The 144,179-nt window shown below is 33.9% G+C and overlaps 6 protein-coding genes across 12 annotated transcripts in view; 3 read left to right on the forward strand and 3 right to left on the reverse strand.

Annotated features, from left to right (window-relative positions):
* Positions 1–2,886: 2,886 nt before the first annotated feature.
* On the reverse strand, positions 2,887–93,581 carry LOC6643784. Of its 3 annotated transcripts, none has more exons than XM_002066833.4 (5): positions 93,440–93,581; positions 43,143–43,177; positions 11,534–12,550; positions 9,679–10,034; positions 2,887–3,087 (listed from the first exon to the last, which is right to left on the reverse strand). In XM_002066833.4, the coding sequence occupies exons 3-5, from the start codon at positions 12,514–12,516 to the stop codon at positions 3,059–3,061; spliced, it is 1,368 nt and encodes a 455-aa protein (XP_002066869.2). In that variant the 5' UTR covers positions 12,517–12,550; positions 43,143–43,177; positions 93,440–93,581; the 3' UTR covers positions 2,887–3,058. The 3 variants fall into 3 exon arrangements, with proteins under 3 accessions (XP_002066869.2, XP_046866727.1, XP_023032561.1); XM_047010771.1 differs by having other exon boundaries at positions 93,444–93,457; XM_023176793.2 differs by lacking the exon at positions 93,440–93,581 and adding an exon at positions 44,931–45,054.
* Positions 90,294–91,789, forward strand: LOC6643786 (chitinase-like protein Idgf1). The gene is made up of 2 exons (XM_002066834.4): positions 90,294–90,968; positions 91,035–91,789. Exons 1-2 carry the CDS (start codon positions 90,311–90,313, stop codon positions 91,691–91,693), a joined length of 1,317 nt encoding a protein of 438 aa, XP_002066870.1. The 5' UTR covers positions 90,294–90,310; the 3' UTR covers positions 91,694–91,789.
* On the forward strand, positions 91,968–95,479 carry LOC6643787 (chitinase-like protein Idgf2). Its single transcript, XM_002066835.3, has 3 exons — positions 91,968–92,110; positions 94,157–94,714; positions 94,777–95,479. The coding sequence occupies exons 1-3, from the start codon at positions 92,002–92,004 to the stop codon at positions 95,427–95,429; spliced, it is 1,320 nt and encodes a 439-aa protein (XP_002066871.1). The 5' UTR covers positions 91,968–92,001; the 3' UTR covers positions 95,430–95,479.
* A 1,015-nt stretch (positions 95,480–96,494) lies between these two features.
* LOC6643788 (chitinase-like protein Idgf3) lies at positions 96,495–98,161 on the forward strand. Its single transcript, XM_002066836.4, has 3 exons — positions 96,495–96,713; positions 96,778–97,329; positions 97,394–98,161. Exons 1-3 carry the CDS (start codon positions 96,596–96,598, stop codon positions 98,032–98,034), a joined length of 1,311 nt encoding a protein of 436 aa, XP_002066872.1. The 5' UTR covers positions 96,495–96,595; the 3' UTR covers positions 98,035–98,161.
* An 8,231-nt stretch (positions 98,162–106,392) lies between these two features.
* On the reverse strand, positions 106,393–107,295 carry LOC26529269 (phospholipase A2 inhibitor beta). The gene has a single exon (XM_015178081.1). The coding sequence runs from the start codon at positions 107,293–107,295 to the stop codon at positions 106,393–106,395; it is 903 nt and encodes a 300-aa protein (XP_015033567.1).
* A 24,443-nt stretch (positions 107,296–131,738) lies between these two features.
* The window catches only part of LOC6643789 (histone-lysine N-methyltransferase Suv4-20), a 25,069-nt gene continuing 12,628 nt past the window's right edge, over positions 131,739–144,179 (reverse strand). For 2 of the 5 annotated variants that reach the window (XM_047010760.1, XM_047010759.1), the window contains 8 exons: positions 141,111–141,241; positions 138,650–139,093; positions 138,213–138,506; positions 137,554–138,084; positions 137,365–137,448; positions 134,148–134,447; positions 133,488–133,943; positions 131,739–132,017 (listed from right to left, as the gene is read on the reverse strand). In XM_047010760.1, the coding sequence (XP_046866716.1) occupies positions 131,884–132,017; positions 133,488–133,943; positions 134,148–134,447; positions 137,365–137,448; positions 137,554–138,084; positions 138,213–138,506; positions 138,650–139,093; positions 141,111–141,241 (2,374 nt within the window). In that variant the 3' untranslated portion in view covers positions 131,739–131,883. Of the gene's footprint in view, positions 132,018–133,487; positions 133,976–134,147; positions 134,448–137,364; positions 137,449–137,553; positions 138,085–138,212; positions 138,507–138,649; positions 139,094–141,110; positions 141,269–144,179 lie in introns of those variants that run through there. The other 3 variants (XM_047010758.1, XM_047010757.1, XM_023176601.2) reach the window with 3 other exon arrangements.

Consider the following 144,179-nt stretch of genomic DNA (forward strand, 5'->3'; position numbering starts at 1 on the left):
TTTTTTTTTTGTGGCTCTTACACAGTGAACCTCGAGGGGGCTAAGAAAAATAACAGAGTTGTAGGCGTGTCCGTGGCCCAGGCGGTGGCTGAAGTAAGAAATTTGCAACTGCAGAAGCCAAGTGCAGTGGCTGCCACTGGGATCTGGTCTGCTCCACCCACTTTTGCGCTAGCAGGGCGAACCGTTTTTGTGTAGTTTTTTTTCTCCTTTTTTGGGGTATCTAGCAGGGGATCTGAGTGGGCAGGCAGGCAGGCAGGCAGCTGTGTTAGCCTGGTTTAGCTGTGTTAGCCGGGTTAGCTGGGCTTAGCTGGGTTTGCATGCCAAAATAAACAAGTTGGTTCACTTGATTTACAACAGTCGCCACTTGGTTTGAACTGTTTTTTGTTTTAGGTATTTGGTATTCGGCAGTGTTCACTGCTAAAGTTTATGGGTTTCGTGTGTGGGCGTCAATTACCAGCTCATAAATTGCCCAAATGATTTGGTTACAAATTTTCACAGTTTCGTTTTTTTTTCTTCTGGTATTCTGTCTAATTGTTTATTAATCAACTCATTAATTAGTTGTGGAGTGTTTGTTGTTCTATTGATTTGCTGATTTGATGGCATTCCGCTTCGATAAATTTAATTAATTTCTCTTAAAAACCTTTCTATTTTTCTATTGCATTTTTGATTAGTTTCATTCGAATTTGAAACCAACTTGGACGTTATGAGTTTATGCTGGCAAAACCAATTCATGAATATAATTAAATGCATTCAAGCATTTTTAATTGTTTTTTGGCGCTAATTTAACATTGCTTACGCCCACCTACATCCATATCAAATAATATTAGAATTGCAAGGGGCGTGGCAATGGTAAAACATTATTTATGTATGTCGTTATGTGCACAATGTTTTTGTTGATTCGGTTTTGCTAGAAATCCCCTTGGGGCTATGGATTGAAATCACCAAATTCCTAATGAAAATACATGGTATGTACAAATGATTTCCGGAAACTAGAAAAGGAAAACTAAAATGAAAATTTACAAAAAGTGATTTATGAAATTAAGGATAAAGTGTGACACTGTAGGAGCATAGATACAGTGGTTCACAGCTTATTTGACCCATCTCACATTTCAAACTTTACAGCAAAATAACTTTTTTTCAAATGGTGATATTAACAAAAATTAAATGCAGTTAAGTTTGTTAATGTTTGAACTTAAGAACACAATCTTCATTTATTATATTTAATTTAAATTTTAAGATATGATCAACAAAAACTAAAAAAAAAGGAACAATTCTATGTCACAGCTTATTCGACCCAACCAATCTAAAAGGTCACTATTCTAGATTTAAGTGTTATTTTGAATATTTCAATATTTGATGTGGTTCCCCTTTTGTTCCAAAACTGCTTTTAGCCGGTTTGGGACTGATGCTACCAGTTTTTTAGTGGTTTCCGAACTAAATTTTCGATCACGTAGAGGTCTGGTGACTGCGTCGATGGTTTGATGAAGTGAACGCAATTCCAAATTAGCCAGGCTTGCATATTCATCTGGATAATTGCTGTAGGTAATGCTAGTAGAAATCATTGCCAAATTATATTTTATATCTTTTGGCTTGTGGCTTAAGCCTCTTAAGTAGTGATGGCAAATCAGAATCATTTATCGTTCTCATTGATGCAATTAGTCGCAGAATAGAAGAAAAATTAAAATAATTGATGATATTTTAATTCAGTCTAATTTTAAATATTTTTAATTTTTTGAAAGCCACAGCAATTAAAAAAGACATTAGAGAAAGAAAGAAATTTTGGTGCTTAATGTCTTTTCTTTTCTTTCTACTTCTGGTTAATTGGCTTCCTTTTTCAGTTGATTTGAAGACACTCTGTTTCTACGAATGTTTCTATTTAAAGAGTTAACCTTTAATTTGAGAAATATTATTAAACCTTTGTAGCAAGAGCTTAAGCCCATAAATCAAATTAAACTTCGCCAATTGTTGAAGCGTGTCTTTGGGGTTCATTTGCATTCTTATTAGTATTTCGTTATTTTTGTGTCCTTTATAACTGAAACTCAGAAAATATGATCTTGAAGCAAAGGTTCAAATATGTTGCATACCCTGAGGACATTATTTCAGCCATTAATCGATTAACGATTCAATTAATCGAAAGTTATTTTTCGGTAAAATTCAATCGTAAGCTTGACCAAAATATATCGATTACTGCGTATCACACGGTTTATTACTAGTTACATCTGCCTAGTAAGGTTTAAGGCCTAAAGGGAACATACAACTCAAAAATCGGAATAATAATAAACAAAATTTTAACAAAATGTAAAATAATTTTTCCTTTCTAAAAGTGAAACCAGAAAAAAAGAAATTTATTAAAGAAATTAAAACTTCCAGAATTTAAAATTTATAATTTCAAAACTTCATTGCATAAGTACGATTTTAAAAATTTGCCAAATATTTATATTACCAGTTGTTTGGTTTTTTTCAGAATATCAAAGATTCTTCTAGTAGATATGTCGATATACATGACCTCACTACTTAAGAGACTAAAATTATTCCCCAATTATTTGTTTCACATGCCAAAGGCAAAAGTTTAAATTTAATTTGTTTTTAAATTTTTTAGGTTTTTCGAATAATTTATTGGTACATGAGGTACATCTTATGGTACTTTTCTTTTGGAAAACACATTTGACATTTAATATTTGAAAGTTGCTTATCTTACGCAAAACAAGATTTTATAAGAGGGAAATGTAATGTGTTTCCTTCAAAATTATCTAATTTAATATTTGGTTTCTATGGGCGCAATAAATATAAATAGTTGTTCGATCTAAATACAACTTTTTGAAAATGATCCATTAACACGTCACGTTTGTCTTATAACAACTATACGAAATAAGTTTACCCTTCAAGTCTAATGTATTTAAATAGATTGATTTATTTTGATTTAAAAATGTTGTTGACATAAAATATAAAATATTTAGAACGAGAAATTATAATTCGATACATTTTAATGCGTATTTGAGTTTAAAATTGTTATTAAATGTCACTAAATGCAGTTCTCTGGAATCCTTTAGTAAAACATTTACTTGTCATCTTTATTTAGTTGGGGATCTGAAATAAATTAAAACATGAAAATATTTCAATTAACATAATTTGGTTATTTGTATAGAGAGATTGCTAACTTGCTTAGGTCGGCAATTAACTCATTTTTATTATTTTTTTTAAACAAGTTATACACAGCCACACACACGCAATAATTACTAGACATTTATATTAACTTTAATTGCAGAGGGGCAACAACAACAACAACAACAACAACAACAACAACAACATATGTATGTACGAAATCGAAATTGGTAGCAAACTATGTTTCGTATGGTAAAATGTGAAGCACTTCATGATTTATATGTGTAGCAGAGGCAGAGGCAGAGGCAGAGCCTCCTGGACAGCCATCACCAACAACAAGAAAAATCAACAAATCATTTTTCTGGCCAACGCTGACAGCTGCAATTTTTCACTGCCTACTACTACCACGAGGCCAGATGTAAGGAGGGGGCACTTGGGAGCAGAGAAGTCATGCAACATTTAACAGTAAAGTCCATGGAACTTTAAAGCATAAATATGCAATGCAAAAGCAACCCCTTCAAAATGCACATACACATACATGTTTAGGTGGGGGGAAGGGGAACACCCTGCTAAAACCAGCCTTAACTCACACTCTTGCACTCAAACTCAAATCCAAATCAATTAAATTCAATTAAAATCGAAAAACCACAAAACCAAATGCAGTCTCTTCTCAATAGGAGCATGGTAAGCTTAAGGTTACCTTATCGGCCAGATGCAAGACCATAACCCCCAAAGAGCTTAGCTGTCAATCTTACAGACGCAGGCACACTCACCCACACGCACACACACACACACACACACCATTTGGAACAAAACACGTCAAGGAAATTGACTTCTATACTCTAAACAATAGAAATATGCAAGGATATTTGCTGCTCCTAAGCCCCCTGAGAAGGAGTCAATGTCCTTCTGCTGAAACTCCTGCAAAATCAACAAGTCAACTGCCTGTCATTCAAATGTGATGGGTCAGGCCATTTAAGTTATGTTTCTCACTGTCCAATTGATAGCCCCCACTTGACCTTCTCAGCTCGAAGAACATTTAATGCAGATGCTGTGAATGCAATTGAAGTTCCTTTCCTTTCCCTTTTGGCTAGCCACAATTCAATTCAATTCTAATGCAGTAAACTGTAAATCCAAGGTTTATTTGCTTCCTATTACCGAAAGACGTCTTAATTAACTGGGGATTGAATAGAAATGCATATGCTTTTTGCTAAATCCTCTTCAATAAGCCTATTAATTGTGCAATTCTTGGAGTTTTGCAATTAAAACTATTTATTTGAAAACACAGAAGTATTTATACAATCGCACCATATTACTATGCACGCATAGGCTGAAATGGTATATTAAAGTCCCCAAAATGTATGTAACAGGCGGAAGAAACCTTTTTGGACCCCATAAAGTGCATATATTGCTTATCAGCAATCGAGTCGATCTAGCCATGTCCGTCTGTCCACCAGGTGAAACACCTAGCTCTCGGAGACTGTAAAAGCTAGAGCCACCAAATTTGGTCTATGTACGAACTCGTGTAGTATGTAAAGTGATCAAGTTTATTAAAAATTTATGCCACGCCCTCTCAGCCCCCGCAAGTTAAACCAAATTGTTTTTTTTTCAAAGAGAATTCTAGCTAGAAACATCAAATTTGGTATGTACGTATACTCACTTAGTCAACGGTTCGTATGTGTTAAAATTTTGATTGTAATTTGCATTTGAACAGAAATTTTTATAAACACATAAATGCACTTGTTATTTTAAATTAATATTTTTGTTTTACTGGTGCATGGTATTTCTAAGTCGGCGAGACGACTTACTTACTTTTTTTAATTTAATTTTTTAAATAACCCAAGCAAAAAGGAGAAAATTTTAAATTTCGAATTCGTTGTGTTTGCATTGAGAGTTTAGAAAATTTTAATCTGGACGACAAAGGGACAGACAGATGGTCATGTCTTAATCGACTGGGTTTTTAATATTGGTTATGTTTTATGATCTTGAATTTATCGTAATTTTGGTCAATAGAAGAAAACCTATAAATAAATATATCTAGTCCAACTTTTCGTCTATCTTTATAAATCAGGAAAATTTTTACCTCAAGCATTAAAACTGATTTGCTGGTTATAAGTACACTTATCTGTGAGTAACTGAGAAGGTCTATCCACCGTCCCGAATAATTCTCCAATATTCTGAGAGAGCTTTTCGGTCTCAGTACCAAGTCTTTCAATATGCACTACATTTGGTTCAAGTCACCAAGCAAAACTTTTTCTTCTTAAGTATGATTTTATTCAAGAACATAGTTATAATTAATTGTGGATTTATAAGTAAGGGGTTTCCACATTACAAAGGCTTCCTTCTAACATTAGCACACATACTTTTAGTTCTAACCATTTTTAGAACTTATATTATCGATAACTATACAACTGAATTTTAGTTCATTTAGGTTACTCACAAATATTTAGCTTATGCTTAAAATCAGATTCTACATATCTTAGAATACTTTACAATATTCGATGAAAAAGTACAAGACTTGTAACTTTTTTAAAATGAAAATTAATTCATGACCATATTAATCTGTCATAAAAACATTTGATACACTGTCATGTGCGGTTCTATGCCATTTATTGAATAATATTTGAAAAAGTTCCTTTTATTTTGACACCTTCCGCCAAGATCAAATTATCTGGATACTCCGCTTTTGACTTTTTGACTTCTTTTATTTCTTTGACTAAATATTGTTCGCAGAAGAAGAATCTGACTTTTTTTTTTTGATCAAACAACGCCCTAAAATAATTCCCTATCACAAAAGCAGTTTTTAAGATACAAATGCATTGTTAGTGTCTTTTTATAGTAAATATAGGAAATAAAAATTTAACAATAAGTAGCTGATTAGAAAGAGACAGTATTTTAGTTAATTACTTGCCAGTTACGAATTCGATTATAAATTAGATTTCATTACCGTTAAGGTAGAAGACCAATTCTTAGGAATGGCCATATAAATTATACAATCCTAAATATGTATTATAAGATTTCAATTGATACTATTTACACTCTCGTGTGATACGCGTTCCGTTTCTGTGTGTTTCTGTGTTTTCTCACTACTTTTGAGGGTATTTTGTAGTCGGCCACTCGAATTGGTTGTTTTTGTAGTTGGTGGCCTTAAATACTTGACATTCTTCTGTGCGAGTAAAATATTTTGCACACACTCAAATTTTGTGCATAAAATTTTACCTACGCCTCGAGCATCTCGCCTGACTTTTTTTCTCATTTCTCTCCTGCTTAATTAATTAAAAAACTTTTTTGCACCTTTTATTATGAATATTTTGTTCACTTTTTTTGGGTTGTAAAGAGTAAAAAAGAAATGTCTACAATTTTTATTTCGCACACACACAATTTTGGCTGTTTTTGAGAGTTTTTTCGTTCAGCTGGCAAATTAGCGTTCGGGTTAGAGAATGTTCGACATGCCTTGTTAAAATATTTGCAAATATTTAAATTGACATTTTTTTGTTATCAACTCCAGCGCTTTCAACGATGAATAGGTGTATTTATTTTATGTGCATATACATATATAGAATATGTGCCCGGGAGGTGTCTTTAAAATTTGTAGATGACTTTAAACTGCATTTCAGCCAGGCAAACTAATCAAAACAAATTCAATTAAACGACACGACATACGGGGAGATGGTCCAGTGGTCCGGTGCAGTCCACTTCAGTTCACTTTTACCCTGGTCTCCTCTCTCTCTCTCTTGTTTTCTTGACTCTGGTCAAGTAGTGTTGGGTAGAGGCGACTCCTTTTGGCTCTCGCTCTCTTATCTGGCAGCACAATCCATTAAAATTGCACATCGTTTACACCAAAAATCAATTCGCCAAAGCATTTAGGCATTACAAATGCCAAGGCAGCCACTGCCAGCCACAGCTCGATGCTCGACTTCAAGTCCGAGTACGAGTTCTCTCCTATGGGTCTCTTTGGGGGCTTCAAATTCAACGTTGATGCCCATAAATTTCAATGTTGCCTCTTGTTGTTGCTGTTGTTGTTGTTGTTGTTCTTGTTGTTGCTGGTGGCTACCAAGCGATAAACGTAGCCCCAGTTGGCATTGCTTTGAAATGTATCCGCCAGATATGGAGACTCGTACAAAAGCTGCATTTGTGGAGAGCCAGAAGGTTCGCATTGGTCGTCCCTCATCGTCATCGTCGTCTCTGTGTCGTGTGTCGTCTAGAGCGGAGCCTTAAGATATTCTGACCACAACTTCTATTGCCAATGAATAGAAGTTTACCAAATTGATGTGCCTGTGTTAATCTATCTGAATCTAAAATATTTCTGTAATGCATCAGAAAAAAATTATCTAGCACTCCTGCACTAACGAATCGGCTTAAAAGTTTGAGTAGAATTGTATGTGAACATGTTTTTATATCCCAATTCTTGATAGTTAAATTTGTGCTTTAGCTTAAATCTAAGGTAAGGCTGTATTTTGGTGTACTAGGAATCTTCAGTAAACCAATTAGACAGAATTCATTTTGAGAAAGTAAAAAGAATTTTGGTAAATCTGCAAATAATTGTACTATAAACTAAATAGAGTTGATATAGCACAAAGTTATTCAAATATCCAAAATATATTAATCTGCGGACTTAAATCATTTGAAATTGTCAAATTTAGATGCAAATTTATAGATATTTAGGCAATCACAAAATGCAAGTCTTTCATAATCAGATGGTTTCAAAAAAGTGTGGCTGCAAGTTCCACGTTTCGAAATACTCAAAATTGTCTAATTATTCAGGTAACCAAATTCGAAAAATCTGGACAACCGATAGAATTAAACCGAACTTAGATATTAAACAACGTAACTTAAATTAGATTATTGTTGATTTCTGAACCAAGCCTAATATTTCTCTCAAACCTTGCTAGAAAAAAGTGTGACTGTATATCGCAACGAATAAAATGCCCTAAAAAATCCAAATTTAAATAAAAACCTTTTACAGTCCGTCAAATTTATCCCATCACTAATGATAAAAAGGCTTTCCCCTACCACCTTCGCCTCGTGCACCATTCTATTGACAGGGTGTCAGTGTCACCCAAGTTGTTGGGCATCGTACGACAAATTATGTCTATCGGAAACAGAGAAAAAGGCAACCAGGCCGAATATCAACGAGAAATGTATTTGAGGATCGCTTTGGTCAGTGGCTGGTGGTGGCGTCTTTAGAGTTTGCCTCGTCTTATGGGTGTCAGTTTGTTAAGCGTTTTATTAGCGGCCACCGGGTGGAGAGCAAATACAATTTCGAGATTAAAACTTGAGTGAGGACCATGAATTATGGTGTGCATTAATGGGTACAAAAAAGTATGTAACATAGGACATGTCATTGGGACTTTCAATACTTTCAGTTAACTTGAATACAAATTATTTAAATTCAATTTAACAGAAATTAAACATTTTATTTATCATTTAGGCACATTACCTTTGCACTCATCACATACTTCACTTTTATTCACTTTCATCTCAAGCATGAGTATGTGAATATTTTTGACATTTATGAGTTGCCACCCCTCTCAACGAAATGTTTAGCAACAACAATAACAAATGTCAAATATGATTTACATAACAGGCAAATGCGTTAGATACCCATAAACGATAGCAATCTGAGGCATAAAAAAACGACCAGAAAAGGCTGAAAGCATCGACTTGAGATTACCCTGCTCAAGTAGACAAAAGTTATCCCCTTATTAAGCTCTGATGGAGGTATTTTATTGAGTGTTAGGTTCATTTCTACATTTCTACCTAAGTTTTCTGAAGGACTGTCTATCTTCTTACAATTATTAAAATTCTAATAATAAACTGTTTAGGATGAGCCACATTTAGTAGTTGTTCAATCAAAGAACATTTACTTGGTTATATAGATTTATAGAAGAGATATTGATTAAGATCAAAAACTAATCTAAGAGCGAAAACTAAATATTTCTCCTGTCTAATGCATAGATCCAGATCTGGAAGCAAACCCCTTTAAGCTCTTTGTAGATCTACAGGGTATGAAAATCACTCTTAACCCGCATAATTCACTTGATTTTCACTTACAATTCAGTGATTGTTGATTTTGGGGGGTGGTAGGGAAGGGAAAAGAAAGCATAACATTAGGTCTTATTACATTTGACATGTTGCGCCATATAGAAGGGCAAAAAAAAAAAATGAGGAAAACGGAAAAGCAGATGAACAAAAAGTTTTTCTTTTACTTCGTGTGTTGCTTTCGTGCCACTTTTATTTCATCCCTTACTACAAATCAAAAGATAAATTGTTTTTGTTCATGATTTATATATAAAAATATTTCTGCCGCCTCCCCCGTTTATCTTTGAGTTTCTTATCGCTGTCGCTGTGAACAGAAAACGCAACAAATATTAATATTGTTTGTATTTCATGTTCTCGTTTCGTTTTTTTTTTTCATTTCGTTTTCAATTTGGCAATGTCAGTCCAGAGGGAGCTCAAAGGAGGCGCAAGATGTCAAAAGTATGTAATATAAATTATTTGATTTCTCATTCTATCTCTCTCTCTCCATCTCTCTTTAAGAAACATAAAAATCAAATAAAAGTTTTCTTTACTTACATTTCGCTGGCTTCTTCCAAGAGTGTGTGGGGCCTGCGGCCATACGATTATCGTATTTCTTTTGAATGATAACATCCTTCGATTTAATGGTCGGCTTATTGCAGATCTCCTTGTCCGAGAAGTGATCTAGATATTCATCACGTCGACAGTAGATGCAAACACCATAGATATATTCCTCCTCGCAGATGGTGGCATTTGTGTTTCGTGCCCAATCCGCATTCCCGGCTACTCTATACAACTGCCCCAAATAGATGTGAGCCTTGGGTATGGCTGTGAAGGCAGTCGGTGATATAGTAGTTATAGGATTTTGTTCGAGATTCAATATCTGAAGATTCTTTAACTTATCGAAAAGTCCGCTGAAAGTAAAAAAGCAAATTTAATTACTCAAAAATAAGTGTTTCTTAAAGTCATTTTTTCCAAATATGTACTTGATTGACCCTATAACAGTCCTAGAAATTCTACGATTCTAATGTTAAGATTTGTAAGTATATGACTATAATCGAATTAACAAGCTTTTACTGATTTTATAAGTATACGGACAAATTCTACAGTTTTTATCATGCTCAAGACTTTTATTCAATCATGAATTTATAATATATGATTCGTTCAAAAGCTTTCAAGTTCAGTAAAATGTTAAAAAATTTCAAAATGATTTTTTCGTTTCTAGTAGACAATTATTTGAAAACGTCGAAAAACTACACTGGCGGTCATTAAAACCGCACCACTTGAAAATTTGATGTTTTTTGGAATCGTTCAAATAAAAATAAGAGAATAAGGTTCCTTTATTAATAATCAGACAATTTACTAGGAAAAAACCTTATTATATACTTCAACAAGGGAAACTTCCTTTATTTAATTGGAAACCCATCATGAGATTCCCATAAATTTCAAATTATTTGGCAGTGGTTGCCAGTGGTGCGTTTTTCATGACCGCCAGTGTATAGTTTCAAAACATTTATAGTTTAGTTTTTATCGAAATCAGCGGCCCTAAACTATCCAGAAAACAATATGAACACCTTGCAAGACAAGAAGTAATTAAAGACATATATAATATATGTAACTTGGATATTATGAGCTCTCCCCAGAAATTTAGAATAAATTTCTTAGACAATATTCTATATGTATAACATTTTCTTTAAGATGTGGTATCAAGCACTCTCTATTCTCTAAATAAGACTTCCTTACAGGATTATTTTGTAAAATTGAAAAATTTAAATATAATCGAGGAAGTAAACATTCATAGTTATACTAATTTTGGAAATGTCGATTACAAAACTAGGCTTTGAAACTAAGGTAAAAAATCTACTGAATCTTACTTTTTGCGAAATCTTAAAAATAACTGTTTGGCAAGAAAAACAAAACAAATTTTTAATGTGTCTTATCAATATGATAAGCATCTACAAAAATCTGCATATCTCCAAAAGTGAACAAAATGCAATACTAAATTTGGAATTTTAATTGACTCTCAATCGAATGTTGAACCTAAGCCAAAAACTTGTGGTTTATATTAGTTTTGATAGATCTACTTTTCTTTAAAGAGTTTATACATCTTTATGTAATATTGAAGAGTCTAGCGAAAAAGTCTCAAATATTTGCCTAGTCGAAAATTTTTTTTTGTTTAAATGCATCATTAGAAAAAAACGGCAAAACTAAGTTGACCAAATTTACATCATTCGAATACATACCGGAAATTAACAAGGTCATAAATTCGTGACCACCACTGTACAATTAACATAGTCACAAATCAATTTTTAGTAGATTTATAACTTTTAAAAGTTAATTTAACAATTTCAAAGAAATTTCAGACCAAACATGAGTTTCTAAGACGCAATTAATTTGAATACGTTCCACTTACCTCTGAATGCGATCCAAATTGTTGTAGGCCAAGTGTATTTCCAAGAGCATGGGACTATGATGGAACAATTGATCCGGCAGACGGGCTATATTATTGCGTTCCAATTTCAGGGTCAAGAGCTTCTGCTGGGCCTTAAGGAACTCGCGACCCAAATAACTGATATTACTACGAATGCTTAGGTAGGCCAATTCATGGGATTTCCAAAACATTTCAGCTGGTATGTTATCGCCGCACTGAAAGAGTTCAAAGGACTGCAGCTCTGGCATGTGCCACAGTTCTTGAGAGGCAAAGGTGGACATTTCCACACTGCTGTTCTTCACATCACAATGGATGGTTAGATGTCTCAATTTCGTTTGCTTCGAGAATATTTCACTGGCCACTTTGTGCATATTTCGCACCACAATATTTAATTTGGTTAACTTGGTCAGGGGATAGAGTATAGTGCCCGGAAGATCGCCGCTACCCTGCATACTCAGATCCTTTAATTCCGAGAGATTTTCAAAGTAATTCGCTGGCAGGGCAGACTTGAACCCCAAAATGGTTAATTTCTTCAAACCTGGCTGATTGGTATAACGCTGTTGCAAGACATCGCCCTTGTCGCTCTTCTTAAAGTCGAAGAAGTTGTTAATCTCCAGTTCTGTGTAGTTGGTGATGCCCAGAGTAGTGATCAGTTCTTTGACACTCCGGGCATTGGGCAGGGCGCAATTGTTGATGGACAACTTGCTGATTTTGCCCACTTGAAGTGGTGGTATATAGCCAAAGCCGCGTACATCAAAGACATTGCAATTAATGCTGTACAACTCTTTGGCATCACTATTCAATTGGATTTTCTCGCACTTGATTTCACCATCTTGACACTCGCACAGATTCCGATCCTTGATCAGAGCCTCGCATCCCGCTTTGGTCACATACGTCGAAGTGTGATTCTGTTGCCGTGTCGACAGAGGACAAAGCGCGAACAGGAATAGCCAGAGAAACAGCATCCTGATCCTGAGATTCCCGAATACCAACTGAATGCTGCAGGCAGAGAAGAAAAAATGAGAAATTATTTGACAGTTTCACTTATCCTTTTTGCACTAGTTTCAGGTAGCCACCACCCATTCACACCCAGAAGGCGGCCATTTTCTTTGCTCACAGGTAAAACTCTTTTGGCCAAGTCGCTTGGCTTCACTTTTAATGGCCCGTAATTTACAGCGCAACTCTGCTCGATTTCTGCATAATATTAAACCATTTTGGAATTTTGTTGTAAAAAAAAGAAAAAAGCAAAAGCAAAAACATCTACAAAATGACTTAAATTGCCATTTGCCATGGCGTAGAGGGAACCAGAGGATTCTCGGGGATCCTCATGATGTGAGATGATCTGCGCCAGCAGCCAAAAGCCGCCTCGCCTGATAACAGTTGAAAATGCGCAACTTTACATACGAAATCATTGCTCAAAGCGGAGAGAAACATGAAGAAGTGCACTGAGACAACCTTCAGGCACACACACACTCACACATACACACGCATCCAGTCAGCCAGTTGCCATGATGCAGGCCACTAGCACAGTGGGATGGAATTAGTAAAAAAAAAGTGTTCAAAATCTTTTCAATAATGGCATGTCATGTAAATTTCACATAAATTGATTGTGGATCTTAATTTTGAAGAGAAAATTTGACAATTATGGAGGAAATTACTTTCGAATATCGAATTGCACTACCTATCGTAATATTTTTAGTTGAGTAATTTTGTTTTGTCATAAGTTATGAGTTGTGATATCAGAACATGTTAAATAGGAGTTCATTTTTTACCTATATTTATCGTTAATATGAAATCATTATTGAATAATTCGAAACCGTTCTGAAGCTGCGTGAGTTTTTAATTGGTTTTCATATCAGTTAACAAACATAGTTTTTTGTTTGAAAATTTATTTAATTATTTTCCAAATGAGTTTAAGAATGCTCAGAGTTAATGATTTTTATAAAATATTGATGTGCTTCTTGAGGTACTCTTAAGTCTTAGAGTGTTAAAGATTTTAATTAGTATCGGAAAACTTTTAAAATTTTATAAATGCGAAGAAAAGTTCAATATCTCTTTAAAATTATTTTTGGAAAATATCAGATTTAAATAATTCGAAACCGTTCTTAAGCTTCATGAGTTTTTAATTGATTTTCATACAATTTAACAAACATATTTTAATATTTTGAAAATTTTAAAAATTATTTTCCGAATGAGTTTAAAAAATTTTCAGTGTTAATGATTTTTATAAAATATCGATGAGTTTCTTGAGGATTGACTAGAAGACTTTAGAGTATGAAGTTTAAAAGATTTTAATCAGTATTGGAAAACATTTAAAATTTCATAAATATTGAACTTTATCTCCTTAAAATTATTTTTGCAAAATATTGCTTGATAAATTATAATTTGGTAATAATTATTACTCATTTCATATTAAAAGTTTTGTTTTTATATATTTTTAAATAACTTAAAATCTGTTATTTTCGCTTTAAATTATTAGGTAGTAAAATTTACATATTTAAATTTTTTTATTTTTAGTTTTAGAGTCTACAAATCTTAAAGAATATGCGCCATATTTGATATAAACCCATCTATGGATATTAAACTTTATCAATTCGAAAATGTTTCTGTAAGACAAATTAGATCTAAAAAATCTTTAATTTTTTATTATATCAATTTTTCTGTTATAGATTTTTATAAGTTAACTAGTATTAACTTACTAACTTCTGCTCTATAACTTAACTAGTATTCCTAACTAACTACTACTATACTAAGATGCTAAGTAATGGTTTAACCCACAGTGCATTGTCCTGTTCCTAGCTGGAGTTCAATGCTATCATCGGGTTTGAACAACCTCCACAATCAAAAGTCCGCATGGTGGCGGGAACTCAGACTGAGACTTATTCGCTGAATCTGAAGAGCTTGAATCTGGGCAATGGCTGATGCAGATGATGCTTGCATTTCATACAAATTACATTTCATTCTGGTTTTCAGTTTCATTACAAATGCAAAAATGCAAAATGGCAAGACCGGCCATTAACTCAACCCAACTGAAATCGACTTAAAGTCTCTACACAGAGTCAGACTTGGAAGTTGGAGTCGCGAGTTGGGAGTCTGTCTGTTGATCGATGATCATCTTGCTGGTGCTGGCTGTGGCGATGATCAAGTTTTTTTTTGTTTTGTGTATCGTTTGGGGCGAACATGCGTAAGTGGTTATTCCTCAATCACCTGCCCCGCTTTGCTCTGCTCCCCCTCCCGCTCTTCAGCATAAGACATACGCAGTAGTTGCACATTCACAGATTGGGGCCAATGCACATTTGAATTTGTCGGCCGCCAGCCAAACGATCGACAACCAATCAGCCAGTCCCAGAGTCCCAGTCCCAGTCTCAGTCCCAGTCAGATCCAAAACCATGGCTGCTGCTGTTGCTGCTGCGGCTGCTGGCGGTGGCAAACATTTCATTTTTCACGATTCGCCGTCTCGTATTCCCAAGAGCTAAATCAATAAATTACGTGACAGGCATGCAGAAAACCTGATGCCTTCCAACTTGGACTCGGACTGCGACTCTGACTGAGACTGGGACTGGGAGTGGGACTGATCGCCGTTTGCATTTTGCTTCGTTTTGATTGAATCAATCAAAAAATTGTTGCTAAAATAAAACATGCCTCGATCATATGTATGTATGCCCACTATATTATGTTCATATATATCGTTTGCAGATCTTCTGGCGCAGCCATAACATATAAATTATGATTATGGCTTCAAGATCATTTCATTCCATAACATCTTCTCTCCCCATTTGCCATTTCCATCTCCATCTTAATCTATCTATCTCTGTCTGCCTCTATCTCTCTACCTCTTTCTTGGTCTTTTGCTTGGCATTAAATTTGATTGGTTTTCATTTGTTTTGAGCAGGAAATGCTCAATAAAGTAGTTCTTGACTCTATTTAATTAACTTTGACAAATTGAAAACTCTTCTACAGGATGAATTTCTGATGTATTTTAAAATATAATCAAATTATAAACTAAATAGAAAAAGAGCAAACAAGTAGCTATAGCCACTCTTTCAATTAATAATAAATAATTTGCTTGGCGCACAAACTTTTTGCGACAAGGCTAATCCAAAAGGCAAAGAAAATCCCAGGATGAAGAAGCCCCTTTTGGAGATGAAGCCAGCCAACCAAGACGAGTGGAGCCACAGCAGGAAAACTTCACATTGATTTTTGATTTGCTTGCCAGTGGCAAAAATAAATCGCCTTAGGCTAAAAACTTTTCCTTGCTTTTTCCCGAACACAACAAAAGAAAAAGCATTTACCATTAAATACAAAAGGAGTTTCTTGAACTTGGCAAATAAATGGTCATAATCCTGCTGCAATATACTCACATCATGGCCTATGCACAGGGGCGGATCAAGATGTTTAAGTCAGGATTTACAATTATTGCCAATATAGTTGAAGCTCAAATTCAAAAACAAAGATATTTTAACTAATCAAAAGCATTTAATAATGATTCTATACCATTCCTAAGAAGTAACAAAGTTAAAAAGAAGTTTTTGTTTTACACTTTTTAGTTTTTGGGCGTCTACCGCAGTTGCCCCGGCCCTGTGGCTTCTATGTAGACTTAGAATAAGGTAGTTCAGGATATGTCTGGACATTCTGTCTGGAGTGGTTTTTGGGGGCGTGTTTTATGCATTTCCAGCATTTGATTTATATGGTCATATGCAAATTTTTGACGCTGTTATGGAATAATAAAAATTAAGTTGTACGAAGTTGTTTCTTGCCAGAACTCTTCCTGCCTCATTTCTTTCTTGCCGAACCCCCATAATAATTCGCTTAAAATTCATTTACTCACGTTTTTCTCTCCCCTTCAGCTACCCTCGCCTTCCCAACTCCTTGCTTTGGGCCAGAGAAATAAAAACATAGTCTAGCTTAAGGCGTCCACGCCCCGTCATCTTTATACTTCCATCCCCAACTCTCTTTCTCTTTTCGACAACTCTTTGGGCCGCAGGGCATAACCCGCTCCCCTTTTCCATTTTTTGCTCTGCTCGTCAAATAGATGCATGAAATTTAATACATTTCCGGACAAATGATGAATGGAATCGTCATCATCATCAACATTGGCCTTCTTTTTGGCATTGTTGTTAGTTCTCTGTTTGCGCCTATTTATTTATTTTAATTAAAAGAGACACGTGTTGCTGTTTTCTTGTTTTCTTTTTGCCACGGCAACGCAATTCTCAATCATAAGAAAATTATTTTAGAAATGTCTGGGTGCGGTTGCCTTCCCTTTTAATGTTGGAGGGGGTGGGAACGGGTTGTGGCAAGTGTAATTCTTTGGTAAAGTGAAAAACTGTATCGATGGCAACATTGAATGAATCTAATATGACATACTTTTGTGTGTGCATTAGACATACATATATTCTTATGTTTTCATGAACTTTTATAATGTTGTCAAAAAGAATATTCCTATAATAAGATCGAGAAGTATCATACATCAATGTCAAAGAAATTACCAAATCAAAAGCTGGTAAACTTCATATTCTATTTTGATACCTTCTTTGAAAGAACTACAAGTTGATCTACATGTTGTAGTTCTATGCAAGATTTCAATAAATAAAAAATATCAAAAAAGATAACTTCGGCTGTGCCGAAGTTTATATACCCTTGCAGTCCTTGGACAGACGAACATGGATATATCGACCCAGCTTCTCATGCTGATCAAGAATATATACTTTATGGGGTCGGAAACGTCTCCTTCTGTGCGTTACAAACATCTGACCAATTTTACCTTACCTACCTTCTGCAAGGGTATAAAAAGTTATTTTAAATGCAGTTTGGTCTAAAAGAAAGAGTATACAGAATAGATTTTTAAAATAAATCGTAATTTTAACAGCCAATGTGACGATGGCCAAACTTCAACAGATATATAAGGTACTTAAATTACAATTGATAAGCCGCAAGTACTGTTTTTATACTAACGAAATGATTTGTCATAGATGGCCATTCTTAGTATTAACTTAATGTCTAATCCGGACCAAAGATGGATGCATATGAACCTCTCAATTGCTGTAGTAGCTAAATTAGTAGTACTTTTATAGCTATTAAAGCTTATAAAGAGCAACTACCGATGTGTGGATACTGATACCATTATAATCAGGGTTCGTTCCTTAGAACAAAAATTAGGTCTTAAATCTCATGGTGAATAGGTTTCCTTTACGTTTTTTTAAGGGTTCTTTGAAGCTTGTCTTATGATTTCCATTAGGTTTCCCCAAAGTTTTTTCTAAGTTTCCTTAGGGGTTCCGGAACTATACTTTGTGGTTTCCTCAAGGATATTTAAGACTCTTACGTCGCTTAAACATTGTTTAAGGATTAAGAATTCTTCATATGTATTTGAGATTAGTAGGTATACGTTATGGGACAACATAACTTAATTAATCATTCGATTAACTTATGAGCTCAATCTATGACAATGAAAGGCTAAAATGCAAAGATTTATGCGGTTAGCTTTCCAATTAATTAACGAGTTGAGGAACATGGACAGATTGGTGATCGATGGTGATCAAAAATATACTTACATTTATACTCTCTGGTTCCAAAAATGAAATGGCTTATATAACATCAATTGTTTTGTTTTGCTTTAATGCGGAAGTAAACATAAAAACTAACTACTTCTATAATTGCTTTTGTGTGAAAATAGAAACTGATTCAAGATTTTTTAAAGACTTGAAAGACTTAAGGCATATTTGAAAGTGACCCAAAGAAGGCCAAATTTGAATTTCTATGGTTGTTAGAGTTTTGAATGTCTACAAAATTATGCATGGCCTCTTTGGTGGAAGAATTTTCTTAGCCCACATAATCGTATTGTTGGATTCCCTTAGCCTTATGAATTTTCTCATCGGTTTTGTCCTTCTGTTCTGCTTTTGATGCTTCCCCACTTCTTCTACACTTTCTGCAATTGGCAAGCCACACAAAATGGGGCGTGACTGGATCATGTACATAGCTTTAACCTGCAAATTTTGCATGGCCAAAGTGAGTCAGTTGGAAGAGTCAGATGGAGCACGAGCAGAACCAAAATACAGAGAGCACACAGTATGATGCCCTTGGGTGATCTATGCAAAAGAAAAGAGCCAGCAAGCATCTTCTCTGCAGTTTCAGTTAACCAAAGATCGTGGCCCAAAGGTGACTATGCAAAATGGGAAAAGGTGGAGAAAAACAAAATATGAAAGGTAGCCAGCCAGTAGCCGGTAGCCGACTAGTCATCAAAACTAGGAAATTAGCATAGACAGGCTAAGTTGCTGCCGTTTCGCCATTCGCCATTCGCCATTTCTGAGCCAATGGCCCAAAGTGCGTAGAAAATCATGAAAATGGCTACTGAAGTAAAGCCGGCCAAAAGAATGAGTGACGAAGAGGCAACCGAGGGGAAGGTGTATGATGGAGTGCTTCAGTTTTCAGCCAACGGCATTAATTTCATACAATTAATGAAAATTACATGAAATTATGAGTGGAACATTGAAATTCCTTGTGAACATCACCCAGGACAACAATCATACTGTCCCTCATTCTCATATCCCTCACTCTCCTCTGGTCTGGCATCTCAACTATAGCTCTCTATGAGGATGGTTCAGCTTGGGTGGCTTTTTTGCGTTTTGTCTAAATGAAAGAAAATTAAATTTTTCACTCTCTAGCTTAATTGAAACATTAGCCAAAGCAACACAAAACAACAGCAACAACAAAAAAAAAACACAAACATTTTCATTTTCATGTTCATTTACATTCAAATTAACTCGTAATGAAAACGAGTCGAGAAACTTTGACTTTGACTCTGACTGCGTCTATGACTGGGATGCTGACTCTATGCGGGGGGTTGTGGCATTTAATTAGTTATTCTGATTGTTGTTGTTGTTGGTGTTGCTAGTCATTTCCTTCTGGCATAGCCATTTGAACTTTTGGTTTATGATTCTGTTTGTTTTGACACTCATTTAATGCCCATTTATACGGTTTGTTAGCAGTTGAAACTAACGTGAATGCTTAATGAGACAATCACAGTCACCCTCAGTCCACCCACCACCCACCACCCATCACCCATTGGGCCAACTTATATAAAAGTCTATTAAATTAAAGGCGAAACTGTTTAAGTGCTAAGAGTTTCAATTAACTTTTATTGACTTGTATCCATTGGATACTTGGATCTATTATATCAGTAGAATGTAGAGTGACGCAGGCATTCGCAAAGGTTTGAATACTTTGGACAGTGCCGCATTAGTCAGGATTGGAATATGATAAGATCCCCGCTCCTTGAGGATCCCCTGCTATCATAGAGCTGTTAAAAGATATTTGTTCACTGAATATTTTATTTGAATTATCTTTATATAGTTAAACTCAATTCTAAGCAAATTAGGTAAATTGACAAAAATGTAATTTAAGGAATTTGGAAAATTTTTTAAAACTGTTTCGTTTGTAAGATTATCATGTTTTAACCGCTTTTCAGTAATATCACATTTTAATGCATTTAAAAACTATTTTAAACTTAAATTTTCAATTTAAATTCAAATCACACTTATTAACAAGTTATCTCTTTTACCTCATTAAATCCAAAAAAAATTTTTTTGTACTTTCTGATAGATACATGTTTTAAGAACGTACCTGCTAATTTTTATGTCAAAATATTAAAAATGTTCAATTTCATGGGCTGTTCAATGGAGCGATGTCAAATGCGCTGTGCTGCAGCGGAAAAACTTTGATGGAATATTTCTGAAAACAAAGTTTTTCGAACTGACGAAAGTTCTGGTAAGCGTACATTGAGCAATCACCTTGAAATTTTTTTTTCACATATTCTCAGAAGGTGTCCTCTAAAAGTAGACTAGAATCATTGAAAATTGTTCGTTGAAAAATAATATGTAGAAAAAAAAACCTAAACGATTATTTTCACAATGTCATAACTTTTTTATTTTTCAACTTGTCTTTTTGATTCTAGTCTACTTTATGCACTATAGTGTCTAGACTAAGAAAATATTTTCATTTTTTCATTTCACCATCCGAAACCCCGCTTAATTATCCTCAATTTCATGAAGCAATAATTATTTCAATCTTCATTTAAATATCCAGAACTAAATTTTTTAAATTAAAAGTTCTAAATTAGGATCAAAACTAATTTTTTTAAATTTCCAGAGTCTCAAGTCTGATTGCTATTAAACTGAGAAAGAACTTTTTGAAATCGGTAAAATGTACATATGTCTAAAAACACTAAGAAAAGTTATCATCCTTGCAAATTCTTTTTTGACCAATTTTGATTCATGTTCTAACTTTCACATTGTAAAGTAAGCTTCGAAATTACATTATGACTCCGAAAACTTGTAATTATGTTTTTACTAGGCTTCAAGATGACTTAATCCGGCACTCACTTTAGATAGTATGCAATTTTAGAGGATCAAATTTGCAACTAAACTAGTCAAACCTTTGCAGAGTATACACATTTGGCATATTTCATTATTTTTGATTTGATAATTGAACATACATACATATGTATATATGTACAATTTAAGCGATTACTTTAAAGTAAACAAATATAAAATATATTATAAATGTTTATATATGTAAGTTGATTTGTTAACATTAAATTTAAAGTGAATAATTACCAAAACATTGTCAAATATGTATATACCTACACTTACCAATGTATTCTTACTGAAATTATTATTTTGTAGTACATATTTCTATATATGTACATAAAACATATATTATACAATTTAGTGCTGAGCCACAATCTCCTATAAACTCAATTTTGATAAGAACAATTGCTTAATCTAGGCTTTATAATTCTTTAACATTTTAGTTGAAATTCGACTTTCTGTCTGAGGAAATGTGAAGATGTTGAAAAAATGTATAAAATTATTTTGCCTGTTTTTGTTAACCGGACTATGTGAATCGTATTCTGTATATCTTGATAGAATCAGGAACGATTATTGTCTCGATTATTGTGTCAATGAGTGTAAAGAGGCCGACACCATTGAGAATGCTAAAACATGCACCAAGAATGGAAACACCTTAATCACCGACAAATACAACATTGAAGTAAAAGATAGAGATTTCACAATAACTTGGAAGATAAACCCAGTGAACCTAACAGAACTAAAAAAACTAAATTCATCGGACTACAAATTCATAGTTTATGAACTACAAATAAAATATTTAGATGATGATTGCTTTGAACACTTTAGTGAAAATGCAATTGTTCGAGCCGTTGATTATATGAAAGCTCTTAATTTATATACTTTGGAGAAGTTTAGTGATGGAACCTCAACGAGTTATATATCTGAGCAAAGCGTTAATGTAAATGATGGAGCACATATTATACATTTCAATCACTTGAGTGATCCATTAAACCTGTCAGACTTTTATAGTAAATACTTTGCTGGGCGGAGAGATCGATTAATTCATATTACTTTTAATGCTACCGAAGTATTTGATCTTAACGACAAAATCATACATAATAACATCAAGAGACTTGGTATTTCGCTTTATAATTTAAATTTAGAAAATCTAAGTAGAAATTTCTTTGAAAATTGTTTAAATATTACGAATTTGTATATTTCGAATTGTACTTCGAAAAACTTTGAATTTTTCAGGTTGGTATTATAATGATAAACCGTCTTGCTCTTAAGTATAATATTTCATTCCTTGCAGATCGATTAAACTTCAAAACAATTTGGAATTCCTGCATTTGCTCTCAAGGGAGAATGTTGACTTTAGTGTTTTCGAATATTACAAAAAGCTTAAGAAAATTTATGTAACCAAAGAAGATCTGTCGTATTATTCGCAAATCGCTTCCAGCACCAATTTAACTGCCTTTATCTGTGATTATCCATCGGATCAGGGATGCGTTCTTAACGTTGGCATAAACGGAAAACGATGTCCTTCGGGTTGCCAATGTTCAAGGAAAAATATTTGGGATCCATTAGTAATAGACTGCAATCGTTGCGGTTTGTCAAATATTCCTGAGTTACCTGTACCAATTGAAGGTCACACAATTTTAAAGTTTGAAAATAATGGTTTAACACATTTACCCAACCTAACGAACGAGGGATATAATAATCTTAAGGAACTCCATTTGGCCAACAATAATCTAACTAATCTAACTATGAACCAGCTACCCCGAAGCCTTTCCGTATTGGATATTCGAGACAATAAGTTGACGGCCCTCGACGATGATGTAGCAAAGTTTGTACGAGAAATGTTTTCAAGAGTTCAACTATCTGGCAACCCCTGGCAATGCAGTTGTAGGTATACAAAGTTTCTGGACTTTCTTCGAGTGCAACATCTTTCCGTATATAAAGCAGCTATAAAGAATTGCAGTGCACGAGCAAATTGTCCTTTCCGTTGCTCATGTTGCATCGACGAGAATCAGAAGTTTACTAAGACCTGCAAGAGGGGTTTTCCTTTAATATTTGTTATTGAATGAATTACATCTTTGGTAAAATTTGGAAAAATATCATCAAGTAACATAAAATATTCATTAAATCGAGTTTTTATTATATGTTTTCAAACTTCATTTTATCATCGAGTTTCTCTTAAAAAGTTTTGCAGTTTAGACAAAGATTGGATTGGAGAACTATTGTATACTTTTGGGATGAATGTTGCTCATTTCAAATTGAGCTATGAAGATAAAATCCACTAGAAATTATATTAGATGCTCATGTCGTAGCTATATCTAAAGGGTGTCTGAATATAATTTAACTGGGAACCATTCGAATCTTTTTCAATATCAATTGGAAAACTTGTTTTATTCAACAAAAGAATTAGAGGTGATTGCACAAAACAATATAGTTGATAGGTATATAGGGATATAGGTATATAGGTATATAGGTATATAGGTATATAGGTATATAGGTATATAGGTATATAGGGATATAGGTATATAGGTATATAGGTATATAGGTATATAGGTATATAGGTAAAGGTATTTGGAATACCAAATATTGAGCAGCAGCCGAATCGGGGCCTAATACAATGTCGTTCATTAAGTACTTTCGTGTTATGACATCAGCTGATCTTATTGAATTCGCGCTTAACCGCTTTACCGTTATAAATTTCAACAGCTGATATAGTAAAGCTTATTTTTAAAAAATGTTGTTCGATTTTCTGAAATTATTTTTCATTTGGTGCCCACCTGAACCAGTTTTTTGCGAGCCAGGATTAAAAATTTTATGAGCATGGAATCAATCTTTTGCCCATAAGATGGCAAAAGGTATGAGAGCAAAATGGAGAATACATAATCATATAAAATGTTTTATAAAATAAAAAAAACTGGGTTTGAATTGCTCTAAAAAAACGACATTACTTAGTGAACAACCCAATATTTTTTTTTAGTTTATTTTTTGCTTGCCAAATTGATGAATGTCAAAAGTCTGCCAAAAGTACTAAAAATCTTACCACCTTTCCGTAAATTTAATTTAAAGTATTTAAGTTCTACAAATTTATTTATTTTTATCAATTCTTTTTGTCTATTTCTTCGAAAGCATCAAGTGCAAGACACGGGACTGAGTTTTTTCCTATTTTTGAGTTTAAAAAATATTCTCTTTGATATTCATTTTAGATTCTTGCACACATTCTTCTAAGAAAAGTCGACAACATTTCATTTGGCAGATGGTTGTGCCTGCTTGCCACCCTGCTTGGAAGAGTTGCCCATTTCCCAGGCTTGAATCAGGACACACAGAAACCAGGAATTGCAAAACTCTGAAACTTTCTGCACACACAGCACAAATTGCAATCAAAGCTTGCATATAGCTACAGCTCTTCTCCTGCTCCTTTGACCGCATCTAGTTGGGCTCTGACTTTTTTTTAGCACTTCAAATTGGTAAACAAACAAACTCACGTTCAAATGAAATGTGAGCATAAACAGAAATTTTTCACACAAACGTTTTACCCTCGTCTCTCTCTCGCTAACTCTGGGCAAACAAACTTGAAGCGGAAACATTGCGCATACGTCGCGTTGCACGTGAATAAAGAACAAGAAGAAGAAGCAGCAGCAGCAGAAGAAATCACTTGACACGCAAATATGCATAAACATGGCATGAATATTCATGCTCAAACCCAAACCAAAAACCAGACATAGACTCCTTCGTGTTGTCTCTCTTGAAAAGCAGGACTCACATCTCATGACATCACATCACATCACTTCCACTTGTAGGTCCTCGTATCTTGGTTTAGAGATGAAATGCAATGCGCATTCACAATGTGGCCAAGCTGAGATGAATGAATGAATGAATGTTTGCTCAACTCGAGAGGTGAGTGAACTGCCTATTTGATGGCAGGGTGAATATAATATGCAATTTTCACAGCATACAAATGAATGAAATGTAATGAATGGCAAGAAATGTGCAAACAGGTCGATGTGTTGAGGGGTTGCTTGAGGGTCTTGAACGAAAGAGCGAGAGAGAGAGAGAGAGAGAGGGAGTATTAAAATTTCTTATTTTTGAAACAATCATAAATCCTTGTCAATCACACGCGGCTGTCATCATCATCATTTCGTGTATATATGTATGTACACCCGTCTCCAAAAAAGGCCTAAATATGGCTAGTTCTAAGTTTCGTCTCTTGACTTTTACTTTGTGCCAAGGCGGAACTGATTACAGAGACGCGTCATCGTCAAAGTCTCGTTTCTGCGTGACAAAAATTTCTTCATAACATTTTCTTCTCTTTTTTTTTGCATTTTGTTTTTGACTTTCTTTTATTTTTTGTGTGTGTCATTTATTTGATGCCTTGTCGTCGCCTTTCTGACAGCTGCGCGATAGGCATAAGAGAGAGGGGTATCATAACACTTGGCGGGGGTGCTTGCTGGGTTCAATGGTTTTGCAACACTTGAAGAGCTAATTTCTTGGCATTCTATTTGACAATAATCAATCATTTTGCCATCTATTTTTTTCATCGTTTGCATGCTATTTATTGATTGTCTGTGGTGGGCCAGACAATTGTTCATATTTTGATTAAGGCGGGGTTGAAAAAACCGAAAAAACCGACAAAAATTGTAACCAAATTCAAAAATGTATTGATAGACAACTAGAAAATGTTGTTTTTTAAGCTAAGGTTTAATGTGTAGGTTCTATGTTTATTAGGGAATAGGATGAGATATGTGCGAATGCAAAATATCCAATCTGCATAATATAATTAAACACTAAATACCAATATCATAAAGTTAAATTATTAATTTTTCAAAGCGCTCTTATACAAAACTTAAATTAAGCAATATCGCCCATAAATTATGTCGAAATATCAAACGAAATGAATTATATGTGTGTGAAAATCTCCCAAGTGAGCCACCTAAAAAAAACTTTTGCGTATTTTTTACTTAAAAGTACCTACTTCGATACATATGAATAAAGGAAAAATTCATTTTGAACAGGAAATGAATTTGAACTTGTACCAAAGTTATTATCAGCAATACTTTGTTTCATGCTACTTTGAACACTTTTTTCTTCTTACTCGCTGAATTTAGGTAAATATCTAAAAATAGTTTTTTTTCCTTTATCTAAGCCGCGTAATTTTAAAAAATATAATATTTCTGTCTTCTGGATGTGATTCTAATAAGTCTTTTACCTTATACCAATCTTTGATTCATAACGCATCGAATACCAAAATAGAAAATAATAAGATCGGATTAAGTTTCAAGTTATCGCTAAAAAACGAATATTTTTCATTGCTCAAGCCATTTAAATGGTAGGCTTTTGCTTAAAATTTTTGACGTTTATATCCCGACAATGAATATAATTTACTAACTCAATGTATTTATATAAACAAATCTTGAATCAGTTCTGAATCATTTATCTACATAAAATACTAATAGTAGGCGGATCTAAGGAAATGAGAGCAGTTTGCTCCCAAAAGTATGCAACATATAAAGAAGTTTTGGAAAATTCTGCGGATATTCTAAGATCAAGCATTGCTTCTACTCAATTTTAAAGTTACTAGGCATAGAAATGTATATATTTATTGCAAGTTATAAACCTATTGCATTTTCATAGTCCTAGATCCGCCCATAAATACTTTACATTATCTGGGTAACTAAAGGAGATTTTCTAATGAAATACATATATACACAATTTTTAGAGATTTCTGCTCTGATATTTCAACCCACATATGTAGAAACTGTTTCAAAATCTCCGAAGTGAGCCAACTTGAAAATAATTGCTTGTTTATTCCGCAAAACTAACTATGTCATTTCATATGAAGAATGAAAAATGCAATTCTAAACCGTTTTCTAAAGTTGTACCAAAACAATTGTCAATAATACTTTGTTGGATGAAACTTCTAACACAAGTGAAATGATTCAACCAAATCAAGATTGAAAAACTAAATATATAAAATTAACATTGAAAACTATGTATGTAAATCACAAGCACCTTAAAGACATCTTGCACTATTTTATATATATTTTTTCAAATTTTTTTAAATATTAATATTTTTTATTTAGCTAAATTGGTCAGTTCACTTTTCATACGGAATAATACCAGAAAATGCCAGATAAAATCCATAATCAATGAGTTTTTGAAATATTTTTCAACATTTAACATTTTAGACCAATCGAATTTAAGTTTTTTTGTGTTTTAGATATGGCAAATTGTTCTTTACAAATAACAATTTCAATTGGCATGTGATACCCATCACCTGAATATAAGGTAGAAATTGTCCAGACACACTTGACTAACCTAATTGACTTTTTGCTAATTTTGCTTAAAATGTTTAATAACGATAATTAGATTTAATAAAAAACCCCGAGTGTTTTTCAAACATTTCCAAAAGTCTCTCTAATTTTGAATAAAAGAAACAGGAAATGTTTTTTAAACCGGCAACAAAGCCAATTTGAAAGCAAAGAAAAAACGACATCATTATAACATATATTTCTTCAAAGAAATTTGCATACAAAATGATGCCAAATCACCAACTAAAACTAATCCCTCAAATAATCTGCAATGATTTGGTCCAGACAAATCAAAAAGAGCTGAAACCTTAAGAAAAACATAAAAATGAGAGAAAAAAGAATGAAGCAAAAAAAAAACACAAGACAAGCCTGGGGCAACAATTTAAGATTTACGCCACTTAGAAGACATTTAAGCGTGCAACAAACACAAAAAAGCAAAGAGAAAAAAAAAATAAAAAAAAAAAAAGAATTTCAAATCTTTAAAAAAGTGAGAGGAGCTAGAGCGAGAGAGAGAGAGGCAGAGGTAGAGGTAGAGAGAGATAGGGGAACTGCCGCCACATCATCTCGTGCAAAGGCAAAAAGTCGAAAAAGCCGCCACAACTCGTTGTTGTTATGCGTGCAACAGCTCTTCGACCTCTTCCCCACCAACTTTGGCTTAAAGTTCTTTCCCAGACCAAGACCCAGAACCAGACCGAGACTTAGGCCCAGACCTCGACCTGCCAAAATGAAAAAAGGACAAAAAGTCTTCTTGGTCCAGACAGTTTACAAGGTTTTCTCGTGTTTCGACAACATTAATTTGTTTGCTTGCATTGGCAACATGTTGCCAGCAGTATTCAGCTAGCAACATGTTGCTAACCGCAAAAACCTCAAAAATCAAGAACAGTAGCAAGAAAGCAGCAGCAACAACAGCAAACAACCAACAACAGACACAATAAGAAAAATTATTTTAATTTGAATTTCAGTGTGAAGCAACAACCAAAACCACAAAATTTTTACGAGAGGTAGCACCTCGGCTTCTCTTTAGGTCTCTTAACAATGTCTCATTGTCAGGTCTAAATCATTTTTAACGATCAATAAAGAGACAGCAACCGAAACTGCAAAAAACAGCCGATTGAGATGGACAACGTGATGGAATGTCAAAAGTTTTTCAATATATCCAAATCACAAAATCATATTTTATTGATTATTTGTTTACAATATGAGCATGGCTTAAGGCTTAGAGTGAGAGATCAGAAGGCGGATTAAATTTCACGATAGAATTTCAAAGCCATTGTAACGATTGAATTTAAAATACTTATCAGTCGTGTTTCTCTAAATATAAGAAGTTCTGTAAATATTGTGGCCAACGGGTTAAATGTTAGAAGGCAAACATTATCCGTTTTACCACCGATTTTCCTTTATATACAGTTTTTAAGCATTTATAAGTTAAAAACGATATTGTATAAAAAATTTTTAATTTAGTTTATGAAATCAAACTCAAAAGGATGTCCTATGTACGTTTTGTGGAATTTACAATAGACTTTTTTCCAAATGTCCACAGGATGTCTAACGCACTATTGTCCAGATGTCAAAAATTTTGGCATAAAGTCGATTTTTTGAGGTTAATAAATCGTTGTTTTTATAAAAATTGTTTGTTTACATTATAAAAATTGTAATAAAAAATTTTCAAACCCCCATCAAAGCTTTTAGAGAGTTTTTTAAAGTGAGTTAGCAATCTGATGATTTTGCAATAGAATTTGGGGCCAAAATATTTAGTTGCTTTATGTTGTGCCACATTCATCAAATTGGTTCAGAAAATTTAACTAAATTATGGAAAGTGATGTTCAAGGTATGCACTATCAAATGTATAATGTTATTTTATGTGTACTTCCAGTGATTTAGTGTTGGGTAAAGTCCAATTTATATGTATTTTTTAGAAAATTAACATGCGTTCTCCGTGTTTCGTGGAATATAACTTATGTGCTGTTCCATGCTGACAGCAACTCATTGGTCCAGTTTGTACTTGTGAGTGTTGTCTTTAGCCCTCTACTCATTCCCGTTCGTCCCCCTTTTCGCACATTTTGGTAATATAGAGGAACGTTCGATTAGAATTGTGCTAAAATGCTACAGTTTTGGCTTGTGTTTTTCCCGTTTTTGCCAAAATTTAAAATTTTTTAGACTATACTTAAGAGTTTTGGGTAAAGTGGATTCAATACGCTAGCATTAAAATTCTAGTTTATGCCAAAATTTTCGAAATCTGGAGTATAAGTAGTGCAACGGGTTAAATGTTAGAAACCAAATATTATCCGTTTTACCAACGTTTTCTTTTTAGATACTGTTTTTATAAGTTAACAAAGATATTGTATCTAAAATGATTAGCTAAGGACAACGCTTGAAGGTAAAATAATTAAGTTAATGAAATCCACTTCAAAATGATTTCCTATGGAGATTTTGTGCAAATGTTTACAGGATGTCCCACGGACTTATTTCCAAATATCCAAAATCCTGTGGGATTGGGCATCCGCCCAAGGGTTTTTTTCCCAAATGTCCACAGGATGTCCAAAAGACATAATTCCTGTTACGCACCCATATTCCATTTGGAATTTTTGTCAACACTTGTCATTCACAAATGAGTCAAAACTTATGAAGAAGATGTTTTATATAAGTTCCTGCCTCACTAGGTAAATACCGAGAAATTTCCTGAACAATCTGAAGTGTTCCCATCTTTTGATTGGGCTTATGAATTTATTCTCACGCTGCCATCTCTAGCGTGTGAAGGGACTATTCTGTTTCTTTGGAACTCATCGGCCCTTACAGGTACGCTTTGTGTGGGCTGCTGCTGGTTGCCCTCTCAACTAAACTACACAACTTGTTCAAGAGTTGGAAAGAGGTGTAAAGCTAATTGAGGCGGTTAACTTCAAAGGGCAGCAGCAAACAACTTTGTTGCGGAAGCAAATGGTAAAGAAATAAATAAACTAAATAGTAGCTATAACAAACAATGTTCTATTGAATTGAGTTGAAAACCAAAACTAACTAATATTTTTTCACATCACATATATCGTTTAATATTTTATTGACAAGTTGGTGTAGATAAGCCTCGGATTGCACACATGTTTCCATAGACAATAGACAATATGCATGCGAGTTGATTTGATGTCTAGTAACATACATTGTCAACAATTCTATCAATTTACTTATTTTATCAGTCTCTGTGTTATATATGTATATTGTCTCTATTTACCAAATACTTCAAATTGACAGCTGTAGTTATATGGCCAGAAATCGAGTACAAATTCCTATGATTAAATTGCCAATTCCAAAACAGATGTTGCAACAAGAACGACACGAATTTTTTTTTTGGGGTGGTGGGAGAAACGTGATGGGTGGCGGGGTAAATTGGGCCCATTTCGAATTGTAAACGGATATTTATTTGTCCATCATTTCCGCTCATTTTAATGCTAATCAAAATTCAAAATGTAACTGAATCCTCCTGCCACTTTTTCCCAAGAAAAACAACAACAAAAAATTGCTTTAAAAACACGAAAAATAAAATTTTTGGGGTAATTTCTAGGAAGAACATTTTTCGGCTTCATCTGGGTGGTGAGGCGGCTTATTAAAGCAACACGTGCAGCGAGTTTTTTTTTTAAGGAGTTTACTTTCGAGAAAAAATTACCGCGAAATCTTATTAGAAAGTTAACCATAAAATCAACATGAAGCAAAACCTAAAACAGCAAAGTTCCATTTAAAGACCACTGTAAGCACAGTGGGTAGTCTTCTAGATGATGGGAGGGGGGGCGAGTCCAAGGTCTAATGCATAAAAGGGAAATTATAATAAGAAGAACGAGCAAGTTTTCGCCCATGTATTACAATTCCAGTGAAATAATAAATGAAAGACGCCGCAAAGTAGGCAATGCAAATCGTCTACTTTGCTGTTTTTCCATGTTTCTTTTCTTTTTGGTTTTCTTCTTACAGTTTTTCCATGTTTTTCGCTGGCTTTTATCGCTCTAATAAAAAGGATTTTCGTCGAACGAACAAACGAGTCGTCGTCTCGCATTTCTTTGTATCATTTTACTGCAGGCGGCGGGCGGTCGTCGTCGTCGCCGTCATCATCAACCACGCAGGGCAAGGTGGTTGCGGGGGGGTGATGGTTAACTGAGGGTGATTTGACTTGGGCAGCCTTATTTATTTACTAGCCTTGTCATATTGCAACAACTGACTTTTTGTGTCTGGCTTATACACATCCATATATAGATTTTTATTCTCTCTCTCTGTTTGTTTTTCTTTTCCATTTTTTTTCGAATTTTCCTTGTATTTTTTTGTTCTCCCGTCGTTTGAGGTCGTTGTGGGCATTGTATGGAAAAGTTACCTTATAAATGGATTATGGCAATTAGACTGGGCCTCGAATATAGGCGAGGAAACGTTGGAGAAGGGCTTTTTGTAGACTTAAAATATGCAATTTATATTCTTCTTACAAAGTGCTAGTCAAAGCATTAACACAGAGACAGAGAAAGAAGGCGAGAGAGACAGAGAGAAAGACAAAGTGTGAAATGGAGAGAGTGAGAGGGGGAGTTAATCACTTTGTAATGTATGAATACAATTTATACTCTAATCATAAATATAGTTTTAATATGATTTATATAAAATCTCTTACAAAATCAGGGCAACAATTAGTCTTGTGATTATTTGGTAATGATATTGTTATCTTATTTAAAATTTATTATATGTTAAACCATTTATTTCATTATTTCATAAACTTATAATGAAAATAAAGTTACTTCAATTCAATTCGACTTAAGTTATTCATGCAAACTATAAATACTTATATCTTTACTTTTCATCTTTAAAATATTAATTACAATTTTTTTCTAATTTATAAATTTTACTGACATATACATATATGTACAAAAAAATATTTGCGTTTAGCAATAAAAAATATCCGTTTTAAAGCGATAACTTCTAAACCCTATACGATCTTATAATCTTTTATTTTCAATTCGATGCATTATGAATCAAAGATTGGTATAAAGTAAAAGTTTTTTTATAATCACATCCAGAATATATAGCCAAGCTAAAAAAATGATGCAAATAAGCAGCGAGTAAGAGGAAAAACGGGTACAAAGTAGTATGAAACAAAGTATTGTTAATAATAACTTTGGTACATGTTTGAATTTTCCTGTTGAAAATGAATTTTTCCTTTATTCATATAAAATCAAATAGATTCTTTAGAGTAAAAAATACGCAAATGTTTTATTAGATGTCACTTGGGATATTTTCATACATACATACACACATGATGAAAATAATAGGTACACCCCTTAAAATTGAACTTTATTGACTTTAGATTCTATTGCATTGATCACCAAAATTAAAATGCACCTTTCTTTATTGAACATTTGTTTTTAAAAATACATTAATTTGAAAAAGAAAAATAATTTTATTTAAAAGTTACAACAAAAAAATGAAATTGCAGAATTTCGTGCTTGATGAAAATAATAGGTACACTTCAATTGACTAAGTTATATTTAATTTTTTTGGTTTTCAAATCACTGAAAATCTATTTTAGTTTTATTATGTGATTAATATCCAATGTATCCACCAATTTTTTACCATTACTTTGGGGTTGGGGATATTCTTAATCAAAGCTTGGCAGGACTCTATCGAAATCTTCTTCGACGCACTCCCACAATTGTCGACTGTTGGCACTTTTTTCTGTTCCCGCCTGATTCCCCACAAGTTATCGCTGAGATTCAGATCAGGAGACACGTATTAATAACAAATTCTATAATCCGACAATATGAGTTCTTTTGAAGTTAATTGTAGGGGAGAGGGCCCAGTTATGACCCGGGTTTTGAAAAACCTCGAAATTTTTTCTTCAGTTCGGGAAAATGAAAAATTAAGAAGTTTAACATTTAAATATTAACCAAACGCAACTTTTTTCCAAAGAATGTATGTTTATTTGAGTTACTCAAAAAATTTTGGAACAGATTTAATTTGGATAACATTTTTTAACTTTAAAAAAAAGTGGCCCAGTTATGACTCAACTTAAGAAATTCACTGAAAATAAGAAAATATGAAAGGAATGTCACACGAATTGTTGTGATTTAATGGTTTACTTATTTTGAAGGGCTTCAAAGCCAAAAACAATGAAAAACCCAAAAGAAAATGGCCATAAATGAGAACGATTTTAAGCCCTCGTCGTCCATGTCACTTTCGCAGTTTTTGCAAGCGAAATAACTTGCTTGCATATTAGCGCACTTCGAATGAACATTCCCGATCGAGATCTTCCAGAATATTCTCGGACAAACTGGTCTCAATATTAAAATATCCTTTCCTTGTTGTTAAACAACAACAAAAATGTTGGAATTTGATAATTTTACATAATCCGAGTGCAAAAAAAATGGGACATAACTGGGCCTTTTTATAGTTTAAAGTTTATATCTATATTTTTTATATACACTACATAATCACATAAATTTTTATAGAATCACAAAATATACGGCAAATACAATACTTTGATGCATTGCACTCACCTTTTCACTGTTGATTTCACAAAATTTTGGTACTTTGAAAAAAATGGAAAAATACTTTTTCGCACGATTTTCAACACGATGTTTGGTACGCGTATATACAATACGATTATTAACGTTGGGGTCTGTCCAAAAACTGCAGAACATCTAACAAACATGATTTACAGGGCTCAAACTGTCATTCAATACCGCATTTCAAAAATATTTGAGAATGTCACAACTGGGCCTGAGTCACAACTGGGCCCTCTCCCCTATAAATATAGTGGAAAACACAATAAGAAATGAATTTACCTCAAGAATCGAGATACAACCCACATATAAGATTGATTCAATAGTTCTCCTATCTATTCCCTTTTCTATCTAAAATTCATATAAAATATTCATAAAACACAATCAAGACAGGATCCCCCGAAATTGAAAACTGCAGATTCCTAGCAGGACATGGTATTTTAAAATAAATCGTATGCCTAACATATAATTACATTATAGTTTTTTCTCTATTATGGATCACTTATAGATTGTATTATTTTATTTTTTGCACAATTTTCTTATATTTATACAGTCGAGTCTCGATAATTCGTACCCCGCTAAATCGAAAACCTTAACATTTCTTAAGAAACTGCTGGTTCCTTGAACAAACTTTGTTGGAATGGAAAACCGTGTAAATCGAAAACCTCTGTAAATCGTAAAAAAATGTTGTTCCCTTGCCATTTCGAATTATGAAGAAATGAATTTTTTTTAAAGAAATACCTAAAGAAACCTTTGAATCTTCTATTATTAATACCTTTCCCAAAAACTAATTTAACTCCAACCAATTCCACAATACAAATTCTCACATCAAGATTCTTTGTACTTCACTTTATTCAAAAAGGTCTTAATAGATATTATCGTTAATTCCAAATTAGAGCAATTATATGATTTTAGATTGAATTTCTTGTAGAAATTTTTTCCCCAAAAAACTTTGTTCTCAATGATTTAACTTTTACATTTTATAACATTCTAATGTAAATCTTGTTAAACATCAAATTAATCATAATTAAAATTGATTTTTTTTTTTTTTGTTATTTTTCGAAATTGTTGTTATTCAACTTTCATTTCACATGTAGTTTGTTATACAATTTCTTTACTAGTCATTCGAAAAACTAATTAAACATGAATACTATCATCATTAAGGGCAATGCCATAAAATGATAATTCAAATGCTTCAGTCTGAGTAGCCAAAACGAATTCCTAAATAACATGATACAAAAGTAAGCATAAGAAAAGATAGAAAACCGATCGATACCGTGAAATTGTTCAAATAATATGGCCAAGAAAGTAGGCGCCTTCCAGAATGTGAATGAGAATGAGAATGAGAAATCAAAAATCATAATTAATGATCTGTTGTCTGTACTGCATATATGTATATCAATCGAGCTATCAAGTGTTCAGGCTAACCACACATCAAAGCAACTGAGTTGAGCAGAGTTTGAGAATTGTTTAACCAACGAAAATATTTTACTATACAATATGAGTTTTCCAATTTTCTGTGTAGTTTGCCGGACGAGAAATATTTGAAATTCGAACCGTTGTGAAATTCTTTGAAGCGCACAAAATGCCAGGCCAAAAACTAAACTAAATTTTGACTATGGCCAACGAAAATCCCAGCCTTCAACGCCCGCCCCGCCCCCAACATATCCGCCTATATATATTCCTTTACCACCCATCAAAGACATTTAAACATTTTGCGGTTTCAGACGGTAACGGGATAGATGCTGTGGGTTGGGTTTGGTTGGATTGGGCTGGATTTTCTAGCCTTTTTCCTATCCATCCTGTTCGAGGACATGTGCAACAAAGTGTCGCATATGTGGCTTGGCTTGGCTTTCCTTGTTTTATTTCATTTTTTTGCGCAGTTACTACTACTACTACAAACTACTAAGGGATTTATGTATGTATGCCTCGTCCTGTGGCTTGGTATTTATGAAATTTTCTATGGAATGTCGGGCGAAGCAAGTTGAAAGCCTTGGCCAGAGATGAGATGAGATGAGACGAGACGAGACGAGGTTAACAAACTGCTTGGTTTTAGCCTTTTCTTTACGAGTGCGATTGTATGTGTGCATCTTTTTTTTTTTGAAGTTGGTTTGTTGTTGTTGTTTTTATTTTTAATTTATATGTAAATTAGCTTACTCTGATTTCTGTGCATGGACTGGAAAACTGGCTGAAAAGATCTTGGTTATCGTTTTACATTTTTTGTCTAAAGAAATAACTATTAGCACAAAGCTATAAATAATGACACATGAGTGCATTTTAATGACAACTTGCAAGAAAATCGTTGAGAAGCCAACCCATTGAACAGGGTTTCCCTTGGCTAATGGGTCTAAAGTTGAACTAAAATGGCAAATTCAACAAAATATAATAACGTTTTCTTTGGGGGGGTTGAATTGATTTCAATGTCATATAGAAATGTAGTTAAATTTTTCATTCATTTCGATTAAAAAGATATTTTTTTTAGTTTCTTATATTTTTTTATTATTTTTAAATAGTATTTTGTATTAATTTTATATTTCTTGTGTTCTTTGTGTTAAATTTCTTGTGAGAAAATTCATTGTTTCCTGTATTCTAACATTTTTGTTTTATTTAAAGTTCACGTTTACCAAATTTAATTTCAAATTTATTAAAATGTGATCCGGATTATAAATTAAAAAACAATGTTCATAAATTTAAAGTCTAAGCGGATATACTTTTCCTTTATATTTCTCGATGTTTTCCATAAAAATGTCGCTTATCGAAAGACAAAAAAAGTATCTAATTTTGATCCGATTTTAAAGAAAAATATGTCATTCGACGGGAAATTCAATTCACTTTCTTTTGTAGTTCAAGGAAAAAAGTACTTTGATGCAAACAAGTGTCGCAAAATGGCCTCGCCTAAAGGTCCAAAAATTTCCATACAAAATTCAGATTTTAAATTGGCCCAAATTCGAAAGTTGGGGCTAAATTAAAAATTTGTGGTATGCAGTTTATCTTAGTTTTGATAGATCTACAACTTCCTCAAGGAATTCATACTTCTATCTTTAATATTTAAGATTTTGGCAAAACCTATTAAGTATATGCCCACAAAGAAACAGACTTTTCTTTGTTTAAATACGCCTGTGAAAAGAAAATTGAATTAAACTATGAATACAATTTTTTACGGTTCATCATTTGAATACAATAACCAACAAATTACAGGAAAAAATTATTCCATTAAGTTGTTTAGGAGCCAAAAACCTCTTAAATTCTTGGCCGCCACTGTATAAACCTAAAAGTCCCAAAAATCAGTAATTTTTGAGAATTTTTTTAATTCTATATCAAATAAATTTAGGCAACATTCTGCTTTGTATTTAAATTCATATACTTATATATATAATTCCAATTGTATGTCATTCATTTTAATTACTAATTTTATTTCATTTATTGTTTATAATTCAATATCTTCCAATTCATTGTCTAAATTTACGAATTACCTAACGATCAACAAATTTGCCGACTTCCAGACGATAGAAAAACAAAAAATCAGCCATAACGAATCAAGCATAAAATTGAACAATTTATACCCGAGTTCAAGTTGGCCATAACTTACAGCAGTCAATAATAAATTAAACAAATTTTAATCAAATACACGTAAGTAGCACATTCCTCTTCTCACACTCTGCGAATTACCTGAGGCCAAACACACACACTGCAAAAGAAACAAAGGCAGAAGAGATACAAGAAGAGGTAGAGAAAAAGTAGCCATCGCTTAGATTATTTAAACATTAATTAAATGTTCAACATGGGAACCACGCACACACACACACACACACACACTCACACACACACCACTCTCACACAAATCAAAAATTTGATGAATATACGAGTGAGCATATAGACAAGTTTCAGGCGTGAAAGTCCGTCAACCCAAACCTATTTAGTGCGATATAACCAACAAGATATACACATATATATACATTTGGTTTATGTGTTGCATATGGAGGGAATGTTACCATAATTTATGAAAAGCTGCAACCAGAAATAGTGGCAGTTGGTAATCGTAAAAACGTAATCGAACGAATCGAACCAACAGCACAAATAACAATCGTCATAATTTATGAGACCGAAATAACCAAACAAAATAACAACTAAATTGATAAAAAACCACAAAAATGACAGACAACCAGAGACAGAGAGAGAGAGAGAGGAACAGAGAAAATGTGACACAGACCAAAGGCAATTGTCCAGGAATTGCTAATATTTAGCTTACTGACTTGAAGTTACTCTTTTTAGGGAGTGTCCATAAGCCAAGTTATGAAAATTTTGGGAAAACTTGAACCCCTTGTGATAGACGAGAACACTTTTGTGATATTGTGAACCCCCCTCCCTTCCCCCGTAGCAAATCACATAGTTTGTGGATTGTCTCCGTTATGATAAAAAGAATAGTTTCCCATGGAATTGTACATTAAAATACATTTAAAAGAAAATACATTACTTTATACAATTCCAAAATTAATTAAGTAAGAAACATTTATGAGAAGGATTTAAAACTGACTAAGGATGACCTTAAAGAAAAAGCGTTGTCTGTCTGTAATAATAATAATAATTTATTGGAAAATTTATTAGTTTTTTTAATACCTTAAATATTTGAAAAAGACAAGAAATAAATAATTTAACTTAAACTTACATAGATTATAATTATATATAAACACTTAATATAATTAAAATAAGTAGTAATAAGTAAAACGTATACTCTAACTACTTTGCAGCACTAGAATTACTAATATAGAATAGTGCGCCGAAATATTTCACACAGCTTCAAATGACGGGGTATTCTACATCATATCCAAAATTCATCCAAATCGGTGATTCGCATACCTGAAGTTCCCTGTTGCTTTACTTGAATCAAATTCTGACACATTTTTCCCTTTTTAAATATACAAAATAATCGACTGCAAAAAATATTGTTAATGTAGAATTAAATCAATATAAACACCAGAATATCCATTCTAATCTGTGTAAATATGTAAGTACTCGTAAGTACTAATTATTTTATATCAATATCAATAAACTTTTGTTTCATGGGCGGATATACAGCAGCGGTGAAAATAATAGCACCACCGCAGGATGTTGCTAAATTCAATGTTGTAAAATTTCGAAAATAACTGATATTGATTTTATTTAACTAATCAATCTATTAATATAAAAAACATAAAACATTATTTTTTTTTGTTGCTTGCAACAGTGTCTTTAAAAAAAAACATTCAGCTTAAAAAAAAGTTGTGTTTTGCCAAAGATAGACTCAAAAAAAAGGAAATTGTATGCCGTTTCTATTATTTCTTCCAACACTGTATTTGTAGAAAGAAAGGACTCCATACTTCTTGAGTATTTCAAAATATATTCACTTATCTTATTGGTTAGGTCAAAATAAGACGGTTACAAAAATAGAACTATCCAGTCACAATGGCGAAACCAAAAAATTAACTTAAAAATCTAAAACATAAATACTATTAATTCAAAACTATGATATTTAACTAGTGTGTTAACATATGGTTGAGTATCCTTTATTGGCTATTATGGCCGCACAGCGCCTTGGCATGGAATCCACTAAATCCTGGCATCTAAAAATAGGAATCCTTTCCCAACTTTCTTCGATAACCATCCAAAATGTTTCATTAGCTTCATGTAGCTCATAATTTTGGTGTATATTAGGGATGGGAATCAGGAATTTGGAGGAAATATCTTGGTTTGCATATCGAAATTTCATCAATTTCAAAGATGTTTTTCATTTAACCCCTCGAGGATACGTCTTTGCTTTTATATGATGAATTTTGTGACTTAATTCCTGGGTTAGGCATACATACATTAGGCATACATACCATACACCATCCATTTACCATTTGTATTTCCATAAAATAATTAAGTAGAAATGTTTTTTCCAACAATATCCCATACAAAAGATACATGAGATTATGAATCCAAATCAAGTAGAAACATATTCGCCAGACCACTTACACTGGTCTTTGGTCATATAAGATTTCTTTGTTTGACACCCTGTTAGGCTCAAGCCCTGAAGATTTTAAGCCTTAGGACCAAAAGTATTACTACATATTTCCCAATGATTAAACATATTTGTTTGCAATCCTCAATCATTTTAGCTTTAAGTTTATTGCAGATTGAATAAAAAATATGGCATTATGTAAACTTATCCCATCTTTTAGATCCTTTTATCCCCCTTTCCCTATAGTAAGATTCCTGATTTCATTACTTGAAGCTCTGTTTCTCCCATTTGATTTGATAGCGAAACTACTCTACATTTAGAATAGAGTATCATATCGAGAAAGCCAATTGTAATGAAGCCACCAGTGGCAGTTGACAAACTGCAAGCAGCTGCCAACATTCACACGTCATTTAATTTCGATTAGTCGACAGTCGTCCGGGCCAAAAGCAAATAAGTGAATAAGTTGATATTGGAAAAAGCCAAATGCCTTTGTGGTCAATACGGAGAGGCCAAGCATTCTGTTGTTGGGTAATTGTCACCTTTGGCTGAACAAAATGTTTAATTGGCACTTGAATGTGCCAACTAAGTGAATGTTTTTTCGGAATGCAAGTTGCCCCCGATAATTGTTTCATGAAGACTGGAAAGAAGGGAAGAATAGAACCAGGTGAATCGAATAATGCTTGATTGATTGACTTCTGACTTCTGTTTCCCATAAGATCTCGATTTGATATGCCCTCAAGGAAAATAAAAAAACTAAAGGAAGTCTTTGATATCTTCGAAAAGAAAGAGATCGATTGTTAATGAATCAAAACGATTGCATCCGATTTTCAGTTTTGTGTTTTTCTGGGTGTGATTGTGACTGATTAGATCATGAGAAATGCCCTACGGTTAAGTTACATAGATTCCCCCAACTCTAGATTGTATATATTAGTGATAGGTGAGAGATTTTAAGACTTTCCTTTCTTTTTTTTTTGTTTTTTTGTTGGTGGGAGAATAATTTTAAAGCATTTGGAACTCTTTGTTGGTCTAGGCCTAGAGAGAAGATTTAGTCGCTGTTTCTACTCTTTTTTCTATTTTTATATGGCGCGTGTGTGGAATCAATGAAATGGAAGATAATTGCACACAGCATTTCCATTATTATTAACATTAACATGAACAACAAGAACAGTTGGCCCAAGGAGCAGGAGGGAAACAAGAGGGAGGAGAACAGAACAGAAAGTAGAGGTGAAATGGAGGCAAAATGAAGGTGGGGCAAAAGCAACACGTGTGAAAATCAAATTCCATGGCATCACCTACGCAAATTACAAAATGAACACACGCAGCAGCGTTGCCAGCAGGTGCAGTGAGCCAAGAGACAGAGGCAGAGACAGAGAGGTGAGGAAGGGACCAAAAGGCTAGCCCTAGCCTAGGCTGGACGAGCGCATGCCTCAACGCCAATGGGTTAAACGCGTTAATCATTTTAAGCATTGGCCATCTCCCCAGAGACCCTCCTCCTCCTCTAGCCCTTTCATCAATGATTATTGCGTTAATTATTATCCTTTTTTTGGTTTCCCAACGCCAAGCAACAGCTTGGGCATATTTGTGCGTAAACTTCAAAAGGAATCTCTGCTATTTCCGTATGAGAAGCAGACCCTGTGTGTGTGTGTGTGTGTGTGAGGCCTTCAGGGTGCGTTTTGCCAACCTGTCAGCCAACCTGACTGCCACTGACCTAATAATCAACCAAAAAGAACTCTTGTTTTCCATTCAATTTCATTCACACATTCAAACACAACTCAACTCAACTCTCCCATTTGGCTTAGAGTTTGAGAATTTATATCTACACGAATAAGAAAAAACTTATCTCTACCTCAATCACAATCTCAATTGAGGCTTTTGGTCAAGTTCAAAGCTTACGTTGATCCCTCAAGACTTGTAATAACAATAATCATAAATACTACCATCATGAGACGATGACAACATGTTCATGACCAACATCCAAGCCACTTCAGCTGGCCAACAACAAGCCAACGAGCCAGCGAACCCAAACTTGACAAGAAAAACTGCACTTTAAATCACAGATAAATTGTGGGCCAAGTTGAAGTGAAGAAAAATTACTCGAGAAGGAATGAAAGAAAATGTATGTAGATGCAATTGAAATGAAAATTACCCTCCCAAGAGAGGGAAATACACAGACTTAGTTATAACTCATGGGAAGATCTATGTATTGTTGGTCTATAGTAACTTTCTTGCTAACTAATTGCTCAATTGTGTTGACAACCCGAAAGGTAAATATTTATAGAAGAAGAACACTTGAAAGATAAAGGTAAAACAAGAAGAAGTAGAAAAAAAAACCAAAGGGAAAGGCAAAAATTTATACAAAACAAAAATGCAAAACGCAGAAAAGACATTAAAAGGCACGCAAATGCCTAAAAAAAGGAAAAAAGGAAATGGGCATAGGAAAAGCTACCAAGAGAGTGAAATGTCTTGGCCTCAATTTAATGGCCAAGATGATAAGCATCGATAGCCACTCTATGGCCACCATTTTGTATACCGAAAAACGCAAAAATTGTTTGCGTGTGTAAGGTAATTTATCAAAACATTTGATTTAGTTGTAAGAAAATTTAACTCAGCAAAAGAAAATGCATATATATAGGTATGTGTGTATATATATAACGCGGCAGGTCTATATATAGTAGTAGCAGATTTTTTTTTTGTACTTTTTTTGGGGTAGACCCCAAGTAAAATGGTAGCCAAGTTTGGCAAATTGGATATGGAGCCGTCATGTTCATCATTATGAAGACGACGATGATGATGATAATGATGATGATGATGTCTAGGCAAGTGGCAGAGCCGACGGCAAAATTTGTCCAACTTGTGTTTTTTGGGGTGAAGACTTCTGCTTCTTCCTATTCTTGTTCTTCAGTCTGTTTGTATGTCTGTCTGTTTGAGAAAAGGGGTTAATTCATAGGGGTTGACATGAACTAGGGAACAGCAGTTGTGGACTCAGGGGTGGGACGAGGTAATTGCCATTGAAATTTATGTGAAACTTTGACAGAAATTATTAGGTACATAAATACGAGTGAAACATCAAATTCGAAATTTGCCAAATTATGTTTTCAAAAGTTTTTAAATAGATACTTACATGTAAATACATTTTAGTATTTACTGTTGGTTCTGTATTTTGCATATAATTTTTATCAAGCACAAATTAAATCCTGATATTATTTAACTTACACTTACTTATAAAGTTGTGGGTTTAAATGAAAACATTAAACTTAATATATTTGCATAATGAATAGAAACAACTGACTGAAATCTATTTAGAGGGATAATTACAGTTAAAAATATATACCAAATAAATAAAATTTTAAAACTAAATCCATAACCTAGTACTTAAATGTGGTTTTAATGGTTGAGAAGAAGTAATTTTAAAATTTGGTAGTTACTTACCTAAAATGTCCTCTTAATACTTTAATCGGTATGATCTGAAAAAGTTTTAAAATAAATATTGAAATTATTATTATTATAAATTTGAGGTATTTTAAGAAGTTCTTTAATAGAATTATGTATCTTAACTTCTATGGCTTGAAAGTGATATGTATGTACAGTAGAATCTGGTTATAGCGACTCCGCTTATAAGATCCGTCCGGTTATAGCGACTCCGCTTATAAGGTGATTGGTTGGTCCCAATACAAACTTATATGAAAGGGCTTCCGTTAAGTACGTCTTCCGGATATAAGGACAAAAATCGTCGGTCCGATTGAGCGGCGTTATAACCGGATTCTACTGTATGTATACATATATGAGTATCCAATATCGGACCCAGATCCTTATGTATTTCCAAGGGCAATGGCAGGTATGAGCAAGGGAGGACAGTGCCCCCTTGAACCATTAAATTTTATAAATTCATTTAATTCCTAAAAATATTTCAATTTAAGAAGAGATTGCTTTTAACTTTTGCTTCCAATAATAATTTATTTAGTTAAATTCATTATTTAATTAATGAACTTCGATGTTTAATGTTTAATTTAACTTTTCAAAACGAAAGGTATTCAAAGGTAAACAGAATTCAGTTAAAACATGGCTGCAACCCCCCTTTTTTGAATCTTGACTACGCTTTTGTGTATTTCTCATTCCGATTCTCATATCTGGACAATACAATTGCCAAAGTTATTTGATGTGCTCCCTATCAATCATAATATTTTATTTATATGCAATATTTCAACCCTTTTTGTTTCAAAAAACATTGTATGGAATTGTTCCAATGTGTTTTATAAATTCAATATATAGAAAATACAGTTTTCTATAAAAAATCTGGCTCAATAAAATTGTATTTATAGTTGCTTCGTAAACAATTTATTATCAATTTGAAAAACAATTGACCACACTGCCTAAAGTATACTTTTCTTTTCAAAATATTGAGATTTGAGCTATGAAACTGTTGAATTTTTTTCTCAAAAATGTCATATTTTCCTACTAAGATTTGGGCCAAAGTTTAACTTAATAATTTGTAATAAATTTTGATTTGAGTTCCTAAAAAAAAACCTAAGTCTTCTTCATATGAATTAAACGAAATGAATTCTAAAAAAAAAATTTTGCAATTATTTCATCGTAAACTGAATGAATTTTTAAAATTTAACGCTTTGGAGGAGGCAGCTCCCCTTTCTTTGGTCATAGCTAGCTACGCCCATGAATTATCTATGATATATTCTTTATAACCACAATCCATTACCAGATCATATTTAAGTACACAACAAATATAACTATTATTTGCAATACGTTTTTTAAAGATTTTGTCCAAGCAAAATCGACAAAGGTTTTAATTATCCTTATTTAATATTTAATTGTATTTGATACAAATTTCATATTATTAATGACCAAGTCTTAATTGTTATGTATTTCAAAGATCTCTATTAAAACTAGAATATTTTTAATCATTTCGATTTTATTGCCATCTAGAATTAGTTTATTCAATTAAGCTTCCAGATAAGATAAGGTTAGAGGAGGACAGAAACAAGTATCAAGTAATTAAACAACTTAACTATTGTTAAACATTCAAATTGACCCCGATGGCATGCAATTAAAGTGTCTGACAATGAAACAAAACCATATGCAAATCTGAACCGATTCCTAAAATGAACAACCGACATCAGCAGACTTGTAACATTTTGCTATAATTTTTGCAGTTTATAATTTTATGCAGGTCTCGAGCGAGAGAGAGGGAGATAGACAACTAACCTCACCGGGATACGATGTTACACTCACATTGAATGAGCTGCAGGAGGAGGCGGAGAAGGGGGAACAGCGGGTGGGGATTTGTAGGGGTCTGTTAGGGTTTGGGTTTGAAACGACACAAAATGAAATTTTCTACAATTTTCGCAAAAGTTTTCTGCTCTCTGCCATCTCGTTTTTTTTTTCTCGATTTTTAATGTGTTTTTTGTTTTTGTTGGTTTTTTTTTGTTTTTGCTGGTTTCTTTATTTGTTAACACGTTCTGTGGATTGCGCGTCTTTTTGCAACGTTACAAATACAACTACAACTGCTGAACGGCAGAACCAAACGAAGGAGCGGGAAAGCGAAACCCTAAGAAAGAGAGAGAGCGCGCGAGAGAGAGAGAGAGAGAGAGAAAGCAGCTGGCAGCGGCTGGCGCGTCGCAGTCGACAGTGGCAGCGTGCATTTGTATTTGTATTTGTCATTTCGCTCTCTCGCAACTGCTACTGCTGCTGGCTCTCTCTCATTTCAATTGTATGATGCTCCGCCCTCAAAAGCGTTGCGCAGTGTTTCAATTCCCATTTCGTTTCTTATATACAGCAAACAAACATTGTTTTTGCTTTTGTCTTTGTTTTTCGCCTCTCTCTCGGGCTGTGTCTTTGCTTATTGCTTTTGCATTTTCGGCTTATTTGGTGATTTTGGCTTTTAAGAGAAGAGTTGGCTATTATTTACTTAAGAGCTGGCTGGCTTTGCATTTGTTTATGCGTCTCGTTTTACAATTTAAAGGCATTGTAGGTGACCCAGGATAAGGATGAGGCGGGCGACGAGAGAGAGAGGAGCGCCTGCCCCTTGCCGCATCCTTCGCATAACCAAAAAATATTGTTATATTGAATAAATATTTTACTTGCAAGGTAAAAACAATATTTTGCTTTCAGTCTCTGCCAACACACACACACACAAACACACACACTCTCACACACACACATTGACGAAGTGGGGTTTTGACTTTCGGGGGGGACTTTCCTAATTCAGGCCTAAACTCGTAGTTTTCGGCTCTTTCAACTAATTTAAAATTTATGTTTTTCACTAAAATTTTGTTTAGCCAATTTAATTTTGTCGACCAGTTTATGATGATGAACAACAGAAACTGAATGCGAAATATGTATTTATAGCTGCTCCGTCATGGCAAATTCATTAAAAAGTAGTCAACAACGAAAATGTAATCTTTAATTCTATATAAGTAAAACTTGAAAATTGCCTTGACCCTAGCATAAGGAAATGTAAGACACGGATTTACGGAGACTAAAGTCAAATTTATATAAATATATCAAATTTTAATTACAACGAGCATAATAAGTTTAGTCAGAACGAGACATTTTCGACTCCATGGATATACATACGTATAATTTTGATTATGCTTATCATATGAATCAATATACAGTGAAACCTCGATATAACGAATCTGAGGGGGATCGCAAAATTATTCGTTATATCTATTGATTCGCTATAGGTACTGAAATGTAAAACCTTAGTCCTTTCAAGGGACTTAACAAAAAATTCGTTATATTGGGTTTTTCGTTATAACGAAGTTCGTTATATCGAGGTTTCACTGTAGCTACATATGTATGTCCGTCTGTTCCTCATTCCCTCTAAAGCTACTAAAAATAAAACTTGGTATTTAAGCTTATTATTGCAAAATTGAGCTGAAGTTTGACAATTTGTCAAATCAAAATATTAGAACATTTAGCTGGTATAGAAATTATGTATGAATCGAAAGTCTTTTTTATTTAGAAATATCTTAGAAATATAAATATAGAAAAATCGTATTTAAGTAGCTTTAGTGAAAAATATCTTCTCATATCATATCTTTTAAGATCCAAAGATATATGAAACACAAAACTTATTTAAGGAAACTGAATAAAAAATTAACGATTTTAAAATGATTCAAATGAATGAACTCGTGTATATTAACTTTAGTTTAGCCGAAAATTGGATTGTTCACCTTTATTTTTTATAACACTAATTCTCTTTAAGTTTACTTCTATTTTCATTCAAATTGTTGCATTCAAACGGAATATTTTTATCACTTAAATATTTCATTTTCAACAAAACGTTGGTCTAATCGTAGGTACATACATATATAAAGCAAAAAAAAAAACAATTTTCTATATTTTCCATAGTTTAAATAAATTCATTCAAATAGACGATTTTAAGGTCTACTTATAGAGTTATGAATGAATTTATCAACGAACTTGCCGAGATAAAATGGTTATATAGTCCAAAGTTAATGAACTTTAGACTAACTATTAAGATGGATTTTCGGCTAAAACATTTACATACGACCACAAATACTTATTTTTTTAATCAATCGATTCTACACAAAATATGTAATATTTTTTTATGTCCTAGAGAATTTTACTTCACCCGCTTACAACTGTTTAAAAAATGATTTTAAATTTTTCATAAATAATTCACCAATCAGCAGATTTTAATGATAACGTTCTTCGTTAAATTTCACAAATTTTATTTTTATTTATTATATGTGATTTTATAGTTGTTTGATATTTGTATAAACAAAATTTTAACTGAAATTACGTTTTCCAGTATACAGTATATAATTTCGGAAATTCCTAACACTGATCTTTCCATTACCGTAATGTTACACCGATTTTGCAATTTTTCATGTAATTTATCAATTTAAATTTTAAATCATCTGCAGATTTCATTAAGAATGTTCTTCTTCTTCGAATTTCACAAATTTTATATTTGTTTTATATTTGTATAAGCAAAATTTTAACTGAAACCGTGTTTTCAAGTATCTAGTATACTAATTCTGAAATATTTCTGAAATTCTTAATACTGACATTTCCATTTCCGTCATCAATTTAAAATTTAAATGATTTGCAGATTTTATTGATGATGTTTTACTTCATTATTACATAAATTTAATAAATTTAAAGCATTTCAATTAAATAACATTTGAAAAATGTTCTAAAATTGTGGAAAAAGCTGGTTCGGTTAACTTTTTGGAAAATGTTTATATACATACATATGTACATATTTATATGTTTGTATATCGAAACAAAATTCCATTATTTTGTTTTCTTCAATTCTTAAACATTTATTTTACACTTTAATTTTAATAGTTGATTTGAATAATTCTAAATACTTGACTTTAATTTGAAATTTAAGAAAATTCAGATAATTACTAACTAATTGGGGAATTAGCAAAAACAAAAAATCATTGAGTAAGTTGGCAGCTTTTCCTACTTCTTTTACCCAGACTCTAAGCCAACATTCACTAACATAAGATGCCTTGCCCCATGCCCCGTGCCTCTTGCCTCATGCCGCATACCCACGCCCACGCCCAGGCCACCGCCAACGCCCACATTCCATTGCCATAGCATTTTCTTTTTGTTCTGGTGCTGCTTTTTTGTTGTTTTTCTTCTCCTTATTCGACTGCTGCCTGGGTTTTTCTTTTATATCCGCCATTTTATTGCTTTTCCTGCTCCTTTCTTCCGTCGTTGCTCTCTCTCTCTCTCTCTCTCTCTGTCTGCCTCTCTCACACTCTATCTATCTCACTCTTTGGCTTGGAAAAACTCTCAACATTTCATTTGCAATTTTCTTTTCTTGCTTGCATTTTATGACTTTTTCTTAAACACCCTTTTCGCCTGTTCTCCTCCCCCTCCTTCCCTCCTCTCCTCCCAACACTCTGCTCCTTTACTCCTTGTTATGCTTTCTTTCACTATGCAATTGGCAACATCTGCGTAATGCAATTTTCTTTGGCGAAAATTTGCGTTTTTTTTTTCTTCTCTGCTTTTTTCCTCTTGTTTCTTGTTTCCTTCTTCGTCTTCGTTTTGTTGTTTTTGGTTGCTTCACTGACAGGATTTATGTGGCCAAAAGGGGATCTTTGGGTATTAAGCAAACAGTTAGTCGGGGCCACGCCCTAATTGCAGGGTGGATAGGAGAGAATACGAGAATGAAAACAGACAACAACAAACATATAGAGAAAAACGTACAATTTCCCTTGATTCCTAATGCCTTTGTCCGTTTTTTGTCTACTTCTCAAGTTGACGCCTCAATGTATGCTACAATTTTTACCCCTCCCATGATTTTCGTTTCCTTACACACACACACGCACACACACACACGTGTTTTTTATGCCAGGATATGTCTGCGGATAAGCGTAATTTAGATATGACTAAAAGTCACCAAATCCTAAACATATTTTCAATTTTTTTTTCTCTTCTTCTTTTGCTTTTGCTTTTTTATTACAACTTTTTGCGTATCGCTTAAGCCTATAAGTTTATGGTTTCCCCTCGCTCAACATTGTGGCAAGAATTTTCATCGCATCGCAACGGCAGTAACGTGACAATAATTCAACTGCAGACAAAAGCAAAAATGGAAAAAAGAGGCACCTGTGAAAATTTATGACTTGACCCCACCGCCCTGGACTAGGCTAGAGAGCTGTGGGGCGGGGGCCGAGGGATGGGTGACCAATCTAGTGTGGGAGCCACTAAGAGACATAGTGTGATGAAGAGAGGGGGGTTAGATGAGGTGCAGGTGCAGGACCAAAGATAGCTTTGGTGATTTTCGGCCATTTGAACTCACAGAGTTTTATAGCGGACACTAAGGAAGCTCGTAAATACCTGGGAAAAAAAGCAAATCCATCGACTTGACTTGCAAGTTATGCAAACTTTTTCGCTCTCTTGCCTCACCTCACCTCTCCTCTCCTCTCCTTTATTGGTCTCTTTCTCTATCTATACATTTTTTTTATAGTTTCCTGCCTCTGCCATCTGAACCCATCCAACTTTATTATCATATTTGTTTAATATATTAGAAATTTCTTTCTTTCTCTTGGCTTCCACCCCATGCGACTTGACTTTCTTTTTTCTTTCCACCCGTTTTCCCGCTTTCCCATATATATATACATATATATTTTTTTTTTGTTCCTGACTTGTGAAAACTTTGCTCAGCAGTTTTTGACATTTTCTATGATGGATTGCATTTTATGCTAATTGAGTTTAAACACAGTTACACTTTTCTCTCCCTTCCTAACACACACACACCCGTATGAAACCACATACATACATACATACATATATATAGGTATATTCATCTGCTGACTTTTTGCCCAATCGGCTTTTGTTCTATTTGTGTCCTAAAGGTCCTTTTTACTGCAACTGATAGACAGTTGCCAAGGAAAGAAAAGAAAGAAAAGAAACTACTTTAAAATTAACTATAACTGATTAGTTGATGGAGCTAATCGAGTTAAAGTTATAAATAACACTTTGATGGCATTTAAAAAAACCTTTTTAACTTTCATAAATTTCAATTAGTTCAATTTTTAAGTTGGTGAAAAGTTTAACAACTAAAACAGATAATCAAACGACTTTACCTTGATCTCTTAAATTGAGTTATTAAGTAAGAAATTCCATGCCTTTACAATTGGAATCGATTTGTCTATTGTATATTTAGTTTTCCAAAAAGGCAAATAAGGAAAACTTTTGCGGAGAAATCTTTTGACAGGATAATTTCAGTAAATGTGTTTACTTAAAGCAAGTAAAATACTTAGACGGTTTCTACCTCATTAAAAAGTAGTGTTAATTCAAACGATTTTAAAAAGCATTGTCATAAAGCACATACAAAATTTTCTGTTTCTGTTTTCTGTAATATATAAAAGATATAAGATATGAAAGAACTTTTTGATTCAGATAACACCAAAAGCAATTTCCAGGAATATGAATAAGAATTTAGCAAAATAAGAAACATACTAATATCATTTAAAATCTAAAATAAGCATTTCCCAACATTGTTAGACCTGGTATTCCTTAGATCTGGTAACATTGAGTATAGTTAATTCATGCAAAAATTAATAATTTTTTAACAATTCCTATTGGCGATACGGATAATCTCAGTTCAATTTTTGTTTGCACGTGTGATAATACAATACTAAAACAATATGTCTGAATTTTCATCCAAAAATATTGAAAATTAAGTGAGATATAGGCAATCTCCGGCGGGACCCCAAAAAAAAAGGTGTTTGCGGCGAACATCATTGCAAATTGCATTAGTTGAAGGGCGAAATTCCCCAGGTAACGCTGTCGAGTTTTTATTTTTATTTTTTTTTTTTTCGATTTTTAAAGGCACTTAAAAGTTAAAAACCCCGTTTTTCGCTCAAAAAACCGTGTTATTTATTGTTGTAAAAATAATAAATTAAAAAAAAAAAAAACTCGACAGCGTTACCTGAAGAATTTAGTTAAGAATTACTGTGCAAAATTTCAAAACGATTCCTCCTGATTTCAATATAATTAATACAGATTATAATCTCTTTACTATGCTTACTATTTTTTATCTATAAGTTCTCGTTCAATCGTTTAAGATTTCAAATTGAATATTTGAGAATTTACCAATCAATTTAATAGACTTCATTAAACAGACAAAAGGTCTACTCAGCTGTTTTTCTAAACAATATATTGCAATACCTGCTTTTGCAGGGCAATGATGTCTATATATTTTTAATTCGATTTTTATGAATAGCATCCCATATGACGGGAATTTTAATTCATTATATAATCAGTTATACTTTATAATAAATAAACGTCTTAAAATCAGTCCACGCAAGAAAATCAGCATCAAATTTGATTCTGGGGCCAAATTCAAAATTTATTATATATATGTAGTTTATTTTAATTTTAGTAGGCCCACAACTTTTTCTGCGGGTTAAAGAGTGTAGAGTTAATTTAAAAATATTTTAAGATGTATCTTTTTTTTGCCGAGTATAACTTTTAATTCTTTTCTAGTGAAAAAATTGATTATAACTTTAATAAATTGACTTAAAAAAAACCGTAAAAGATATATCCACAAAATTTATGGTACATTATCTTAAAACAATGACCGACTCAACGCTATAAATTCATAACTTCTGCACTAACATTATATAAAAATCGTGTGAAATAAAGATCAAAAAATCGATGTCTCAAGTTTTTTGCCTGTTTTTCAAAAACCTGAAGCTGCCAAGGTCATTAAACAATTTTTAACTTGGCCAAATACCACTTAAATATATGCTCATTTATCTATTTTCTTTCTAATATAGCAATTGGCTGTGCAGAACTAAGAATCAATCTTCCAATTGTATCTTCAATTGGTTTATCAAGATGGAAGAATTGGTTTTAGCTTCATATGAACTCTTGACCATCACACATCACTCTCATCCTCATTCTTATTCTCATCGTCATTTTAATCATCGTGTTGCTCCTTTAACCCTTTTCTTTTTGTTACCTTTGATGATTTGGTTGGTAGGTGCAACATCTGGGCAACGCCCCTTTTTGAAATATATATATACTCATATATGAAAGGGAATGGGCAAACATTTGACCTCCCCTTTTATCGGGTCATTCTTCTGCCACTTCAACTTGTTCTTTTTCTGAGGTTTCTTCTCTCGTGTTTCTTTTTTCTTCTTGTTTTTTAATTTTACGCTTGAAAATTTTATAATTTCTACAGGCAGCAGAAAACAGCAAAGAAAAAGATCGAAATAAACAAAATCAAATTCTTGTCACGTACACAAAATTTTTAATTGAGGGCATCAAAAAGGTTCGAGCAAAAAATCAAAGTCTCTAAAAGGTATTGGGAAAAGAAGCGCCAACAGGAAACATTCGAGACACACAGTGAGCAGTGAAATTCGCTTTTAAATTAATGATGGAAATGCTGAAAATGGAGAAAAAATGAAGTGAATAGAATCAAATAAAGTCACTTCATTGTCAATGAGATGAATGATTGGGCAGTTTTGGGTGAAGTGGCTCATAAAAATCAGAGATAGTTTGGCTTGGCTTAGCTTTGACATTAATTAATGGACTTGTAAGCACAAATAACTCTATACACACACACACACACACATGGATAGAAACTGTCTAGTTGAAATTTTAATTGTAATTCAGAAAAACAAGGGAAAAACTTTTCCTGTTGACTTTAATTGTGTGAAATAGCAAAAACATTCTAATTTACAAGGCAAGCCTTATTAGGCGCGCATACATGTATGTATGTGTGTGTGCGTGTAAAAAGGATGCACAGGACATGCTAGCTGGAATCTGATAGTGTAATTATTATGCGGTTTTGGTTTCAGCTTCAAACACAGGATAAAGCACACACACTCTCACACTCAAACTCACGCACTCATCCTCTCACTTTCAGTATCCTGCAAACAATTGCAGGCAAGATTAGTCAGCTTAGCCTCACACACACAGACACACACGCACACCCGTTCCGCCCCTGGGCATGTGTCACACGTTTTTCGGTCCTTTTTGCCTTTTCTCTTTTTCTGTTTCTCCTGGACTGCCTTTTTGCATATGTATGTATGTATGTACATACATTTCATTGGGCAAATAATGGCAAACAATAGCGCATCGGTTGGCAAAGTATTTGATGCAATTTGGCCATTGTTTGCCATTGTAATTAAGTTGACGATCCATCATCATACATCATCATCGTCATCATTGGTGGTTTAGGTAAAACGAAAGAAAGAAATCCTCTTTCTTTCCTCTTTCTGTGGCGCCGAATGAGTTTTGTGTAATTTGTTTAATGAATGCATATCGAAATGGAATTAGTTTTGACACGTGAGGTTTTACTTTTACTTCCTTTCATCGGCCAACAACAAAATAAAAGAAGAAAGCAAAAAAATCAAGGGTTGTTATGAAAATGAACACAAAGAGAAAGTGAGATAGACTACAGAAGTTAAAAAGCATTAGAACCCACATAAGGGTTAGGGATTTTAGCTAAAAGTCTTTACGAAACTGAACTATAGGAAGGGAAAATTCAATTTTGGTATTTGAATATATCGATATATACAACTAGTTACAAAGGATTGATTGTTGGCAAGATTTTAGTAAGAATTGGCAAGTCATACATACAAAAAATATACTTCAAAGTTTTTTAAATTGAACAAAAATTTGCCAAGTTACATGATGATTTGTGGAAATATAACAAGAGTACGGTGACTTTTGTGGCACACTGTATGAGAGAATGGAATATGGGTTGAAGCTGGCTGATTTTTGGCTTGAGGATCATAAGAGCCTCTCAAAGATAATTTCTCTAGTCTAATGTATGTCCTTTTACAAAACTTTATCAGGCTGTAGTTTTTATATAAAAAATTCTTGGTTTTGATTCTTACAAGAGAATCTTATTTATTCTTGAATTTAAAATAGTTTCGTTTTAAAATTCTACAATGCTATTACAAACTTTATTGAACTATTTGAAGAAGTATTACACCAAGTATTACAACCAAGTATTATACGCCTAAAATCTTAGATTATCTCATTCTTATCTTTCAATTTACGAAAGCAAAGTTGCTAATTTGATTCCTCCAAAACAATTTTACCTATAGTACATACCAAACGATTCGGGATTACTGTGATAGTGTTCGAGAAAGAGAGAGTGAAGCGATCTTAGGATCGTTTTTAATTTAAAACTATATACTTTTAGAGTCTAATTGTAAGTTATTGTAAGCTTTTGTAAAAATCGTTACTAGGTTGAAACATAACATTTAGAATGATGATATAGGGTTAAAGAAAGCTGTAAGGCTAATATTTGAAGAGCAATATTTCGTACGTTATATTTATTAAGTTGTAATTATATTTGAAGGGAAATATTTTATCCATTATATATAGTAAGTTCTTATTATAAACTTTAGAAAGAAAATTTTTTATTTATAAAATGAATACAAAAATAAAATATAAATGAAAAGAATTGATCGCATGATCGTTAGCTCAAGGAAAGCAATGAAAAGATCTCAATAGGTTAGTCTTAAAGTGTAGGATATAGTTGTAAACTATGAACCTAACTATATTTTACAAGCACTGACAACTAAGGCCTTCGGCCTAGACGAAAACTACATCCATACACTAGCCTAGGATTCGAACCCGGATCCTCGTTGTTCAGTTTAGAGGATGTTATTTACACACAATAATGGTCGATATGGTGTTAAACACTAGCAGTATTTTGTGGCCCTTTCTACTCTATCAGAGTTTATCGATTCATTTGTATTTTCAATAGAAATCTAAAATCTAAAAATCTAATCTAGACAACGTCCATTGAATTACGATTCTTATAAAGGCACTTCTCTTTATGGTTTACTTTATAAATAAATCCATTAGAACTCTCAAAGAGTTCTTAAATAAGTTAAAGTTTTCAAAAACTTAGAATTTCTAAAAAAAAAGGTGCTCGAATTGGAACATTCCACTTTACATTTAGGGAATTCTAGGGGACTCAATAAATCGATTAAAGGAAGCTAAGAACTCAACTGAATTGAATACATATACAAGTACTACCTTAGTAATCGAGTTCATTCATTCATTCACTGCCTGACTATGTCATATGAGTTGGGAAGTAAGTCCAATGAATAAAACGAATACTTATGAGTGAAATATTTAGGGACTTTGAAAAGAAATTACAATTTAACTATAAATTTAATATTAATAATTATTAAACATGTTTCATTACTTTTGTTAAATAATTATTAATATTAAATGTATGTATGTTTATTCACCTTTCTTAAAAGAAACCTTTTCCATTTGGTTAACTGATTTCTGCAGAGATAAATAAATGTAAACAAGCTAATAACTTTGGTAAAAACTTTTAAAGGTCCTACTAAAAAAAATGTCTATTCTAAGACCCTAATTGAATACCCTTAGGCCACACAGAGACATACACACACACACACATACACGAACACAAACAATAAATAAATAGCCGGCAATTACAGCGTTAACAAGTTTTATTGACTGACTAAATGTGCTAAAACCCTCCACCGCCCACCCATACACCACTCCTTCGCCCTCCACCCACCGCCCACTCCCTTTTGCGATTTTCGCTGCCACATCGAATAAAAATGAACTTCAGAGATTTGGCTTTCCCCCCTCCCCTCCGCCCAACAAATGTTAGCCCTATTTTGTGAGGACATATCCAGGAGGGCTTGTAGAAACGTTTAACCAGAGTCCAGTCCACTCTGTAAATTTATTTGCTCATCGTGGCGAGTGTCTGGCCCAAAGTTGATGTTATTGTTGTTGCATGAGAGACAGAGAGAGACACAGTGAGAGAGGGAGAGAATGGAGGGTGGCAAACAATGAATAATGTCCGCAGTCAGACGGGCACAATCGCTGGTTTCCACTTGCCAGTCCGCCCCCCCCTCAACTTTACTCGTACCCAAAGTCACTTAGTCAACCATTCATTCCGCTAGATCAATCTTCGTTGCACTTCTAACTCACACACACACAGACACAGAGGAATAGTAGACCATGTCCATGTCCATGTCGATGTCCGTCTATCGATTCGACACTTTGTTGCATTTGAAATTTATTAGCCAAGCTAAGCTACACCCACTCTTTATGCGATTCTCTAGAGAATTGCCACATTTTTTTGTCTGTCTTTCATATATTTTTTTGATAATATTTCGCACCTTTTTTTTTGGTTCTGCTGGTCCGAAAAGAAAAATCTTTTCTTTAGGAACATTTTTGGCGACGTCGTTAGCCAATAAAAAGATAAAGCCATGAGGCATAACGTCTACCAAGGGGTGTAATGGTTTACTGTGGTGGTGGTAACTGAGAGGGGGGGTGAGGTGAATCGACCATGTGTCGCTGCTTGGGTCTCTCCGCTATCAGCATATGCGGTTTAAGTTGCGGTTGACATTTATTTCATGCTCCATTGCACAAATAAATGCGTTGCGGCTGACGATTTGCTTGAATGATGGGGGGAGGGACCAGTAAGAAGGGGATGCCAGAAGGTTTTAAAACTTGGTGGTAGACATTTTCCATACTTTTTTCCTCTTTTTCTTCTACTTAATTTCTGAAAAGGCATATGAAAGTTTTGCACTTTTCATTGATACAATCTTGAAATGTTTCCGCCTCTTGTAGAAAAGCAGAAAAAACAATTAAAAATTCATTAAGAAAAACGCATAAGAAAATTAACTAAGAACACGCAATTTTCACCTATTGCATACAAGGTTTTCTCCAACTCTACCCCTCTCTTTCTCTCTCTCTCTCTCTTGGTTCTTTTCTCACTTTTGACTTTTTGGTTTTTGATTAATTTAAATTGGTTCTCTGAGAAATGCAAGTTGCAACTTCTTGCATGTTTCACTAGAATTAAGTTGTCGCAAGTGTTGAAACAACCTACAAAGAGAAAGAGAGAGATAGAGAGTAACAGAGGGGGAGGTAGAGAGAGAGACAGGGCGTGGCCTTTTCTAAACACAAGACGGAAACGCGTTCCAGTTGCAAAATGCAATTTTTAATTATTTCTAATGGCGGAAGACCAAAAACGATAAAACATAATGCAGAAACCGATTTCTGGTCAAGAACATGCCGCAAACGGAAATGTGATAATAAGTCTAAGATTTCCAACTAGCCACAAGTTAAAACAAAGAGCCAAAAGTTCCACCCATTAGGGTCTTAACTTAAAAACGATTTACTATATATACTTATGTATATGCCCTTCAGTTATCGTTGCCACTTTATAGTCATTCGATTTCTCATATGCAGATAACCTTGTTCTGAATTTGTTCACTAAACTACAAATTAGATTAGAATATGTTTATTTTGGAAAATGTTTTATTTGTTTTCTAAGCAGTTTTGTGTGCTAATTTTTCGTTTGTTTAGTTGTGCTAATCTACTTATAATTACTTATAAATTAGGAGTCTTTATTGAAATAAAATATAAATCAGTTCTTTCGTAGTCTCAAAGAAAGTTTTTTTCAATGATTTTGTAAGATAAGCAAATGTGAGGAATGGTCCAAATAACATGTCAGAGTACAGCAAAGTTAGATTGTTTGTCAGGGAAATTATATGAAATTCATTGGCATAAATACAAATTAAACATTTTTAGCTGTTTCACCAATATCAGAAAAGTTATTTGAAAAAATTTGACTTGTAGCTGCATCGGGCCTTCAGTGTCGAATCACCAGTCCGGCTCTGGTCTGAACGGGAGGTCAAGAGGATGGCATCTTTTCAGTCGCCTGGTCTGTGTGCTGTTGTCCAGCAGGTTGAGGGCTAGTGTTATCTAAACATTGAGAAATTTATATGTCAAATAAACATAAGTTTTTTTTTGTTTAGAAAAAAATGAGAGCCAAACAACATCGGGTGACTTCTTTTGGCACGGATGACTTTTTTGGCCTATCTTGTATCTAGTTAAGGGCACCTAAAATTCTTGTCTAAATGAGTTGTCTATACCAAAATATGTCGGAATTTTGGGATTATTATAGATAAAAAGCGTCTTCAACTGCAATTCATTTTTTTATATTTATTCTAATTTGCAGTCCCATAAACTGCAAATACAAATTTTATTCTCTGCGTTTAAATGAAACAAAAAAGGCCAAATAGACTAAGTCAAAAAACTGGTAAAACTTTTACGTAAGTAAATATATTAATCTAAACATATTATAATTAGTTTTGAAATTAATTTTATCATATATTTTCATAAATAAATTAATCTGAACATTTTATAAATATTTTTGATATTAATTTGAGATAAATAATGTTATTGATATTTTAAAATTACTAAATTAAATAGCCAAAATGACTAAAAAAATGTTTAGTTTTCATCATTTATTAAGTTATTTGACACGAGCTCGAAAATGGATTTAGCTTAGAGCAATAGCCGATCTAGGTAATGAATTTGGGGCATAAAAATATCTCAGTTTAGAGGGGATATCGAAATTTAAGAGCATTTAGTGGTCAAATATCATTCTTGAGGGAAGGAATTTGCCTCATTTCCTTTTTAGAAGATCTGCCACTGATCTAGAGCCACAATAATCTACATATATATATATTGTGATATTGACTTAAATATTGAAGACTTAAAAGAAATAGAAATTAAAAAGGTTTTTATTAATTAATTAATTTCTTAATCTTTTTCTTAACTCTATCACTAATACATTTCAGCGTTTCAATGATCTCATTCTAAATATCCATACCGATCCTTCGGCTGAATGTTTTGTGCCTTCCCCTTAAGTGAAATATGAATCTTCACTGCCCATTCCAACAATTTCCAGAGATTTAATGTTTTCTTCTTTGTTCGCCTTGTCAACCGAAAGTTCAAATGGTTTCACAATATTTTTACAGTCAAACGACTGACAATTTGCATAAACGTTGAGCGGATGGACCCAAAAACGCAAACGTAAACTCAAACTCAAACTCAAATTCCCAGCCACAGCCGAGCCCTTCAAAGGGCCCAAAGTAACAACAACAACAACAGCAACAGCAACAACGGCAGAAAAAATATCTTAAAAATATACAAAAAACACCGAATGTGTGATACCCTAGACTGGAAATTTCTAATGACTACGCTGTCTAATGTCTACGATTGATAAATAATGTGAAATTTAGGTAACAAGAGAAGACATTTGCCTAAATTGTTATTGCATACCAATAGGAGCACAGAACATGTGGATTGATGTATCTAATATGCCATTTTTAATTCAATTGTTAGCAGGGTATGCAAATACCCTCAAAAAGCTTTTCAAACGTATGTTCCCCTTGTTATTGTTGTTGTTTTTCACGCCAAGCTACATGTGACAGCAACAAACTTCAGTTCACCCCTTTGACTTGTTGGTGGTGCTCCTGCTCCTGCTGCTGGTGGTGGTGGTGATGGTGATGGTGGGGCACCAAAAGCGTGGGATTGGTGGGTGGGTTAAGAAATTTCAACGCATTTTGTTTCATGTGTCAAATTTAAAATGACAGCAAATTTAATCGATTTATGCCTTTGTTTTCTTTCATTTACAGATTTTTGTCTAGATTTCTACTCCAAAAAAACCCCCAGGAGAAGGGGCTGGTTAAGGGGGAGTGCGGGTTTTTTGGCCCACTCCTACAATTTCTTCCCTCTTTCCTGCAAGTTCAGGCAACATTTTAAAGTTAATTAAATTGGAGAAAAAGTTTCGAATCTTAAACTTAATTGAATTGAAATGTCTGTTTGACATGATATCAATTACATTTGCATTTGCCTATCCTATCTATCTATATCTATACACATATATACATATATATGTGTATATATGTATATGTATATTGAAAGCCTCCGACTGGCCCCTAGCAAACTAACTAACTTTATATGTATTATATAGTAAATTTTTCTTTTGTTTCAACTTGTTTTGCCATGATTAAAAAAAATTATAACTAAATGAGCAATTTGCATGTTGGCAAGTTGTTAAGAAAATCTATGATCTATGTATGTATACGTGTTTCATATAAAAAAAAATATTTAAATTTATATACTTTATAATATATATAAAACAAATTAGGTCTGCGACTTCATAATGAGAAAGAGAAAGAAAGAGAAGGGGCATGAAGTTTTTTTCCTAACATTTAAATGAACTGCGTTGTGTTTGTTGGCCGATGAGAGAATATAGAAGAAAAGCAAAAGAAAACTCTCACAATTTTCTGGGAATGAGGGGGAGAAGGGAAGGAGGATCTGGCAATTAGTTTTACAATATATGGAAGTGGAAATACAGCCCTGAGGGCAAGCAAGTTGTTCGACTAAATTGCTGAATAATATAAAATGAATTAAGTTATACAATGCTAAAGACAGAATGCATTTTATCTGAACATCTTTTTGTATTTAGACAACTTTTCTTGGGATCATAATTCGGTTCGCCGATTTCAAGTTTTCAAAGCTAACAAATCTAATATCTGATATTTTCCATTAAATCTCATTTAGTTAAATCCTTTTTGAGGTTTGTTGGCCTTATCCTGTATTAGTTTTTATACCATACATCCATAGGGTGAAATGGTATATTAAAGTCGCCAAAATGTATGTAACAGGCAGAAGGAAGCTTCTCCGACCCCATAAAGTATATATATTCTTGATCAGGATCAACAACTGAGTCGATCTAGCCATGTCCGTCCGTCTGTATGAACACGCAGATATCGAAAACTATAAGAGCTAGAGCCATAAATTCGCCCATAATTTGCCATTTTTACTTTTTTATTTCGTCTAATTGTAATGCAGTTACTTTGGTTAAAAGATGAAAAAAGCGTTTGGGAAGTAAGATTTTTGTAGTAATAATCCGGACTTCTGGTTTATGGAAGTCCGGATAACCGGGGTGAAACTCTAAGAACGCAATCAAGGAAAGCTGAAATAAACTCTGATTATTTAAGAAAAATGTTTGTTATTCAATTTTAGATTTTTTTTTACCAAAAAAGCCTTTGGGCAAAGTAAGTTTCTATCGAAAACATTCACCAAGTTGGCAACTTTGCACTGATATCGGCCGCAGCAGATGTTTTTGTCAACTCCAACGACTATATTGCCCGGAATTGGTATTTTAAAATATTTGGTGAAATTTCGGAAATTTACATGACACCAAAATTTTACTTGGCAAATTTTTATGATGTTTCACGCGAAACAGTTGTTATATATGGAGACTTTCGAGGCGTTATCGATGGTTTTGAGAAATCTATCGATGACGACGGCCATCGCTAGTTTGATACCTCTAATAGAGCTGCCAATCGATGGAGACTATCGATACTATCGACGTGCTTTCGTTCTGGCGATATATCGATGTATTTTTTTTCTCTATGAATTTTTTGTAAGGAAATTTCGATAATCTTCCGGAGACCCGAAATATAAAGGAATTTCTGGTTTCACAATTTTCGCAATTATCCTATAATATATATGCATATAATTTATTTGATATACAAACATCCCATAAATAACCGATTGCTTTTTTATTGCAACTTTACACAAAAGCCTACGAATCATTTTTGTGCTGAATGTATAATTAAATTTAATGAAAAATTATATTTTTTATAAAAAATTCAAATTATCGAAGTCCTTATCGATACTATCGATAGTTTGATTCATCGGCTATCGATGTCTTTGCATCTCTAACTCACATCTAGTCAGCCTGTAAGAATGTGCTAGAGCGACACGATATAAATACAGGAACATAAAGGGTTAGAGCTCATTCTATTTCGTTAAGTCGTTGAGATAGAATCAAATATTTTCCTTAATTTTTGTCCTCACTTATAACTTTAAATCATTTTATTCCTTATTCATCCACATTAAAGTTTTAAAGTGCTTATTATTATCTGCGGTCCACATTCCAACAGCGCCTTAGGCCTTTTTGGAGATGTGATTGACACCGACGTTAACCCTCTAATGCTGTTTTCTAAACTATTGGAGGAAAATAAGAACAATTTTTTTTAAAGTAAATAAAGGATTCTAAACTGTTGTACAGCTTACTCGCAGCATCCCAAATGCAATGCTCCTTTTTAACACAGGAAATCAATTTGTATATATGTTCAGTGGTCTATGATTTTTGTACTTTCGGACGAAATCGCTTGGCCTGCGATTCCAAGCTCATTCCTCCTCCATTAATGGCATCCGTCTCAATTTCCGGTTCCATCTCCTCGTGACTATTCTCGCCGTCATCATCGATGTCCTCATATTTTGACGTCTGTAAGAACTATTTTCCTTAATTTTTGTTCTCACTTTTTTTTTTTTTGTATAACTTTAAATCATTTTATTCCTTATTCATCCACATTAAACTTTTAAAGTGCTTATTATTATCTGAGGTCCACATTTCAACAGTTATTTCCGTTTTTTGAAAAATGTACCCAATAACCATAGCCATGCGTAGCACAAATTTTCTTTCGCGCGATTGCCAATTACTTCGTTTGTTTAACTTAAACTTCTTCACATTAGTCAGAGGAACAAATATTTTGATAACAACTGAGCTGCCAGTCCTATCAACATGTCAGCCACAATTACATTTCCAAATGTAACTCTGCAAAACATTTGGCGCAGTATTGCACTACCTCTGGTTCGGCCATTTCTTTAAATTTGGTGGTAACTCAAGTTCTGTTTCCTGAACTATAGATGAGTGTGGAGTCTTTTTTATTTCTATTATTCCTGACTGCGCCGACTCTAAAGTTCCAAGCATGTCTTTGCCAGATTTTGTGTATTCTTATTTGAATGGATGCCAATGTGGCGACTAGTTTGTTGCTACTGCTACTAGTTGAAGCCTTGGGCTTTTATCAATTTCTTTCAGTTAAACGCTTGCGACTTAGTTGTCTTTTTCGTCTTTCAATCTTTCCCTCATTGGTCATTGGAAAAAATATATCGATCACCGTCGAGATACCAGTCTTATCAACATATCTTTGCAAAACTTTTGGCGCAGTGTTGTCATTCTTTGGAGTTTACTTTCTTCAGAATTTTGGGTTTTGACATGTGCAGGCCCGGACTGGGACCCTAAGGGCCCACCGGGCATACAAGTTGAAGGGCGCCCTATACCATATGCTTGAAAAATTTTTTCCGAGGAAAATAAAAGGTACAAATTTTTAGGTTTTACTTTGTTTATGTGAATAAAACGAAACAAACAAACATTTTAATTTGCCTATCTTTTTTCAACAATGCGCTTCTACGTACAAAATGATTCTTAGTGCGAACCTCGTACGAAGGGCCCTAGTGACTAAAAACTGCTACTCTACTACATGAAATTTCATCAAAAGGGGCCCCCTACCTTGAGGGCCCACCGGGCATTTGCCCGGTTGCCCGGTGGTCCAGTCCGGGCCTGGACATATGTCACATAGAAACGGATAAATAAACACGAAGGGCTAGATTAGATTTTATTGGCCCATTTTTTTCTTGGTTTCTTCTTCCAATTCATTGATATAAATAAAATATAAATTAAATTTAATTATTTTCTTTTATTTTATTTAAGTTTTGAAGTCCTTTATTTTCCTCTTAAGTCCACATTCCAATAGCGCCATCAGCCTTTTGCATAATTGACGATCGTGACTTTTAGATCTCTTAGGAGATGTGATTGACACCGGCGCTTAAAGCATTTTCCTTATTCATCTTACTTCCGTACTTTCAAAAATGTATCCAATAACCATAGCCATGCATAGTAAAGTATTTTTACTTGGGGGCCAAACCAAATTTGCCTGAATACATTTTCTTGACGGGTGTTTTGTCTATTTTAAAGAAAAGCACGTGAGATTACAGCCTGATTGTTAAGTTTTCATTGTCTGTCAATTGACCTTTAGGCGATCTCTTTATCCGACGTTTTTTTGACTGAGTTTCAATTCCATTAACCATTTGTTTTTTAACAAATGTTTACATAATACGAAAATGTTTCCATATTTTAAAACGCTTAAATAACTTACTTGGTGACATCAATAAATCTATGTTTTTTCGGTTATAAAAACTTTCTTATTCAAATTTTATTGAAATCCGGACTAGAAACATGCAAAATATGCGTATGAAGGTATTTTGCTACGCGATCCATAAGGGCAGAATTGTTCGTTGGCTAGTGGCGGCGCTAAAGTGCTCGTGAGTTTGTAGAGTGAACGAGATAGCATATGTTAAAACAATTTAATAGACATACATTTGGTTTTCGAAATTTTAAATATTTGTTTCACCTAAGTCCCGAGTGGATTTACTTACTTCACTTATAAAATTATATTTATTTACTCTATGTATTTCGTGGGGAATAGAATTTCGGCTTGTTCATAAACTTGCCTAAATATTAATACCATTACTAAAGTCTGAGTGTAACTCAATTTAAATTTTCTTTAAAAGTTTTAGCATTTGTTTTCGATACAAACTCAAAACTTAATTGGATTTCAAATGCCATTTGCAAAAAGCAATTGCTCAATGCTTTTGAAAGAATCTTATCTAAGACGAGACTAAAAACCAATCAGATTGCTTTATCTTTGTGAGTGGCAAAAACAATTGCATATGATTTATATGCATTAGACTGGGAAGCACTCCACATGCCACATGCCACATGCCACACAGCCTCAATCGCAGTCTCCGGCTAGACCGAAACATTGCAAATGCTCTGGGGCTGGTCAAATGAAGTTGCAAATCAAGTGGCAAGTGGCAAGTGGCAAGTGCCGAAAAAGGAAGGGCTTTTTTGGAATATTTTTGCCTTGGCATGCAACCCATTTCTGCCTATGACAGCCGGACAAAAGTTCAACCGATGATACATTGTGGCAGCAACTGCAGTCTGCCGCACGCATACAAATGCAGTTGCATTGTTTTCGACCTGCAAGTGTGGCAAAACTGTGACTAGAGAGAGTAACAGGAGCTTCGGTTTATGAAATGAAAGCAAAGATAAAGCCATCATTCCCATTCCATTCCCATGCCCAGTAAACCCAAACCGAAAAAACGAACCTTGGCCCTGGTGATGGGTGGCGGCAAATTGCATTTTGCAACACACACACACACACACACACGCACTCAGACTCAGTGAGATGCACACGGTCAGATAGACGGTGGTTGGGAGGGAGAGAGAGAGAGAGAGAGATGGGGGTTGCAATTGTATATGGGGCTGGGTGTGGGAGTGGCAAGTTGACAATGTGCGAACAAATAATTCCATCAGCAAGAACAAAAGCGTCGAGTGTTTGTTTGGGTGGCCAACGACGACGACGACTACGACGACGACGACGTCCTCGTCCTCGTCCAATGTCTGTCCACAGAGGACCAATGCATACATATGCAGGCATCTACTACACCTCCTTTTGCCCCCCTTCCCCTTCCCATCATCTCTTGTCTCTGTGCATGTGCAATATGTTACACACTTGCCTGGTTTCTCTGCCCTCCCTTTCTCTGCCAAGTGGCAATCCTCGACTATGAAAACTCATATAGCCAGCTCGATTATCATTGTTCAAATTTATGAATTGCAGTGAGAGATGTGAATGGAAGAGGCATTCTGTTTGTCCATTGCAACAACTCTATTTCTCACCCTTCCATTCGAATGGAAATTTATCATCCAAAATGAAAAGAAAAATGTTATCCTTCGTTTTAAATTTTTTGTTAAGCGAAATCAAATCCGGCAAAAATCTGAATCTACAAAAACATCATTGAAATTTAAATTTAAATAATTAAAATATTTGTCACAGAAAAGTTGAAGTCTTCAATTTTGCATACTTTATCAACTTCACATAGTTATTCATATCTAATAATTCGAATCAATTATGGATTAACTAAAGCTAATCAACGGAATTTTATAAAAATTCACTTTGTTCAAAGTAACCTCATCATATATGTAGATACTTGAGTCTATTGTATTCACATTTATTCACAGCTTTTTTGCTGAAGGTCTCACAGTTGTGCTTAAAGAAATAAATCAAATCCTTAAGCACGCAATTTCATCGCCCACGAGGCGTATGTGTAATATGTATCCACATGTATACATACATATGCATGAATGCCCTCAAATCGCACGATAATTGTCTCTCGTTTCTGGCTGTGTGAGGGTGAAGAAGACCTTCTCTTAATTTATACACGCATTAATTGTTACAACATTTTAACTAAGCGCCATAAATCTAACGCCCCATTTTACATTTTTGTTCCCTTAATGTGGAGGGTATATCTAGTTAATAATGCTATCGCAAATGAATGTACTTTTTACTAGATAAACAAATAACATAACATTGCAATAACATAAGTAATTTCTAATCCATTTCGTATAAGTACATATGTATGTATTTATCTTTTAGGCATTGGATCAAGGCATTACCTATGCTTATTTCTATACTTTTTTGAAAAAGTAAATGTCAAATAGTCTAGAGTAACTACTTTCGTATATGTGAAAGACTTTATTTTTGAGGTAGGGCAGGTGTAATTAAAATTAAATATATATTTTATTCATCTGTCTGTTTTTGACAACTTTTCCCCTTTGATCCCAGATTTGAGTCATAGTTTTGATCTTCTGTGTGGCTTTCGATAATTACAATCTTTTTGAAAGTACAAAAGAAAGATTACTTAAAAGCAGAGCTTGCAAATAACAGTTGACCGATTCTTGGTGTTCGCAAATAAGTGTTGTAAACCGACAGTTTGAGCAAAAACTCAAAGAGCAACAGTTTCAGTTGTTTGCTCGATGAATCTGTTTTGCTCTGAACAAAACCGATTTTTTTTCGATTCTTTTGCTCTGGTTATTTTCGGACACTTTAATCTCTCACAATGAAGCAAAGTGTTTTTTGAGTATGCTTTGCGAATCAGATTCGCTTTCACTTGTGTTTGTGATTTCTTTGCGGTCGCGTCAAAATTAACATTTTTAGTGAAATGGGGCGTGAGAAATGTAAAAAAGTGCACCAATTTTTTTAACTTTTAAGTTAAAAGTTAAAGAACATAAAGTTATATTGTCGAAAATTATATAGGTCTAGTCTATTCAGCACAGTAGGAAAAAGGTTTTTTCTGAGGGGAAATCTCTAATTAATTTGAATATACACACAAATGTCAGAAGGAAGCTTTTCTGATCCCAAAAGGATATTTATCTTATAGTATATTAGCAGTATCAACAGTTGAATTGATGACAGCCTGCCTGTTCGTCCATTTATCAGCCTCCGAAGATTTAGATTTGTGTAGTATGCATTACTTCTTCTCTCTAGGCGATTGGGTAAAAGAGATTTTAAGGATTTTAAAATTTGTCTGAGGGTATGAGAGAAAAATATCTAAAAAACAACTATAAAAGGCTGTAGTCGGATATTAATTTTTATTATTAGCTGATGGACTTTCAGGTTGATGAACTGAAATCAATATGATTAGCCAAAAACTTATTACCTTACTTCTATCTTACTTCTATGCGGAGTCTTCCTTTAGTTTTTTACCTAATATAGTTGTAGTTTTCTTCTATACCCACTAATAAACCGAAAATCTAAGCTATCAACCCACAACAAATTAATCATCTTTAAAAATATTTTCATGCCCATTCTACTGTTTCTATCTGTGCTGCTACGCACATCAGTAAATTGCAGGTGTGCGAAAATAAGCTTCTAAAACTCTTGTTAGATCTACCATACCAGAACAGCTAGCCTCTACGAATCGACAGGTCTTAAGACTGTTAAACAATCAATAAATAACTGATTTAGGTGATTAAGGACTGATTCTATGATTGTTTAAGGACATATTATCACCAACATTCCACATTGCAATCGTTGTTAGTTCTAGTACTAAGCCGCTAAATTGAAGTTAGCTTTTCCTTTAGTATCTGGATCCTAGAAATAAGATAGTCTAAGATAACATTAAAGGTTTTCTCTCCTTTTTCCTTTATAATAACATGTCAATTATTGTACAAGCCTTTAATCGAACAGACATTTGAATGTCACAGATGAACAGCCTATGCCTAAAAACACTGTTATCCTTACTTAAACATTAACTTTAATGAAACATTTATATTACTAGAAATAAAGCACACAATGAATGAATGAATGAATAGTTGTAGTTTTCATTCAATATATAGATATAATCCCATTCTTATGATGATATTTCTTTGTGTCTACTAATTTTAGTCAGTTTTAGGTATTTTGTCTTAGTCTGTCGCCCTCAACAGTCTAAATGGAAGTTGCTCATTATTGAAATGACCATAAAAGAACGTTAGATAATTATGAAAATTTAGCATAAGCAAGTTGCATAAGTTCTCATTTTTGATGATTGTAGGAAATGAATAGCAATTTGCTATCTTTAAGCATCAAATCGAAACATAAAGCCAAACATATATCAACCTGTCTGAACCAAAGTGTTGGCCATTCATTCCATTTGATGCCTGTGCACATTGATGTTTATGTGGATGTTGATGCGGTTGTGGATATGCGTTGCCCATTGGTCAGCCAATGCACTCATTTTGCTCCCAACCAATTCGCTTAAGTCACCTCCTTTACACTCTACTCCAAACAGCGTACTCCATGCTACTATCCCCTATACTTCGCTTCACTTTTTCGGTAGAAAAAAGAAAAAAAGGAACCCAGAGAAACCTCTCTCGTCGTCCATTTGTCGAAAGCGCAATATTTTCTGCATGCAAACCAAAAAATTAGCATATAAATGCGAAAACGCATTCAAACTAACAACGACTAAAAGTGAAGAGAGAATGCAGGACGCGGATATGAACTGGAAATGGAGCTATAGCTCAGGGATATTCAATGGGAGGGCAAATTGGGGGTAGAGAGAGGAAGCAGAGGCAAAAACAGAGGATGGTTTGAAATGCACAGGCATCGTTTGCAGTGAAATAAATAAAAAAAATATATATACATATGCATGTGTGTGTGTGTGTGTGTGTATGTAAGCCATCGAAAATGTACGAAAAAGTAATTAACTTGTGGGGCCTGACAGAGGGAGAAACAACTGCACCAATAGTGGGGAAGTGGAAACGTAGTGCCATCGTATGCTGGCCATATGCAAATTTCGCCAAATGCATTGCACTTTTGGCTAATGGCGGCCATCGTCAATGTGGTCGACAATGTTACAAGTGTAAGTCACAGTGGTCACAGTAGATTTAGATCAGAAATATGTAAGAACTTTCTAGTAAGTTAGCTAAAACTAAAATGTTGTCCCTTTAGATCATGTCCTGGTTTTCCACTACAAGTTTGCTTCATTTCTAAGTATCTCTGATATATTTACATCAGGCAAAGTTGCATCTGCTAAAAACTTGAAGTTAAAATCACTTTAAGTACTCCTTAGTCAGGACTAAGCCAACCCTTCAGGAGGCCATATTTACCTATCCATGATTAACATAAAACTTAAAATTAAACAAATATGTAATGAATTATTAATAAATTGTATACCTTTAAGTCTTTATAGATGAAATACCTAAACATATTCTGAAAATAATTGAATTGTAAGACCATTTTGCATATATTTTGGACCACTGTGCCGTATCAGCCATTGCACATTTATAGTACACACATACAGTCACTCACATATACAATCTGCTCAATTGCATGTAGACACGGGCACGCCTTCTACGCCTCTACCCCACCACCCAACCACACACAGAAAACTCACTCATACATATGGCCACATGGCCGACAAAATAATATCATTTGACGATCAAAGTAATTATTTTGCTTTGGTCTACAGCATAATTGCGGGTTCTACTAGTCAAGGGGGCGAGGGTGTTGGGGTGTAGGGGCATGGTTTGGGCAAAGGGGCGGATTTTGAGCATTGGACATTGCATGGCCATCGCTTTGGTTGGTCGGACAGCTCGACCATATCAAACGAACAGTGGACTCCAACAGAATGTTTGATTCTCAAAACGATTTCCATACACCCAATCAGTTTTCATTATTTATTCAAGAATAAAATGACAAAACATTCGGGATGGAAAACAAGACTAGGTTTTTTAATAAATTATGATTGAAATTGCTACTATTGACTGGGGTTAATCGATAAAATCTATTATTAATAATAAGTTAAACAAACCATTCTAAATTTAAGTTTAAAGGCATATATTTGTAGCACTTGAGAGACTTTAATAATGATTTGAATGTTACTATATGAATTTTACACTTATCAAAAGAAAATTGTATTTTTAATAAACAATTTCGAAAATATTTTAAAAGGCATATCTGAATTTTTGATAATTTTTTTTATGTTTTTCTGTAATTTAAGAAACTATATTTTAGACTGATCTAATTGTAAGCCTGGTGATTTTTCAATTGATCAACATGTAGTTTAACAAATAATGAAATTTTGACATTTTTTTAAAGGTGGGAATTATCAAATGAAACTTTTTAAACTAAATTAATTTGCCAAATGTATTAAAAAATGGTCAATATTAATGATTTCACAAAATATCGATATGACACTTGAAGACACTCCTGAATCTTAATAGAAAAAGCTTAAAATGTTTGTAAAATTTACAAAAAATAAGTTTCATCTTCTGATTTATAAGAATTTCTATCTATAAGGCAAATAATGTATTCTTAGACCGATTATAATGTGAAAAGAAAACAAGAAGAAGTAAGAAAACAACTCTAAACTCTAATAAGACAAGTAATATTGTAAAAACCAAAACTAAAAAACAACTTTTAGGCACATTTCAACCACTGTTCAATTGTTTGGAAAATAGTCGTAGTTTTAACCGGTTGGTTCTGAGTGCTGAGGAGGGTACCGAATACCTACTTGCTACTGGCTACCCTCTGTGTGCTTAAATATGTATGTGTGTGTGTGTGTGTGTGTGTGTGTGTGTGTGTGTATATTTGCCTTTTTGCACATGGTTGACATTTTCCCCAAACGCCATTTTTGCGAGCCCTGGACTTCTCTTCAAATAAAATGTCGCGCACTGAATGCACAAAATATGCAAATGCATGCAACAATTTTGAGCCCCTGAAACTCGGTCCAGCTCCAAAAACGGTACTCCATCTCTCTCTCCCTCTCGCTCTCTCACACACACACATCGACCCAAAATGGACGCCATTTTTCGCTTTTGCCGCAAAACGAACACGAGAAACCTAAATAAATTTATGTCATTCTACGAAAAATTAAGGAAAATTTTCCAAAAATTGCATGCAAAGCGCCAATGCGGAAACTCAGTAATAACCAAAAATTGAAATGCAATTTACTATAGCTATATATAGCTACATATACATATATATATGCATATGCATAAATCTGTGTTGTATATAGAGGAACAAAATATATGTAAATGCAAAAGCATCGTCTGTTTCCTAATTACAGTTAAAAGCTCTCTTTGTGGCCATTAAAAAGTTAGTAGAAAGTTTAACTTTCAATATATTTTTCCTCTTTTCAGTATTTTTTTTGTATTCTTTTTGGGTATTGTTGGCAAAGTGCTGAATTTGTGGTTTTTAAAATTGAGTTTTTTTTTTTTCATAAATACTTATAATTACATACATATATTAGATAGTTAAAATATGCTTGTATACAAGAGTGAAAAGTTTAAGAATTTTAGAGTACAAGAGTCAAAATTAACTAAAATTAACTTGAGATTTTATTATTTGTCATTTGAGAATCGCAAAATATGCAGTTCATAAGAAACCCCTAAAAATGAATACTCTAAATAATGTCTTGGCAATGCATAGCTCATTTATTTAAGTTGAATTTTAGTTACTTCCAGCAGAGTTTCAAATTTTATTTCAGTAGAAACACAGATCTTAAAAATTCGATAACGTTTTGATATCCTAATTAAAAGACCGTGCCTAAATTTGTATATCCTTTCCGTTTTTTCCCAAATCTTTGTTAACCTTTGATAACCATTCTATTTTAAAAGTCGAAATCATGAAAAATATATTTAATACAATATACACTTTAAATATCGATATTGATGAATCTTGAAACAGTCATTCATGGAGAAATCCACATAGCACGAAATCGAATAATTTTGTACATTTTTCGACCCTTATACCCTCAACTAATGAGTCTTCGAAGTGGTCAAACAATTTTGAAAAATCCTCATACTGAAAAAATGCCTTTATAGAAAATTACTGAAATTACTAATATACAAATTCTGAATTCTTTGATTGGACCCGTCCTGAAAATGTTTATGCATTCATTAATATGTAGGTACTTTAAAATCACAATTTTTGTTATTAGAATCGATTAGAAAATAACAAAGTTATTGATAAATTGATATTTCCTACGGAAGCTAGATGAAGTAGTGGTCTGATCAGGCTAAATACAAGAAATAAAATATTGTAGTATAAAAAAGACCCAATGGTGAATTTCAGCTCTGTAGCTCTCTTAATCCAAACGAACTAGGGATATGGCAACAAGAACTTGTCTCATCGTATTGCACAAAAATGGATATATACTTTATATTCGTTATGCAATTCTGAGCAAAATTACAAGGGCAAAAAAACAATACTTCTGAACAACAGTAGGTCTACAGTATGATCCCGATATTGAATATTATGCTCATTCAAAAGTGGTAATTGGTGCTATGGACGAGGAATGTCGGCATTGTCATGCTCTGAAATTCAAAAATGAGCCAGCTGGGTTGCGCGTCAGGAAAAGTACACCTACCTGAAATTGAAAAACCACCTGAACCATTGAACGGCTTACTTATCGGCACGGATCCAGATTCTGACGTGTTTCTGAAGTCAATTCATAGATTCAAATCATGCTTTCAAATGACATCGTTCGGAGCAACAAAAATAGTTCGAAATACTAATACAAATGGTCAACAATTCAATTCTACATTTAAAATCAGGGGCCAAGTTTATCATAAAATGGGCTCACTGCTGCCAATGCCAAACGAACTACATAAATTCTTACAAAGAAAGAGATTGATATTGTTTTAAGGGGTAAATTATAATAATTTAAAAATAATGTTTTGCTTAGCTATTTTTTGCCTACACTAGAAATTATTAGAAAACAACAAACTTAAATATTCTGATATTAAAAGAAAAAACAACTCTAAATAGTTTTGCTGCAGTATATCTTATTACAAAGTTCTGGCTTTTTGAAAGTGGAAAAGTTATATGAACAACAGGACGGGCAGAAATCATTTAATAGTGTGTAGATTCTTTACATTCACGTTCCCAGTGAATGATTTTGAATATAGTACATTTTTTAATTAATTTGTTGATTAAATAAAAATTTCTGCTACTTTTCAGACTTGCGTCTTGCATCTCACACTTGGCAATAGAAGTCAGTGAAAAGCACTTATTTTGAGACTACGAATGATTTTATAAAATTAAGTTAAGGCAAAACTATAAGACACAATCCGAAGAAGTTTAAAAACCCAACTTCTTTTGCAGACAGGTGAAACTAAAACCAAAAACAAATCCAAGTTTAACTTCCAGAAAAATGTAATCAAAATGCTAAAAGTTAAGCAGCAGATGGAGAAGCGGCTGGAGTAGCAGCGGGAGCAGCAAATATGGCTGCGGGCAATACCGTCAAACTGCATTCCAAATCAACAACAGAAGCTAACAAAACATGCATCAAGCTCATCAACATCCTCATCAGCAGCAGCGGCGACAGAGGCAGAAAGTAGTCAGAGCAGCGGCAACCAGAAGACCAGAAAACATGGCGAAAAGTAGCAGCCGAAAATGGAAGACCAGCGTCATGATGATGATGTTGATGATGAGGACAGCAGGCAGGAGGTAAAGACCTAGTCAAGTCTAAGTTAAACTATTCCAGCAGCCAGACAACTATTACAACCACAACACCAACAACAACAACAACGGTAACTTCAATGCAAATGGTGGAAAAGAAGAAGAAGAAGGCGTACAACATCAGGGGCCCAGTCCCGACACTTATTACTCACCAAACAACTCTTGCACTTCGTAATGAACTTGGAGGCATTTGATTGACTCCACCGTCTCCAAGTAAGAGCAATTCGCGGCAACTTGGAGCAACTCGATTCGCGACTTCGCCATATTTGCAACTGATGTGAGACAGCCACAATGAATGAATACTTGTATGATGAATGCCGAGTGCTGCGAGTCGTCGAGAAGGTAGTCACTCCATCACTCCATCAGCCAGGGCAAACATGGAAGCCAACAGCCGACACACCATATAACAGCCGCAAAAGGCATCATCATATCATCGAAATGTGAATTTTATGCATTTTATACAAGACGAAAATGGAGACAAGCCTCTCTCACACACATACACTCACACACACACTCACACACACATACTCCACAGTGGAGTAATTGGAATCCTTTTTTATCAAATTTAAGAAATTCTTGTAAAAGTGTTGCTTAAATCATATTCAAATTAAAAATAGTTTCAAGTTCAAGTTCATTTCTCTAAATTTGATATAGTTGATACAGTTGTTGCAGTTAGTCTATAATTAATTGATTTAATTTCAAAATTGTAAGAGAGTTTCTATTTTCTTCATAGGTTGATGATCTATATGATCTAATATGAATTGCATCAAGAAGATTGCATCCTTAAAATTTTGTTTATTTTTAAATATAGTTTACTATGACCACTTAGATATACGAATTTGAATATCTTGAGAAATGGGGAAAAATTTTGAAAGCTGAAAATGTTACTAATATTTTCCTTAATAATTCCTTAGTTCTTAATAATTTTGGTTAAAGCTTTGTCTTTCCACAGCAATGTTGCCAAATTTTAGATTTTGGTCTCAAAATTATAAAAATATTTTAAGAATATATTTTTTGTGAGCTTTCGTCATTAATCATTATAAATCATTTTAAACAGTAGATAAATTGTGAAAAAAATACACTATATTGGCTGTAAAAATGTAATCCTATTGATATCGAAATAATATACACTTAAAAAATTATAAATGTAAATCGTTTTTGATTCTCTTTTTCACGATGCTCTGATGGACTCAACAAAAATCTCAAAATATTTCAGTTCCCTTTCGTTTAAAATCATGCCAAAACCAAGTGAATTCAAAATGGATTGGCCAATTTTAACTTAATTGTACTCTATATTTAACAACTTAATATATTCATATTAGAAAAATATTTGAAATATGTCACTTTCAAATATTTTAAAGGCGTGTTTCAACTCGTATACTTGATTCGACGCGTCGCGACGTCGAAAACGAAATCAGGTCTTTTTTTCGTTTTGAACAAAATTTCTCAAAAATGAAAACAGTTTCAATACATTGAATATTCAAAATATTTCTAAAATTCATTGGACCCATCTTTCGGGACTAAGTTTAAGAACAATTTTAGATTGTAATTCCAAGGCTACTTTAACACAACCTTAAGATTCATCTGCTAGTTTTCCTGACTATATGTTAAGGTATTTATCTCTCAAAACTAAGCCCACTGTGCAAACAAACGAGAAGTCTGGCTTACACAACGTGTAATCCTTGATATATAATATATATACATATATATATCTTGTACAATATAGATGTATATATATATTCATATGTATATGAAGCATAAAAAGCGCTTTAGGCGCGGCACATTGCTTTTCAACACAGCAGCGGCAGATGGCAGCTAAAAAAGATGCCCAGATATAGCGCGAAAGAGTAGGATGATGATGATGATGATTATGATGATGAGAGGAGGAATGACGACGATGATGATGTTGAAGACAAAATACATCGAAGTTACCAACGGTTTTCAAGCAGGACTGAGCAGGACGGACGTATTGTCAGACAGATGGACTGACTTGGGTGCAGACATTGCGCATAATTTCGCGTACGTTTTGTGAATTTGTAATTTCAAAATTATTATTGCTCAGGCGGTTATTGCTGTTCGTTGCTCTTCTTCTTCTTGTTGTTGTTGTTGCTGAAGAAGAAGAAACACTCCAAAAAAAAAAAAACACAGCAAAAGAAAAAATGGAAAACCAGTCAAGAAACCAACTTGGAGGATGCGCGAGGCTAAAGTTGAGCTTGGAACAAATTGTGTCTGATTGGAAGTTTCTGTTTTGGTGTTTTTTGTTTTTTGTTATTTTGGATTTGATTCGCTGGAGAAAAGACATTAACTGCGAATGCGTTTTGTTTTTTTGTAGGCGTTGCCATATCAGAAATTGAAAACTTTTGCTCCCCCACCTCCTTGGGTAGAGAACTTGCCATATTTCTCACCCAAACGTGAATCTTTTCACCTTCTCATCTCTCTCTCTGTTTCACTTTTGCCCAACGATCCATTAAATGGGCTTTTGACCATTTTTACGCCGCGCTTGCGGTTATTTACACAAAGTATGTAGGGGAGTATATATATATATTCGACAGATATACATATATTCATATATATATGAAGAGTTTTCCATCCTCAACTGTTTACTCATGTAAATAATTAAGCAAAATAATGGAGAAGTGCACAAAAAAAAGGACCTTTCGTTATGCGGCAGTGATTTTTCATACACACACACACACACATGTCAACAACAAAAAAACAAACACACACACTCACACACGGACTGCCAAACAGACAAAGTGACGTTCTCGTTGAGGTTCATTGTGTTGGTGAACCTTTTTGACCATCACACCAGCACGCGCTACACCCTGTGAGCTTCCTTCGGCTGCCATGCGATGCGATGCGATGCGCCCTTCCTCTTTGCGTGTCTGGCGTGTGAAAAACCAAAACCAAAAAAAATGCTCTGCTTTATTTTTCATACATATATGGTTAAACTGACTGAACTGGAATGGACCCAAAAGACTCATGCATTTTTTAACAAATTTATTGGGCGTAAAAAATTATATTTAATTGTGTGTTTGAATTGTTTTCCTCATGGCCCGAAGGCCAAGCGAAACATTAACCATGGAAATAAAGGATAATAAAAGGATCAACTCATAAAAAAAAATGAATAAACTCGATTCGGGAACTGTTGGCAGAGTGGGTATAAGTTATATTTAATATTTAGAAAAATTAACAATTTTTGGTCAAATTTTAAACATTTATTTAAGAGGAAGTAGTCGCTCATAGCCAGGCGACAGATCTTAGGGGGTGTGCCATTTAATTTCTAAAACTATTTCGCATTTCATGAAAAAATATTATCATATATACAGTTTGACTTCGCAGAAAGCTAATTTTAATATGTTCATTATTAAATTTACTTAGAACTTTGTACTTTTGGGCTATTGGCAGCTTAAAAGATTAAGATTTTTCCAGTATGTAAGTCCTAATCTAGAACCAAACTGATTTACAAAGAAAGGTATTAAGACTTGTACCATTACTTATGTGCCTAACTGGGGAATCCCAAAAACTGAGGTTAGTTGGAAGAAGTAAAATTGTAGAACGTCAAACCATTAAGAAATGTAAACTATAAATATAAAAGACCAAAACCAAAAGTGGCTGCTAATTCCAAAGATAAAATACGCTTATAGGCTTTAACCATTATGTTTTACTATGTTTCGAAATCAATATTCCTATGCATCTTTATGAATGCTTAACAATGAATATCACACCTATTCTTCCGTATAGCATATGTCTGTAGACTATCAACCTAACTAAATTGTACAAGCACTAGCAAATGTGGCCAAATAAGTACGGACGATAACTACTTCTATACACTACCCTGAGATTTGGCTTGGATCGTCGTTGTTCAGGGGCCTTTAACACTAAAAATGTTTACTACCCTTGTTCTGGCTGTAGGGACACTTGAAATTATGTAGTAATTGATATCACATTTTGGTGAATTTAACAGAAGTTTAATTTATCCGATCTGATGTGTTTTCCGTTGTTGCAATTGGGGCTATTAATGTGTCTACATAACCCCAATCTTAGCAAAACTTGCTGAAAAGATTAAAAATACGCAGAATAAATAGGTATATCTGATCGTGTCCAAAACTCGACTCCAAAAAGATAAAAAAATACCTTTCAGTCTATTTGATTCCTTTGTCAATTACATATTAGTTATAGTGGGATCTTAATTTAACTATGGTAACTCTCCAACCCAAGATGGTTGACTCAGACGGTCAAAAGTAAAAGGACTATATCGATCGGCTTCTAATGCTGATCGAAAATATTTGTGTATACTTAGAGTGTTTCAAACCATCTGACCAATTTTATACTATCCACCGCGGGAGTACAAAGAATTGTTGCATAGACGATTGTGTTAAATGACACTTTGTCTTTCATTTCTGCAAAGTAAGGCAAACAGAGTGTCCTTTTTACCGAGAAGTCGATTCCAAAGGGTGTTTCGTTCGACAAGGCCACAGTTTAGTTATTTTATTGGAAAAGTTCTTTAATCTTTTCGTTTACATAACTGTGTTGATTCCCAGAAGTCGTAGATTGAAACATTTTATTATAACAAAAATACATAGAAATCATAAATTTATAGGCATTAAATCAAAGTTAAATAAATTATTAAACATTCGAGTTAATCGATTCTTTATGGAATTTTGTAAGTAAGAAATAATGATCAGCTAAATTAACAATTTAAAATGAGCAGAGAAAGTTTTCAGTTATAGAAGTCTAAATTTTCGAGTCGATTTTGTCTCCGAGCCGATTTAAGACGTTAATCGAGAGCAATCTGGCATTGTTTTCAAACTTCCTGTTCTTTATTTCGAGTGAACTGACAATAGATTCCATTTTTGTGTTGAAAAAATTGTTCAATTTTGTTGTTTTTCTCCAGGGTTTCCGATCATTTTAATTATTTAGGAATAAACTTGGTTTTGAGTAGAAGTTCCGCCAAAAATGACTCAGGTTATACTAATTTGATTCTAGTCCTGGTATATTTTAGTTTTCGTTGATTGTAAATTATAAAAAGTGTCACAATCATTTCGATTAAAAACGTTCGGAAACGAAAGCAGGTCACTTTCCCACTTAATATTATTATTATTTTATAATTTTAATTTATTCACATGTAGCTAATATTATTCATAGCATATTGAAGAATTACAAAAAAATATTTTAAAGCTGTAATTTTCATAAATTTATTGGAAAATTTGTAATTACTTTTCATTCCACTGACTCAAAGGCAAACGATTTGAACCCAAATAATTTCGCTCGGAAACGGAAGAGGGAACAGTCCTCTTATTCTTAGTTTGTTTAAATTTTAAAAAAGAAAATAACTTAATTTTACTTCTGGAGATTTCTTATGTAAGAAAATGTTATTGTTAATGCCCTTGTTAACTACAAATCTTTCAATCATATCGATTCATTCAATTGAAGGGCTAACAAAAAAGTACTCACACTTGCGATTTAACGATAAGATTGATAAAGTTGTTAATAACATTCAATGCAAATTGGCTTTAGATAACATAATAAAACCATAGCAACTCAAGTATTTACAATATTGTCTACCTTCGCCACAATCTACATAAGTAGTTACCTTTTTCAACCCATTCCATGGGGAAATGGGAAATTTTTCACCCCACATTTGCCATCACCAAAGCGACCACAGAGAAGTGCGGCCAAGTTGTTTTTAGTCTATTTACCTTGGCGTAGAACAGCATTTGGCCTGGCTAGAAAGTAAATTCTAAATGAATTATTGGATCCATTAGCAAAATCCATTTACACAAATTTAATGCCAAAGCAGGCGGCAGGCAAAAACTTTACACACTTCGTTGAGCCTGAACTTTTTTGTCCATGATGGCAACAGGGAGGAAGAAGAATGGTTTAGCCATTTGAGGTGAAGACGCAAACGGTGAAGGGCAAACAACACGGGGAGTGGGGCATGGAAGCTTAAGGTAAAGGGGAATGTGGCCTGCATTGATGGGAGGATGTCTGAGAAAAGGAAATAAAAACTTAACAATTAAAAAAATAAGCACTCCAAAAGAAAACACATTTTTAGATTTACGCATAATGGCCCAAGAAGGAGTTCACGCAAAAGGGTTCAAAATTTGCATAGAAAAATAGGCAAACGTGAAATTATTTCAATGATGAGAAAATTGCGGAATGGTCTACAAATTCCCTCCAAATTCAAACGACGACTTGAAGTTATCCTGTATGAAGAAGAAATAAATCTTTAAGCTGAGCAAAGGAAATCTAAGGGCAAATTCGGAAACTCCTAACAATAATAAACTAAAAAACTGTTCAGCAAGGAATATCTATAAATTCTTTTTGTAAGGATAAATTCTATGGAAACTAACTGAATATCGGCTAACATAGTAAGTACTAATAAGTTGGTCTTTTAATCCATTCTAATCCTTTTACCAAGCGGAAACGATCACTTAAACTAGACCGTAAAGTAAAGTAGTTAGTAATCTACTACAATCTATTCAATTGCAAAAAAAAGACTATATCCTATCATTTATTAATATTCTAAAATCAAACAAAGAATTTATAAGCAAATTTTTCTTTTCTAAAAGCTATTTGAAGCGAATTTTTTACAGATAATATAAATAGATTGAAAATATTCACCTATTTATTCCTAAGAAGTACAATAAGCTAGGCTTCTTTTTCTCATTTCAAGAGAATCAGAATTTCATTGTAGAAAAATTCAACAACCTTTTGAAAGGGTATATCAACAGACTAGACAGTTGGCTTTATCTGTTTGTTGGGGAAGATTGTAAAAATATTATTTTAAACTCTTACTGGCCAAGAGTGAAAAGTTTAAAGTTTCTATAGAACATATTTAGTACTTAATTTGAAGGGTTGATTTTTAGATTTTCATTACAGGAATTTTTTTTTTGTTTTATATAATACGCTTAAAAACAAAAGCCACAAAATTTATTTACAAAAATGCAAAAAACGAAAAAAAAATACAATAAAAATATCAAGCCAAACCAAACTCTAACCAAGTTGCAATTTCATTTTTTTTATGCATTGGCCATTTTTTAATTTATTTACAAACCACTTAATTTGTTTTTATTTAATCAGATTCTGTTTTAATTACATTCTCGATGTTGGGTATTAAATCGGAAAAGAAAAAAAGCAAAAAGAACCAATTTGTATGGCCAATATCAATGAACTGAACTTTAGATACCCTTTAAGATCTTTCGAGGCGTTGAGTTATAAATTATAAACAGACTTCAACTTATATCGTAGATAAATAACTTTAAATAAAAAACATTTATTCTGTTGATTATAATTATGGAATTTAAATATGGTTTTGAAATCTTAAAGCTAAAATTGGTTTGCTATTTCAATTTATAATATAATAAATTATTGGTAACATTTCCATTATAACTTTAACATATTTAAAAAAATCAATTGATCCAAATGAATTAAAAGAAATCAATTGATCCAAGTAATAACTTTCTATTCAAAATTAAATCAAAAGTTTAATTTTTGGTGTTTCCCAATATATTTCGATCGTTTTCGGAGATCATCTTAAGGGGTAATATCTTTATAGATAAACTTCGAACCGACAAACGATTTCATATCAATAAAAAAGTTCCCCAAAAATTGACTTTGTTCCAAATAAATCCAATAGGAAAGTATCCATGACCATAGTGAGAGTATATTCATGAATATATGGTTCGATTTCGAACCATTTTCATTCTTTTTTTAATGCAATTATAAACAATGCAAACAATTGTTGTTATTTTATGTCTGACCCACGTTTTTTATTCTTTCTTTTTCACCCATTTTATTTTTAATATTCATATTAAAAATTGTGAATCGTTGTGCTCCCCCCCTTCCAATTCCCCCCTTCTCAGTCCTCTGGCCAATCTTTTATTGCTTTTACTACTACTTTTTTCGATGTGTTGCTATGAAGTGGCATTAATTATTATTTATGACATTATTTTGTCATTTAATTTTTATAGTATTTTTCAATAAATTAATGCCGTTATGCCGTTCATTTTTTTCCACTTTTTATTCGTTTTAACACACAAAATGTTATTATTAATAAAAATGAAAGAGAAAAAACTAAAATTAAATTATATTTGCAATGTATTAAAAAGACGTATAGGTACCCTATAGAAAAGTATGCAGTTCTAAAATGTCATAGGAGTTCTGAACTTAAATTTCTAACGAAATATCTTTCAATTGATGATATAGGAAGTCGAGAATTAATGATATTAAATCCTTATGCTAATGCTGTTGGTATGCCAAGCTATAAAATTAATTTGTTGTTCTATTATATTATAATTTCAAAGAAACCTAGAAATAAACCAACCAAATAAAGCAGAGGATCTCTTGACTTGAAGTTATTTTTTGGATTTTTTTAAAATTTTGTTTCTCTCAAAAGGATTGTAATACCTTTGTAAAATGAAATGACATTTTATATGACACAAAATATTAAACTGCTTAGTTCATGTTTCTAATATTTCATGTTTACTAACGGCGATTCAGGTTATAATTAATTAACAACTGTTTCGTTAAATTTGGAATTACTGAATTAAAGAAGATTTCCGGCAAATAGAATTATTCAAAATTTTGATTAACCACAAGGCCTTGATATTGATTTACTTCAAAAAAAGTAGAAAAGGAACACTAAAATCGTTTAATTTCAAGCAAACTAAAAGTTTCTATACCCCAATTTTTGAACTGAATTATATAGTTAGCTAATATGAAAGAAAAACAGAATAAACTTAATAATTGTTTAAAATTCTTAGAGCAGTATGGTAAGATTTTTTCTTTAAGGACATAGGTACTTACATTTCGACCGATTCGTCTTAAAATCTAAGCTCAAAAAACCAACATTAAAAGACACTATCCACTTTCTTCATAGAAGCTGTATCTTAGTACAAATTCAAAATTGATTTGTGCTGATCAAGCACATATACTCTTAATCGATATGGAGAGATTTTTTCTTTTTTCCTTAAGTGTCGCAAGGGTATAAGTAAATATCAAAAAAAAACTTTTGACCAACTGTCGCCACTAGGGTTTCTCAGTGTGTTTCTCCTTCTTTCTCACTGTCACTTGAGCACTCGATTGTGGCCAAAAGAAAGAAAACCAAAGCAAAACCAATAAGCAGTCAGTTAGAGCTGCAAATTCACTGGTAACTGGTGACTGGCAACTGGTAAGTGGTAACTCTATACTCGAGACACGACCAAATTGAGCAGAAAACCAGAAGGCGCCAATTCCCCCTCGATCGTTTCTTTCTTTTCTTTCGTCCCCTCCATTTTATGAGTCTGTGGATCCTGGTATTTTGACACTTGCCATTTCGCTTGTAAACAACAGTTATTTAGGCTTATAATGAATATGAGCAACAGCTCGAAGGTCAGTTTGCCACAAGAAATCCTTCAAGTTCACTTTGGTGACATGTGGCGCCAGATTCAACCAAAGCAATTTCCGGACAACCGGCGCAAGAGACAAAAAAAAAAGAAAAGACTCAAAAGTTTACTTTGATGGCCTGTTGGATCGGAGAGTGAGACTGGATTAAATTCAATTGGATTGGTTTGGTCTGGCCTAATGAAGATGCTCACAAAGAATGTTTGTCCTGCTTAATGAATGGCATAGAGACTGAAGGGACATCATCATCATCAGCATCATCTTGCTTCCTATAGACTGTCAATTACTCCCCTTGGAGATGGTCAAAGAAAATGTTTTCTCGTATTTTTTTCTTTCGTCTCATTAAAAAATTAGAATTTTAAGGCGTGCTAGGTATTCCTTTTAATTTTTTTCTTAGTTAAATACACTTCAAATGGTAAATAGACGAACTATGATAAGGTTTGCTGTGTTACCAGTTTCTGTGGGATATAATGGAATTAACTGGTTGGAAATATTTGAAATTTGTGTATATGATAATATAATATAAAATTTCTTTATCACATTTCTATTATCCCATTTAGTTAAAAATTTCTTATGTAAAGAACTTTTCTTATGTACTTTCTTAAAATCTTTGTAATATTTTTAAGATCTTTTATTATAGACTTTAAATACCAATTACGTATATAAATATTCGATATAAATGTGAGAATTTATAAGTACTTACAAATATTTATAAAAGTTGATTAAATTTTACATTGCAATGCACAAATTTAAAAGGTGATTTAGAAAACATTTCTACAATAAGTTTAAAATGAATTCAGTTCAATTGAAACACTTTAATTTAGATATTAAAAAGATAAAAGAGTTTCTCGAATCAGATTCAGATAAATTAAACAAAACAAATCTTTTGTCATTCAAAAATAAAAAAGAAGAGTATCGTACACTTCGTTGTCTTGCTTTTACCTAAACTAGCTTTTTATTCTTCTCAGTTTTCCTGTTGTGTATATTTTTTTTTTTGGTGTTCTTTCTGTTCATTTCCTTTCGCGCTTAAATCAACAAACAATTTTTAATTTCATTTTTCAAACGTCGCTTTGATACCTGCACATCGCATTAACACCCTCCCCAAGACCAAAACCCAAAACCCAAGACCCTGACGGATAGATGGGTAGATGGATGGATGGATGGATGTCTGGAAGGACTGGCTCGGACCAGCCCCGACCAGGGACCAGCCCTTGGCTTGATAATTTGATATGCCTTTTGGTCTGTTTATCTATACAATAATATAAATAAATGTATATGTATGTGTGGCCATATAAATGGGCGATTTCGGGGGCGGGTGCTTTAATTTTATTTGCACAAAAATGCGCGTCAATATTACATTTAGACGTCAGGATATGGCATCATGTTGCCGTTTGCCTTCGACTTTTTTTTTTTATTGACACCCTTAAGAAAAGAGATTAGATTAACTTTTTTGAGGCTTTTGCAATGAACTGAAGTCATTAGTTTAAAAGGACTAACTTGAGGTAAAGGTTTAACAGTCATCACTTTTTATGGTTGATTTTCGGAGAAAAGGTTTTCAAATAATTTTACTTATTTTATAGTTTTTAGATATCCAAGATTCAAATTTTTCGGTATTAACCCAAATTTGAAACTTTCAGCGTTAGTGTACCTATGTTATGATCATTTAACGGGAGCTTTTCAAAGAATGTTTGGATTGAATTCTAAAAAAATCTTTGATTCCATCGTGGATGTAATTCTTTCTAAAGCTGTAAGAGTATTTCAACTTCGAGGCTTTCAAGTTTTCAATTTTTTCAAGTTTTTTTTCCCGCTGTGGCCAAAGCAAATAAAATTCATTATGAATTTCTAATTATATTGCCGGGCATAAGTGAGCCGAACCCCCTTGCCAAAAAGGACGAAAAAAGTTTACTTTTTTTACCAAAAAAATATTTTGTATTTCTGTTTTTTATTTTTGAAGGTTTTCTTTGGAAAAAATGTCAAGCCACACATTTGACAATGATGAATTTGCAACCCCTGGTCGAGAATGTAAAAAGGAATGAAAAAATAGATACGATACTTCAGATAAACTGATTAAGCACTTGGCCGGGAAGTGTGAGAGGAAGGGGAAAGGGGCCAATGGAAACATTGTTGCTTTTGCCTTTGCTAATGGCAATTGTTTTGTGAAAATTGAATTTTCTTTTGTGCTTTTGGCATTCAGCATTGTTACCCAAAAAACTCTCCATCTCCATCTCTCTCTCTCATTCTTTCTTCTTGAAACTTGGCTGTAATTAGAAATGAGGCAAGAGCAAGGCAAATGCTTTTGCGGTTTTTACTGCACCTGCTACCAAAAGATAATTATGCCAAAGGTGAGGAGACTTGAAAAGTGGGATGGGTGGTTTGTGGGGTGGGGGGTGATGCAAAAGTATGAGGGGATGGTTGTAAATTGGTAAAGGTATTTTCTTTAAATTATTATTGGACTTAATTATGCCAAGCAAAAGAATGTGAAATAATGAAAGAAATGGCATAGAATGGGAAGCCAATGTAAAGTTTTCAGAGTTTCTTCTTGTCCGGATGGTGGTTAGGTGAGCGGGGGCGACGTCTCACCAAAAGGGGTGAGCATGGAGAAGAAAATGTGATCAGCTTAGAGTGGCAAACAAATGGACACTTGAAGCTTAATAAGGTTTAATTATTATTATGAGGTAAATTTAACAAAAGAACGAAACAAATAATGTTAGGAGTTTGTGGCAAACGAAACAAAATCAATTATAATTCTTGTTCAATTTTATCTCAAAAAGTTTCGAAAGTATATAACAAAAAGGTTTCAAATGAATGTTTTAATACAGATCTTAATTATTGCCAGTTGAAATTTATGAATTCCACTGAAAGTTAAAAGAGTTTTTGAGCAAAAATTGAGTTCCCACTTAAAAGTACTGTAAATAATTAAATATAATTTGTAAATACATATTTTATTTGCTGATAAAAGTTCATAGAAATAGCATAAGAAGAAATTATATAGTTTTTTAATTGAATTGTGACTACGAAAGCAAGTCCCAACCTAGCTTTTCTCTCTTATTATTAACCTTAGCAGTAAAAAAAAAAAACGTTTTATTTTGTTTTAGAGATACAGTGGCGGCAAAAAAATTGAGACATAAATATGATTTTTATATAATAGCTTTATGGAGTTCAATCGGAGATTCTAGTTAGATAATGTACTGCAAATCTTGTGGGCGTTTTTTTAAAGGTTTTTTGTCACATGAATTTTCAAAAAAAGACTCAAAATTCGGACCCGGCAAAAAAAAAGAAAACATATGTATGGATTACAAATTTTTAAAAATTGATTGTACGCCTTTGGACTCTAAAAAAAAAGATTGAGGTCTTGTAAAACTAAGATAACATGCATACCACAAAATTTTAATTGATTAAAATTGCGTTTTTCAATTCGCTACAAATTGGCGCCTTGGGCCAAATTGAAAATTTGTGGTATACAGTCAATTTTAAAAAATTTTAAGATGTGTCTTTATTGCCAGGTCCAAACTTTAGGGCTAATTATCAAAATTCATAAAAAAAAGCCGTTAAAGATACGCCCACGAAATTCAAGATACATTATTCCAATAGAATGACCAACTCAACGTTATAAATTAAGACATGAAAACTTTTAGGTCAAAAAATGTATGCTCTAATTTCTTGTCTTCACTGTATATCCGTGGATGTCTTCAGGGGAACGAGTCTGGATTCCAGCAAAAAAGGCACAAATTACTCCAAATAATGACATTTCAAAAGAGTATCCAGTCTCTAGGGACTCCTCCTATGGATCCAACCAAAAATATACCCCAACTAGTCAGTCTTCAAAGGGGTCTTGCATTTTTGATAAGTTCTAATAAAGTCAAAATGACCTCTTCCAAGAATACTGAAATTAGTCAGCCGAAAATCTTGATTTTTGATCTGACCTCCGTGGTTATATTTTTTATATCAGCTCATGGTTATATCTAAAGAGCACTACATAAATTACTCTTTTCTTAAAAAAAAAACATTGCTTTAACTTCTTAAATTATCCATTAGCACTCGTATAAAATCTATAAGCCAAGAGTAAATATTAAAACCTTAATTCATGTTACATTTATTCGGCATATAAACAAACCATTTGGCATTGATTTCTATTGACAACAAAACGAGAAGCATCGATTGACTGATGATAGTCGGAGTAAATATATATTTATGTGTGTATACATATATATTTGCTGATCAAATATCAACTAAGCGAAAAACGTCAGTCCATTTGCGGTTATTAGGCAAACTAAATACCGACAATGTTATGAGTGGTTTTTGGTTTTTTGCTTGACCCATTTTGGCCAAACAAAGAGTATACTCGTACTCAATCTCTAGACAAATAAGTCGAGTGAATGGAATGAATGGGGCGGCTATTTAACTTGCACGCCGTCGCTCTCGTTTGATATAAATCAAACAACTACAACAACAATACGAGAGAAAGAAAGGGAAAGATGAGGAGAGGACGACACTCGAAATCAAGGGACACATTGGAGATTATGCGGCTCTCAACACGAACACGAACACGCCTCTTTCCATTGCTATCAACCTTTGTGACCCGGACCCGGAACCGCCCCATTCATCCTCATTGTCGGCATCTAAGCAGCGTGTGAGGATTATTTTCGCATTCTTTTGGCCATGTCCTTTTGTATAATTGGTTGTGTCACATATGCCAGATCCTTGTGTGAGCATTCTCCATTCGTTGATTTTCCATTGTTTGCTAGTGTCTAGGTATTGCGTGTTGTCATTAGTCTTCACTGTAAACATCTCTCATGGATTTATCTTGTTCTTCGTGAGGAATTTAATGCTTCAATTGATTTCTGATTTAAACACTCTAAACAGGCCAGTTAGCCACCAGCTGCCTAAAATCAAGCTACCTTTTTCCTTTCCTTTTCAGTCCTCTTTTCAAAAGCCCAGCAGGTTGCCCTCTTAAGTTCAACGACGGAGGCGAAGTAATTTTGCTTTTTGTTCAAGATCAGCTGTCTCAGTTAATTGAAAGTCTCACAAATGATGACGATGATGATCAGTAAATAGAGAAAAACAAGTGACTCACAGTCACGCACAGCACGAAGTCGAACCGAGGCAGTTGAAATTCTATATATTCCACATAAAACCAAAAAACATCTACAGACATCGAGTGAATAACAATAAACTAGAGAATCAAACTTTGACATGCACAAGGTGTACCCTAAGATAATGTACATATATTTTGCCTATTTATAGTATATTATTAAATTGTTGATGAATGTTTTGTTTAATAAAAATATATGCATGATTACTGACTGATTCAATTTGTAATTTCTAAAGCTTTTAGTTAACTTATATATGAAACATTTATTAATCATTTTATTTTAAAATAGGTTGAAAGGCCCAGGAAAGGTGACAGTTCTTAGCTTACAATTTCAAAAAACATCTTTATGTTTTTTTTAGTATATTGTACAATATATAATACAATTTCAAGTCGACTGCCAAGTTAGCTCCTCCCAATCCTTCCAAGTTAATATAAGATGCTATAATATAATGTCTTGTGCATAATAGCTTATAAATAAAATAATAATAACATCCTATTTCAAGGGATTTAAATTTTCTAAAAAGTAGTCACTGGCAACAAAAATTAACTAAACTCAAGATCAAAGATCGGAATAAACATTTCTGAATGTTTCAGCACATTATGGTGTGCTGAATCGAAATTCGAGATCCTAATGTTCAGATTTACTCTTAAAAACAAACAAAAAAAATTGTGTTGCCAGTTTTTAAAGTTAAGTAGTGAATCAGACCTCTAATTTAAACCAGAGGGCCGGGGCTAACTTTGACCGCGTCAAAGTTTGTATACCCTTTCAAGTTTTTTGTGTAAAAGGTCTAATGTTTGCGAAAGAACGGCTTAGGAAATAACGAAGTTATTGACCAAAGTCACCACCGATTGTTCCTACGGGAGCTATATGATATAGTCGCCCGATCTTAATCAAATTTGGCACAGTCATTAATAGTTATGCTAAACTGAGAAATGTAACGAAGTTATTGACCAAAGTCACTGTTTTTGACCGATCGATCCTATGGGAGCTATATGATATAGTCACCCGATCTTGATCAAATTTTGCACAGTCGTTTGTTATTGTAATAAATTCACAAATATTCAATTTCACGACAATAGCTAACGAAGTTATTGAGAAAAGTCACTGTTCGTGACATTGACGTTTGTATGGGAGATATATGATATAGTGATCCGATCCGGCTGGATCCGAGATATGCAACTTGTGCACTACTTACAAGCCTACATGCAAAATTTCAACTCTTACGGTCTAGGAGGAGATCGCGTCGATCCAGACGGACGGACGGACATGGCTATTTGAACTCGTCTCTTCGTGCTGATCAAGAATATATATACTTTATATGGTCGGAGATGCTTCCTTCTATGCGTTGCACACTTCTGACCAAAATTAATAGACCCTTTTTGCAAGGGTTTAAAAATCAATCAATAATCTATTAGTAATTTTTACTTTCGTCTCTGTGTCAGAGTTTTGTTAGTTTGTGTTATTAAATCTGACTATATACTTATAATTATTATCTATAACACTCTCTGAATACATGCTGTTTGTAATAGATTTTTTAAACCAAGGATTTAGAATCCTTAATCGTATAACTTCAAGGTAAAACAAGAATTCTATCTTGTTAAAATCTTAAAATCTTTAACCAATGTTCCAATATAAAAAAATATATAGTTTCTGTAAAATATGTTCTCTCATTAGAGGAGAGTTTTGGGCTAAGGCTGATTCATTTAGATAGATTATCTAACCATAAACTACACAAATTTTAAGTTTGTTTAAAATATCAATAAATTTTTACAAGTGTAGGGATTCTTGGAAGAAACAAACGTGTTTTGAAAATGAGTGTAGCTCACACATTGACAATGACTACGTAATACCGCAAATAACAAAAATAACACATATGAAAACAAAAACCTGATAATGGCATCATCATGAATGTATTATGTAGTATACATCTAGAATGAAACCCCGACAAAGTCTGAGACCAGCGTGTGTTGCTTATCTCTCGAATGCCCCTGAAATTTTCAAGCACAAAAAGCTTGAAATCAAAATTCTCTCCAGACAGTTGCAAATATTCATTCATAAAGTCAGGACGTGTCCATAAGGAAAACAAAAAGTGTATAAAATGAAGTTCCATTTGCTTGGTCTTCTGGGTGCAGTGCAGCTTCTTGGCCTAGTTCAGGCTGGTAATCTAGTTTGCTATTACGATTCGGCCTCATATTTGCGTAAAGGCCTGGCCAGGCAAACACCGAGTGATCTGGATTTAGCTCTACAATTCTGCACCCATCTTGTCTATGGCTATGTGGGCTTGAATCCACAAAACTTTGAGGTGCACAGCCTTAATGTGGATGTGGATATGTTCAATTTCAAGGATATAACAATGTTGCGTACACGATATCCACAATTGAAGGTGCTCTTGAGTGTGGGCGGTGATCATGATGTGGATGAGGCCCATCCGAATAAATATCTAGATCTATTGGAGGCGAATCGCACAATGCAACAGAATTTCATAGACAGTACTATGATTTTGGTGCGTCGAAATGGTTTCGATGGCTTGGACTTGGCTCTTCAGTTCCCCAAGAATAAGCCAAGAAAAGTGCATGGCACAGTGGGTACATATTGGAAGAAATTCAAGAAACTATTCACAGGCGATTATATAGTCGATCCTAATGCTGCACTACATAAAGAGTCGTATAGCGAGTTGGCAGTGAATTTACGCAGAGCATTTCAAACTGCCAATCTCATGTTGACCATGACCGTATTGCCCAATGTCAATTCAACGTGTAAGTAAAACAAAATATTTAATCCTAAACTTTAAGTGAATTTTGGTTTCTTCTTTTATATTTTAGGGTACTTTGATGTTGCCAAATTGCATTCCCAGTTCGACTTTATCAATCTGGCTGCCTTTGACTTCCTAACACCAACGCGTAATCCCGATGAAGGCGACTATAGTGCACCCATCAAATTCCTCGATGAGGAGAATCGTTTGCCTTTCTTAAATGTGGAATATCAAATAGATTACTGGCTCCATAACCACTGTCCGCCACAGAAACTAAATTTGGGCATAGCCAGCTATGGCAGAGCCTGGAAATTGACCTCGGGTTCGGGTTTAAGTGGTCTGCCTGTGGTGCCACAAACCGATGGACCAGCATCGGGAGGCCTTCAAATTGCCAGCACCGATGGCTTACTAAGTTGGCCAGAGATTTGTGCCAAATTGGCCACCAATAACACGGCTGCCTATAGAGGAGCAAATGCTCCCTTACGCAAAGTCACCGATCTTACACAGAAATATGGCAACTATGCCCTTCGTCCGGCCAATGAGGATGGTGAACATGGTTTCTGGGTTAGTTACGATGATCCCGATTTCGCTGGCATTAAAGCTGCCTATGCCAAAGGCAGGGGACTTGGTGGTGTGGCTATCTATGATCTGAGCTATGATGATTTCCGTGGTCTTTGTACGGGTCAGAAATATCCCATTGTACGTTCAGTTAAATATTTTATTGCCTAAAATTTCAAAAGATTTTTGTATACTTTATACCTACTTTTTGTTTAAGTCTAATGTAATAAAAATTATAAAAATGTCTCTGTTTATTACACATTCTAATCACCACATCAATTTCAATGTTTATACTTCAAGATCGTTTATTCTATATGCATGACTTAATACCGCTCGCTCAAAGCTCGTTTTGGCTTAAGCTTTTTGTCATCTGGCTTCTCGTTTTGGGTTTGTCGGTCGATTTACTTGATTTTCATTTCGGTTTCAGTTCGATTTCATTCGATCTGTGCTGCGGTTGTGTTAATTTCTGTGAAGGCAATATGAAACTTTTGCTTTTGCTTTCGTTTGTCATGTGCTTCCTTGTGGCTGCGATACAGGGTGCTTCCAATTTGGTTTGCTATTACGACTCGTCTAGCTACACAAGAGAAGGTATGTGTTTGATTACCCTACTTTTCACATCAAATCATAATAAACCAGCAGTCAAAATAATAAGTACTTACTGGTAGTTAAAATTTAAATTTAAGTACTTACTGCTAGTTAAATTTTTAATTTTAATGTAGGTATATAGACAATGTGCTAATTTAGTTAAACTACAATAGACAAATATATTAAAAAATTGCCAAAAATTTACAAAAAAGTCGCTAATCAACTTATTACATAATAAAAAACATGACCAATAGGCAAATTTACATACACTAAAAAAAATTACACCATATTTATTTTTCAAATTTTCTTTAAGTAGATCACATTAATTGCTATATTAAATTTAAGGAAAGAAAGTCTAAAATCAATTTTTATAGTAAGATTGAATAGTTGTTTTATAAGTACATAGAAGAGGCTAAGATACTCTAGTTAATTGCTTAATTGATTGTTGATATTCTTAATTATTATCTCCATAATAAGTGATTCAACAAGAAAAACAATTAAATCAAAGTATTTATTAGGACATTAAATTAGATTTTTTCTTAAATCGAAACTCACATAACAAGTTTTGAGTTTGTTTATAATATATAATTAAATTGAAAATGTATGTATTAGGTTTAGGTATTAAAAGTAAATTTTCTTCAATAAATTAAGGAAATAATTAGTCAAAAATCAATTTTAAATAAATTTGAAGTTTGCTATGATTTTTATATGTATCAACAATAATTAATGCAATGAAATTTTGTTCTTTATCTCATTACTTAAAAAAGGATTCATAGATAAGAATTTATACAAAAATATTTTATACAGTTTAGCCCACAAAAAAGTGTAATTAATAATAAATAGATATGATATAATGAAGATATATCCAATTTTCTAACTAAGTAGATCACAACAAAGTTAAATATATGAAAATATTGAAATCAAGACAAAATTTATAACATTTTCCATTTAAATTTAAAACAAATTCTAGAAACTTTTTCTCCTTGTGCACACTAGTAGTTAACTATTTAAAGTAGAGTGCGTGACAACAGATGAGGGAGGAGGTAGGGGGTAGGGGGTAGGGGAGGGTGTAAAAAAAGCCCCGCTTATCGTACATAAGCACAGAGCGAGAGCAGAAATCTAGTTCTGAGAGGTCAGTGGCTTATCAGACAAGTTTTTTTTTTATTATTATTATTATTATTTAGCTGTCCCTCTCTCCCGCTGCGTTCAAGTCGAGCTCATTGATATGTATGCTCCATAGTGAATAATGAATACAAGAAAACACACAAAAACCAACCGAAGCACCAGCAATAAAAGCTGATCCAAACAAGCTAATTAGTTAAGTTAACTTACCCACCACACAGACAGCCAATTAACAATTGTAATTATGGAATGATAGTGCGAAACAAAAGTCTGGTAAATATCTGTACATAAAAAGGCACTTGAAAACAAACCACGCACTCTACTCGCTGTGAGTCCAGCGCCACAACTGCCCCAAACATCTGCCCCAAAGACGAGTCTCCAGAGAATGAGAGACAAACACAGACCCACAGAGGCGAGAGAGAAAGAGCGAGAGAGATGGAAAGAAACAATGAGATGTCTACACACAAAAATAACAAACAAACAAGTGACTCAGCACAGTGGATTGAGACTTAAGTAATAAACGATCAATTATTAGAGAAAGGTTTAAGAATGAAAGAAATCTAGGATTAAAATAGAAAGGTAGTTAGAGTTGATGAAAACCATCCCAGTTCTAGCCGAATATAGTTTTTAATATATAAAACTTTTCTTTGGTTTATTTTTGTTACATTTACCACATGACTCCAACCCACTGTGCTTAACAATAAATCCCACACTGTGGCGTTCAATTAAGTCACAACGAGACAATGGATGACAAAACCACAGTGGTTATGGAGAAGGATGGGGTAGATGGGTAGAGATTTCTTTTCATGTGGTTAAGCTACTGTGTTACGATCGACACTCTCAGAGAGAGACTGCGTCTCTTATTCTCTCCCTCTCTCTGTCTTTCTTTTAAATTGAATTAATGGAATTTACGAATGCGTTTTGCAGGTTTGGGCAAACTACTGAATCCCGATTTGGAAATCGCTCTACAATTCTGCACTCATTTGGTATACGGCTATGCGGGCATTCGTGCTGACAACTATCAAGTGCAGAGTTTAAATGAAAATCTCGATATTTACAAGCATCAGTTCTCGGAAGTGACGGCACTTAAGCACAAGTATCAGCATTTGAAGGTGCTGTTAAGTGTGGGCGGGGATCATGATATCGATGTCGAGCATCCAAATAAGTATATTGAACTCTTGGAGGGCGAAAAAGTGCGTCAAACTGCCTTCATACAATCGGCATTTTCATTGGTGAAAACCTATGGTTTCGATGGCTTGGATTTGGCCTATCAATTTCCACGTAACAAGCCGAGGAAAGTTCATGGTGAACTGGGCAGTGCCTGGAAGAGTGTGAAAAAGTTCTTTACTGGCGATTTTGTGGTGGATACTCAATCATCTCTGCACAAGGAGCAATTTACGGCCTTCGTGCGAGGGGTCAAGGATTCTCTACGCAACGATGGACTCTTGTTGAGTTTAACTGTCCTTCCCAATGTCAACTCCACCTGTAAGTCCTACAGTGTTCAGTCATTTACAGAAGAACTAAATCGTATAATTCTCTTTTTGTAGGGTATTTTGATATTCCTGCTCTCAATGGGCTGGTTGATTTTGTGAATTTGGCCGCCTTTGATTTCCTTACACCCGCACGCAATCCTGAGGAAGCTGATTTCACTGCCTCCCTCTATGGAGCCCCCAGTCAGAATCGTCTGGGACACTACAATGCCGATTTCCAGGTTCAACATTGGCTGCAACATGGCTTCCCATCCAGTCGCATCAACTTGGGTGTTGCCGCCTATGGCAATGCCTGGAAACTGACTGCCGACTCCGGTGTGGAAGGTACCCCAGTTGTGGGACACACCGACGGTCCAGCTCCAGCTGGGTCACAGTCTCAAAAGCCCGGTCTACTTAGTTACCCGGAGATTTGTGGAAAATTGAAAAATGCTCAAAATGAATTCCTCAAGGGAAATGATTCGCCCTTGCATCGTGTCAGTGATCCAACCAAGCGGTATGGCAATTATGCCTTCCGTCCCGTTCAAGGAGCTGTAACCGAAGGCATATGGGTTAGCTACGATGATCCAGATGCAGCTGCCAATAAGGCAGCCTATGTGAAGGCTAAGAATCTGGGTGGCATAGCCCTCTTCGATTTGGCCTACGATGATTTCCGTGGTCTGTGCACCAACGATAAATATCCCATATTGCGTTCCATCAAATATCGTTTGTAATTTTGATGTCTTTTGATCCGCTTAATAAATGTTTTCAGATGTTATTTTAACTACTCGTTTGAATGAAAATCATTTTGGGATTCTGTTTACCATAGAAAATTAAAGTTTGAAGAGCAATATACGAATATATTCCTCTATATACATATATTGTCCACATTTAATAGTGTTAGGTTTTTGGTAAAAACTTAAGGGACTGGAAACTTAACTATGAGTATCAAACAGCTGTAAAGACTTCTATGAATTTCCTGGAATTCCTTTAGACCCATTGTATATATAGACCTGACGGCATTTTATTGTATGATCTTATTACTAATTTGATTTAAACGTGATTGTTTAAACTCTGATGAGTTCTTATTACGCTTTTATAAATAAGCCTAACCACATAAACAATGAGTCATTTAAACTATTTAGAATAAAGTTTGTCATGATATACATATGTAGGTATATTTAGACAAGGCCGGATTACAAAAAGAGCAAGCCGGGCCCTCACCCAAGGGGAGCAGCACAAAGCCAATAACGACTTGCTGAAACCTTGTAATAGGCAGCAAAGTTCAAGCTAAGACGAGAAAAAAACATTTTAAAACAGATGTTAATATCTCACAGATATGGCTCCTTCATATTACTAAATCCAGCCCTGTACGCACTTTAAACCATATATAAAGGTATTTTGTTTACTAAACCTAAAGCAAATTTCGGAAGAAAAGTTTTACATATAGCTAAGCTGCGAGACAATCAGACTTATCACTCCATATACACATACATTTATTTATTCTGACTTATTTTTTGGAAGATTTTTTCACTTATTTAAATAGTGAGTCGCCCATGAGCATTATCTCGGGCAACAGTGGGCCATAGATAAGTGTGTTTTACCCGGGGAGAAGTAAGTGATCTCATTGAACTCAATGTCAGCTTGTCACTTTATACAAACAATTCTGTTGAATTTTGTTGATTACACATCATCGCGAGTCCGACTTATTGTTCGTTTCGGGAGCTCTACAAAAGCAAAACAAAAAGCTCCACCGAATGCCATTTCCAATGCCATTTCGAATTCAGTTTCGTTTCGAATCTAGTTGAAGACGGACGTATACAATTGCCTAAGTGGGGTCTGCTCTCTCTCTTTTAAGTTATTCTCTTCCAAAGTCTCTCTGTGTAAGTAGTCGGCAAACATGAACTCTCTGTGGCTCGGCTTAGGGCTGAGTCTGGTGCTCTTAGCGGCAATTCAAAATGTATCGGGAGCACCTAATATGATATGCTATTACGACTCAAAAGGTTTTGAGCGACAAGGTGAGTACACTAACTTTTCAATTAAGAAGACGACGAATATCTAAATGAGATTCTTCTCTCATAGGTCTCGCTCAATTCGGTTTGCAAGATATGGAATTGGCCTTGCAATTTTGCACACATGTGATCTACGGTTATACCGGCATCAATCCGGATACCTACGAATTGCAGAGCATTAACAAACGTCTGGATATGGAACAGCGGCATTTTTCCCAGATAACGGCACTCAAGGATAGATATCCGTATATTAAGTTCCTCTTGAGTGTGGGTGGCGATCGTGATCTTGTGCAGGAGGACAAATATATTAAGCTCCTCGAAGCTGGACGTCAAGCACACACTCGTTTCATAGAATCCTCCCGGGATTTGGTGCGTCGTTACAATTTCGATGGCTTGGATTTGTCCCTTCAGCTGCCGCGAAACAAACCACGCAAGGTTCATGGCGAAGTTGGTTCGGCCTGGAAAAGTTTTAAGAAATTCTTCACTGGAGATTTCATTGTGGATTCCGAATCGGAAACACATAAGGGTCAACTGACAGGCTTGATTAAGGATCTAGGCAGTGCTTTCAGTGCAAGCAATCTGCTATTGAGTCTCACAGTGCTGCCAAATGTTAATTCAAGCTGTACGTAGGTTTAGAATTAGTTTTTGTTAAGCCTTTTCTTATTTCTCTTCATCTATTCCTCTAGGGTATTTCGATGCCCCAGCCATTGCACCCAGTCTGGATATGATTAATTTGGCAACTTTTGATTTCCTAACTCCTGATCGTAATCCCGAAGAGGCAGACTATACTTCTCCTCTGTATGAGGCTTTTGGCCAGAATCGTCTTGGTCACTATAATGTCAATTTCCAAATGGAGCACTGGCTACTCCAACGTGTCCCAGCCCAGAAATTGAATATAGGCATCGCCAGCTACGGACGTGCTTGGAAATTGAGCAGCGAATCGGGTGACACCGGAATGCCGGTGGTTCAACACACCAAAGGACCAGCTTTGGCTGGTCTACAAACCAAAACAGAGGGTCTTCTCAACTGGGCCGAGATCTGTCAAATGATGCCGAATCCCGGCAATTCAAAACCTGTGCGTCGTGTCTTGGATCCCACAAAACGTTATGGCAGCTATGCCGTTCGTCCAGCCGATTCGAGTGATGAAAATGGTATTTGGATAAGTTACGACGATCCAGACACTGCGTCCAGCAAGGCACAGTATGCACGGGCCAAGAATTTGGGCGGGGTGGCCCTGTTTGATCTGACCCTTGATGATTTTCGTGGTCAGTGCACTGGCGATCGTTTCCCCATGCTGAGAGCCATCAAATATCGTCTGCTCGTCTAAAGTACTCAGCAGCTCGGCACCCCACATAAAGATATCAAAAAAATCCCCCCCAAAAAAAAAGAACGAAAATAAGACCAAACTAAATGTCACCCACCAGCAAATTAATTACAAAGTTGTAAACTAAAAACCAGCGCAAATTAATTCGATTTTGGGTGGAAGAAGGGAAAGATGGAGATGTTGGCACAGTAGTCTCTCGATCTTGGTTTTAATTGCCATTTTCCATTGAATTGTGAGCATGTGTGTGTTGGCGCCCACGTCCATTGACTTTATCACCTTGCTTCCATCTTGGTCAAATGGCATTTTAGAGTCGGGTTTGTGTTTTTTTTTGTTGGTTTACCTTTCCAGATTTACAGATTTCACTACAGCGCAAGTTTGGTTTGTGTAATTGGCGCTACATACAGGCAGCCAGATAGAGAGAAAGAGTGACTCAAACTCGAACTGGACCCCTTCGATCCTTATGCGTTGGTCTTGCTCCGAAAGTCTGGGGTGCATGTGACTTTGTCTGTTTTACAGAATTGCTGACATACCACCATGCAAAAGGTTGCAACAACTGTGTCTCCCTCTCTCTCTCTGTGTGTGTGTGTCTAGAGGGGTGGAGTGGGGGTGTCTACTTGGCGGAGGCTGGCGACGACAACGACACGATGTAAGACAACTAAATTAAGTTATTGTTTCGGGGCAACTAAGCAAAACGACTCTGACGACTTTTGCATACGCTAAGTTAACTATGTTTAGTCAACGTCTATTTAAAAAAAATTTACTAAATCTGCTACTCACGAAAACATATTAAAATTTAATAATGAAACCAAACTAACAAGTTGAGTGCTTCAATTGGAATAAACTTAACAAGCTAAGTCATTTGGTTATCGACAAAAATTATTAATCTATTTTACTAGTTTATACAAAAAATCATGAAAATTGAATGGAGACTTTTTTTAATTCCATGATTTTCTAATTATTGGGTAACATATTGGAATTAAATTAAAACAAAGATGTAATGTCTTAAGTTTAACAACTCTTTTTTAATAAAAATTTTAACGTTTTAACACAATCGAATTAGAAACTTTAAGTATTAATCTCAAGTAAAGGAATCAAATGAGAATAAATTCGAAATGTTGAAAAAATAGATTAGTAAAAATCAATTTAATAAATTTCAAATTTTAAAGAATTATACAATTATAGATAGAAAACACATTAAATAATTTAAAAAATCTAAGCGACGAATCAATTGAAAAATCGAGTCAAGAAAATTAAAAGAGCCAAATCGATTATAGATAATCAAAATCAAAATCATATAGAATAAAATTGACTCTAAAGTGAGTTTATTTTGAAAAGTATATCGAATGTCCAATTCAATTCTTTGTATTCTTTATTTCCAGTAATATAAATTTTTCATTATAGCTAATGTTTAAGTAAGGATAACAGTGTTTTTAGGCATAGGCTGTTCATCTGTGACATTTAAATGTCTGTTCGATTAAAGGCTTGTACATTAATTGACATGTTATTATAAAGGAAAAAGGAAGGAAAACCTTTAATGTTATCTTAGACTATCCTATTTCTAGGATCCAGATACTAAAGGAAGCTAACTTCAATTTAGCGGCTTAGTACTAGAACTAACAACGATTGCAATGTGGAATGTTGGTGATAACACGCCCTTAAACAATCAGGGAGATCGAATGTTATAACTTATCCAAGATCTTATTAATTAAAATATGTTTCAAAGAGTATAAAAATTTTGCATATAACTTCACGGCTTTCTGAAATCTGTATATAATTCATTTAGGTTCTCGTTTCAATAGTTACTATATATTCAGCGACTGTTTCTAATTGATTTGATCTATGAGCAAAAGTTTTACTGTATTCCCTGAAAATATATTTAGTATAAAATATTTTGTTTCAAGCTTGCATAATTGGCATGTAAAAATTCTGGAATTTATTTGCTTCGTTTATACAAAAAACAAAAACTTAAATATAGTACAATTTCTTAACCACCTGGGACAACTAATAACTTTTAGATTATAATCTTAATCCCTACATACGAATTATAGAAAACAAAAGTAAAAAAGACTTATACAAAAACTAGTGCTAAAAATAGTAAACCAGAAATAGGATTTCATATCGACCTATCCATATGCCCAGATAATCCCAGCTAAAAGACTCTTATGGAGAGCATAAGAAAAAGGTTTTGGAATTACTTCCAATACCCAAAGTAAGCACTGCGTCTTGGAATATTCAAATAACTAATATGCTCATAGGAAACATTTATGATATAGTCAAAAGCTATTGTTATCATAACTACCTATTTAGATATATACATTGTATATTCCTAGATACATAGATAAAGTCGTAGCCACTTAACCATATTGTCACAGGAGATGCTTTTAACGAAATAAAATAAAGAAGTTCTAGTTGCTATCTAGTCAGCTTATCTGTAAATCGTGATCTTATTAAGCAAAAACTACACTCTAAAATTATTTGCAATTGGCGCAATGCCTTATTGGAATGCAAAATATGCCATTAGTGGTAGTCGAGACGACGAGAGGCTTTGGCCACTGTTTAGCTGGATTCCCAGCAGCCGCTGACTCCTGCACTTGGAGGCCCTTTTCGAGACCCAAAGGGCAAGAGTACACTAAGTACACACAAGCCAGCCCAGCATATGCATGCCTGGGGCATAGTGTACAAGTTGTAAACACGGCATTGTTTTGTGGCCTCAGCTGTGCGCCGAAATATCGGCGATCGTGAGCCTCCTTGTCGCCTCATCTAATTAAGGAGGCTCAGTTGGTTACCTCTGGCGGCGTCTACAAGATCTCTCCATGATATTTGCCTGCTCGATTATTTCCCCTAGGCGGGGCAACCAGAGTCCAGGCAGCAAACTGCATGCGAATGACAAATATGCTGCTCCCAAAGAACCAGAAGAAAAAAAAAAGCAAAAACAAACAAGAAACCAATCTGTATAAATGTATGTGGTGCTGCCTTCCATGGAAGCTCTTGCTCTGTTCTCTAAAATAAAGATATTTTCGCCCTCATTACGCGTTGTGTCCTTTTGTTTATTTGCCTGGATATACTTTTTGTTTGTTTTTGTTTTTTGGTAGGCGATGAAGTGTCGCTGATTGCGCTTTGCATTGTTTTTAGTTCTTTTGGTTTTTTTTTGTTTTACCCCCTTGTTGCTCTCGATGCATGATGTCCACGATGGCGATAAGGACTGACCATGTGGAAGCTTTGGGACTACAACTGCAACTGGAATTGGGACTGAAATCAGATCGGAGGATTTGTGGGCATTTTGGTTAACTGCCTGGCAAAATGATAAGCTGTTAAGCCTGTCCAAAGCAGCGATAAAGATATCGTTGCCAAACAAAAAAATCCAAGCAAAATATGTGATACAGTTTTTTATACAATTCCCATTGGGGTGGATTATTGTTTAGTTCGTGCTATTAAGAAGTTTAGCTCCAAGTTCAGCAAAAGTTAATTGAAATATCAAAGAAGTTAACATGGGCTATGCCGAAGTTTATATACCCTTGCAGTCATTCGGCACAATATTTTTACATGATCCAAACTCTGTGTCTCAATGCAGATGCTCATACAAGAAATTCAAGAAATAACACTTGAGCAGAGCCGATTTATATTGACTAAAACTTGTCTTCTGTCTATCCAATCTTATTGAAATTTGGGAATATTATGTTTTACACTAAATCCTATCTTTTTATCAAATTTCATAAAAATACTTTAACTCTTTGACCTAATTTTCGTATGGCACTACATAATATAGTGGGCCGAACCATATGATTTTCATACTTAATCTCACCCAGGTTCTAAATAGCTTAACTACCAAGTTTTTTTTCCAATAGCTTTCAAAATAAAGTCATCATAAATAAAGACGGACAGACATGGCTATACTTATCGACTCAGCTTCTCATTCTGATCAAGAATGTATATATGTACTTTATGGGGTCGTAAACGTCTCCTTATCTGAAAAATTTTATAATACCTTCTGCAAGGGTATCAAAACAATAGAAAAATTGGTAAATTGAATCAAATTATGCATCAAGTAACTAACGTATTATGACTTTTATGTCAAGAATATGTATAACTGATTGTCTATATTTGTTTAAAGAATCATAAAAAGAATAGCAGAAAAACAAAGTAAATAATGTAGTAGTAATACTAGTAGTAGCAGGCAGTCTTTCTTCTTTCTTCTAAGTCCAGTATACTTAGATCAATGAGCTGATCTGAGCTATTATCTAAAGACAATTTCTCAGGAATGTCAAATATAAATCTTTCAAATATTTAAAAAATAATTAGTATCAAGTCAGAAGTTTACAAATTAGAAACTAACACCAAAAAGGTGAAAAATGTCAAAAGATAATAAAATTTTAGACGCTTGAAAGTATTCGTCCATAAACTGATGAAATCTATGACCAGTTAAGCATTAGCTCACTAAAAAATCGAAGTCAACTACTATACATATGTATGTATACATAGGTATGGTGTCTGGTTAGATGAGGCAATGGGTCATAAATTTGAAATTGTTAAACACTTTTGCTTTATTTTTTTCTTAACAAAGGTAAAGAAAACATAATTCTAATGGATAATGAGTAGAAGTAGTTCTACATAGGTTTAGTTGAAATAAATCCTATTGATTTAAATTAGTATAGTTAGCTCTGGTTGCTGTTCAGTTAAATGGTATATATGTATATTATAGCAGGCAGCTTTTATTTCTTACTCGCTTCCTCTCTTTTATTCATTGTTATCGCCTTTGCTTGCATTGAGTTTGCATTTTTATTGCTTTGTTAATTTTAAATAAGCCACGCGACTTTATGTTCACAGTTGTTGGTTCATTCTCCCTCCCTCTCGCTCTCTCTCTCCCTCTATTTGGGCCCTTTGAACCCATAAGTTGGCCAGAATCTCGTTAAGAGCCGCACAGTCGCCCGTTGAATTGAGCTGTTGATCCTTTTGTGAAGTTAGTGTGGTTTAAGTCTCAGTCTCAGAGTCTCATTGAATTGTCAGCGGGTTGTCACACAAACGAGAAATGAAAATGATTTACATATGACGATCTTCTGTGCGATCTGTGCCTGTGCCCAGTGACTGGCGCCAAAATGGGGAATACGACTCTGTTTTATAGACATTTAACGCTTTAAACGTGAATACGAACCGACTGACCACAATTATTTTGTTGTTGTAGTTTTTTTTTTGTTTTGTTTTTGTGCTAAACATTAACATCAACAATAAAAAAACGTGCCCATAACTAGTTAAGCGGAATAAACAACTCGTAAAATTATGCTACACGTTGAACTAAAAACTCAAAAGTTTTTCGTTTTTAATTTATCACATTTTTGCCTGCATTTTTTTTTTTTTTTTTGTTTTTGTTTTGTTTATTGTTTTTAATAGTGTTTTATTATTTTTCTTCATTTTTTATCTGTACATTTTTCGCGCCAATTAAATTCAATTAGCTGTCAGCTCTTTTGACTCCATGATAGATAACCATATTATATGCCCCAACACCGAGCACCCCCGCCTATCCATCCCTATCCCCGTCGCCATCCCAGCCCCCAAAACTTTGGGACCGCCCCGACAATATGTGTGTCTGCGGCGAGTCTGTAGCGCCACTGCATCGTAAAAGGTTAGTTTAAACAAATAAACACGTGGAATTTAATGAAGAAACGTGTGTGGCGCTATATAGGATTATCGGGCCAGCTTGAATGGTGTGAATTAACAGGGGGCGGATGTATGCAAGTGGAATCAGTGGAAAGGCTAACTAGTGGACTATGCGGCAAATACAATACTCTTGGCAATAGGATCACTACTTAACTTTACTCACTCTGTTTTTATTATATTACATTTTATACATACGAATCGTATGACAATATATATCTATGTATATCTATATTTCAGAAATTCGTATTGTCCATTGGGTTCGTCCCAGTTTATCTATAACCATTTCCTAGCGATAGAAAGAGTTGGAGTCTTGTTCCTGAGACTCGAAAGTGATCGCCTTAATATCTATCTGGAATCTAGAATTTCAGAAAAGCAGCCAAGCTAAGAAGCTAAGATTCTTCCATATTTCTACTGATATATTTCTCAATGGTTTCTATATTAGCAATATTAAAATTAGCAATTATTATAAATTATGTTGTTGTCAGAAAAGAAGCTAAGCTTCTTAGATTAGCTAAGATTCTTCCATATTTCTACTGATATATTTCTCAATGGTTTCTATATTAGCAATATTAAAATTAGCAATTATTATAAATTATGTTGTTGTCAGAAAAGAAGCTAAGCTTCTTAGATTAGCTAAGATTCTTCCATATTTCTACTGATATATTTCTCGATTTCTCTATTAGCAATATGTTATGTTGTTGTCAAACTTAATCTCTCAACGGTAAGGAAAAGCTTAATAACCAAGATTCAATCTAGTAGTTTTTGTTATTGAGAAAGTGAAGTTAAAACGCACAAACGAACTGATGGATATGGCTGTCTGGAATCTGGACATCTGACTAAAATTATAATACAAATTATTTGAAAATTCATCATTTTACCATTATTGTTGAAAACAATGTTTAAAGTTTGTTTTAATAAACAATTCACAAACTTTACACAAACTGATCCTTACCATCCATTTCTTATCCACATAAAAATTATAAAAATATATTTAAAAAAAAACAATAAGTTGAAAAATCTTTTTAAATATTATGAAAAACTTCTCCTTTGCTTTTGACATTGCATTGATAAAAAATACAGCAATTAGGAACAGACTTATGTACCTTGGATCTTTTTTTAGGCAATGAGAATTGTGTTGGCCATTTGTAACAATTCATACTATTTATGTATTATGTAAAATTTACACAAAAATATCCTACAGTCTTATAAGTAATTCAAAGGTAAATTAACATCATCAATAAATTAAAACAAAATACGAAATTTACCGGTTATAGTAAAGTTTCCAGCTTCGTTTTCTGGTATTATCATAATAGGTACATTATAAGTCGTTAGTACTAAAAGAGTTAAATCCAAAATAAAGTTACAATATTAGTTACATATGTGAAAATTACCGACTATTCGATTAGCGGTTTTCCAAGGAAACACGATAACAAACCATGAAAAGTAAATTTTAGCAACCTTAGCAACCCTTATGGGTAGATGGTAAAATTATGATTGTATGTATTTCTAATTCTTTTGTTATGAAGATTTATCCAAAAAGGAAACGATTTTTTGCTAGTTTAACCTATAATGTCACATTTTTGTTTATCGCCTCTTAATGGGCTCTTTCCCTTAACTGAAGTATTTCCCTAGAATATTGCAGAAAGATCTTAAGCAATTGTTTGCCTCTTCATTGGATTCATTGTTTCATTTACAGAAATGTTTACAAAACGAAAACGAACACAGAACATGGGGGAAGAAAATCGAAACGTTTTTCGGATCCACATACATAGATGAATACCATATAGAAGGATGATCATTTTTACGATTTGCCTAGTGTTTATTTGTGCATCTAAACAATTTTAATGGCAAATCATAGGATGGGCCAACGAACACCCACGCGGCGTGTTCAACGTGTTTGATTATGTGCCTTCAATTTTTTCTACATTGTTGTTGTTGTTGTTTCTGATTTTGATTTTAATGATACACGGGCAAGTGATTTTTTGAGTTATCGGCTCATGGTATACAGGGTCGTAATAAAATCTCTCATGTGTCTATGTGTGTGTGTGAATGAGTTTTTATTGTTTTCTCTGACGATTTAATTAAATTTCCTAAAAGCGTGCCGCCAGCCAAGTCGAAGGCTGTTAGTTAACTAGTTGGCCATTTACTTGGCCGTTTATTTGTTTGTTTTAGGCGCGTCGTCGTCTTCTTGGTCGTCATCAACGCCCTCGACCCCACAATTCAAAGACCAATTTCTAGTTGCAATTGAATAGACCATTTCACACATTTTATCCCCACCGAGTTTTGTTCATCTTTTTTCGTCGGATTTTCATTTCTGTATTTTTAGTGCGAGTAATCAAAAATGTTTGTGCGAAATGTTTATGCACATTCTTTCTGGTGACCACAAGTCTAGGGTGATGGGATTGTTTATTTGTTTGCTTGTATTTTCCTTCTTTGCCAATTGGATTGCCATATTATATGACCCACCTTTTGCAACAACATTGCCAATAAAAATATGCCAGATGATTCGTTTAAAGTTATAATTGGATTGCTATATCCATATGGTCCTAGATTTTATGATCAGAAACATATATGTTCAACCCATTTCAACTCACAAAATCCTTTATTCATCTCAACGTAGGCATTCTGAAAAAGATATAAGATTAAAAATAGGAAAAATTATGCTCATATATTTATTATACAAATGATTTTGTAAATTTTAACAGAGATTTAATTGCATTTGATAGAAGTCTTTCGATCCGAATCGTTCTTACAGCAAGTGCAATGATCGGGGCAATCTTCTTGTACATTGCAATTCTTAAGAGCAGCTTTATATTCAATGGGATTTGTTTTCCTTAGATAGTTAAGGAACTTTAAGTACTTGCAATTGCATTGCCAAGGGTTGTCAGACAGTCGAATTTGCGGTAGATGTGCTATAAAGTCGGTAACATCGTCGTCAAGTGCTTTTAGATGATTTTCTCGAATATCCAAAAGTGTAAGATTTACAGGCAGTTCATCTAGATGAATTTCGTTAATATAGTTATTCTTCACGTTTAGTTCCTTAATAGTGGAATTCCGCAGGAAGCCAGTTGTTGAAAGAGATAGAATACGATTATCCTCCAATAGAAGTGATGAATCTCCAATTATGAGATTGGACAATTTAGGAACAGTATAATAACCTGTTCCCGTGCAGTTTACTAAGAGTTGATTGTCCTCAAAACAACAAGTACAATCCGTTGGGCAGGGACCATTCAAACGTTCATAGAAGACAGGATTGTCTATGGAATCGTGCCAAAATTCTATTTTCACATACTTTTTGAGATTCGAAAGGTAACTTATAAGGTCTTTATTCTCACAGCTGGGCCTCCACTTAATGCCAGTTTGTAAGATATTAATCTCTCGATTCTTTAAAAATTCAACTACCTTGGAATCTATAGAATTTAAACTATTATTTCTTATATCAAGCCAAGTAAGATTTTGAGGCAATTGTTCTACACTCAAGCTAGTTAGTTTATTATTTGCTAGATGCAATTGAAGGACATTATCTAATCCCTCAGATGAAAAGTTTGGTAATTGAGTTAAGGAATTATTTTCGAAATGGTAAACTGATGACCCTACGATTGGAATAGGCATCTCTGAAATATTTAACAATCCTCGGCTAGTACAATTTATGACAAGTGGATCTTCCATGTGCTTCTTTAAGCATTCGCAATTTGTGGGACATAATTTTCCATTTATGCCAATGTTAAACTGGCAATTCCTTTCATCTATGTTACAGAGAAATGCAGTTGAATTGATTTTGCTAAACTCTTTCGAATAATAAGGTATCTCATCATGGCCCAGCAAGATAGTCTCAAGCTTTTGGTACTTTTCCAATAAAGTCACATCGATTTTCTCTTTAGTCTTAAATGCAATTTCTTTCAGATTGTTTTGAAGATGAGTCAACCTAAAATTAGTAAAGAAAATATATATAAAATTAGAGATTAAAGTAAAGTAATAACCAAAATACCAACCTTAGCAAGTTATTGAAATCTAATTCACAATTAGCAAGCGTGAAACTAGTTAAATTTTTCAAGTTTTCAAAGGTTTCTGCATTAAAATTTTTCAAATTAAATCCCATAATTCCAATGCTCTCCAACTGGGTATTGTTTTCAAATATTTTGCCAGGAAGTTCAAATTTTTTGGTATTGTAAAATAAAATTGTTTTTAAATTTTCCATTTTCCGCGATAGGTAATTAAGAATAGATGGAGTAGTATTGTCGCCCTTCTCGGCACAATCCACAGATGAAGGACCCTTGTTCACATTAATTTCGCTCTCATAAATTAATATTGAAGGAGTCATTTCAGAAAAATCTGTTAATTCATACAAATTAAGAGCTTTCATATAGTCAATCGATTGAACTCTTGGCTTCTCTATTATCTCTCCATGTTCTAGATAATATTCTATTTGTAATCTAAAAACTTTCCATTTTTGATCTGATGAATTTAGTTTTTTTAAATATTTTACGTTTCCTGGGGCTATCTTCCAAGTTAGTACTATATCTATAATTGTTATGTTGACTATATATTTGTCGGTAACCACTACAGATTCATCCTGTCGGCATGTTTTGACGTCCTTATTATTAGCAGTCGGCAGTTTGCATTCATTGGCACAATAATCAAGACAATAGTCTTCCCTGATAGCTGTTAAAAAATGTACATCGTCCGTCTCAGCATTCGTTTCACATAGTCCGATTGCCAGAAATAGGCAAAATATATTAATTACTTTTAGCAACATTTTAATCTACGCTCAGTGGGCCACTCAAAACTATACTGAAACATCCAAAGAACTTGCAGCATACATTAAGTCTCGGTCTGCTCAACAGCTTAATCTTAAAAATAAACAAAATAATATATGTATATATAACATAAATACGATTTGCTTGCTATCTTCATAGATTGTGTTGGCTCGAGTGACCTCCAAATTATGTGACGGAACAAAACGCAAACCAAAATCAGCCTCTTCTGCTTTCGCTACTGTAATTTAGAATTTCATTAAACTCGAAACAAATTTACCAATTTTTACATAGGTTATATATATATATAACCTAAAATATATATTTTAATTTGTAATACCCTAACAAAGGGTACTATAGAATTTGAATTTAAAGAGACGTTTGCCAAATCATCAAATATTTTGCCAACTCAATTTATGTAACAATGTCTGTTTGTATAAGTAGATCGTTCTAACTTAGTTTAATTTGATATTTTACGATTAGGCTATTATAACATTGGAACGATATCATTGGAACAATTCTATTTGTTCTTTATGGTAGAGGCTAAGGGATGAAAGAAATAGATGATGTTTTTTGATTATATTTATTTCTTAGTTCTTAAATTTTTCTTTCTCGCTAATTAATTGGCAATGATTTTCCACTGTGTTAAAATCGCGTTAAAAGTCGGAAAAAGTCTGGTCCAGACCAAGGTGTGCAACGGATGGTTAAATAGTTATATTAAATTATTTTGGACCTAAACTTGCCACAACACCGTGGTTTTACATTAAATTTGACCCCATTTTTAGTACTGTATCATATAGGTTATATTATGTAGGATTGTGTATACCTATAAAAACAAAACAGAAAACCTGTTCTCATCTTTGTATAAAGTTTCGCGTTTTTATGTTTTATAAGCAAAAAGTTGACACTTAAACAAAGCTAGGCATCATATCATCAAATTTTAATCAAATTAGATACAAGGTCCTACATATATATCAGTAACAGTGTAATTAGTACAAAATAAAAATAGACAAAATAAAAGTTCGTATTTGGATTTGTGTTGAAATACTTACCTAAAAACTGTTTGAGCTTTAGGAAAAAAGTGCGACGTCTCAGAAGAGATCACAAAGTAAGGAAAAAAGGTAAAGGATAGTCCTAGGATATACAGTTGCGAACCTAAAAATGGCACTACTTGCTGAGGTTATGTGTTCGATGGATTCTTAGCATTAATTCAGGGATCAAGAAAGATGTGAATACGAAAACGTAAACCTAAAATATTTACTACTAATGAAAGCAAACAAAAATTATAATAATATCCAACGTATTCAAAGTTTCTCAAGGATTTTCTTGAAATCCTTTGAACACATTACCTCTGCAAGTGGTGCTATTTTTAGTTTCGCAACTGTAGGTACTTAAAAATATAGAGTTAATCAGACTTATAAGTAATTTGTGCGTTCTGATTAAGCTAAGTTACATAATAAATTTCAATTTGGGTGAAAATTTAGCTTCTTACTATAGTCCATGAGTTCTACGAAGGAAAGAAAATAGGTCCAAATAGAAAGCTAAGTATGTATGTTTATGTACTAAAGAGTCGAACGATTACATGTTCATGTAACTCTTAGAGCTTTGCACAGCAAACGTTTTTTATATAATAGACCCCTCCTTCATTTTTTCCCGGTATTTCTAGTCTAATCATAAATTGTTGGTGTGAATCACGACGGACCACATCTTTATCTCTTTGCCTCATATGCAGCAAACAAATAGAAAAACGGAAATTATTCCCTTTCGGGGAAAATTAATATGCAACCCTTTTACAGCCCTTGATGAGCAACAATAATACAAAACAGAGGCAAAATGGAAAAAGGGTAGAGTCACTGCAAATAAAAAAAATAACGAAAAACGGCAGTGTCAAACATGGTTTGGTTTGGCGATACGTCATCATGATTTGGCAAATTTGACAGCCGAAATAGAGATAGAGATACATGCATAGGTAGATGGATAGATAGATAGAGAGGGAGAGGAAGGGAGATTGGGCTGTCATTCAGTTGCTTTTTGCATAAATTGCTTAACAATTGCTTAACCCATTCACTCACTCACTCACTGACTCACTCACTCATTCATTCATTCATTCTACTTTGACAGCAGCTGGGAGAGATTACAGCGATGATTTGCCAGAACCCGAAATCAGAATCGAAATCGGAATGAATCTCCAACACTTTGCCCATTTTTTGTCTTCTGCCCATGGCTTGCGTGTCACGCACAGATTTCTCATGCATTATGGCAAATCGAACTGCCAACTTGCCAAATTGTTTGTCTGTTATTTGTTGTGCGTGTTTTTGTCTTTCAGTTGGAAGGACAAATTGAATAACTCCCCCAACTTCATCTCCTCACGCTCCTTACCATTCAGACCAAACCAAAGTAAGAACAAACAAAAAAAAATTGAATTATCAGTTGGCTGGTGCATCAGGCTTAATTCGTTTTGGCGCTGTACGCGTGCGCACGCAAATTGTTTTGGCCCTTTTTGATTCGTTTCTGTTTAATGCCCACATGCTGGGCCACAAACACAACCGACTGACATAATCGTGATATATTAGCACGCATCAACTGCACTAACACATTACCTATATATGTATGTGGGTAAGGAATACCCATATATAATTCCCATTTGTAGTGTCAAATTGTGGCAGTAATTTGAAAAGATTTCCAAATGTGGAGGATTAAAGAAGTTTTTCCTAATGTTGTCATTTGAAATTCTAAAGTATTCTGCTTAAAGAAAATGTTTCTGTAATACCTACACTTCTATGTCGAGAGTAGGCCATGTGCCAATTTCCAGCTTAATATATGAACATAATAAAGTCATTGACTTACCTTTGGTGCTATTTTCGCTTTTGAATCATTAGGCGTCGAAATTGGATCTTCGCAAACTAATAGCTCGAGTTGAAACGGAAAGCTTATTGCAGTACATATTTTAAGCTATGAACCTAATGGAAATTCCCAAGTGTAAAGATGAAATAAAGTACATATAAATTTGTAAACAATGCAGTAAAATGCATGAAAAAAAAACATCAGACACTAGGACAATAAAAGTACATAGGTAAAAAAACAGCCGAGGATTCCCAAATAAAAGTAAAATTTCAAAGGCCACGATTTGGGGTTCATATTACAAACCACAGTGTGCTCTTACACTAGTAGGAGACACTATATACTTCCATATTCAAGCTGTAAAGCTCAGTAATTTGAATGCAAGGTTTGGCCAAGTAATTAACTTCAAAACTCATAATTGTGACGGACTCATACTTATAAGTACTTACTTTAAATCCTTACACTATGAAGGCACTAAAAACTATAAAGAAAAGTTTCTAATTAATAATAGATTTAGTTTTATATAGTGCCTACAATCTGTAACTGTAACTTATAATTACTAGATACTTTTCAGTTTCTCTTAAATAAGTATTATTGACATTATGAAATAAAAGCAGTAAACCAAACTACAAAATCGAAAATTAATATTTTAACATATTTTAACAATATTCAGACATTTCAAATATTTTCTAAAAGCTTCTCAACTACAAATCTGCAATACTTAAATCCTTTCATCATATATTTCATAATAATATTTTCAGATTTTTCTAAATACATACATGTGAAGAAAAACCACTTTATATGGCATTCGATTCGACAAACAATGCCGGTTTGGGGTTCAGTTCGCTAAATGTGTACATAGGATAAAAACTAAATACAAGTAAGACCGTCTGATTCTGATAACTTATAGATTTCCTCCTCCGTGAAAACTCATTGCTGATATGAAATATTTCACATTTCAAAAACAAATTTCCGACTCCCTTATGCAGATTGAAACTGCAGCAGCAGTCAAAAGTCATGAGTAAAGTAAAGTAAAGCGGCGAGAGTCACAGTCTGCTAATTTGGATGAGAAGTCGAGAAAACCAGCAGTACAAAGAGTCTTAGAATTAAGAACTCCTCTATCGAATTAAAAATTATATTTAACATATGGTATTGCAAGTATATTTGTTTTTTGGTGCGTACTAATCAATTGTTCGCTATTAAAAACAATTAACTTAATCATATAACATTTAGTCTTATGCTATTACGTAATAACCAAAAATAAATGACTCTATTCTTTCACTAGAATTTGATTTTTAGCATAAATAAGAACCAGTGGCTTGAACTAAAACTTTAATAACTAAAAAGTTATAAAATGAGAAAGAAGATTCGCAGTTCAAAACATATTAGGTAATTAAAGACAAAAGATAACACATAATGTGATATTGATTTGCTGCCTTTAAAATTTAGACTATTATTCAAGTGATTCATAACCCAATTATTAAACCTTCTAATCCCATCCTCAAATTTCTTATCCTTTATTTGGCTCAACACTTTCAATTTAAATTAAATTTTGGGTAACGGCGCTTATGGAAATTCGTTGCCGGAGACCCAAGCCAATTCAAAAAGCCATCCATCACACACACTCACATATAATGCAAATAAAAACGTCATCGATCACACACACATATACACACTCGTGTCCTGAGCGCCCAATGTTAGGCAATACATTTGGCAAACCGAAATAAAAAACCCAACAACAATAAGAAGCGCTGACAAATTAAAATGCAGAATGAAACTTACTCAATAGAAATTTTCCCTAAACTGATGACGAATGTTGAAAGAATTAAGATGGATCACATGGCATGACGTAGAGTAAAAAAAGGAGCATACACACACACAGACACACACATCAAGGAGGGGAGAATTACACAATCGCAGTGAAGGATACACAATAAAAATAACAATAATAACAATAAAAAACGAAGCAAGTTGCACAAAAGGAAATCAATGAATAAAATGAAAGAGAAACCGAAAAACAACATCTTATGCCATTTGGCGGCAAAACACTGAAAGAGCCAAAAGCAATGATGCAGCAATTTGGCTACCTATCGTCATGGATGTCATGTCACTCTTCGACTACAACAGAAAAAAAAGATATAAATCTTGACACTTAGTTGTGGAATTGACTTCTGGATACCCTGGTTAATATGGATAGGCATTGAAGGGAAACATTTTCAAATAATTTTCAACTCTTTTTGGCGCTCTGGTTTGCCCAGCTATTGGGTCTTTGAAGTGCTCGAGTAATTTTAATAATTTGTCATGCAGAAAAAATTCTAAAAGTCAACATTTTTGAGTATTTTCTAGATACCTTAATGCTTTGAATCCTTCTGAATTTTAATGCTACTATAAGGTTCTGCTACCAGTCATAAATACATAAATACAGCTACGAGGAAAAAATAGTAGTTCCTTTGCTTAACTAAATAAGGAGCACTTAGAATTTATCCTTAGCCTTCTTTTTAAGAAAATAGGGTCTTTCTTTGCCTATTAAATATACTAGTGATGCAAAAAAACATCGATGTTCGTTTGGCGATGTTTCCGATGTTTACCGATGTTTTTGTCGATGTTCAGCGATGTATCGATGTTTCGCCAAAACATCGGTTCTATTTGCCACTTATCAAATTTTATCATATAATTAAATGAAGCTGTCTTTAAAAAGCCTTTTCAAACCTTATTTAAGCTATAACTTAAAGCTCATTTTTTTCAGAATGACAACAAAGATAACGTAAATGGTTTTCCACCGACTGACAAAATGTTAACAGATAAAATAAATTGAATAAGCCCAAATCAGGTAAACGAAATTTTATTTCGTAAACCCATAAAAACTTTATCAAATAGATTTTGAAAGATAAGGATAACAATGAGAAAAGATATTAATATTTTGTTAATACCTTATTTATTTAAGATTAATTTTAAATACTATTATGAGAACTTTTAATTATTACAAAACAGTGAACTTTATTAAATTGGAAACACATCAGACATATGTACATACATCGATGCATCGGGATATTAGCCCCATGTTTTAAACACCATCGATTATTAACATTGAAACCATCGATGAACATAGACATCGATGTTTTTATTGATAGTATACTAGTTATAGTACACTAAATTTAGTGCAGAAAACCAATTTAGTTGTAAAAATGTTTGTTTTTACCATAATACAAAGTTTACTACTATTATTTTGCTCTCTAAATATTTCATAATTAAACATGAGACCATGATTACAAAGAGTTAGAGGCACATAGGGTCAATAGAATAAGTTGAAAATGGAATATACATTGTATATTGTTCATAACAATTGCAATCAGATCGGAATCAGTTGACATGCAGTATTTTTTGATCGTATTTCGACCAGGGTCTTGATATACAATTGAAACAAAATCGTTTAAATTTTAAAAATATCTCTATAACTCATCAAAAACAATCAATTTGCAGGCTCAAAGTTTTTGATAATTTAATAAATAGTATTATAAACTTTAAAGCATTTTTATATTTGCAAAAATTTACACCTTAAGCTCGAACTATAAACCCTGTAAAAATTTGAATTCAAATCCTAAATTCTTTCCATTATCCGATATTAATCTTACCTTCAGTATTACTTCATCGAGAGCAAAAAGAACATCTACGATGGGACTTGCGATTTAAAGCAACAGTATTGAGTGGATCTAAATTTTTTTCTATATTTTTTCACAATAAATCCAAAAATTTACCAAATTATATACCATTATATGACAAAGCAAACAAAATCCCTTATAACCTCATGCTTGAGTCCTTGTTCAAACTTGAAAAGGTGTCAAAATATTTATATTTTTTAAAAAAATGGATTAGTAAATTTCTATATTTTTCTATTTTTGTCTCTATAAAAATTAAAGTAGTAATGACTTTACTTTATAAAGATACGGCAAATAAGATTTAACCGATTCTTTATATAAAAAAAAAGATTCAAAATAAAATATGTTTTTTAACTTAATTTTAGCGCCAAGTCACTAAAAATTATATTTATAATTTTGTGCAATCTTTTTTTGTAAACTGTTAAGCAATAAGATCAGATTGATAATTCTTTCAAGTTTCATATAACCCTCTTAGCTTGAAATACAGGGTATTAAAAAAGAGTTTTGTTTTTTTTCTTTTTTTAGTTTATCAAAATTGAATTGGAAACAAAGTAAATGACGTTTGAAAACTTACAACAGACGCATGAAGCCAGGCCAATCCTCTCGCTATCTCCCTCTTTGTAAGGGAATGGGTGTGTGTGTGTGAGTGTGTAGATTTTAAATGCCTTCTTAATGGTTAATATAGACAGAGTTCGGGTCATCTTTTAGAAAACTGTCTAGTCATGGCGCCACAAGACAGAGAAATACGAGACGAGAAGAAATGGAAACAAAAAATGAACTAAAATGCACAAACAGGATATGAGAGACCGTGTGGCAAATCATTTATAATGTTTAAATTTTTAATAAATATTCCTAGCATACACATACACAGAGACAAAGACAGCGAGAGAGAGGTGGGGGGGCAGAAAATTCTCAGCTTCTTTCTCCCATCACCCAATCTTCCCTCTCTGCTACCCCTTTCATTCTGTATGAGGTTTGCTTCTTTAATCAGTACAGGAATCTGATACTTGTACAAAAGGCTTTTTCTTTGTAAACACACTTCCTGAACTTTGCCAAGCCATAACAACAGGCAAAATGGTAAAGAATATGGACTATCTCGGGGGGAGGAAAAGGAAGGGAGTGAGGAAGTCCTTGTATTGTATGGATTTTGCGCATATTTACACATATGTACATCATATATATGAATTTCTATATATCTATATGTTCGTGTGTATGGGAAAAACATGTTAACCAGAAAATTAATTATAAAATTTTCACAAAAACCTTAACAATGTCTACAATATGGCGTTGATTTTACTCAAACAAAAAACTAACTAACTGTTACTCCATCATGTGTGTTTGGTCGTGTGTGGAGACTTACAGGGAGGAGGGGGGGTAAGTGGAAATGTGCATATATATAAGTTTTATACAAGGCAACTTTTCTACATCAGCTGCATTGATTGAAATGTCTGTTGAATATTTAACAATAAGAAAAGTTGCAATCTGCAGGAACACAAGAAAAAAAAAAAAAAACAACAACACTGAAAATATTAATTTGCACAGTTTTGGAATTTAAACTCTTAATTCTCAGGAACCAAGTTCATTTAGTTTCGTAATGAGTTTGATCTATTTTGAAAGATGAATAACAACTTATTTTTATTATATGTTTTTTTGTATAATTTCTCTGTATTTTCAATTTTTTTTGGAAAAACTTTGTTAAATATCATGATTGTTTTATTGGCGCTAGTAAAAGATTTTTAGTCATTAAGTTTTAATCAGAGTTCATGTACATATGTACATATGTATGTATGTATATACATAACTCTATATATGGCTATCATCATATCAACTTTATTTAAGAAATACAACGGACGATTTATACCTATCCTTAGTATGTAAAGTTTATTGAATTCACAAAATGCAATTAAAATTTAAACTGGGATTATATAGTAAAATAAGCATTTTTGTTTGCTTAAGTAAATACACACATATGTATATCTGTAAATAAACCCAAAAAAAAAACCAAAAAAAACGATTGATTTCAGATTAAAACTCAAACGATCACTTACCTAACAAAAATTAGTCCAACTTTGAAAAAAGAACTGTTGACTTGACCCACGCCGCCGTGGACCCCTTCGCTTATAATAACTCTGGACCCTCTCCAAGCGCCCCTTTCATCCAAATTGTTGAGGAGTTGATGAGTAGAGAGTTTTATTTCCTAGGAAATATTACATATATAACTTAAAACTAATGGCGAATTTTACTCACGCTTTTCTCTCCACGGCTCGATATTAAGTGACCGCTTTTCTACACTAGCCCTTCTAGTATCTTCCAGCACTGTGTCTTACAACACTAACAATCATATGTTCTTATAGCTAAATTATGAGTAGTCTAACACTATCAAATTACATTTCAATTTCTAACAGCTTTCGGCATTTCTTCACAACAAGAACTTTTAGATAGACCAACCCAATTAAAAAGAGACTAGGGCTGTTTGCATACATCCCCTAGATTTAAATTAAGTACCTAGGACTAAGAAGAAATATTTGAATCTTGTTGTTAAAAAACAGAAAAAAACTATGGACATTAAAGTTTCATAAAGAAACCTTCCTACCTCAACTAAACTTACAATCATTTGGAACTTTGTATTATTATTATTTTAGTAATACTAGTAGTACTACTTAGTTGTTGTTGTTATACTAAAGTTGCAATCATTTGGCTTAAAGTCTAATTTTGGTGGTTTTTACTTTTTATTTGTATATTATTTTATCATGTTTGTTTTTTTGGTCAGTCCTTTTAGCATGACAGTAAACAACTTATTTAACAATTAATGTAAGTGGCAAAAAAAGATAGTTTTGAAATGATTCCATTATGTACAATATTACTTACAAATAATAAGATAATAATAAGACTTATTAATGAGTTTTATAAATAAACATTATGAACATTTCTTGACTCTAGGATTACTTATGTAGGCCAACTTTCTATGGTTTTTTTTTGTAGTTTCGAACAATATTTTATTGCAAATTCAGTTTTAATCAGCTCTTATTCAAATTTCATTCAAAGCAAAGTTTCATTTAGAATATGTTTTCGATATTAAAACATGCAAAACCTTTGAATCCCCGTTTATGGCACAGAATTTTCAACAGTATTTAAATCCAGCATTTCTTTATTGTATTTAGCGGCACCCTGTTTAATAAGTACATTTCTATATACATATACATATATATTTCTACCTCCATAAGAGTTCGAAGCACACATAAACAACAGCAACAAAAAGCCATATACATTTCACATATAGACATTGTTTAAGAAGCAGCAGCAAGAGGGAAAAAAAATAATATAAAAACCCCAAGACGTCAGAACTAAAGCCACACAGCCCAAAGCCGGCAATGGGAATAGTGTGAATAGAGAGGGGGGGAAAGGCGGGTGAAATCCAAAGGGGATTGGCAAACAACAAAAGCAAAAACGTTGCCCCGTAATTCATACTTCCTATAAGAAATTTACAAAAATTTCTTTTCTTTGGTAAATCAACCCAGAAAAATAACATACCACCCCAAGTCGCCCATCTTATGCTTCTGCTCAAAGCCAAGCCAAGCCACAGGCAGGACACGAAGGCAGGATATACGGATATATATGAGAAATTAAACATAGCAAAAGGACTTGAGAGAAACGTGATCAAGTTGTGGTTTCCGTGAGTTTAGCGGATGCAAATCTCACTACTACAAACGATGCGGGCTCCGTCTCAAAGCTCAATCAATCCCACGCTCTATCTTATCCTTCGAGTTGTCCTACTCCACCTGCTGCTTGGCTGCATTTCCATCGTTTGGGCAACTGTGGCCAATTGACAGCTGTTGTCACCTGTAAATCACAAACAGAAAAAAAACCCAACAAGAACAAGCATAAACAAAGAGATTAACAATAATTTGTAGCAGTCGAATTTTGTATGCCCTTCGATTCACCTTCAAAGATGAGACCAAACTTTAATTAACATTATGAGGGACATTTTAACTAATTTTTACTAAATATAAAAAATTGCAACCATAGTTTAACGCTATGTAACACTTATAGCAATGATCTATCAGTTATCAGTGTTATAGACTTTAAAGATTTTAACTTCTAAAGATTTGTTTAAAAAATTAAAACCTTTTTTAGCGCTGAAAGATGTCTCGAATCGATATTCTATATAGAACTTTTGCAAAATAATAGAAAGAAACCAAAATTAGGACAACAATCGAATCGAATCAGAATCGTGTAAATATAAAACTTATATTAAAAAGGACATCATTTTGATATACCTTATTTATGCAGGGTATAATGATATTTATGTGTGGTCCAGCGCCCACATAACGGTGAATCGATATTCCTTAACCAACACGAACTGCCCGCAGACATATAAATAACGGATCATATTGCATTTCATACACAAATTTTTCACAAAAATTATCATAATAAGAGAAAAATTATGAAAAATTATGCAAAGGAACCAAACCAAAAACCAAACAGAAAAGAACAAAACCAAAGACAAGAGTGGCAGAGGGAGTGTTGCAAGGGAAAGAAAAGAGGCAGGGGCCCGTTTCTTGAAATAAAAGTATCGAATTAGCGAAATAATATCAGATGTCTCTCAACAACTACTGGCGAAATGAAAAACGGAGAGCAAAAAAAAATAAAATAAAATTAATAATAATAAGAAAAAATGAAAGAAAAAATTCCACTTGAATTGCCAGCCGGCATGCTGGCGCTCCTTCTTCGGTTATGCTACCCAGAAATATCCTTTCTAAACATTGTTGTATTATCATCATCATCATCATCGTTATCATTATTAGGCATATCCTTGATTGTCTGCAGTTGTCAGCTGTTGTCAGTTGAAATTGTATGGAAAAAATCAAACCGCATTCGACATATGTGTAATCCTTTCGCTAATCCCAAAAAGATAGTGTTTTTTAGTAGAGTGTTGCAAAAAGAGAAAAAAATGTAACTATAAGAAGGAAGGCTAAAGGATACTGCTTTGCCTGAGTGCATTAGAATTGTATTTACTCCTGTATTCAAGGACTTATGAAATATAATGGACGCAAAATATGTTTTCTTTTCATCGTCTGCTACTTATTCCTTTTATTTTGCTATTCTTGTGGTGGAATATTGGAACAATAGGCATATTGTGAGAGGTTTTTGTGATTTCATTCTTTCACATTTTTTGTGCTCCTCACTGAGGGGATTTCGTATATATATTGCGGCTTCTGCGGGTTGCTGGTTTCATTATAAATTACATTGGAATTGACATGGAATTATGTAAGTAAAAGAATGAGAGTATCTCAACTCAAGTGGCAGCAGTCAGCACCTGTCATTGATAGATATAAAATGAAACTGAAGGTTACTAGATGGGGAACTCTCAAGACTAGCTTAAACAAATATTTAGAAAAAGTCTTTAAATCTCTAGAGATTTTGATCATAGTTATTACTTAATAACTCCTAACAGAAAAGTTAGAATACCAGGAAAATAATAAAATATCGTGATTAATAGCAAGGCTTGGACTAGTTATTTGTATAAACTAAAAAACTGCAAATCTGTATAAAAGATCTATAAATTGTGACCCAAAGTATTTTTCACAAATAAATTTTAGTAACATTTTGATTTTACAGTAAAACCTCTCTTTGCGAACTCCTTCAATAAGCGAGCGTAGACGAAGAATTTTGTCGGTCCCAAGGATGTTCGCCTATGGGAGTTTTTATTGGATGAATGATTAAAAATCACAATATTTCCAATTTGTTTCAAACATTTTGACAATTGTCTGGTAGCAGAGATGATTCAATTTTTAAAGATACCAAGTGTGAAAATCTCCCAAGTGCGCCACCTAAAAAACTCGATTCATATGAATAAAAAAAAATTAATTTTGAACAGTTTTCAAAGATTCGAACTTGTACCTTGTTTTTTTCTTCTTACTCGCAGCTTTTATCCAGAATTTTTTTTAATTTTAAAATTTTTGACGTTTATACGCCGACTATGAATATTAAGCTAAAAGGTAACTATGTATGTTGATATAGATAAAAAAAATCAAAAATGGAGTCAGTAAATTAAATTATATTTTATGTATATCAACAAGATGCCAATCTTTAGAATCTCCTGTTATTTCTTTAAACCCAAACGGATTTGAATTAATGCGATAAATTTTGATCTATGTATCAATTTTTAAGAGAACATTTTTAAATATTTCAAAATTGTGAATAGAGAGTTGTTACAGGCCGTCAACGACTTTTGTCACACATTTCTTATTTGCAATTTGTCTTTAACCCATTTTCCAGCCACTTCAGCCACTTGAAATCAAAGAGAATTATACATTTAGTTCGTTTGATTTGTTAAATTTTAAGATAAAATACTCTATTTTCTCAATATTATTTCTTTAGTGTCCATGTGGGACCTTAAAAATATTTAAATTTGAGACCATACTTCGTATTAAAAATATTGTACGAAAAATATTGTAAACCAAAAGTAAGTGCTAATTATTGCAAATAGTTCCAAATATTGGCATTAAGTATAAAATCTTAAAAGAGGAAAAATTTTACTGTTTACATAATAAAATTTACATAAAGTCAACTTCAAATTCGACTTTTAGAACAGTCGGTTCCAAGCAATATAAAATGAAAATATTTTAGTACCAACAGATTTAGATTTGAATGCTACTTACCGTAAAAAAAAGTCCCTTTACAGCCACTTTAGGAGCCCTACCGAAAATGGGTTAAGGAATTGGAAGTTAATTTAAGAAAATGAAATTCACTTTATCCAATGATAACTCTAAGTATAACAATGTATCCAAATGCTAGTCACATTTAAGCAGAAAACCCAACAACAATCACTAGCTCCTTCGAAGCGCCTGCAACCGTTATTCCATTTTAAGTATTTAAACTGACCCATAACCCAGTCGAATGCTCAGCTAACCACCTGCTACAGAAAAAGAAAAACAAAAGGCAAAACAAAATAAAGCCAGAAAAAAATGATAAGCCATAAATTGACCCGCCCCCTTAACAAAAAAGAAAACAAATACAAATACGAGTTTTTCCTTGTGCCACAAAGCAATTAAAGAAGCGATGCGAAATTGGTCGGTTGGTTGGTTGAATTGGTTTGCCCTCTTCCTAGAGAGATACAATTAAATGAACAATTTTTCATATGCGAGTAAGTGAACCTCTACGTACTCTCCTATATCTACGATTGTGTGTTGTTAGTACATATCTCTGTACACATATCTGCTGGTCCAGGTTAATTCATATCTTGGCAATCGATGGCATCGAAAAGACCAGGAAAAAAACTTTCAATTAGAAAAGTTGGCAATTGGAATCAGCAAATACACATCGATGCCTAACGATTTTTCCAAAAAGTAGGCGTTGGCATCTCATCAACGTTATGAAATTAATTTTTTTATACTCTTCTTCATAAAGGGTCAATAAAGTCATTGAGTCCATGCAAAGCTTTAAAATTTATAAAAATAAAGCTGTAAATATGTAACTTATTTTAAACATTCCTTTGAATCCGCAAGTCATTTTGAAAATAAACCAAAAAGTGTGCAAGTTCTCTCACTACTTGTGAATTGTAATCCCACACTGCTTCTTCAGCACAAGAACCAGTTGGGAATTATAACTGAGTAAAGCTAGAAAAGAAATCTGTCTGTCTGACAAGGGGAACTTTAGGTATGCGATTCACCGATTTGGATGAATTTTGGATATGTTGTAGAATACACCGTCATTTAGGATTAACTATTATCACCAGTTGGGGTGGAGAGTATTGCCGCAGTGTCTTTCTGCATATCTTTTAGAGACTTTAGACTTTGGAAACTGTGAATATGCGAAAATCTATGTGAAGCCGGATATTTTGAATACAAAACACGGGTTTGGCTTTGACGCACAGTAAGCGTTCCAAATATGAAAATAAGAACTTAAAACAGTTTTGGAAAAATCCTATTAAATTATAGCCTATTAAAACATGTATTTGCGAATCAATTACTTAGTTACAACAATTAATTTATATACTTTTGGGCAAGTCTTTCATCTATTAATATCATTTGTTTATCAATTGACTCTTATAAATTCTATATTTCCCTCAAAAATGCATTCTGATAGCCCATTTTTATATTTCGTTAAATTTTAGTTATCTTCAAACAATTTCTCAAGCTTTCGGGAATTAAATTAAAATAAATGTTTTTGGAAAGCTTTTTTTTAATATATGTACATATATAAAATATTTCTTTTAGTTATGAGAAAGAAAATGTAAGCTTTGCCATTCTTTTTTCACCTAATGTAGATGGAGTTCTCAACTAGTTTTAACGTTTAAGACAAAGTCTGCTGATATTAGAAACAACTGAGCAGAAAATCTGCTCTCCTTTTTAAAATTGTTGAAATTCATAAGATTTACTGAAGTTGGCTAGAACCCAATTTTGTTTTTTTTTTTAACATTTCTGCACATATTTATTTCTTATAATGGGTTAATGGAATACTATTTGTAGTTTCTAAAACTATACTAAGAAAAACATTCACAAGTATTGCCTAAGAAAATATTTGTAAATCATCTATTACATGGAATTTGTTTTTTGGTACCAACAAAGTTCTTGTAGTGCCATCATATATAATTTTTAGTAGCTTAAAACTAAGAATTTAATAATTATATAAACAATTATGAAAAAGTATAATTCGTATAATAATCTGTATGTATAGACCTAATCTCAAATTCTTCTTAACTATAAAATGTTGATAAATAGGAAATGAGTCTCCTTAGAAAGGGTATTAGTTCTTCGTTGAATAACTTTTGCTAGTTAACGCACTCTAGATCTAATTATTTATATTTTTCGTTTTTAGTTGCTTTGCGTGCCTCGAATCGTTAGCCAATTCTGTAGTTTTAACCAACTAATTCGATTTATTCGATTATAGAATGGGTTCTCGCAAAAAAAAAGATTTTATTTTCCTTTTGCATTTTTTTTTCTCTTCCTTTGGTATTGTGTTGTTGTTGCTGTTGTTCTTCCTTTACAGTTTAAACATATGTTGCATTAATTGTTCCATGTTTGTGCTTCAAAAAACCAACTCATGTTCAATGAGTTTTATTGCTGCTCGACACACAAACAACACAACAACAGAGAAGTGAAGAAGAAGGAACAAAAAAAAAATAACGAAAACCAAAAAACCAGGCAGACGAAAGAGAAGCATGCGAAACAAATGAAAAGAAAAATTGCTCACAAAACATTTTTCATTACGTGATTTTCAAGCATGCCACGACGAACCCCGCGAACTCGAACTCAAAAACCCAATCCCAATCCCAATCCCATACCTAAACCCATACTCAAAGTGGCGACAGCCGGCAAAGTGCCATGTATACAACAACTACAAGATGGTGAGAGGGGGGAACCAACTTTAGGGTCGTTGGTTGCACAAGCCATAAGGATCATCTTGGCTTCTTCAACTCCTGTCTCTCTCTAACTCAGTCTCACTCTCTTTCTGTATGAGGATGCATTCCCACACGCGATCACAATCGCAGCCTAGAGAGTTAGTTCCGCGATGTGCAGGAGGAGGCAAATGAGGATGAGAGCTGAAAGCTGCAAGATACAAATGTATCTATGAACTACAGTCGCGACTCGCGACTCAATTACAATTTATTAAAAGACGCGCAAACTGATTTATAACCAAAAGCCGCACCAGTATCCCGACCATAACAAGCCAAAAGACAAGGAAAAGCCTTAACAGTGGTTCGAAATGGAGTAAAAAAAACCTTAAACAAGTATCATTTTTAGTAGGGTCTTTAGCTTGTACCACCGTAAGTATAGCCCATGGTTGGTTTCACTTGTCTCTGTCTCTTTCTGTCTCTCTTGCCTGGTCTTTAGTTGACTTAGTGTCTGGTGGGTTAGCTTTCGACTTGTTCGCCTGTCTGCTGGCTGCTCGCTAAGAGCTGAGATGTCTAGCGGGGGCAAATTGGCGGCTTATTTGTGTGGAAATTGGCCTGCCATGGCTCTATAGTCCACCAGCATCAGAGACTACCACATGGAAGAGTGTGCAGCCACAACGAGTTGCAAGTTGGCGAAGCTTCAACACAATATGGCGCCTACATCGCTGATGATGGTGGTGACAGTTGCTTGTCAACAAGTTACACGCCGTAGAAGCTGGTAAAAGAAACACACTATATCTAAAGACAATCCGCATGTGATCGTGATCTATGGCGCTAGCAAACGCCAGAGGAGTCCTAATAGAGGTTGTCTTCCCTGAAACGATGTTAAGACAAAAACCTTGTTATAGTTACTTTCCGTCCTGTTCAAAATGATCAATGATTAGTGAAATGAAGAACCATTAAAAATATACAATTTGTCAAGACTTCAAAATATGAATTCTTTAGGGAAATTATGTAATTTCGTAATAGCCTGCGAGGCCGAATTATTTGTTCTAAAATGAAAAACTTCGATTGGCTTTGATATTTGCCTACTTTAATTACATCAACTAAAAATTTAAACTTCATTTTGTTCATAGCATCTGTTATGTTAGGGCATAATATAAATAAAACATTAATAGCATAGAGTATTTAAGGTTTATGTATGTACCGAAATAAAATTACTATTTCTATTATTTCCCAAAACAAAAGCGTCTCAAGGTCTTGCACATACACACATTTTACTTAGGTTTTTGCAGGATGTGATTAATTTGTTACCTCCCACTTTTCTCTCAGTCGACGAACCTAGGAATTAAGTTTTGCAATAGATACTTTAAAGTCACCCTGTTAAACTTTCGATCTATAAGTAGTCTAACACTTCAAAGTTTAAACTTCAAATTAAACCACTCCTTGAACTCTCTTGACTTTTGCATCCAACCTAAGTGGCAACTACGATCTGTCACTTAAAAAACAGAAGATATGCCAAAATAAGTCACGACATTTGCAAGTAACTAGATTTTAAATAACTTTAACTTAATTCTGAAATTTCAAAATATTAGACTGGATTGATTCGGAAAAACGAATTGCCAGAATTTCCATATGTGATCTTAACTCAGCATCATAATCCAAGAAATATCTGCCAATTATCTTTAACGAATTACTTTTCATTGTTTCTCTTTTTGGGGCTTTCTTCTATAGTTTATTGTATTCTGTACCATCAAATTGTAGAACTTTTTTTAGAGTTTTAAAATTTTCTAAGGTTTTTTGATTTTGAATAGAAGTATGTGAATTAGGGCATTATAAAGGGAAAATCATTCTCGAATATCGAAATTTGGCCTGATTGAAAGGAAAAATCTTGGTATATTCGTTGCAGTTAATATATATGTAGTTATTGTTAAGTAGAAAGTATGAAAAGGTACAATAGAAATAATGTTAAAAGATTTTGATTTATAGTTTTAAAACTGTAAAGTATTTATATTACAGACTCTAAATACTTTGAACGTTTCTCTTTGTTTTCAAGACTAAAAGCTAAATAGATATTTCTCTTTTTTTTCCTTTTTCGGGGATAACCTTTATTTCTGCAATCTTTCCGAAAGTGGACAATCAGCAGAATAGTATGATAATCGGGACATTTACAAGGTTATACATATATAAACAAAAGGTACATATAACATTTCAAAGTATCAAGAATTGGAATACCAAAGTATCGATGGAAAAGGTGGGGGGAGATGGTTGTTGATTAGTCCACTCCGTGTGGCAGATCGAGATCCTCGAGTCTTCTTAGACGCCTGGTGGTTGAGCTATTATCCGCTAATATCCTGAAGTCAAATGCTGAAATCCACCGTGCATTGGGAATCCCATGGGTAACCGAGGAAATATCCAGGCCCACCTAAACCGCCCCGACAGGCATTTAAATTCTCTGGCAATCAACTAAATAGGCATGATAGCGAAAAACATAAATAATATCTGTTAAAAGTGTTAACTTAAAGGATGTCCCCAATAATTATAGATCTTTTAATATAAGTTTAATTTGTCGAACCAATTACTATACTGCTTAAAAAGTTCATGAAGATTATAAACAAGTCTTTGAATTACAAGTCTTGTGAAAGTATTTGAAAAACTATATTGATAGTTTTTAATTTGGAAATTTGCGTGAAACAATCAAGATATAAAATTGTCATAATTTATTTATAACTAAGTATATTATTAAACAGATTGTGTGCAGTTTATGTCAGTTTTCTCTTCTTTGGTTTCTTTAAAGTTTTTAAGGATAATTTAATGACCTTAAACGAACTTATTCTCTGCCTTTTACTTTTATTTTTTTGGTTTCTTCCCATGATTAACCCAGTTCCTTTATACTCAATTTCATTTGATTTATTGTCAACCAAATTCAAGCAAATTCCGAACAAAATAACAGTTATAACAGTATGGCCAACTGGAGGCAGGGCAGGGTTTGAATCAAGAGAAATATGTTTCAAATTAATGCATTTAACACAAAATATGATTGCCACAAATTTTGATTTTGGATTCCGTTTCGATACCCAACAATCAGCTAAACGTTGCACGTTGCCCCCATCTGAGAAATTAACGAGAATTAAGCGACCTGCCCACCTAATACTCCGTAGCGACACATGCCCTGCTCAGAGAAAGAAAGGCTCAGTGAGTTTTTCGGAACGGGCGGGAAGGGGCAATGGGGGTAACGGGTAAAGACAAGAACTTTTTGGCAACCTAGCAATCAACAGCATTCCATTTAATTTCAACTTTTTCTGATGCGCCCCAAAGAAAAAAAAACACATAACACAAAAGTCCAAATCAAAACCAATAATAAAGTTAAATCGATAATTGAGGTCAAGTCGCGCAAAAGAAGGCATTTTCGCCAGAGACAGTGAGCGAGAGAGAGAGATACCAGAGGAGAAAGAAGAGCTAAGGTCCAAGCGGCCCTTTGGCGCACATACGTGATCGTTTAACTGTAAATTAAATATAATTTACCAATAATCATAATCACAATATATCGTATATGCATATAGTTTCTGTCTCTGTTCTTTTGTTATGGCCTTTTGTGTGATGGAGTTGACCATGGTGAGATTGAGTGTTGATCTTGATCCCTTAAGCTAGCTCCAGACGCATAAATCATCATCTCTCCCACTTTTGTTGCCCCTCTCTTTATCTCTTTATCTTTTGTTTTTTTGGGATCGATAACTGTCCATGTTCAAGTCTGAGTTATACACTGATCAAAGCTCATCTGACCTGATCTGAGCTGACGAAGTGTGCGCCACGCAGCTGATTCGAATTTTTTATGCCTTCTCTCCACTGATCGATTGGAGTCTCACACGGTCTTTGTGATATGTAATTAAATGCTAAATCGTTTTGTGGTATGAGACCCAGACTTGGGGCATATGTTAGATTTTTAAATATATAAAATAAAAAACAACATGAAAGGGCTTAAAGCAGTCGCAACACAAAAAACTGAAAAGGATTCTTAAATTGTGGGTCTGTTTGGTGAGAGTATTTTGCATCTCGATGAAGATGCTTAGGGCACATAGGTTGATGACAATTACCGGCTAGAAATCTATTTAGCCATTTAAACTTGAACATGTCCAATACTAGTTTATTGTGAGAAAATTAGCCAAAGTAAAATGATGAGTTGCTTGGTTATTTCCAGAATCACTTAGCTGAAGAACTCAAAACCCTTATATATTATATCCAAAAAGGCTCTAACTATGACAAAAACAGACTTTAGATGCCTATTTTCAGATTCACCAAACTAGGGAATATTCCTCTTAATTAATCAATACACATTTAGTCATTTGGAATTCAACTATAATATAAAGATTTTCCAAACATTCCAAAACAAAACTACTTCGAGGGATCGGTGCTTTGTTGGAAACTCTGTATTATATAGGGATCTAAATAAAAACTCCATAAAATCCTAGATTCAAAGACTTAGCAACCAATATTTTTCAAGACTTGAATACCAAGAATATAAACTTGCTTTCAATCTTCTAGACAACAGTCAACATCTCAGAAGTTAAAGCAAACGTTTACTATAATATGTAGGTATATATTATAAAAATTGCTTAGAGATTGCAAATTTAAATATACGTAAAGAAATAATTTGGAAAATTATGAGCATGATAAAAAAGAGAAGTGACTATGAAGAATGAAAAAACTATTGGCGCCAAGACAATTCAAGTAAAGCCAAGTCAAATGCTTGACTTTAGTATTTGCTTTAACATTTAGGTCAAAATATTATAAATATCGCTAAAATCAACAGATATTATATATATATAGGTATAAATGACAAAAAATGTTTTTTTAAATTCAAGTATATTTTTAAGTGTTGTCACATTCTATGGATAGCAAAGATCAACGGAAAATGTGCTCCAAATTTGTCTCAAAAACGCTTTGTTTTACCTAGAGAAAAATAAACAAAATTAAATGGAAAAGCGGCGCATCATAAATAAATTCAAGCTCCGGCAGCTTTATTCGCATAAGTAATATTTTACCCAAGTAAAACACAGAATCGATTAAAAATAAAAATTAAGTTTTGTTGAACATCTTAGAAACTAGAGTCAATTCGAAAAAACCGAAATCAGCAACCCCAAACCCCTAAAAACCAAAATGAAGTCCTTGTCGCAAAATAGGCTATTGACCTATGTAATAAAAGTACATATTTAAAATTGAGATTCTAAATTTCAAAACCAAAAATTTTTTAATTTCAGAATTATATTATATATTATTAATGTATATAAATGTTTGTTTTTCCTAATATTAATTTAAGGCTTTTGAAATTATGTGATCAAGTCGCTAGGTATACCAAGGCCAGATAGACGCCTTGGTATACCTAGCGACTTGGGAATCAAATTTTATACTTTAGTACGAATTCAGTTGTCAAATTCATTACATTAATTACTTTAGTGGACCCAGAAGTCTCATCTTCTATTTTGGCTCTCCTGCTAATAGATGCTTTAAAGCGATTATCTATGAAATTTGTTAGACCGATAAATAATGATAATAAATTTTTATGCACTACTTTAAATACTTATAATGAAAAAAGGGCATAGTTTTTTTGTGAACCCATAAAAATTGTTTGCTTCCCCATTTCACAAGTCTTTAGACACAATTTTATAGCTAAAACTTTTAAAGACTTTAAGTTCTCAGAGCTTATATGGAGTGCCAAACCTTTAAGCACTTCTATGTACCTACTCATTCCACCCATCAATATGTATATCCTGTTTATCAAATTCATGTTTAAATTTCAAAAAGCAACAAAAGTAACCAATTTTATTTCGATAACGTTTTGAATATATCCAGGCAGATTTTAAGTACTTACTTTGTAAGATTGAAGATGTTTTTATAACCCTCGGAAGCACCGAAAATAGTCTTCATAAGAACAATTGAAGAACTTCCACATAATCTCAAGGCTACTCAAAACTTTTCAAATCCAAAAATAATGTATATATATTTTACTTATTTCGGATGTAAAACTTTTAATTTAAAATTAAACGGTTTTAAATTTAATTCCCATTGTCAGCCATTATCCCCGAAAAAACGCATAATAATTAAAACAAAATTGATGGAATTTATTATGTTTTTCGCAATAATAATTTATTATATATTATTTTTAAACTTTCTTTTGTTTATGTTTTTGTTGTTGTTGTCGGCTGTCTCGGTATTATTTTAATGGTATTTATTGTAATAATTTTTGTGTGTGTTTGTGAGTGTGTGTGTGTATATTTTTCTTGTTACCAGCAAGCGGGGAGGGGGGGTTCGAAATGTTGCACAATATTTTTGCTGTTTTATTATTAGATTTGTCATTATTATTATTGTTGTTGCTGCTGCTTTTTGACTATTGTTTATGACTAAAGTTAATGTTTATATAGTGTTAGTGTGTGTGTGTTTGTATTTGTGTTGGTGTGTATGTATATATATATATGCCTATATATATATATAAATATATGTATTAGCATATGAAGCGTTTAAATAGTTGTTGTTTAAATGTAACATAGATTTCTTTTTTCTTTTGTTTAATGACGGTCATACTACAAGTATTTGTTGTTGTTGTTGCTGTTGTTCTCGTTTCATTCTCTTTGCTTTATTAATCAGTTATATCTATATATATATATATATATATTTCGCTTAAAGTCTACACAAGTTAAATACTTGAAGTTAAATACTATTATTAGTAGGGATTTTCTTTTTGTTTTTGTGTGTGTGTGGGGGGGGGGGCTTAATGCTGCAAGTTTTAAGCTAATGAATAAATTAAAATCTTAACTAAAAATCGGGCATTATCTTCACAATCAATTGCTTGATCTACCATATATTTTATCCATCTACATAATGTTTATTGATTTTAAAAACATGAAATAAAAGCGGCTCATACAATTTGTTGTTAGTTTCTCTTCCATTTTTAAATTCTTCATCTCGTATTAAGTTTATGTTAAGTCAAAAATTGAAGCTATATCGTTTAGTTATCAATAGTTTTATAAGCAATGCTAAAAGTTTCTTTCCATATATATAGCATATATATTTATATATATATCTATATGTATATATAGTATTAAATGCTAGTTCTAGGTTAGTGTCTGGGCAAACTTTTTTGACCGCCACTGTAGGCTGAAAAAGTCTTTCTTTGCTATATACAAAAATTACTGGCATTTGTTTCAAGTTCAAATTGTTTTTGTTGTTCTTCTCTAAACATATGTATGTATTTTATATATATATAAGCTTATAACTGGTTTGTTAATTTGATTTCATATATTTATATATATATGTAATGAAATATATAATCAAATGTTTATTGGAAGTTTTTGTTGTTTGCTCTAGTTAATGTTTAAACTAAATTATATATACACAAAATGGCCGCTAAAACGTTTGCAACGTTACGGAAAAATTCTTGAAAATTTTCAATTTCTTACTCTTGTTTTCTAGATATATATATATATGTATATATATATGGTATATATACAATAAAATTTTACTCAAGGTTGCCGCCGCCTGGATTGCACTTTGAGATCAAATATCCTTTTGAGCTTACCATAGGATTCGGTGTGGGGGGAAGAGGGAAGAGAACCTATTAGTTGGCGCTTCCAAAAAGTACCGAATTCTTATAATATGCCGTCGGTCTCTCGGACAATGGACTCTTTACATCACGTTCGGCATTCGCAGCGCGAGTTTTACGCTCCATTTCCAACTCCTGTGCCAGGGACTCTATAAAGATCATAAAAATAAAAAATCAAAATTAGACATCTTTCAAGTGGACGTTTTTCTGATTTGATAGCACTAACATAAACTGAACTTTCAAGTCTAAATTAAGTGAATGGTCTTTGGTCAATAGAGTAAATCCCAAGAAAATAAAAGAATGGACAGATTTTTGAAACTTTTCTACAAAATAAAAAACGTCTGATATTGTATCCTTTTTTAACTAAAGTATTAATTATTTGCAATGGCATGTAAATCGATTGAAAAGATATCTTTTTATCAAGGGAAAGGAGTTGCTTTAGTTCTCAAAAATTGTTAATCACAAATGGGTAATAAAGTGCATTACTTAAGAGGAAGAAACCCCATGAAAACATTCAAATTTCCTTAGAACTAAGAAGCTGGACAAATAAACAAAACATTTATACTTTGTAGCGAGGAAACGAAGAATAAATGTTAGTTTCTTAATTAAAATATTTTAGAATCCTTTATAGAATCCGAGTCTGGTAGACGATTATGACGTTGCTCTATACAATTTGTTTCACCCTATATCTCTATATGTCCTTATATACAGTGATCTCAACTCTTTGAAATGTTTCCTTACATTACTTCTTGACATTTAGAAGAGAACTTTTGTAAGAGTCTACCTAGTAGGTGGCTCAGTAGAGACCTACTAAATCTACAATTCTGTTGTTCTCGCGTTCGAGCCCCGACGTAGCTGGAATTTTCCCCCTGATGAAACAATACTAAAAGGTAGTTCCGTCGGGGATAATGGAAAACGAATGTGGATAACGAATAATTTTTTTTTTTTTTTTTTGTAAGAGTCTGCTATATTCTAATATATACCTATCTATTAAAAGTTAGTTATATTATCAAGATTAATCATAGATTAATGGTAAAAAAAAAGCTTAGTCTCGAATAGAAAATTCAGAAAGAAAAAACTGAGAAACTGACCTTGAAAGCAATATTATTGACACTAAAAATAAAGTAAGTCGTAGTCCGGACTATGGTATACTATGCGCCTTGGGAATCAAATTTTATACTTAAGTATTAAATTCATTATATCAAAAGAGCACTTTAGTGGACTTAGAAGTCTTATCTAACCTTTTGTCTCTCCTGCTAAAATATTATAAAATAGACCCAACTATTTATGAAATAGACCCAACGCCATGTTAAATATATCCGAATACGAGTATCCCTAAAAATAATTTCACAAACCATTAATTTGGCTGATTTGTAGCTGGCTCAAATGACATTTGGCTATATCTGACTATACTAATACTATAGTATACTTCCTCTATAAAAGAGGAACATTTTTGAATAGTTTTTTAAAAGTTATAAGCAGCTGAAAACTTTTGTGAACTTTCTAGGGAATATTTTCCAACTTTAAAAGGCTGTGCTACGATATTTGCTAAATATTATTTAGTTCTTAGCTCCTCACAGATCAATTGACTATAACTTGTATAAAATATGATTAATTACCCGAATAGTTTTGCCAGAAGGCGCCAGTGGCCATTAGATCAATGCCAGGATAGCTCCATGGGCCTTTGCCGTTGCTGGCAGCGGCGGCCGCTGCTGCAGCTGCTGCTGCCGCCAGGCTGCCCTCGGCAGCTGCTTGGGCAGCGGCCACAGCGGCAACAGCAGCAGCACTTGGTGGTCGGACTGCATCGTCATGTTCGCGACTGTCGCAACGTTGATGGCGCAGATCCTCGTCGGCGGGGCCTGAACGCGTCTGACGCTCCATGGAGCCCTCGTGATCGGAGTGAGGTTCGCTCTTGAAATGGGTGGGGGAGGACGAACGGATGGGTGCCGTCGATGTTGCTGCTGCTGCTGCTGCTGCGGCAGTTGTTGTTGCTGGGCCGCTAGTCACATCACAGGAGGAGGAGCTGAGGGATTTATCAGACTTTTCGCTGCCGCTGCTTCTGCCGCCATCGTTATCTATGGGGGTAAAAAAGGTAAAGCAGAGGGCGCTGTGTTGGTTAGAAAAGCGTGGGGAGCCATAGGCACGTGTATGTGTGTGTGTCATGTGTATGCAGTGGGCAGAGGGAATGGACAAATGGATGGACAAATGTTAGCCATGCGTTGTGCCTTTCTTTTTGCAGCGCCTAACATCCTTTTACTATCATTTTTAGGATAACTTACCTTTCAGAGTTGATTCGACAACAGAATCGCCGCTATTGCTGTTGCTATTGTTGCACTTGATGACCTCTCCGCTGGCACTGCCGGCCGAGCAGATCTCAGCATCGCTACAAGAGCCGCCGGCACCTCCGGTAACGCCTCCTCCACTGGAACTGTTGCCACTGCCATTGCCATTGGCATTGGGATTGATTTTCACATTGCCGCCGTTGCCGCTGTTGCCAACGTTGCCCGTGTTGCCGCCAAGTTGTTGCTGATAACGTATGCGTATCTTGCGCTCTCGTCGAAAACGTTTCTGATAGAGCACTAAAATGATAGACAAACAATATGGAAATGTTGTAAAGTCACTTTATCCAGTGAAAATAATCGTCAAAATGTGGTCTATAATGGGCTAAGACTGAGTGACCTTTTACAAATCACAGTAAAACTGTTTTTCAGCTGTAATGGGAAATAATTTTCGTAGACATGCCTAAGATACTGCAAACACACACACAGAGAGAATTATACAATGGGAAGAGGGAGAGCGAGCGAGCGAGCGAGATCGTGAGTGATTTTGATCTTGATCTGGTAATTTGATCGATTCGTTCATTCGTTCAGTCGTTTTGGTTGTGTGCCAATTCAACTGCGCATCCGCCCGCCTGTGTGGGCGCAATTATGTTTATTGATCCTGACTTGAAAACAACTCAGTGCCAGAGCCCCGATTCAATAATATGACTGAGGAAAGGAGAGTCATAGAGCTCAGCGTTAATATCGATCGATTCACTGAAGCGTAGTGGTGACAGCCGATTTTGTATTATAATGTCTGTCCGTCTCTCTCTCTCTCTCTATGGGTGGAGCAACCCAAAAAAAAAAACATCATCATAATCAAAACTATTTCATTTTGGCTAGGGCATATTGAATTTCTCGAGAAAAAGAGACAGAATAACCGAGAGAGAGAGAGCGCAAATTTGAATTATGAGTTAGGGGCACCCACGTTCGTTCCCATTGCAATTGCTGCTCGAGTTGCCAGCGATGTTTATCGCCAACTTTATTATTAGTCGCAATTAGATGTCTATGCCCCGTGTGTGGCTTTGCCTTTTCTGCATCTACATACATACATATGTATATACATACATACATACATACATACATAGTTGCATGCAATTTTGTTTGAATGTTTTTTTGGCCAACATGTGTTCTCGATTTGGTTTTGGATTCCACCGACATTTGCAAATGGCCAGCAGTTTTATTATTTTTCCTGATTTATGTTGTACTGCATAATTTTCCTACCAACAACAACTAAAAGGAAATTAAGTTATGAACTGGCCCATGTTGGCAATTATATAGAATTTCAAGTGTTTTTTGTTTTTTTGGGTTGTGTTTGGGTGTGGGCCTTTTGAGTGACTATGATTGGCGGCTAAACACCAAAATGAATTGAGGCCTTTTACATAATTAATGGTCCATAATGTAATGGCTACTTGATAACTACTTACAGTATATAGAGTGAAATTTCGGTATCATGGACTCAAGTACTTATATTACTAGTACTTAAGAGTTCATTTTTACACTAAATGCTTTAAAATGTGTTGAAAATTATTTGAAATTTAATTTATTTTGATTAACCAATTGGATTTAAATCAAATTAATAATCCAAGTTTAAGCGAAATAAATGTTGAACTTGATTATTTGTAAATTAAATTTTTTATTCAGTATACAAACTCCAACAAAAAGTCATAATTTATTTACCCTTAATAAGGTAACTTGGGAACAACCGAAATATTTAAGAAAACAAAATGAAAATAATTTAGAAATTTTCTTTAAAAAGGTCATTTGAGGTCATTTTTTTTTAAAGACTAATAGTTTATGATAAATTTTAGCTAGTCTTCATATTGTTTGTTCTTTTGTTTAGGTCTAGTATTAATACTTTATCGAAATATAGTAAAAAAAAGTTTAAAAAACCAAGGCAAGCAGGTTTAGAACAAAAGTTGAGAAGGCTATCCTTAATACTCTAGGAAACATTCAAGGACTTTTAGGGTTTACCATAAGGGAAACAACACTTTGAAGTCACCACATCAAAATTTCAAAATACAAACGAAATCCATTTGATCCAACTGAATTGTTTCACAAATCAACAGATTGAATCGCTACATCTTTTGATAAATTCTCTGGCATTCAAAGTTTTCACTTCACATCAATTTGTCAGAGTTGAATGTTCTGATGTTGGGCATCTCTCTAGTTCGCTGGCAGAGCAAATCAGCTTTGACAGTCCTTAGATTCATGAGTGCCTATGCCAACTCCAATCGTCCACGATTAATGCGAACTGACTCAAATGACAATGACACCTGATATGCCAGTTGTCTGCCCCAACTTGGCCCCCGGCTGCCGTCACCCTCTTCTTTTGGCCACTCTCTCTGTGGTGGTCGTCGCCAGGCCAAGAGCAAGAAGGGGTTTTTTTTTGGTTTTAAGGCTCAGCAATGGGCTTGGTCTTGGACTCGGCTATCTTGGTGCCCCTTTTTCAACAGAAATCACAATTCAAATGAATTTAATATCATTTCATTATTTAGTTACACTCGAATGATTAGCAAAAAAGTAGCTAAATAATCATGACGATGATGATGATGATAATAATGATGACGATGATGATAATAATGATGATGATAATGAACACAACAAACAAAAGAAGGGGGTAAATGGAATTTGAGATTTGCTTCGTTCGTTTTGCAGAAGTTTCATTTGGCACATAACGTAAATCTTTTAATTGGTTGTTATGTTTCTTTCTTGGGTGCGTTGACTCTCAAAGACTTTCAAAGACTTTAAAAGGGTTGTCAAATGTATTTAAGGGTTGCTTCTCGAGCAAAGATATTTGTCTTATAATCAAATTGAAGTGAGCTAGTAAGTGAAAAAACCAGTCGTCTAACAATTCCCAACTGGTTTCCTAATCTCTCTCATAAAGCCCTGAATATTTTAAAAGATTACTTCTCCCTCGACTTGATGCTTGAAATTCTAGAACTGTTTTTTCAAACTCAGAATAGTTCAGTAAATATCTGAAACATATCCTCGAAGGAGAAGAAACTTCCTGGACCTACTTGAAATATTTTAATTAGAAATTCAAGAATATGTTTAGAAAGTCTGCATACTATAAAGTTAGTTGTAATACTACATAAATTCAAATAATTTTAAGAACCATTAACATTGACTCTCCGTATAGAAATTTATTATATCAAACAATCCTTGAGAAACTTACCACGCAGTTTTCGCTCATCAACCAGCTGACGTTCTAAGGAGTCCTTAACTTCACGTTCTCGCAAAACATCCATTTTGAGCTCAGCTACAAAGAGCAAAACAAGAAACAAGATAGAAAAACGTAAATAACTAATATAAAAGGATTTGCTCTGGCTAATGTTCTACTCTAATCGAACTTAATTTAACTCACCTTTTTCGTAGGTAATCTGACGTTCTTGTTGCCTGGCATTATCTGCTGCAACTTTCAGTAAACTTTGTATATTCCTCAAAAGGGTTTCCGTTGAGCTGGCCGGGACTGCTGCATGGGCATCGATACCGAGCGGGCCCAAGGCCAGGCCACCGGCCAATGCAGCGGCTGCAGTGGCATCATTGGCCGCCATCAAAGCTTCATTGGGGGTCAAGGCTCCGCCGCCAGCCGAAGATGGGCCATTAGCTGACACTGCGCCACCTGCTGCCCCATTGGCCACCGCAGCAGCGGCAGCCAGTTGCGAGTAGTTCAGAGCTCGCTGGTGCTGAAGAGCAGCGGCTGCGGCCGCTTCTGCCGACGGCGAGCCACCCAAATGATGTACGGCGGCCTGATGATGATGATGATGATGATGTCTGATGGGATGATGCGATGCCGCCGCTGCATGCTGATGGAGATGAGCTGCAGCTGCAGCAGCAGCGGCTGCGGCTGCGGCCGAGCCCGTAGATAGATTATCACGTTCGGTGTCACTCAAGTCTGAGAGGCAGAAGAGAAATAACAAAACAAAAACAATGTAGAGTCGGTCACTCAGTCAACTCAGAGTCAGTCATTGTAGCCATCATATTTGTTGTTATCGTGCACAGACAAAAGTAAAGTACACTCACCCTCATCGTCTTTGGCCAGGCAGCGTTCATCGACTTCAGATTGATTCTCATCGCTTAGATTCTCCTCTTCCTCCTCGTCGTCCTCGACGCCAATGACAGCACTGCCGCTGCCAATGCCGCCATTGCCACTGCGACTGCCCTCATCTAGAAGGCTGCGCGAAGCACCGCGCGGGGAGCCAGCAGTTGAATGACAATCACTACGTTCGCTTCCAGCATCACAGTTACTGCCACCGTGATCCGTATTACCGCCGGATTTGCTTAAATTCAACACGGGACTCTGGCGTGTGGGGGAACCTAAGAGAAAATGCAATGCAAACGAGGAAAGCGAAATATTAGATCATTTCGATTACACATAATGATCGCAATCATTTAGTGATGGAAGCATAACGATATATTTCGAATCTATCGATTAAAACTAAATTAATACGTATACTTACAATTCCGCGAGCTAAGATCCCTGGGCTTGGGTTCACAAATACTCAAGCTGCCAACACGATCACCAAGAGCTCCACTTCCAACTCCACCAACACCACCGACTCCACCACCGCCCACACCCATGACCTGTTGTCGCTCATCGGTGCGCTCTTCACGCAAACGTTCCAAATGCTTGACAATATCCTCATAGGCAGCACGACAATTCTCCCAAATGCCAGAGCGAGCAAGTGCATCCATATTGGCCGCCGACATGCCGGCATTTTGAGCTGCTGCCTTCAGCATTTGACTCTCAGGCCGTGCATGCAAACCGTGCGGCGGCATGCCAGGCGACATCAGAGCCGCTGCACCCGGATGATGGGCATTCATTTGCATGAAGGCCATGTGATTAATTGGCGGCGGATTATAGCCATTGGCCAACAGCGGAGACTTCTCCAAGCGGTTCATATCTATGTTAGAAAAAGGAATTGAAGGAAAATTTATAAAAGAGTGGACTTTTTAGTAAAGTCATCAGTTGTTATCAGTAACCCCAAAAATTTAGGTTCGAAATGGACTTAAGTTCGGACAAAGAATACCATAACTCTGAACTGAACCTACTGAATTATAACATGTCTAAGAATATCTAAGATATCTAAGAATTTATTAGTAAGTAAACTCAACTACTGTAAAAACTTTTAGTTTCCATTTGTTTAGCGAGTAAACTCCATCCCATTTCATCTTCAATCTATGGTAAAATGGTATACAAGGAAGACTTCTTAAGACTCCCTTCTTTAACAATAAAGATTTCAATTTTAGTCCTTCCTTAAATTCTTTTTATAACAATAAAGATTTTAATTTTAGTCCTTCCTTAGATTCTTTCTATAACAATCAAGTTTTTAATTTTGGTCCTTTAGATTCCTTGCTTACATTTTTCAATTAGAAGATTTTTTAACATTTTGAAATTTATTTTATAAACTGAATAGAAAGTTTAGTTTTGTTACCATTATGTAAGATATTTTGGATCTAAAGATAGAAAAAATTAATCTTTATTAAGTAGAATTTTTTAAAATTTACTTAATAAACGTAAAAAAATGATAAAAATTCTTATTAAATTTCTCTCAAAATAATGTAGTATACATGAGTTATTTATAATGATAAAGAAATTCATCAGAATTTTATCTTTTTGGCATTTTTGGTAAAATATTTTCTACAAAAACTAAATGTGTTTCAGATTAAGTCCAACTAAATGTTTTTTCTATTGCAAATTATATCGATTGTATGACTTATTTCATTTGCCTTTCATTTGAATGAACCAAACTGACACCTGTACTTGTCTTTCTCTATAGTATTCGTCTGTATACATTAATCTATATTTAGCTTTGTCCATTGTCTAGGCGCCCAGACTAAACACAGCAACTAAAAAAAAAAAACACACACACACATGGACATACATGTAGATACTTTTGTATCTGTATCTGGACATTCGCCATGTGTTTACCTAAGCATGCCCCCTTCTCCTCTCTCCACCCATAACCTTATGGAATATATAGTTAATAACGTAAATTCCTGGCAAATGCATTTTCGTAACACATTTTGTAAAGTGCCAAAATGCAATTAAAAATTAAACATTCATCTTCGGTTTTCTCTACATACATTTTATTGTTAATAGTGCCATATCACTCAAATATCAACGCCCCCTTGATACGCACTCTCAGAACCTTTACAATGACTAAGCAAAACTGAACTTTTGCCGCTTAGTTCTAAAGAAAAAAACTACACGAAAATCGTAAAAAAGACGGGGAGAAAAATGAGTAGAAAAAACGAACGATTTCTTCAACTCTTTTTTTTTTGGACACATTAATAGAAAGAGGCGTTTCTGAAAATGTCAGGAAATCATAGAGCTCGAATATGTAAAAAGAGTAAAAATACTTATATGAAGAAATCAATTAAATATGAGCTCGAAATCTACTATGTATTTGTGTATGTACTGCCAAGTACTTATCGATAATTACAGATTACACAGAAAGAAACAACATTCAATGCGATTTCCTGTACAAATCATATGCTTCAGCTCCTTCTATCGTTTTATCTCGCTCTCACTCTCTCCCTCTCTGTCGTTATATGGGAACAACTTTTGTAGTCATTGCATTGTGTATCTGTGTATCCGTTTTTTTACTTCTTTAACTTCAACTTCGGAGTCGCAACAACTTGAAACTAATAATCATCTTAAATCACAAATGGCGGCAACAAACAACGAGCAGCGAATCGTTCGAATCCCCCCGAAACCAAGAAATGATTTCATTACCATTTCAACTTCAACTTCAACTACAATTGCAAATTGCAACAAGCAATCCGAATCGTGCACCTTCTGGGCATGCCACTCCAATCAATTGAATAAATTATTACCCACTTCACAGGAATGTGGCAAAAATGTTGCCGATGATTTTTTTTTCAATTTTTCTTTTTTGGTTTTTGCTGAAAACTTACCACTAATGTGTCCATTCTCATAGGCATAGTCACCATTATCCAGACGATGCTTCTTCAGTTGCGGATGCTGCGTGAGATGCGTGGGCGGCAACGATAGGCCAACTGGGCCACGTTTGGGCGGTCTACCCGGTCTGGAACTGCGGAATTGCAGAGAGTTACTGTTGGGTTGAAAGCAATGGACAATTGGCTTGGTATCAGTATTAAACTAAAAAAAAATGCCTTAGCACAGATCATCATCATCGTCATCATCATCATTGTGCTGCATTTTTTTGTACATCATATTATATTTATCACACGACCGCAACAACAAAACAAATTTTGGAAAAAAGAAAAATGTTTTCTCTTTAAATCTGTATACACACAAACAAGTTGAGAGTTTTTGAAAGTCAGATTAACTGAAAACATATTGCAACAACTTAAAAAAATCTAATTTAAAAGATTAACAACCGCGCAAACTTTTAGTGAGCTGCTTATCTTTAGGAAATAAGGAGCGAAAATAGTGTGGCTGCATATTTATAATTATAAAATACTGAACCACTTTTTATTAATGGTTTTCAAAAGCTTTTATCCTATAAAGTCCCCAAATAATAGTTACAATAGATTATATTTTTACTTTCGTATATCCAAATATGGAAATTTCTTTCTAATTGTTAATAAAACTGTTAACTGATGATAAAACTTGCTTTATATGTTTTTGGTATACTGCTTCAACTTTTACCACTACGATTAAAGATTGAACAAAAACAGTGTGGCAGTATATTAATAGTTCTAAAATACTAAACCATTTTCTATTAATGCTTTTTAAAAACTTGTATCCTATAATATTCCCAAATAATAGTTACAATAGATTAAATTTTACTTTCGCATATCCAAATGTGGAAATTTCTCTCTAATTGTTAACTGATCATAAAACTTGCTTGATATGTTTTTGGTATGGTCGTAATTTAAAGCCTTTAAGAGAATGCTGCAGTGGTAACTGCTTTAACTTTTACCACCACGATTAAAAATTGCAACAAAAACAGTGTGGCTGCATATTTACAATTTAAATAAAACTTCAATTAAATAAGCTTTCAAAAGGCATAAATACTAAATTCAATTTCGTCCAATTTCTGTTTATTTAATAGTTATCCAGGAATCTTTCTAAAACTTATTAATTTACAACTGTTACCTCCACGAAAATACCAATCAAAAATAGTGTGGCTGCATATTTATAATTCTAACGGTTAAAAGAAGGGAAAGAACTCTAATACAGCTAAGAAACTAACATTTAGTTAAAAATCAAAGGCTAACGTTAAAAATGACCAAGTGATCATTAATATTGAGTACTTCCTGTAAAGGAACAAAACTAAATAGGCTAAAACTATGTCTGAATATTCCTCACTAGAAAAATTTTCTTTCTAATGAGGCGAAAGTCAAAAGAAACCAAAATACAAGTTATCCACTTCCACTCAAGTTACAAAACTCTTCATTAAGTTTTAACCAACTCTTAAAGCTCCCACCCGTTGGGAACATAAAAAACGTGCTACCAATTTAATTATCTGCCATAAAAAACAAAAAAAAATAAATAAAGCCAAAAGGGTAAGAAAAACAGCAACAACAACAACAACAAAAAACTAATAATAAAAATAAATAAATAAACAAGAGCTATTCTGCTCTCTTTTTTGTTTTTTGTTTTGTTGAACTACTATTACTACTATTTTTCCACAAATTTATGACTGCAATTGCTGCTATTTGCTTTTCAAATATTTAAATAAGCCTTCAGCAAATACTTGACGTACGTACGTAATACTAGTTAGTTGGATCCAGTAACAAAAGTCATAAACAAGTTTGCATTGCGGTGATTGTACAGGGGGGAAAGATAATGATAAAGACCTGCAGCAAATAGTAAATGGGAGAACAAAAGACTATGGGCAAATAGAATTCTTCAACTGAAGCGCCATCTGGCGAGCCATCTAGGGTAATTTAAAGAAAATTAAATCTTCTATCAATGTTTGCCCAATGCAAACACATGTACAAACACAATGAGGAGAGAGGGCAACACAGGTAGCAATACCTTCAGAAATATTCCAGATATGGCGAAACATTGAACAATTTATAATTGTGCGTAGTGGGTAACCAACAATTCACAAATATTTATTGTTACATATATGTCGAGAATAAATATTTAACATGAGTTTTAATTGCGACCACTTCAACATTTGATTTTCTCTTTAATATTAACAAAAGAAAAGCCATGTTGATATGACCCCCATTAAGGGGGGTCAAGTAAAGACAGCACGGCGAATCCACAGTGAACCAACAGAAATGATTCATGTGGCCCACAAAGTAATGTTTCTTCTCCAATGAGAAGCCAAAGCGAAAGTGTTTTTCGGGTCTAATCGGAAGGCCGTTCGTCTATGACGTGCAAAAAAAACACATCCAAAGGCTCGTGTTTATGTCAGTCAGTCAAGTTAATGAATTTATGAAAAGTGGGTTGGGTTGAGGTTGCAATAACAAACACTTCCGATAAGAGTAGAGTTCACTTTCATTGGAAAGTTTTGCTCAACGGTTTCATTTCATTTCTTTTTTTCTCATATTTTTGGTTTTGCTTCCTTTTTTTGTACCTTCATATATTTGTTTTAGCCTAGAAATTGTGCGTTTCATTGGAATTTGTCGTAAGTAAATTGGGCTAAGCATTTTTATATTTACTAAGATTTTGATTTTTTGTTTCCATAAAACATTTGAGTGAGCTTTTTTTAGGACAAATTTACTAGAAAGTACTTAGAATTTGTAAATTGTAAATTGTTTGATTAGAATTCCTTTTAAAATTCTGTAAAAATTTAGGAAATGTGGATAACAAGAGAGTTTAGTTTGGCTTTTTGATATCACCAAATTTGCTCAGCACATAAGTTAAGTCATATCTACCAAAGGAACTTAGGAAAAATCAATTGGTTATTCCTTCCAATTTTTATTCCGAGTTTTAAAAGCTTTGATAGTGGTTTCTCAAAGTAAGACTTAAGGTAATGACCTAAAGCTTTTAAAACTCGGAATAAAGATTGGAAGGAATAACAAAAAATAAGAAAGAAGATA

This window comes from Drosophila willistoni (genome assembly GCF_018902025.1).
Source record: "Drosophila willistoni isolate 14030-0811.24 chromosome 2R unlocalized genomic scaffold, UCI_dwil_1.1 Seg167, whole genome shotgun sequence".
Taxonomy (NCBI): domain Eukaryota; kingdom Metazoa; phylum Arthropoda; class Insecta; order Diptera; family Drosophilidae; genus Drosophila; species Drosophila willistoni.

Excerpts from the sequence above, each read along its gene's own strand:
- LOC6643786 (XM_002066834.4), top strand. The coding sequence starts at position 90,311 with ATGAAGTTCCATTTGCTTGGTCTTCTGGGTGCAGTGCAGCTTCTTGGC. Across the intron at positions 90,969-91,034 it reads GCCCAATGTCAATTCAACGT|GGTACTTTGATGTTGCCAAA; the intron begins GTAAGTAAAACA and ends TTTATATTTTAG.
- LOC6643788 (XM_002066836.4), top strand. The coding sequence starts at position 96,596 with ATGAACTCTCTGTGGCTCGGCTTAGGGCTGAGTCTGGTGCTCTTAGCG. Across the intron at positions 96,714-96,777 it reads AAAAGGTTTTGAGCGACAAG|GTCTCGCTCAATTCGGTTTG; the intron begins GTGAGTACACTA and ends CTTCTCTCATAG. Across the intron at positions 97,330-97,393 it reads GCCAAATGTTAATTCAAGCT|GGTATTTCGATGCCCCAGCC; the intron begins GTACGTAGGTTT and ends CTATTCCTCTAG.
- LOC6643787 (XM_002066835.3), top strand. The coding sequence starts at position 92,002 with ATGAAACTTTTGCTTTTGCTTTCGTTTGTCATGTGCTTCCTTGTGGCT. Across the intron at positions 92,111-94,156 it reads GTCTAGCTACACAAGAGAAG|GTTTGGGCAAACTACTGAAT; the intron begins GTATGTGTTTGA and ends TGCGTTTTGCAG. Across the intron at positions 94,715-94,776 it reads TCCCAATGTCAACTCCACCT|GGTATTTTGATATTCCTGCT; the intron begins GTAAGTCCTACA and ends CTCTTTTTGTAG.
- LOC6643784 (XM_002066833.4), bottom strand. The coding sequence starts at position 12,516 with ATGCTGTTTCTCTGGCTATTCCTGTTCGCGCTTTGTCCTCTGTCGACA. Across the intron at positions 10,035-11,533 it reads AATTTGGATCGCATTCAGAG|CGGACTTTTCGATAAGTTAA; the intron begins GTAAGTGGAACG and ends TTTTACTTTCAG. Across the intron at positions 3,088-9,678 it reads TTGGAAGAAGCCAGCGAAAT|ATCCCCAACTAAATAAAGAT; the intron begins GTAAGTAAAGAA and ends AATTTATTTCAG.
- LOC26529269 (XM_015178081.1), bottom strand. The coding sequence starts at position 107,295 with ATGCCTATTCCAATCGTAGGGTCATCAGTTTACCATTTCGAAAATAAT.